We start from the raw sequence: 143385 nt of genomic DNA on the forward strand, positions 1-143385 counted from the left end.
GGAGCAGAGTGGGAGAGCCGAGGGAGAGACAGAGAGGCCAAAGGCAGGACCTGGGAAAAGAGGAGGGAGGAGGAGGGGTGAGGGCCAGAGAGGGAGGTTGTAAGAGCACATGGAGAAATGTAAAAGGAAGCAAAGCTCGAGAAACGGGGGAGACGGGGCCCAGCAGGGCAATTCTTAGGACAGATGGAAATTGCCACATCGCCAAAATGGAGAGCTTCTGAAGAGAAAGGGTGTTTGTGTCTGGGGGCAGAGGGGTGGATGAAATGAAGGGTGCCCAGAGAGGGTTTTACCTCCACTTTACACGTGGGAAAAACAGGCCTCAAAAGGGATGCAGGAGTTGGTAGCCAAGCTGACCGAGCCTTCGCACCACACCGGGCATCGGGCAACGTGCTGAGGGCTTCGCAAGCAGCGGCTCATTTAATCCTCACGACAACCACACGTGGCCCGGGGTCTGTCATCATCCCCACTCTGCAGGAACTTTGAGAAGCCGGGCACCTTACTAACACCTAATGTGACGTCAGCCAGCTAAGAAGCCGTGGTGCTGGTGCTGAGCCTGCAGAGCTCCTGGGTGCCTCATGCTGCTGGGTGGGGCTTGGTGCAATCAGGGGAGACAGAGACACAGAAGCAGGGGCGGTGAGCACGCTTGAGGCGCCCCCCTGGCCGGAGATGATACATAAATTCCAGCTGTAGACTCCACTCCTGGTCCTTCCTCAGGTCAGTTCAGAAGGTCCCACGTAGCTTTTGACGCGATGCATCATCTCCCTCCTGCCCGCGAGCCTGTCCCTCCACCATCTGACTCCCTTTGAGAAAAAACTGTTTTTCTCTTTCTTGAAATGCTCTGTGCCATGGGGGGCCTAAGAAACACCTTTCCTCCTTAGCTCTTTGTAGAGCAGACGTCACGAGGCCTCCTGCCTCGTGAGCCCATCCTCTCCCGCCCATGTTTTCCACTTGGCCTGCCTCATTGCCAGTCCTCTGTTCACACATTGTTTTCCCCAGGGACTGCCTTTACTGAAAGCCTGGCCCTGCGCCGGACACAGCCGAAGGACGGTGCGGGCCTTACACAAATACTCAGGTTCCTGCATTCACACACATTTCTAGAGCATCCACTCCGTGCTTGGAGAGTGCAAGGAGCTGGGGAATGAGACATAGTCCTTGTTGTAGGGGCACCAGACCAGAGCTGGGGAGAGAGATGAGTGAATCAGTGACTACACAGCCTGGTGATGGAGATGACGGCAGAGGCCCCAGTGAGTGAGGAGCCTGGGGTGGGGTGGGGTGGAGGGAGGAGGGCAAGTCCCTGAGGGCTTCCTGGACGAGGTGTGGACAGACAAGAGTCTTGAAGAAAGAGAGATCCTCAACTCCATCAAATTCTGGAGGATTCTGATTCTCTATTCCCCTTTCCCCACTCTTACCATCCATTAAAAAAAAATAGCAATAGTTCATTCATTTGTTAATTCATTTGAAAAATACTGCCTGCCCGATGTGTGTCAGGCTCTGTGTTAGTCTTGGGAACTCAGCAATGACTAAGAGCTAGTCACCGCCTGGCCAGAAGCTCCCAGATAAGTGAGAGCCGACAAGCAGGCAAGCAGTGACCCCCACGGAGCCCACCATGGAGTCAGAGCCAGGGCAGCCCTGTCACTTGACCCTCCCTCTCACTGCCATTCACATGGGCTGGTGGCTTGCCCAAGGTCATGGGGCAAATAAGTAGGGGATCTGTGACCCTTCCTCAGTTCTCAGGCTCCAAGACCCTGTTCTTGGCTCTTACCAGCCTGGTCCCTGCAGGAGGAAGGGGCTGAAGGTGAGCTGGCTGCCTGGGGGTGACCGCTCGTGGGGTTGGGCTGCTGGGTCTCCCCTGAGAAAGTGGAACAGTGCCCCTTTCCTCCTGGGCGACCTGTGGAAGGTCTGGTGCTCGGCTGAGAAGGTAAAAGCTGTAGGGGGTGTCCCCGGGGGCGTGGCTGAGCTGGCAGGTCAGGACGCCCCTCCTGCACCTCCGCGCCTTCTTCCTCCTCCTCCACCTCTTCCCGCCCCTCCTCCATCTTCCCCCCTCTTCCCCCATCCCCTGCTCCAGTACGTCCCCCTCCTCCTCCTCTCCCCTTCCCTTCCTGCCTGTTTTCTCCCCCCACCGTCCCCTCCTCTTCTTCCTCCTCTTCCTTCTGCTTTTCTCCTTCAAACTAATTGCTTAAGGGGTGAAGACCAGGTCGACTTGTGAAAACTCTGATCCATCGCCATGGTGATGCTAATTCAAGCTGAGTTCAAAGGAAATTGTTCCAGTTAAAACTAACCAGCCGGAGCTGGGGCCCCAGGAGGGACCAGTGCCAGGAGGCGCGAGCCCCGCGCCCAGAGAAAGAGGAAAAACAAACCCGTCGTTGGCTCCTCACACACCAGCTCTGTTCTGTTCTGCGTCCTCCCTGGGCCTTCAGATCTACCCTAGACGAGAAGAAACCAGAGAGGTCATTGCAGGGAGTCCCCTGCCTCCGGCCAGACTCCACCCAAACCACCGCAAACAACCCAGTGCATTGAAGCCCTCCCTTGAAGGCCTGACACGGTCGCCCTCACTCTGTGGTTCCGGGTTGTAACCACCTTTGCTTCTGGGGAGTTTTCCATAGTTCACACGGTGCTTCCCGTCCCTTTCTAATAAACGTGGATTTGAAAGCAACAGGAGTAAAGCAGCCAGTACTCCAGGAGTGTCTGCTCTGGGCTGGGCTGGTCCAAGCCTTCGTGTCTCTGCTGGTACTATTACCACTCCTATCAATACTTTTCGGGTTTCCAGGCATGAGAAAGCTCCCAGGGGAAGCACCTGCTTCATTTGAGCTTAGCCAGGTCTGGCTAGTTCAAGGGATGGACCCTGAACTGGGGGGAGATGCCTGACTGATGGACAGGGGAAGGTCTTGATTCCCAAGTACAGGTGAGCAGCCTCTGTGCTTTTTTTTTTTTTAATTCATTTTTAATTATTTATTTATTTTTGGCTGTGTTGGGTCTTCGTTTCTGTGCGAGGGCTTTCTCCAGTTGCGGCAAGCGGGGGCCACTCTTCATCGCGGTGCGCGGGCCTCTCACTATCGCGGCCTCTCTTGTTGCGGAGCGCAGGCTCCAGACGCGCAGGCTCAGTAGTTGTGGCTCACGGGCCCACTTGCTCCGCGGCATGTGGGATCTTCCCAGACCGTGGCTCGAACCCGTGTCCCCTGCATTGGCAGGCAGACTCTCAACCACTGCGCCACCAGGGAAGCCCCCAGCCTCTGTGCTTTGAATTGACCAGACGTCCCCTTCCACCTCCAGTCCCCACAGCACGTTGCCTGGACCTCCCGGCTCGCGTCCCTTTCAGTCTGGGTGGCTGCACATGTTCTTCTTGACTCTGAGGGCAGGAACCGTGTCTTGTTTGTCTGGGGCCCATGAGTGGCCAGGCTGGGGCCAGGTTAACCGTTGTCTACCCATTGGAATGCTGAATGGGAACCCTAGCCCCTTGGGACGGGGATGCTTTGAGGTCCGCCAGGTAAAGGAGGTTTGGGGAGCTCCCTCTCATGGAGGCCAACTGGAGACCAGCAGGAGGAGCCTTTCTGGGAGGACTTGGTGGTTCTAATCCACTGGCAGAGGCCAACACCGGAACGCTTCCCTTGGCAGCCCTCGCCTCTCCACTCTGACCTTCCAGAAGACCTCACTCTCTTGCTCAATCTCCTGTTCTTTTTCTTAACCCTGAAATATCCAGTGATTTTCCAGGCACTGTAGAGGTACTGGTTGAGCAGGAGAAGACATTCCTTAAGGCCATGCCCGTGAGGTGCCTCTATCACAGCGCCAGCAATTCAAAGCACAGGGCTGGGAAAGCTCCTAGGAGAGCCTCAAATTTAAAAGAATGAGTAACTGGGGTCTGGCTGCCCTCTGGGGGGAGGACGCTAGGGGCCAGAAGGCTTCAGATCTGCTCTCTCCTCAGCTGTGCCCTGAGACCTTGAGAAGCCTCTCCAGCTCTTTGTTCCTCAGTTTCTTCAAGTGTAACAAAAGGATGCTCATCAGTGATTCACCTCACTCTCCCAACCATGTTCAGAGGGAGTCACGAAGCTGTAAATGCGTGGTAGCATCCCCACTAGCATCAAGGCCAGAGCGCCTCCCTCCCCTCCCAGTGAATTGAGGTTCACACCTGGCCCGTGTGCTGCACACACTCTCTGGGAACACCCCATCCCCCCTTCCTCCCTCCCCGAGCTGTCCTGAAAGGGGAGTTTGGTGTCTCTGGATGACAGAGGCGAAATCCAGCCAGGATGGAGGAAGTGACTCAGCACAGGGGCTGGGAAGGCCCAGGGCCAGGTCTCCCACTCGCAGAACAACTCACACCGTGCTTTTTACTCAACCCAGTGCCTTTTATCCCAGCATCTCAAAGCCCCTTACAAGCTGCAGCAGTCCTGGGAGTTGGGTCATGATCTCAACCAACGCCTCCGGCTTGGGTTGCTGACTCAGGCCATTGGGTTGATGTCCAAGGAGGCCTGTGGCTGCAGACCATCCATCTCATCGATGCCAAGCTTCTCTCTCTGGCCCTTGTTGCCTTCCTGGCCTCAGACACCACCTCCCTCTCCCTTTGTCTTTGAACGTGGCTCTGGACGTAGCCAGGCATATCTGCTCAATAACCTCAGTATCTGACTCTCAGTCTTGCCCTGGCCCTTTGTGTAAGCCCATAACGTGAAGGCAGCGGGCCTGGCCCTTTCCCCACATGGACCTTTTTCAAATCTTTGTTCCAGATTGGCTCCTCCAAGTCCTGCCATTAGCTTCCCTGCCTGTGAGCCTTCTTTGTCTTGGCGGCTGCTGCAGCAGGGCAGTGTGTTGCAGAGAGGCCAGCTGTGGCCAGGAGGCCCAGGTGTGCCTCGGGTTTGCACATGGGTTGGCTTTTGTTCTGGCCCGGGAGGGGGTGGGGCAGGTGAGGAGGAAGCATGGCCGAGGGCAGGCAGTTGGGAGCGTCTCCCGCCAAGTCTGGAGGACGCGTGAGGGTGGGACGGATGGAAAGGGCTCCGAAGAGGGAGGGGAGCTGGGCTTGGTATCAAATCATAAGGAGAAAAGAATTTGAACTTTCTTCTGGGGTTTGTGAATTCTAGAGTGTGGTTTCTTCAATACGACCTCTTCGGTCCTTATCTGAGGTTCTCAAGTGCCTCCCATTCCAGCCTCCCTGACTCCCTGTGCTCCAAGTCCCCTATTACCCCCACTTCTAGCCTCGGGCTCAACATTTTTCTGGAGCTTTTTGCAGTCTTTGGATGGGTATAAATTCCTGCATTGTGCAGATGGAAAAACAGAGACTTTTAGAGAGATCTGGTGATTTACTTACAGACCCACAGCCAGCAATGTTAGAGCTGGAAAACTGACCAGGTCCCCCTCGCTCCGAAGTTGTGCTCCTTCCATTACACCCTCATACAGATGTGCAGGGTGTGCGTGTGTGTGTTGTGTGTTCATGTGCGTGTGATTTCCCAGAAGTCCTTGGAGGATTGTTTACTGACCTCTCTCCCCTCCCTCCCTCCCTGCCACCTTCCTTTTTTCCCTTTCCTGTTCTCTCTCTCCCTTCTGGATGATGCAATGGGCTGTCTGTGTTCATGACATGTTTTCTTTCCACGTCTACAAGGATCAGAAATGCTGGCATTGGTCTCTCCGCACCTTCAGGACACCCAGTGTCTAGCCCTGTCTCGGGAAGAGGGAGGTGGTTTTGTTGCTCTTCCCTGGCATAGCGGCAGTCTGGGCACCAGTCTTGGCTTCTAGGTGGAAATATAAAATTAAAAAAAAATGTAAAGTGGAGAAAGCAGGAGGGTCAGGGAGCCTGTGTGCTAGGTTTGACTCGGCCTTTTACAAATTGTATGACCTTGGGTGAGCCTCTGAACTTCAGTTTCCTTAACTGTATGATGCTATCAGCCTCCCAAGAGTTGGATTAGAAGACATACTGGGTGTTATCATGCTTGGTAAACTGTAAAGGGTCAGGTCCACTAATGTCAACCCAGAGAATCAGGGATGTTTGGACATGCTCCCCCCCCGTGTCATTCTGATGGTGACATCAGGAGACCAGCATCCTCTCCACACCCTTGTCAGAGACAGGATCTACTTGGATGGACACTTCTTGATGATAATTCTTATTATGGCGGAATGAACTACTTGGTGGCCTCTCCCCCTTTCATCAAGGGGGTGTTAGGAATTAGGACAAATCTAATTAGAGTCATTCCAGACGCTGAGAACACTTAACAACTGATGTGGTGATGCTTCTACTGTGAGCCAAGCTCAGGAATGAGTGATGCTTTCTTAGATGCATTAATGCTGGGGTTATTGTTTTATAAAGGGCAGGGTCAAAGTCAGACGAGGAGGAGAAATAGCCCTTCCCAGGAAGAGACCAGGCTGTGTTGGCTCTGGGGAAACATGAGTGCTCCCCATGACTGGAGGCATGCTTGCTTCTTGGCTAATGAGGACACTCAGCCAGTGGGAGGCCGAGTGGAGTCAGGGAGGCCACCGTTGCTCTCCTGAACTAATCACTGCTGCCAAGAGCAGAGGCTCCATGAGGATCTGGCCAAGCTCTAGGCCATAAGTAAGGGGACTTTCTGTGGGGAGAGAAGGAGTAGGGACACTGGTCCAGGGACCTTGAAAGGAGGGACTTTTACCAGAAGGATGGGAAATTGAAGAGACAAAGAGCTAAGAGCATGACCGCTGCCCAGAGGAGCAATTGTTTGCTGAGGGTTCATCCCAGCTGGCAAAGGGCAGGCCCCGGAATTCCTAATCATCAGCCATGAAACCTTTTCCAAAGGAGCAGGTGAGCAAGCCTGCCCTTCTTTGCCTCTGTCTGAACCTGCTCCCTGCCCTTCCCTTGGGTTCCCACTCCCCTCCTCTTGGGTCCTCTCAGCTTCCACACCTTCTTACAGAAGTGAAGGGGGGAAGAAGTGGGCTGAGCAATGGGACAGGAATACCCCTTGAACTCTGAGCCTCTCTTGATTCATCAAAGGGGGGCTACCTGGTTGCTGGAAGGAGTGGGGAAGGAGAAGAGAGGGAGAGGAGTGCTCTTCAGGCTGGGAAAGATCCAGAACTCTCATTAATGTCTGACACCTCCAATAAAAGCTGCATATTCCCCAAAAGCAAGTTTTGAAAATCCTAGACTCTTTGAAGCTTGGTGTTTAACTGCCACTCCTTCCACACACTTAATAGGAAACCAAGCCCCTTGGCTTGTGCACAGGGCTCCCATCTGGGGCAATTTCCCTCCTCCAAGCATTTGAGGCCCTTGTGTGCTTCTTGCAGCTGGGCATGAAAGGGAGGCCTTGGTCCTCACAGAATGAAGAGTAGCCACCCCAGGGGCAGTGGCTGTAGCGCAGACAGGCTTGGAGGCTGGAGTGGGTCAGAGCTGGGTGGGAAGGAAGCAGGGGTAAGACTTTGGAAGTTGGAAGGCGAATGGAGTTGAGAAATGGGACTGAGCCCAAGCACTTATTTTTCTAGACTCTTTTCCTCCCCTTCATTTAACTGAAAAAATTAGCACATATATAAATGCTAAAATAGGAATATACTGAAAAGCAAGTCCCCATTTATGCAGACTACCTGCCTCTTAAACGGCCTCTTAAACTACAATTAACAGCTTTTTGTGTATCATTCAGAAATTTTCTATGCTTAAATGCATTTACTTCTTTTTTTTTTTTTTGCCATCAGCAGGAACATATGATACCCACTCTTCCATATATGACTTGCTCTTTTATTTTTTAATTTAAAAATTTTATTTTTAATGTTTTATATTCGTATTTATATTGCCGTATATGACTTGTTCTTAATATATCTTAGAGATCTTCATATAAATCTACTTCATTTACATGCACATGTATTTCTTTATATACACACATATCTACTTCATTCTTTGGCTGGTATTGTATAGCATAGATGTACCATAATTTATTTATCCCACCCTCTAGTGATAGACACTTAAGTTCTTTTTAGTTTTTAGTTATCATGAACAAAACTGCAGTGGACAGCCTTATACATACACGTCTGTGCAAATATAACTGAGGGGTACATTTCTAGAAGAGGAATTGCCGTGTCAGAGGTATGTCGTTTAAGACGTTGCTCGGGTTGTTTTCTGGCCAAGATTGCATCCAAAGTGCGGGGAGAATTGATTGTCAACCTTCCATCTCTCCCCCACCTCATCTGGGAATAATGTGACCCCCAGGGTGGGATAATTCCCTAGGGGATGATTGAGAAATCATCTCTGTTTGGCTTTGGGATGCAGGAAGAAAGGTGTTTTCTGTCTGGTTTTTTGTTTGTCTGTTTGGTTTTTTGCAGAATAGTCTGTCGTCTTAATGATGTTTGCTTGGGCGGAGTGCTTCTTGCTTTCCCTGAGCAGAGCTGCACTGCAGAGGGACTGCCAGACTCAGGAGGTGTCAGCTGCGCTCCCCACAGAGTAGAGTGGCCAGCTAGTCTGCCCCCAGGGAACTCCCCGGGCTTCCCAGCGCTGTTCACCAAACTGCAACAATGTTGCAATCATTTGCCTGGTGGATTTAACTTTTCAAAGACTTTTGTAGCCAATGTTTCATTCCATTTCAGCTGTGAGGGAGGCCAAACAAATACTCTTAGGTCAGGTGAGGAAACAGACCCAGAGAGGCTGTGTGATGGAGTGTGGTCATGAAAAGGTACTGGTTCGTGAGCTGGGACCCTCGGGTTCAAGTTCAGCACTGAGGTGGTAGCGGGGTGGGCCTCTGTGGAAGCCGTTGGACAGGATGGTCTTCCAGCCCCTCCCCATCAAGGACGTGGTTTGATGACTATCCAAGGGCCTGCAGTTAGCTTGGGGGCAAGCTAATGATTTGTGAAACCCATCCTACAGTGGCTCCAGGCTGGTACCACATCCTGATGTGGCTTCTATAGAGGAAGCAGAGGGTCTCTCTCCTTTGGGTGATGGCACATCTTCCAAGACTCCTCAGGGGTGGGTTTGGTGGGGCGTGTGGAGAGGGGGGAAGTGGCTGCAGCTGATGTAATTGGGCCAGGCTGCTAGGGAAGAGGCCCCGCACCAACACCTTCCAAAGGCACTGTGGGTAGAGCCCTGCTGCCCCATTAAAGCCCCTATAATTCATGCCATCTGCCCCCCATAAGACCAACCAGTCTCCAGAGTCTGACCCTGCAGATGGCTTTGGGACCTAATCAAAGCCAGACCCGTCCCTGGTCTTCTCCTCTTGCACTGGTCTGTGAATAGCCTTCAGCCATCCTGGCTCCAAGCCCCCTTAACCCCTTCATCCCTGGCTTCCTTTCTCTCCCCCAGGATCTCTGTTCTGCTGCCCTTTCACCCCCTTGGACTAGGGTCACACAGAGAAGCCCATTCCAAAGCCAAGTGTGATGTCTTGAAAGAATCTAGGTTGGGATCAGGAGGCCAGGGCTCCTCCCCTCGGGCCACCACCGCCTTGCTGTGTGGCTTCCAGAAAGTCATTTAACCTTGTGGGGCCTCAGTTTCCCTATCTTTGGCAACCAACATTTATATTTTAATAAAGGGCTTTCAAAATGTTTTTCACCTACATAGCTCCATTTAATGTTTCAAAAGGAGATAATTATGCCTCTTCTAATTACCGTCACAGGGAGAAGTTCATGAGAAGGTGGGTTGTGGAGGTTAGGAAGCAATACCTAGGTCACCAGTTACCCTGCCAGACTGCGGAAGGGTCTCCGCAGAAGGGGGCACGAGCCTCTCTGTAGGCCGGTCAGGGCCCTCTGTGGGAGGGGGCGGGATTTCCTAAAAGCTCCTCACCCTCGAGGAGTTCATACACCACCCAGGGGGACCACAGCGTGTGGGTCCACAAGGAAAGAGACTCCTGCTCCAGGCCACTCAGCTTAACCCAATGAGGCGGGGGTGTGGGTAGTGACAGGCCTTGCACTTGCCAACAGTCAGGGTCTGTCTCCCCAGAAGGCAAAACAGGAGGAAACACGTTAAATAGTAGGGCAAGGATTGAGGACAGACCCATGAAGGGCTGTGTCAAAGGGAGCCGGGGCCTGGGTGGCTGGTTGAGCCGGGGTGTGGAGACACCCTGTGGTGGGAATGAGGAACCACAGTCTGGTTCCCTCGGAAAGGCGATGGGGCAAACCGGGGATGCGGCTTACTTGAGTTTACACCCGTGCTGGGCAGGTACTTTCCCCAGCTGACCCTTGAGTCCCCGAACTGCCCTCTCCTCTGTGTTCACTCTGATGTTCAAGAACACCTCCTGTCTCCTCAGCTTTAAGACAACCTTCCCTGGGCCCAGGGCAGGGAGGAGAGTGAGGATCCAGCCTTCATCACCCTTCAGGCCGGAGCTCAATGAGTGAGCTAACGACAGCAGGAGGGATTGTAGTTGGATACCAGAAGGGACTTACTGGGTGGAAGATTGTTCCATGGTGGCACAGAAATCCTTCTGCCCAGGCCAAGTTCAGTGACGGAAGGTAAAGGAAGGGGATAGACTGTTTCCTAGGGTGTTCAGATGACCACTTCAGAGGCTGGTCCCATTGCCAGTGGCCTGACGTTGTTGTTCTGATGGACAAAGTGGACACAGCAGGTCACGTGGGCATTGCTTAGTCCTCGGCTCTTAAATGTCCAGGCCAAACCCCAGCCGTTCTCGGCGCCAACTTGGTGTAGCCAGTGAGACTCCTCCAGGGTCCCTGCACCATGGGCTTGCTGCGGGCACTCACTCAGGCTGCGAACTGACTCTAAGGGGCGAGCTGGGCATCTCATGTTGGGTGAGGGTATGGCTGCTGAGCCACGTGGGTTGTGGGGGGGTGGGTCATAGTAACAAGAACTAACACTCACCATGCATCTTCCTGTGCCAGCAGCTGTGTGTCCCCAGTCCCACAGTAGATCCATCATTTCCTCCATTTTACAGGTGAGGAAAGTGAGACACAGAGAAATTAAGGAACTGGCACGAAGCCACACAGCTGGGAAGACAGTGGAGCCAGGATCTGAATGCAGGCGACCGGACTCCACAGCCCACACTTGTCACCATTACACCTGCCTAAGGGGTAGGATGGTTGGGCTGGACCGAAAGTGGGGCTGCGAGGTCAGTGGGGGCAGAGTTGGACCAGGAAACGGGGCTCCAGATCCTGGGGGGCCTGAGGGCTTAGGGAGATGGGGGCAGGCTGTGAGGAGGGGAAACCCAGCCGTGTCATTGGACCTCCCTTTGAGAGGCTGAGCATGCTTGCTCAGAAGGGCTAGAGGTTGTACAGTTCCACCTGCCCAAGAGCAGAGTTCCCATCTGTGGGCAGGGCACACTGATGTGCCAGGAATGAGTTACAGGTGTTCTAAGACAGAGATCTCCTCCATCCGATCCTCCAGATGGTCCCAGGTTCCTGGGGCATCTGCCAGCCCCTCCCCCAGCTGTAGCCTCTGGCTGAAAGCAGCCCCTCACTTTACTTCAATGGGTCATGCCATGCCTTGTCGTCGTTTTTCTCACGTGCCGTGCGGTGACAAAGTTTGGGAAGCTCTGTCTCAGACAGGAGCTCACACGGTCTCTGAATCCTTCTAGGAGCTCAGAACATCAGACGCTGCTTCAACAGCTGCTACTACTGCTTCTCCGGTGTCAAGCACAGAGAGCCATGCCTACACTGGAGTGCTTGGGGACCTGTTGGTGGGGTGGCACGGGCCCGGCTGCCAGGCTGGGCTCTCTGCCCTGGAGCTGGCTGGTGAAAGCCCACGAAGCTCAGGGAATCTCCTGTGGGAAGCTCATTGCGTCCAGTGCCTCTGCGCCTGCTTGCTTCTAGCTGCCTGCTCCTGGGCAGGTGACCTCCCTGGGCCCCAGATTCCTCATCAGGAAAATGAAAATAATAAACGTCCCCTCCCCCCGCCCGCCAGAGGGTACTTGTGAGCATTAAATGAGCGCATGTGCCTATTCAGCAAGCCTTTCCAATCTTGCTCTGGGCCAGGCAGTGGTTGGTGTCAGGGATGGGAAGTGAGTTAGTACACCGCAGTGTCTCTGGGCAAAGAGAGGAGGGGACCCAGGGGCAGGGAAACAGATCCAGAGACAGAAACCCAGATACTTCATAAATGGGGCTGTGCACAGAGCCCATACAAAACGCACCACCAGTAAATAACCTGCTGGGCTTCCCTTTAGAACAAGAACGATCGGCATCGTCCCGGTGACCCGCTGGACGTTGGACTTCAGAAGCGCCCTCTGCTTCCCTGCTCAGTTTGGTGCCTCCCCTCACTCACCCCAACCCCTGGGGGGCCAGAGAGAACGTCCTGGAGCCCGGGTCCCTGCCACCCTCAGATGCTCACTGGGCAGCAAACTCAGGTCCCCGATTCTCCGGTCGCGGGGAACCCGCGGGCAGACGCAAAACCCATTCCAGCGTTGGGCATGAAACAGGCCTTTCTGTCGGGCGGGAGCAGCCATCAAAGCCCAGCGAGCGAGCGGGGGCAGCCCGGAGCGCTGAGAGCCTGGGCGCCGCTGGTTCCCACCGCGGCCACCGCTCCCACGGGCGCCGCCGCACCGCCGCGCCTCTCCAGACGCGCGTCCTCGCCCCTCTGCCTCCTCCGTTTCCATCCTCCCACTTTTAACTTCAGGGATGAGGCCGCTCTCACTTGCGTTGCACGTTTACAGCTTTGGGGAGCACCTTTCACTCCAGTTGACTCATTTGCTCTGCATCACAAACTGAGGAGGCATGAGGGTGCCACTCAGAGCTGTCAAGTGGCTCATCTGTTCAGTAAGCACCTGCTGTGTGCTAAGCTCTAAGGATACAAGGGCAGGGCTGGACTTTGCAGGGCGTTGGGCCATCTTAAGGACCGAGGTCTTATTCCTGAGAGCTGTGGGGTGCCACTGGAAGGATTTAGGTAGGGCCAGCATGTGAAGAAGGGAGGAGATGGCAAGTTCAAATTTATGTTTCAGAAAGACCCCCCTGGCTGCTGCATGCAGAATGCATTGAAGTGAGCCAGAGGCATTGCGGGGAGAGCAGCCGGAAGCTCTTGAGAAGGCCAGGGTGGTGATGGGGACAGGGTCACACAAGTGCAGAATTCAATGAATGACAAGTGTTGTGAGATTCAGCCCTTCGTCCAGCCCCTCACACAAGATTCAGGGTAAAGCTGTTTGTAGGGTGAGAAGAGGGAGGGGTATGGAGACATTTCAAACTAGAAAGATTCAGGGGAGGCTCCCCATCAGTTGACTGTGGTAAGACTTGGGTATTGAAGTTGATTATTAGCCACAGGACTTTGGGCCAGCCACATAATTTCTCAGTGCCTCAGTTTCCTACTGTGCGAAAAGGGATAATACAGTTCTGGCTTCTAGTAATGGAAGAATAGCTTTGTGGGACTTACCCATCCGCCCACCCCCCCAAGCAGTCACCAGCAACAGATAACAATTATAAAATCTGGGAAAGTATTTAAAAAAAATTATTTGAAGACACCGGAGAATGACTAAAAGCAGGCAAAAACTGCAAGGGTGTCTACCCTTGAAAAAAAGTAAACTGCAAGGAGTGAGATTTGTGAGTCTGTAGCCATTTTCTGATGAATACTCTGATACCCATGTGGATCTAGTGGTAGAATCTGCAGCCTCACTAATTTGGTAAGGGCAGGGCAACCAGAAAACTGAAGGGGGCCTGAAAAGGAGGGAACTGTAGCAGGGGTGAACCCTCAAATCTACATGTAAAATCTGTTCATATTCTCTGTTGATTTTAAGTTATTAAGCTAAACTGTCAAGCATTAAGGAGATTCCAGGCAGCCTGCCAAAAAAGCGGTGGCTAGAAGCTGAAGGAACTGAGCAAAGATTTCAGATGTTACTCACCACAGCGGAGACAGAGTTTGGAGTTTCGGTCCAGCTAGGTTAACTGACAGCTTGAATAAAATTTACCCTTCAAAGAAATACAACACAATCCGGAGTCCATAACATATCATTCATAATGTCTAGTATCTAATCAGAGCCCAGTAGACATGCAAAGAAACAGGAAAACATGACCCATTTTCAATTAAAAAAAGCAGTCAGTCAACCCACAACCCCCATCCTGAGATGATCCAGATGTTGCAATTAGTAGACAATGATTTTAAAGCAGCTGTTATAATATGTTTTCTTAAATTAATTAATTTATTCATTTATTTAATTTTTGGCTGCATTGGGTCTTTGCTGCCGCATGCGGGTCTTCTCTAGTTGCTGAGAGCGGGGGCTACTTTTTGTTGCGGTGCATGGGCTTCTCATTGCGGTGGCTTCTCTTGTTGCGGAGCACGGGCTCTAGGCGCGCAGGCTTCGGTAGTTGTGGCATGCAGGCTCAGTAGTTGTGGCTCGTGCGCGGGCTTAGTTGCTCCGCAGCATGTGGGAATCTTCCCCGACCAGGGCTCGAACCCGTGTCCCCTGCATTGGCAGGAGGATTCTTAACCACTGCACCACCAGGGAAACCCTGTTATAATATGTTTGAAAACTTCAAGGAAAACAATTGGGTTATGAATTAACGGATAGGGAATCTTAGCAGAAAAAAATACGATAATAAAAGAACCAAACGGAAGTTCTAGAACTGAAAGTGACAAAAGATGAAATAAAACGTTTAGTGGGTGGGCTTACAGCAGAGTGGAGAAGGCAGGAAATAGAGTTAGTGAACTTGTACACAGACCAATAGAAGTTATCCTATATGAAGGACAAAGAGGAAAAATATTAAAGAAAAATGAAGAGCACCTCAGAGTCCTGTGGGACAACATCGAGCAATCTAACATGAATGTATCTGGAGCCCAGGAAGAAAAGGAGAGAGAGAGAATGGGTAAGAAAAATATTTAAAGAAATAATGGCTCAAATCTTCACAAATTTAGTGAAAGACATCAATTTAGAGATCTTAGAAGCCCGCTGAACCCCAAGCAAAGTAAGCATATAGAAAACCACATCTAGGCACAGATGGTCAAACTGCAGAGGTAAAGAGAACATACTGAAAGCTTCTAGAGAGGAACAACAGTACAATGATGGCCAACTTCTCAGCAATGATGGAGGCCAGGACACAACTGAGCAGCATCTTCAAAATACTGAAAGAAAAAAAGGAAAAAAATCCCTGTGTACTCAGAATTAAAAAAATTTTTTTTGATTTTTTTTTTCAGAATTCTATATTCAGCAAAATTATCTTCAAAAATGAAGATATATAAATTTTAAGAAATATAAGGTGAATTCATTAGCCATCACACTTAACACTACAAAAAATGTTAAAGGAAAATTTTCAGACTGAAGGGAAATGATACCAGATGTTAACTCAGATTTATAGGAAAAGTGAAAATCATCAGACATGATAAATATGTGGGTAAATATAAAAGACTATACATATTTTGTCTTTTCTTCAATTCTTTAAAAGATATGACTATTTAAAGCAAAAATTACAACACTGTAGTGAGGGGTCTATTACATATGTAGATTAATATATATGACATGCAGTGAAAACTATGATGGCAAGTGTAAATGGAACTGTCTTGTTGCAAGATTCTTATATTTTATGTGAAGCAGTACAATATTAACTCTAAGTAGATTGTGGTAAGTCAAAGATGTACATTATAATACCTGGAACAACTCCTACAGATGCAAAGATATATAGCTATAAAACTAATAGAGGAATCACAATAAAATATTTTAGAATATTTTATTAATTCCAAACAAATCAGGGAAGGAAGAACAAATGAACAAGGAAACAGATGAAATCAATATAAAACAAATAGGAAGTGGCAGACCTAAACCCAAATTTATCAATAATTACATCAAATGTAGTTTTACGAATTATTGATAAAATTGATGAATTAAACATTTTAATGAAAAGGTATAGATTGTCTGACTCGGTCTGACAGGACCCAGATATGTGTTGACTCTAAGAGGTGTACTTTGAATCCAAAGAGACAAAATGAAAGTAAAAGGATGGAAAAATATATACCATTTGTGATAATTAGTTTTATGTGTCAATTTGATTAGTGCCCAGTTATTTAATTAAACACTAATCCAGGTGTTGCTGTGAAGGTATTTTGTAGATGTGATTAACATCCACAATGAGTTGACTTCAAGTAAGGGAGATTATCCTCTGTCATCTGGATGGGCTTCATCCAATCAGTTGAAAGGCCTTAAGAGCAAAATTAAGGTTTCCTAAAGAAAGAAGAAAATTTGCCTATAAACTACAGCTTCAGCATCTGTCTGAAAGTTTCGAGCCTTCCAGCCTGCCCTACCCTACAGATTTCGGACTTACCAGCCCCCACAAGCACATCAACCAACTGCTTGAAATAAATCTCTCTCTATCCATCTCTCTTTTTCTTTTTACACATAAGAAAACATGGATAGATAAAGAAATATTGTTATAGATCTCCAGTAGGTTCTATTTCTATTAGGTCTCTAAGGCAGCATTTAAACACAACACATAGGAAAGCTGGAGTAACTATATTAATCTCAGACAAAATAAACTTCCAGTCAAAGATTATTACTGGAAATAAAAGGAATATTTCATAATGATAAAATGGTCAAAACATTAAGAAAGCATAATAATTATAAATCTGTACTAAGATATAATCATACTTAAAATAATTGTTTATAATCTGTACTAAATCTAGTAACAGAGCTTCAAAATACATGAAGCAAACACTAACAGAAGAAAAGAGAGAAATAGACAAATTCACAATCATAGTTGCAAATTTTGTCATCTTTCTCTCAGGACAACTGGACAAAAATTTAGTTAGAATATAGAAGATCTGAAGGACACAATAGACTCCCTCAGTTGACTCGACATTTATAGAATACTACCCATAACACTTGCTATACACATTTTTCCTCCAAATGCCCATGGAACACTCACTAAGATGGATCATATGCTAGATAAAATAGCATCTCAATAAATTCCATAAGACTGAAATAAGATTGAGGATGTTTTCTGACCAAAGTGGGATTGATTTAAAAATCAATAAGATATTTAGAAAAATTCCAAATATTTGAAAATTTAAAAATACAGCTTTAAATAACTTGTGGGTCAAAGAAAAAACTAAAAGGGAAATTTAAAAGTATTTTGAACTAAATAATAATGAAAATACAACATATCAAAATTTGTAGCATGGTATTTAGAAGAAACGTTGCAGTTTTAAATTCTTCTATTAGCTAAGAATAATGGCTTAAAATCAATCATATAAATTTTTACCTTCAAAAACTGGAAAGAGAGGAGAAAATTAAACTGAAAATAAGTAGAAGAAAGGAAATAATAAAGGGCAGAATCAATAAAATAGAAAACAGATGATAGAGAAAAACAATGAAACCAAAAGTTTTTTCTGGAAAAATTAATAACATTGATAAACCTCTATCAAGACTGACCAAGAAAAAGAGAGAAAATATCAAGTACCAGTATCTATAATAATAGAGGAATATCCCCACAGATCCTTTAGGACATCAAAAGGATAATAAGGGACTATTATTAACAACTTTATGCCAATAAATTTGACCACCTAGATGGAATAGGCAAATTCTTTGAAAAAAGCCAACAGACCAAAACGGACATAAAAGAAATAGAAAATCAAAATAGTCCTATACCTATCCAGTACATTGAACTGGTTATATAAAACTGCTCTACAAAGGAAATTCCAAGCCCAAGTAGTTTTACTGTTGAGTTCATTACATATGTAAGGAAGAAATAGTACCTGTGGTCTTTCAGAAAATGTAGAAGAAGGAACACTTCTCAGTTCTTTTCATGGGTCCAACATAACCTTGAGCCCAAATTTGACAAAGACAAGAAAATTACAGACCAGTATCTCGCATAAACATATATACAAAAACCTTTAACAAAATATTCACAAATTGAATCCAACAATATATAAAAAGGATCATATATCTGACTATATGAGGTTTATCCATTTCATACTTGTAAATCTGTTATTATAATCCACCTCATTTATAGGATAAAGGAGAAAATTCATATGATTATCTTAATAAATGCACAAAAAGCATTTGACGAAATTCCACTCAGTCATGATAAAAACTCTCAGAAAACTAGGAAAACAAGAGACTTTCCCAGTCTGATAAAGGGCACTCTATGAAACCTACAGCTTTAATCACCCTTATTATTGAAAGACTGAACACTTCCCCTGTAAGATCAGGATGTCTACTTTTATTACTTCTATTTAACATTGTACTGAAGATCATAGTCACTGCAACAAGGCAAGGAAAAGAAATAAAAGACACAAATATTGGGAAAGAAGAAGTAAAATAATATATTTTCACAAATGACATGATAGTTTATGTGGATAAAAACCTTACTAGAACTAATGAATGAATTTAGCAAAGTTGCTAGATACAAGGTCAATATATACACATAAACTATATTTCTACGTACAAGCAGCAAACAACTTGAAAAATTCCACTTACAATAGTATTATAAATAACAAGATACTTAGGAAAGTCTTTAACAAAAAATATGAAAGAACTGTGCACTGAAAATTACAAAATATTCCTGAGTGAAATTTAAAAAGACCTAAATAAATGGAGAGTTATATAACATTTATAATTGAAATACTCAATCTTGATAAGATGTAATTTTTGCCAAGTTAATATGGAGATTTAATGTAGTTCCATTCATAATCCTAGAAGGGTTTGCTAATAGCATTTTATAGGCTATTCTGAAATTTATATGGAAGTTCAAAGGACCAAAATAATCCTAAGAAAGAAAAACAAAGATGAAGAGTTTATAGTAGATTACTTTAAGATTTATTATAAAGCTGCAGCAGGGACTTCCCTGGTGGTCCAGTGGTTAAGAATCTGCCTCCCCATGCAGGGGACGTGGGTTACACCCCTGGTCGGGAACTAAGATCCCACATGCCGCAGGGCAACCAAGCCTGTGCGCCGCAACTACTGAGCATGTGAGCCACAACTAGAGAGAAGCCTGCGTACTGCAACAAAGAGCCCGCATGCCACAGCGAAAGATCCCACATGCTGCAGCGAAGATCCCATGTGCTGCAACTAAGACCCGAAGCAGCCAAAAATAAAATAAATAAATAAATATTTTTTAAAAAAGCTGCGGCAATCAAGACAGTGTTGTATTGACATAAGGATAGACAAATTGATCAACAAAACACAATAGAGATTCTAGAAATAGACTTGCACTCACACAGTTAATTAATTTTGAACACAGGTGTCAAAGCAATTCTATGGAGAAAAGAAAATATTTCAACAAATGGTCCTGAAACAACTGTACATGTTTATCCAGAAAGAATAAGCCTTGACACCTGAACTTTATATCATATATCAAAAAATTAGAGTTGGATCATAGACCTAAATGTAGCAGCTAACACCACAAAGTATTTTGTTAAAGCAAGCATAGGAGAGAATATTTTTGAGACCCAAAAGTAGGCAAAGAGGTCTTGAACAAGACCCAAAAGTCAATAACGAAAAAAGAAAAAAATGATAAAGTAGGCTTCATTAAAATTAAAAAAAAAAAACTTTTGCTTATCAATGAACACTTCCACTTTCATCATGATGGAGTAATGGGGACCAGATCTACCCTGTCACCTTAAACAAGTAGAAAATTGGAAAAAATATATGGAACAACGTTTTTCAGTTATTAGATAATAGCACGGGGCTGTGATCCTTGAGAGAAGGGAAAAAATGAAGTGAGCCCTACAAATACCTTATTTTATTGCCTGGAGGCATTTTCCAGGCCACAGGACAGGGAGAGAGAAGCCAAGCAGTGCCTGGTGGTCTCATTGAATTGAGGAGAAAGTGACTGGAGGTCAGGGAAGCCAAGGAGCAGACCTTGCAGGGCAGGGTACCAAAGAGGAGGGAGCTACAGAGGAGAGAGAGCTCTGGAGATCTTCAGAGGTGTCCCTTGAGTCTTTGATTGGCTATTGATTTACAATGTGTGAGAGGAAATGACCCAAAGCTAGGGAAAGGATCCCCAGAAAGGAGTGGGCAAAACAATTTCTAGAGCCCACATAGAACTTGGAACTTGTGTTCTTACCAACCAGAGTTGAGAAACCCTATAATGCATGGGACATTGGGTTAACTGCTCGGAAAAGTATTGCCTTAGGAGTGGAGCTAAATCAATTCTGGTCTAAAGGTTGCTGTGGACCCACTTTAAAGAAGCTTAGACACAAGTCTTGAAAGGCTTCAAGTGATTACAAATCATTTACCTGTGCATCAGAATAAAGTCCAGCACTTAAAGGAATGCAACAAAATTCAGCACCCAACAGATAAAATTTACAATGCCCAGCATTTAATAAAAATTTCCAAGCATGAAATGAATTAAGAAAAACATGACTCATAATCAGGAGATAAATTGGCCAATAGAAAAACAGATAAAATAAAATGAACAAACAAGAGTGTTAAAAGCATATTATAAATATGCTTCATAGATTCAAGAAGGTAGAGGAAAACTAACATAATGTGAGAAAAATGGATAATATAAAAAACCCAAATGGAACTTCTACAGATGAAAATATAATATCTGAAATAAAAAATACTTTGGAAGGAACTAAATGCAGGTTAGACACTGTGGAAAAAAGGAGTAATGAACTTGAAGATCCAGCAATATAAATCATACAGAATGAAACACAGAGAGGAAAAATATTGGGGGAAAAAATGAACAGAGCTTCAGTGATCTACAGAATAATGTCAAGCAATCTAACATTCATGTAATTGGAATTTCATGAGGAGAGAGTGGGGCAGGGCAGAAAAAGCTTAAACCCAATGCAGGAAATAAGAAAAATGAGAGCAGAAATTACTGAAATAAAAAGAAAAAAAGAGGAAAATCCAAGAAACCTAAAGCTTACTCTTTGGAAAATATTTTGATTTCCCCTTATTCACCCAGTTGGTGAGACAGGGATTCTTGCCCATGAGTTAGGAAAATGGTGGAACACGTAACATCTGACACCAGACAGATGCAACTGACAGGAGTTTATTAGTCACCTATACTCACAGTCAGGCGGAGGAGGACACTACATGCCATTCAGGGCAGCATAGGGGTTGCACATGGGAAGAGAGTGAACACCAGGGGCTGTTGGGAGGCAAGCTTTGCAGTACCAAGAGGTTGAGGTGCCCCATGATTCCTAGGATGTGATTGGTGTGTTTGAATAATTCCACCGGCTGTCAGGGAACTGAAACTTACTATTCAGGGACTAATAGGAACCGCACCTGGTCCTCTTGATAGGGTGGGTTGTTTGGCTAGAGGACCTTATTCACAGGAACAGAGTGGGAAGGGGAAGTTGAGGTAGGGCCAGATGAGGCCCTCCTGATTTCACTAGGTGTCAAAGCAGCACATAATATTGGACCTGAATTTTAGGCCTTACACCATAGAAAGATCAACATAATTGATAAAACTCTAGCCTGACTGATCAGGAGAAAAGAGAAAAGACACAAATGACCAATATCAGGAGTGAAAGAGGGGAAATCGCTATAGATTCTACAGACATTTAAAAAACCTAAGGGAATATCATGAACAACTATATGCCAATAAATTCAGCAACTTAGATGAAATGGACATATTCCTTGAAACACAAGCTACACAAGTCACACAATAAGAAATAAATAATTTGACTATCCCTATATCTATTAAATAAATTAAATTAATATTTTTTTTTAAAAAAACCTTTCTATAAAGAAAACTCCAGGAATGGCTTCACTAGTGAATTCTACCCATTGGTGTGCTGGTAAATGTTTCACCTGTGATTTTCCAAAGGGAAAAAAAATCCCTGGTTTGTAGCATTTGCCAGTTTCCATGGTGTAAATATTCCCACCATGACCAATTTCAGTTACCAATGTGATGTCACTGATCATGGAGCTGGGGAGAGATGTGCAGTAGAACACCACATGGATAAAATAGTCATAAATGTCCTCAAGAGCACTGCTACTAATAAAATGTAGCAAAAATAATTAAAAAGTGATGCACAGTCATTCAGGATTTATTACCTTTGTTTTTAATATAACTTATTTAATTTTTAATAATGGCTGTGCTTAACAATGGTTCACAAAATTCCTAAAAAATTAACAATAGGCTATCATGAGCCAATATAAGCCAGTTCTGGTATACCAATGATTCTAATAAACATCTAAGGTAAAAATAATACCAATTCTGTAAATACTTTAATAGAAAATAAAAGAGGAACAAACATTTCCAAACTTACTTCAGCGTTACCTGGATACAAAAACCATACAAAGAAATTATAAGGAGAAATAAAAAAAACTAAAACTACAAACCACCGTCACTCAAGAACATAGATACAGAAATACTTAACAAAATTTTGGCAAAGAAATTTCAGCAATATGTAAAAAGGATAACAAATCATGACCAAATGGCCTTTTTCCCAGAAATTCAAGGTTGTTTTAATATTCAAAAGTCAATCTATGCTTTATCATATGTGATAGACAGAATATCCATTTTTTAATCCCAGAACCTGTGAATATGCTGCTTTCTGTAGCTTAAGAGATTTTGCAGATGCGATTAATTTAAGGATTTTGAGATGGAATGGGATTCTCTCCTAGAGCCTCCAGAAGGAAGATAGCCCTGCCGACATCTTGACTTTAGCCCAGTAGGATCCATTTTGAACTTCAAACCTCCACATTGGTAAAATAATAAATCTGTATTGTTGTTAAGCCACTGTTTTTAAGCAGCAGTAGGAAACTAAGTAGAAAACTAATGCACCATTTAAACAGTCTTAAGAGAAACAACATACAATCATGTCAATTGATGCAAAGGAAGTTTTTGACAAAATTCAACATAGACCCATGATAAAATTTTAGCAAACTAGGAATAGAAGGGAACTTACACAACCTGAAAAGAAAGGATGTCTATAAAAAAACCTAAATAAAGATGTTTAAAACTTTTTTTAAAAACCCCAAAAAACAAAAACAAAAAAAAAACACCTACAGCTAACATCATAGTTAGTGGTGAAAGACTGAATGTTTTCCCTCTCAGATCTGAAACAAGGCAAGGAAATCTGTAAAAACTATTCCCCCCTCCAGTTTTATTGAGATATACTTAGCACATAAGATTGTACTAGTTTAAGATGTATGACATAATGATTCGATGTATATATTGCAAAATGATCACCACAATAAATTTAGTTAATTTATCCGTCACCTCACATAGTTACATTTTTCGCTTGTGATGAGAATTTTAAGATCTACTCTCTTAGTAACTTTCAAATATACAATACATTACTGTTAACTAGAGTTACTATGCTGTGTGTTACATCCCCAGAACTTATTAATACTATAATTGGACATCTTGGCCACCTTCACCCATTTTTCCCATGCCCACCCCCCTTTTATAAATATTTCTATTCAACAGTGTACTGACGGTCCTAGGCAATGCAATAATTCAAGAAAAAGAAATAAAAGGCTTGTTGTTTTGAAGGGAAGATTCAATATTGTCTTTGTTTACAGTCAACATGATTGTCTATCTAGAGAATCTCAAGGAATCTACAGAAAAGCTAGAGTACTAGAACTAATAAGTAAGTTTGGCAAGATTTCAAATACAAGTTCAATATACAAAATGAATTGTATTTCTATAGACTAGAAACTAACAACTGGATATTTACATTAAAAATAACATTTATAATAGCATAAAAACATGAAACATTTAGGGGAAAATTAGCAAAATTTATACAGTACACTGAAAACTACAAAATATTGCTGGAAGAAATTAAAGAAGACCTAAATAAATAGAGAGATAGACCATGTTCATGAACCAGAACAATTGATATTGTTAAGATCTCAATTCTGCCCCAAATTAATCTATAGATCTAATGTATTCCCAGTCAAAATCCCAGCAGGTTTTTGAGACTTTCACAAGCTGATTCTAAAATTCATGTGGAAATGGAAAGGACGATAATAGCTAAAAAATTTTATGAAAAACAAAGAACAAGGTTGGAGGAATTACTACCTGATTTCAAGACTTACAATAAAGTTTCAGTAATTAAGACAGTGTATTATGGTGTAGAATAGAGATTTAGATCAGTGGAACAGAATAGAGCATCTAGAAATACTTACGCATATACAGTTAATTGACTTTTCACAAACGTGCCAAGCTAATTCAATGAGGGAAATGGCAGTCTTTTCAACAAATGGTGTTGGAATAATTGGATGTCTATATACAAGAAAAAACAATGACCCTTGTCTCACACCGTAAACAACAACTTGAAATGGTGGGTCAAAGACCTAAAATCTTTGTGATCTTGAGTTAGCCAAGATTTCTTAGATAGGACACAGAAAGCACAACCTCTCTCTAATGAGAAAAAAAAATCAGTATATTGGACTTCATCAAAATGAAAACCTTTTGCTTTTTAAAAAAGACATTGTTAAAAAAGTGAAAAGGCAAGCCACAATAGGGGAGAAAATATTGCAAATCATATATCTAATAAAGGACTTGGATCCAGAAAATACATGAAAAACTCTTCCCACTCAGTAGAAAGACAAATAACCTGGTTAAAAAGTGAGCAAAAGATTTGGAGAGACGTTTCACCAATAAAGGTAAACAGAGCATATAAGCATGTGAAAAGAAGCTCAACATCATTTGTCACTAGATAAACACAAATTAAAATTACACTGAGGTACCACTTAACAACCAGTGGAATGGCTAGGACTTCAGGAGACTGATTTTACCACGTGTTGGCAGGGTGAGGGGCAGCTGGAAGTCGTGTGAGTTGGTGGGAATGAGAAATGGCATGGCAGCTTTGAAAAACATTTTGATAGTTACTTATAAAGTTAAACATAACTTTATAAGTTATAAAATATTTATTTATAAGAAATAAAAATGTGTCTTCATGTGTCTTTAAACACATAAAGACATTTATGTAAATACTCATAGCAACTTTATCTATAACAGCTGCAAACAGAAACACCCAAATGTCCATCAAGTGGTAAATGGATAAATTGTAGAATGTCCATACAATGGAATACTATTCATCAATAAAAAGGAATTATTTATATAGGCAACAATGTTAATGAATCTCAAAAACATTGTGCTAAGTGAAAGAAGCCAGACAGAAAAGATTACATACTGAGAGACTCAATTTATAGAAAATCTGTAACAGGCAAAACCACGATGCCAGAAAGCATATCAGTGATTTCCAGAGCCTAGGGGGATTCACTATAAAGGAGCACAAGGGAACTTTTCAGAATGATGGAACCATTCTAGATTATGCTTCTCATGCTGGTTATATGACCGTACACATTTGTCAAAATTCTTTGAATCGTACGCTGAAAATGGGTGAGTCTTATCTAAATTATGCCTTGATAAATCTGATAAAAGGACACCATTAAGAAAATTAATAGGCAGGCCACAGATTTGGAGAAAATATTCAGAAAACGTATAACCGACAAAGGACTGACTACAAGAATAAACAAAGAACTCCTATGATTCTATAATGAAAAGACATTAAAGCAAGTTCATTAAAAATGGGGGGCTTCCCTGGTGGCGCAGCGGTTGAGAATCTGCCTGCCGATGCAGGGGACATGGGTTCGAGCCCTGGTCTGGGAAGATCCCACATGCCGCGGAGCAACTGGGCCCGTGAGCCACAATTACTGAGCCTGCGCGTCTGGAGCCTGTGCTCCGCAACAAGAGAGGCCGCGATAGTGAGAGGCCCGCGCACCGCGATGAAGAGTGGCCCCCGCCTGCGGCAACTAGAGAGAGCCCTCGCACAGAAACGAAGACCCAACACAGTCATAAATAAATAAATTAATTAATAAATTAAAAAAAAAAAAAGCTGGCTCTGCCATTTAAAAAAAAAAAAATGGGCAAGAGGCTTGAACAGATACTTCACAAAAGATGTAGGAATGCCAATAGCACATGAAACATTGCTTGACATCATTAGAGTAATGCAATTACAAGCAGTACATACCAGCCAGCATGGCTAAATTTTAAAAGCCTGACAACCACCAAATGTTGACAAGACCATAGAGCAACTGGAACACACACACGTTGCTGGTGGGAATGCAAACCAGTACAACTGCTCTGGAAAAGGGTTCGACAGTTTCTCATAAACTTAAACATACACCTATACATCTACTCTTTGACTCGGTAATTCCCCTCGTAGGTATTTATCCAAGAGAAGTGAAAACATATGCCCACAAAAACAAATGTTCATAGAAGTTTTATTCACAGTAGTCACATACTGGAAACAGCCCAAATGCTCATCAACAGGAGAATCACCAGACAAATTCTGATACATTCCTACAGTGGAGTACTAGTCAGCAATGGAAAAGAAACCAACTACTGATGTATGCATCAAGATATATGAGTCTCAAAAATAATATGCCGTGAGAAAGGAGCAAGGCACTCAGGAGTACATATGGTATGATTCCACTTATGTGAAGTTCTAGATTAGGCAAAACTATTGTTAGCTACAAATTAGATCAGTTTGGGGTGGAGGTAGGTGGTGGGATTGGCTGGGAATGAACATGGAGAACTTGCCCGTGAGATGGTAATATGTCATATTATGACAGGGATGCGGGTTACTTGGATATAAACATTTATCAACATTATACAGCTATATTTGTACATTTTAATGTATGTAAATTTTCCTAAAAGTAGTCATGTCAAAAAATAATAAAAATTGAGTGGGTGAAAATATAGTGAAAGGAAGAATGGCACAGTGAGATAATTGTTACAGCGAGGCGATGTGTGCATAGGGATTTAAATTATACCATTATGTTTACTCTGTGTATTTTTGAAGTTTTCCGTAATAAAAAGTAAAATAAAATAAAAGGAAAGAACAGGATAATGATACCTCCTGGAGCTGTTGTGCATTCATTTAAGCAGTGCCGGGGAAAGGGTTTTGGAGTCAGGGAAGTATGTTTTGACACACGCTTTCTCCACTGGATCTGCCTTCCCCTCCCTCTCATTTACTCACTCTAGTTCTTGCTGTCTGCTGCACTCTTGTTCTGTTTTGTCCTTCCTGCAGCTCTGCTTTCTTTTTTCTTTCCCACCTGCCTAGCTCCCTCCCTTCCCCTGCCTGCCCATCGCCCTCTGTCCACTGATGCCTCCAGATCTGCAGCGTTGGGGCTCCGGTGGCTGCAGACTGGGTGAGGGCGGTGTCCTGAAGGTGTGGCTGCACAGCAAGCAGCCTGCTTGGGGAGGTCAGGGAAGGTGCTACTTCTTGCTTTCGCCTCTCGCTCCCTGCAGCTCTGCCACCCTGTGTCTCCCAGGCTGCTCTGGTTGCCTTGCAGCCTGAGAGCCAGCCCTCTAGCCAGACGGACAGGCTGCCATTGCCCTGACAACGGCTCCTCTACTTGGCTTCCCTGAAAAGTGTCAGATTTGAGGGAAATTTGAGCCAGGCTCCCAAGCCCTAAACCCCAGCTCATCTCCTTTCTGGAGCCGCCCTGCCCTACTCCGACCTCCACGGGGTAACTGCCTCACGGCTGCCGTCAGCATCTCAGCCCTTGTACCCTGATTTGTTCTTGCCAAGCCCCAGCTGAGTGCCTGGCGATGCTCCGGAAACTGTGGGCTTCGGGGCAGGATCCACAAGATGCCTACAGTCTGCTCTTTCTTTTGTTCTGTTTTAATCATCCGTTAACTCAACAGATATTTATCAGGCACCCACTGTGTGCTGGGCCTCGAGTGAGACGCTGATGGCAGTAGACATGGCCTGGTGGTGGGAGGAACGGAAGGTTGCAAGGCAGTGTGACCGGGTCAGCCACCAGGGAACTCGGAGGAGCGGAGTTGGGGGGGTGGGGGGAGCGGGAAGGGAGGGGTCGCTTGGCCTGGATTGGGGTGAGGGGGTGTCAAGAAGACGTTCTTGGAGGAAATGCCAACTAAGCGAAGACCCGAAGTGGGTGGAGTGGCAAAGAAGCAGCGTGTGAAACAGCCCCAGGGTGAGTGCTCCTTGCAGGGCCTTCCGGGAGCTGCAGAAAGTTCAGTCTGGTTAGACTTTGGGTGTGAGGGGGGGGTCCCGCCCGCACGTGAGGCCTGCCTTTCAGGGAATGCTCTGGCTTCCCTTCCAGTTCCAGTTCCAATTCTTGTTCAGGTTCCGGCTCTGGTTCTGGGCTCAGCTGTACCCACAGGTGAGGCCACACACAGAAGCCAGGCCTTGCCAGGGCCAGGAGAGCCGATTCTGACCTCAGAGTCTCCTCGTGGGGAGGGACCTCCCCCATCCCTGAGCCAGGATGGGGGCAAGGGCGGCCACGGGGTGATGAGACAGACTGTGGATGAACTTCCCAGAAGTGGAGGCTGGAAAAACATGGAAGATATGGAAGGAATTTTTAGTGACATTACAAAGGTAGCCGTTAGACTCTAAAATCAGTTAGCATGCTTGGCTCAGAAGAAAAAAATTTAGCAGTATAGTTTAAGGGATTAGAAGGAGAGCTCTGGAGTCAGATTATGTAGAATTCAAAACTCAGTTCTGCTACTTATTAACCTTGTGACCTTGGGCAAGTTACTTAACCTCTCTGTGTCTCAATTTCCTCCACTGTAACATGGGAAGAATGACAGTACCCACCTGGTAAGATTATGGGAGGGCTGAATCAGATAATTCATATTAAGGATTTAGCCTAGTGCCTGTTACATGGTGAAGGCTTCATAAATAATAATAATAAAAAAAAATAATAATGCTATTTATTGGTATTATTCTCTCCAACCCCTCTGATAGACGGGTGAGTGACCCTTGTCTGCCACCCACTGGGGGCTTCACAAGGGTTTACTCCCCCTCCCCCCACCATGGGATGAGAGAGCGGCAGAAGGGGGTTCTGCTGGAATGTATGCTGTCACTGGTTAACAGCTGAGTGACTGAGGGCAAGTTGCTCAACTTCCTGGTCTTAATTGGTCTTAATTTCCTCATCAGTGAGATGGGGATAATGCTATCTCACTTGTGAGTAGTAAAGTTTGTATGGCATGGATGGATGGCACAGAGCTGAGTTTCAGCTCTGCTGTGTGACCTTGGGCAAGTTGCTTCACCTCTCTGGACCTCTGTTTCTTGGTACTATGTACCAGGGAGAGTTGTGAAAGTGGGGATAATCTATGTAATGTTCCTGGCAGAGAGTATGACTTCAATAAAAAAATAGTCACTAGTATTGTTATCCTGATGATGAAGATGGGGAAGAAGTTCAGGGTTCTGGGAGGGAACTGGTTGCTTCCGGGAGGGAACTGGTTGGACCTACGTGTTCCTTGGGAGAGAGAGCTACTTGTCGCAGCCTCAGAATGAGATGTACATCTTGTTTCCCTTCATGTCTTCCTGAGATGTTAGCACTGCCTGAACCTGGGCAGGTTCAAGTTCAAGCTGTGTGGAAGGGATGGGGAAGGAAGGTGACCTTGGAGGTCTTAGGAGCAAACCCAAAGCAGAGGCTTCTCTGTGACCGACCCCCCCTCACTTTGTGGGACTTGTGCTGACCGACCCCCTCATCCCCTCCAGCCCTCTCTGGCTGACAGGCCACGCAGGGCAGCCAAGTGCTGCTGGACCAGCCCTGCCACACCCGTTCCGTCTACTCTCCGGTTTGATTGTTTGTTTTTTTCCTTTCCTCCTATCTTTCACAATTCTGGGGAAATTAGTTTCCAGAATTCAAACAGCCGGGAGGAAAGCCGGAGGCTATCTAACACATTTCCTACCACAAGGCAGGTCTGCAGCAATCCCACCCCCCATCCCCCCGCAACCCCGCGCCCCCCAAGTCCTCTAAAGGAGATGGTATCTTGGGCGAGGCAGATAGCCTGTGGTCTGTCTGACCTCAGTCCCTCTAGCTGGGCTGTTAGCCTGTGTCCTCTTGTTTGGCCCTCTAGAGAGGTGGAAAGAAGCTGGCCAGCCTATATCCAAATAACCCTCCTGAGGTTAAGAAGGGTGTTATTAAGGCATCCCTTCTCCAGGCTAGATAATCCTAGTGTCTTTAACCCTTTCCTCTCAGATTCTGTTTTCCAAGTCTTTAATTATTTTCATTGCCCTCTCTGTAATTTAGGATACCACCCTATAATCATAGAATTTCAGAGCTGGAAGGTACCTAGGAGAGGTGTGGAGGAGAGCCAGATGCAGAGGGTTCAGGCCTCTCCTTGCCCAGTCGCCAGAATGGGAAGGAAGCCCAGTAGGCTCCCCTTCACGACGCCCTTCCCCATCCCTCTTCCAGCAGAGGAGAGCCCTGCTCATTTGTCCTTAAAGCAAAAATTGATTGAGCCGTTCTGGTGAGCTGTGCGTTGTCTAGGCATTTTCAAAATTGTTACCTCCTTAATCCCTCCACTGACCTGCCAGGGAGCCTCATTTTGTAGGCAAGGAAACTGGCTCGGAGAGATTAAGTAATTTACCCAAATTCACACACGAAGAAAGTCCCAGGGTCCCTCCACCCAAACTCCCTTCTCCTGCTACTCTCACCCCAATCCCAGTGGCGCCCACAGAGTCAATTCCCACAGGCCTTTATGGAAGCATCTCTCTCCTGGAGAGTCTGTCAAGCTCCACGGAGGCCAGAGCTGGGCTGCGGCAGGAATTGTCAGGATTCTCTCTCTCTCTCTCTCTCTTTCTATATATATATCTTTATATATCCATATATATTTATATAAAGAGATTCATTTATATATCTTTATTTGTATATGAAGAGATTTATTTCAAGGAATTGGTTCATGCAATTGGGAGCTGGTAAGTGCAAAGTCCAGAGGACAGGCTGGCAGGTTGGAAATCAGGAGGGATTTGATGGCACAGTTTTCGAGGCAGAATTTCTTCTCCAGGAAACCTCAGTTTTTACTGTTAAAGCCTTTCCACTGATGCGAAGAGACTCAACCACATTAAAGAGGGTAAGCTCCTTCACTTAAAGTCAACTGACTGTAATGTAACCACATCTACAAAATACCTTCTCAGCAATACCTGGATTAGTGTTTGATTAAATAACTGGGTATTATAGCTTAGGCAAGTTGACACAGAAAGCTATCCATCACACGCTCCTTTATGGGTGTCGATGGGGAGAAGTTGGCTTGATCCAGTGAGCCTTTTCCCTAGAGTCCCAGGCAAGTGCTGGGAAGGTACCAAGGAGGGCAGAGCCCTCTGTGGACCTCCCCATTATGAAGGTGCTAGGTCCCAGGTCAGGGTTATCCCACCAGATCCACACCAGGACGTTTTCCCCTGGGGATGTGCTGCCTTCGTCTGCTTGAGAGCTGCATTTAAGACCCAGGGACTTTTCAGGGGGCAGAAGCCGTAGGAGGAGCAAAGGGCAATCCTCAGAGTAGGAGCAAGAGGACTGTTGCCTGAGTCCGAGGGACCAGGTCGGCCAAGAGCCCTTGAGGGTGCGGACCGTGCCTTATCTCTCTGTATCCCAGGGCTGGGACCATGGCCCACGGGAGATGTGCTACAAATGTCTGTTCCTTTCCCTTCATCAACCTCCGGGAGGTGCCTAAAACATACTAGGCAGGTAGAAATCAGACCTGTTTTTAAAGTTCTTCCAATAAGAATATTTACTGATAACAGAAATAGTATTTCCCAGTCTAGAGAGTTCTTCGTCTTCTCCTCCTTCTTCTCCTTCTTCTTCTTCTCTTCCTCCTCCTTCCCTTCCCCTCCCCTCCCCCTCCCTCTACCCTCCCCCTCCCCCTCCTCCTCCTCCTCCTCTTCTTCTTCTTCTTCTTCTTCTTTTTCTGGTCAAAGGGTATAACCTTTTCTTTTTAAAATAAATAAGTCCCAGGGATGTAAGGTACAGCATGGTGACAATAGTTAATAATACTGTATTGTATATTTGAAAGCTGTTAAGAGAGTAGATCTTAAAAGTTCTCATCACAAGAAAAAAAATTAGAGAGTTCTTCTCAATATAAAATCAAAACCCCTCCAGTTTCAGGTCAAACTCTGAAGGACTAGGATAGCAGAAATGAGTAAATTAGACTTCAGAGATTTTATTGCTGCTCTAAAGTTTGAACCACCACAGCCTTCTGGCTGCTGTTTACAACTAGAGGCACACCCAAGGACAGAGATACCGGCAGTTCAGAAGACCCATGCAAGCACTAAGATTGGACCAGAGCCCTCCTCTCACAGACACAATTGCCCTTCATCTTGTCTTTCGCAGGGCTTGAGGCTCAGATAGACTCAAAGAAGAAGTTCCTGCAGCAAACAGCCCTAAAGCTTGAAATCAAATGTCTAAGGGATCTTGTGAAATCTTTTTCTTTGCAGGTCTTTTAGAGGATGTTTCTAGATATAGTGTTTCTCAGAGGCAGGGAGTGGACCAGCTGGCCGCTCCCTCTCAACCCTGGGATTCCAAGGGAACAGGAGGAGTTTTCTCCTTTTCAGGGGTTTCCTCTTTCATCTGGAGGTGATAGGTGAGAGAATCAGGTGTTGCCAGGGCACAGCAGCGGGTGGGTGAGGCTGCTCCACCCATTGAATCAAGGGACGCTTCCAGGAGGGGAATGGCTTGGAGATGCCTCATGAAACAAGCCTGGGAGGAGGCTTGGGGTTGGCTGATAGGTGGGTATGGGAGGAAGGGACTTGGTGGGGGCTGGCTGGAAGGGCAGGCCTAGTCTGAAGAGGCAGGATTCACCCCAGCTTCACGGGAGTCCTTCTCTGGAAGCCATACCTGTCAGCTCTTCTTACCTCCTAAACCTTGCAAGGGATGGGGTAGGGGATGGTAGCCAGTGACATTCCACCATCACTTGGTATAGGGAGAAATGTTGCAGCAGGAAGGCTTTAAGCTAGACCAGAGGGAGAACTGGATAAGAGGGGAGATGAGTGAATGAGGGGCTCCAGGGGCCCCTTTCTTTCAAGGCCTTTAAAAACAAAGAGGTTTCTTCTGCTCCCAGCACCCTCCTCACCTCCAAGCCACAGTGATGGCTATGACAGCCTTTGGGGGCTTTTTGCCAGTTTGCGCGTAACACGTAGGTTCTGTGAGCCATCAGGACATACCCTTTCGTGGAAACTGTGTAACTAGATTTGGGATTGAAGAGCAGCCAGACCCCAGCAGATAGTGTAGAGTGTAGTTTTGGGGGACACAATGGCAGAACTGGAGTGAGGGGTTTGGGGGAGCTCTGGGAGCAATCATTCTCCCATGGATGGCCCTCAGTGCCCACACCAGACCTCAGTACTCCAGAGGGTAGAAATCCTTGCCTCTCTAGTTCAGCCCTGGGGCTGGTGGGCATGGAGTCATGGGGTCCCTGGAAGGACAATTGTTTCATTGGCTTCTTCCCTTTTTCAGCCCTTGGATTCTGGAGATTGCCAGGAGACTCTACGTAGAGTCCACCATGCCTTTGGAAGGAACACCCGCACCAAGGGAAGGAAGGGCCTGAGGCCCTTATCTGGGAGGGCCAAAATGCCGGTAAACCAGCACTGACACAATTCAATTGAATAAATCTGCTGAGTCAAATCAAATGCTGCCTCTGTCTGGCCAGGGAAGATGCTTCTGTGCATGGGAAGTGAGCCATGCTCAGCCTGGTTGGAGGAACCAGCCTCTCTCAGCAAGGCCTGGGCTCTCCCTCCCCCCGCTGGGCAGCCCAAAACTCTCACATGGATTTCTCTCATTCACGGACATGCCAGATTCAAATGACTGACTCACTGGTTTGTTTTCCCACTGGACTGGGAGCTCCCCAGCCACGAGATCTGGGACTCATTTATGCCTGTGTGATCAGTCTCTTGTTTAGAGCCTGGCATATGGTAGGAGGCTGGAGAAATATCAGTGTGAATGAGTGAGTAATTAACCCCATCGGGTGATCTGAGCTAAATACCTCTGAGTAGGACAGACAGGGATGTAAGAGGGTTTCAGAGGAGGGAGCCATCGCTGTGGGCCTGGGTCAGAGGGAAAGCCTTGTGGAAGAGATAAAGTAGCCTTGTCTTCCATTGCCTTAAAATCACTTGAGCCCATTTTCCTCCCTCAGGACAACTGAGAGTTGAATTCTCCAGCATCCCTTTTTCTATCCTCCTTCCTACATTAATTCGTCTACCCCGCTCACCCGCTGATCCTCCGTGGTGTGCCGGAGGGGCTCACAGTGGCCTGGCGGAGCTGACTGTGCTCATCTCTTCCCAGCACACCTCACGCTGGTAGCCTGAAACTGGCCAGGGAGGGAGAAATTGGCAAACACTATAAACCAGCGCTACTTCACCCTAGAAGACTTAGTTGCTAAACGTTTATCGGCACATTTGCCTACCTACCACCTGTCCATCTCCTTCCTTCCTTTCTCTTCCCTCCTCTTCCCTCTCTCCTTCCCACGAATCTTCCTTCCTTCCCTTTTCCCTTCCTTTTTTATCAATTCTTTTATCCAGTTCCCCACCTACCTACTCATCCGTCCAACCACCATCCATCCACCATCCATCCATCAATCCATCAATCCACCATCCATCCATCCATCATCCATCCATCCATCCATCCCGCATCCGTCCATCCATCCATCATCCATCCATCCATCCACCATCCATCCATCCATCCACCATCCATCCATCAATCCATCAATCCACCATCCATCTATCCATCCTCCATCCTGCCACCATCCATCCATCCATCCACCATCCATCCATCCATCCACCATCCATCCATCAATCCACCATCCTGCCACCCACTCACCTATCATCCACACATCTACTATCCATCCACCCATCCATTTCCCACTTGGATCCATCTAACTTTTATTTCTTTTATTCATCCATCCATCCATCCATCCATCCACAAATGCTTTCTGAGCATCTTCTCTGTGTCGGCCTATTCCCCAGGCTCAGAATCTTTCCCAGACTTCTGGAAGATAGGTGCATGAAGGACTCGCCCTTAGAAGGACGAGCAGAGGTCTCCCAGTGCAGCACCCCAGGGTCAGCCGGCACCGATGTTGGGTTCATAACCAGAACACTTGGGTTTGCCCCTTCTGCTGCTCCTTGCCCTCTCTGCTCTTTGCTCCTCATAGCCTGTTCTCACAGGGTCCAGGAGACACCAGCAGGGGAAGGAGAGGCATGTCCCCATCTCTCACTCCCTCCACACCTCAGGCAAGAGCCCAGTGGAATTGGGCCTGACTTTGAGAAAGGGTTTCCTGCCCCAAAAGTCCCCACGAGCTCTTAGACAACTTACCAGTGAGTTCAAACAAGATGGGGCTCCCCTGGGGCCTGAGAACAGAGACATGAGGTGAGAGGGAAGCCCCATCATGAAACAGTACTCTCTGCCCCCAACACCACCCCACCCCTCCTCTTAAAACTCTGGCTGCTCTGTGAACCAAGCTTGTCTCTCGTTCCCAGGGGCTGTTATTGCAAACGGTTTGCTGTTCAGCCTGGTGAGCCAAAGGGGCTATAGGGCTCCCAGAGCCCGACCTGGAGTCGAGGGGAAGGAAGGGAAACCCACTCCCCTACACGCAGTCCAGAACCTGCCACCTCAGCCATACCCATCTCCTGCGCTGCCCCTTCCAGCCCAGCCTGGGAGAGGCAGAGCCCTTTACTCTGTGGGGAGGTGTTGGCTTCCCTGGACCATGGCAGAGGGTCGCAGCCCAGAGGGGACCAGGTGGCATGTCCTGGCAGGAGTGGAGGGTCCCCAGTGTTCCTGCAGGGGGTCAGAGAGAGGAAGTGGCTAGAGTTGTTTTTCTCACTTCTTCCCCTGGGGTCTGTGTTTATATGACAGTCGTACCCGAACGTCTCACTTCTGAGAGTATCTGAGTCCACACTTCACTGGCCTCTTTTTGGAGGGTATTGCCTGTGGCCTGGAACAGAGAGGGCGGGCAGATTTTGTTCTGAGTCACACAGCATATCTACTGTGGAGACAGATGAGAGTGACGTGTTTGGGACCTGAGGATGCAGCCCCCTGTCCTGGCACTGCTTGCATTCGTGTCCCTCACTACTATTTCTCTGTCCTTTGGATCCAAGCAGGTTATTTCTACCTGCTCTGAGAGAAATAACATAAGGCTGTATGCATCTTGTTCGCGCTGCTGGGACAGACGTGACTTTCCGAAGCTGTCTTCCATTGCGATAGTCAGGTGGCTGACGGGACCTTAGCATCTCAAAGGCCTTGGGTTCAAATCTCAGCTCCACCAGGACTCAGCTGACTTAGGCCAGCGAGTTACCTTCTTAGAGCTTCAGTTTTCTCATCTATTAAATGGGGATAATTGAACAGGTTGCTGTAAGGTTTAAGTGAGCTCATACAGGTAATGTACCTAACAGTGCCTGGAAGTTGGCATGCAGGATTAAATGATCAGTAGCCACTTCACTCCAAATCCTAAAATCCAAATCAAACTGAACCCATCATTCCCTTTAAGATGAGAAGCAACTCCATTGTCTCAGGGTGGCGGAGGATCTTCCTCTGAAACCTGGGCCCTCAAATTACAGGGTTATTTGGCTTGTGTGACCCAATTAATAGCCCTCTGTCCTGTGGGCCTCTGCGGGCACCTCACCTTCTGTCCCGGGGGCTGCTCAGCTCAGTGAAACCTGTGAGGACAGAGGCTCCCACTTTCCTGATGAGAAGAAAGTGAGTCAGGAGGAAGCAGCCCAACTGGTTGCTGAGCCGTGGAAAATAATTAAACTGGGGGAGAGAAAAAACACTTGTTTAAAAGATCAGGCTAGGTATGAATGTGTAGGGTGTGGCCCCCTGTATAATTAGCTGCTCTGCCGGCTCTGGGAGCTGCTTGCCTCTCCGGTCCCGTTGAGTCAGGCTCGCCTGCGGCCCCTCCTCTCCACTCCGCCTCCCCTCTCCCTGCAGGTGTGTCTCAGGCTCTGCGGCTGCCTGTCTCACTCCTGCCGAGACGCCGCGTGAGAGGTCACCCACCGCACCTCCAGCGAGCCCGACACAGACCAGCCAGGCGACCCACAATGGAAGCTGCAGATGCCTCCAGGAGCGATGGGGCCAGCCCGGAAGCCAGGGGTGCCCGCAGCTCACTGAGCCCCAAGGGCAGCCTGGAGAATGGGGCCAAGGCCGAAGGCAAAGAGGCCAAGATCACCAACGGGCACGGCAGGGAAGCGGCCGAGGGCAAGAGCCTGGGCGGCTCCCTGAAGCCAGGCGAGGGAAAGGGTTCCCTGTTCTTGGGCAACGAGCGGCAGCGGCCCATCATCCAGTTTTTTGAGTCTGTGGATGACAAGGGCTCCAACTACTTCAGCATGGACTCTGGAGAAGGCAAGAGGTTCCCCTACGCCAGGCTCCAGCTGGGGGCCACCAAGAAGCCACCTGTCATCTTTGCCGAGAAGGGGGAGCCGCACAGGTCCATCTTCTCGGAGCCCCGCAAGCCCACGGTGTTCGTCCCGGAGCCTGGGGACCTCCAGCAGAACAGCTCCCCCCGGGCCGCCTCGAGCAACCTCCTGCGCTCCAAGTCGGGCTCCGAGGAGGTCCTGTGCGACTCGTGCATCGGCAGCAAGCAGAAGGCCGTCAAGTCCTGCCTGGTGTGCCAGGCCTCCTTCTGTGAGCTGCACCTCAAGCCCCACCTGGAGGGCGCCGCCTTCCGTGACCACCAGCTGCTCGAGCCCATCGGGGACTTCGAGGCCCGCAAGTGCCCCCTGCATGGCAAGACCATGGAGCTCTTCTGCCAGACGGACCAGACCTGCATCTGCTACCTCTGCATGTTCCACGAGCACAAGAGCCACAGCACCGTGACCGTGGAAGAGGCCAAAGCAGAGAAGGAGGTAACAGCAGGCCCCTCCAGGTCTCTCCTCCCTCAGCGCGTCCTCCCACCTCATCTTCTCCACTGGGGGTTCCCAGGGTCTGGGGCTTAAGTCTCTGCTGTCCCTTGTCCTTTCAGAAAACAGTTCTTTGCCCTCCCACCCCCTCAGGAGACCAGGCATCTCCTAGATGAGCAAATGCGGGCTCAGCAAAGATGGGGGACTTGGCCAAGGTCATAGGATAGATTCAAGTCAGGTCAGGGAATCAGCAGTCAGTCCTGGGCTCTGTGTCTGGCTGGGTCTTTTCTTTCTTTCTTTCTTTCTTTCTTTCTTTCTTTCTTTCTTTCTTTCTTTCTTTCTTTCTTTCTTTCTTTCTTTCTTTCTTTCTTTCTTTCTTTCTTTCTTTCTTTCTTTCTTTCTTTCTTTCTTTCTTTCTTTCTTTCTTTCTTTCTTTCTTTCTTTCTTTCTTTCTTTCTTTCTTTCTTTCTTTCTTTCTTTCTTTCTTTCTTTCTTTCTTTCTTTCCTTTCTTTCTTTCTTTCTTTCTTTCTTTCTTTCTTTCTTTCTTTCTTTCTTTCTTTCTTTCTTTCTTTCTTTCTTTCTTCCTTTCTTCCTTCCCTCCCTCCCTCCCTCCCTCCCTCCCTCCCTCCCTCCCTCCCTCCCTCCCTCCTTCCTTCCTTCCTTCCTTTCCTCCCTCCCTCCCTCCCTCCCTCCCTCCCTCCTTCCTTCCTTCCTTCCTTTCTTTCTTCCCTCCTTCCCTCCCTCCCTCCCTCCTTCCTTTCTTTTCTTTTCTTTCTTTCTTTTTTACTTAAGGGAGAGTGAATTCTTCCCACCTGAGCAGGGCTGGCTCCTGGGATGAGTCGTGGGTGAGGAGAAGGGAATTTGAGGACCACTTCAAGGCCCTTTTTTTCTGGCTTCAGAGTTGGCTTTTGCAGTCCAGTGGCTCCTTCTTGTTCTATCTGATCCCCCAGCCAGTCTCTTGACCCTCCCAGTGCCCTCCTTTATCCTTCCCTCTGCTGCGCCCCGTGTGCTTTGTGTGTGTGGTTGTATGTGGACATACCTCTGCCTGTAGGTAGACACTCCTGGGGAGGGTTGGAGTTGGGGGGGGGAAAGGGTGTGTTATATTCATATGTGGATGTTTGCGTATGACTGTATATGTGATACGTTAAGTGTATTTGTGTTCTGTGTATGTGATCCTGCATGTGCTTCTGTGGGGAGGAGCGGGGGCGTGTGGAAACCTGTGAACATGGACACCTTACACCTGGAGAGGGTGTGCTGGACCAAAGGCTCATCTGTGGCTGCCACTCCTGACTCCACAGATGCTGGGCTGGTGCCCCCGCGGCAACACAGCTCTGTGACATGGGCGGTCTCCAGCCGGTGGTCAAGGCAGGGCACCTGACTTTCTGCACCCCGCAGAACTGGGCAGCACAGGACACCCTCTGGGCCCAGCCTTCCTAACCGGGAGTCTGTAGGTTACTCTCTCCTACCCACACCCCTGGGGCAGGAAGGATGAGTCAGAGATGAGAAAAGACTCAAAGATCCTTTTCAGAAGCCTCATTTGGCCCAGGAAAAAGGTGATCCCAGTTTCCCTAACTCCCTGACCCCAGTCTGGCTTCAAGCTTCAGATAGGGAGATGGAGATGGGGCAGGGGCCATGGACCCCCGCCTCCAGGACCTCACCTAGGAAATCAAAACAGAATGAGGGCCAATCATACTCAGCCACCGCAACCAAGAAATTGCAGAACCCCGGGCTGTGTTTTAGGAGACCTGACTTCCAATCCTGGTTTTTGCCTCTAACCAGTTGTGAGATGGTGGACAAGTCCCTTCCATTCTCTCAGGCTTGGTTTCCCTTCATGTGAAACTAAGGGATTGGACTAGATTGGAAGTTTTCAAATGACCCCTGGAGCCCTAGGATTCTTGGGAATGTCTTTGAGGCATCAGGGATGAGGAGGGGGGCAAATTGATGCCAAGAAGTCAGGGGACCCCTGTTCCCATCCCCCGTGCAAGCAGAGCATGCTCTTATTTATCTGTAGGGTTTGGCCCCGAATTTCATCTGAAACAAGAGTATCTCCACTTAAGAAAAGCCTGAGTGCCCCTGGAGGACAGGACGGTCTTGGGCAGTTTTCTCTGGTGGCACCTGGGACTCGGAGTTCATGTTCTAGTACTGGGACAGGACTCAAAGACACAGTTCTCACCCTTGAAGGCTCATGATGTAGGTCAAGAGGCAGAGCTCAGACGCACAAACCAGTCTGGGGCGTATCCCCCCAGTTACACAGCAGTGGCTGTAAGTAAACATCAACTTGCAGAGGACAGAACGCCAGACTGGAGCGTTAGCAATCTCGTCAGTCTGCTCTCCACCTTGCATGGGGACACAGGCCCAGAGAAAGGAAGAGACCTGTCCAAGCTCAGTGTTTGAGGAAGAAGTTCCCTGAGTCCTCTTCCAATGTTGGGGAGCAACTTAGGGGAAGGGTTAGGGTTCCTTTGAGGGGGATGGGATTACAGGGACTCAGGGGAAAATGTCTGATTCACTGGAGTGACTTTAGGGGTGGGAGCTTCAGACTGTATGTGTGTGTGTGCATGCGTGTGTGTGCACCAGCAGTGTAGGTAGGCAGGGACGGGTGGTGCCGGGCAGCTGAGTGGAGATGGAGGTGGAGCGGAGCATTTTGTCCTGGTCTGGCTCTGCTGGAATGTCAGACGTGAGGGACGTTGGCACAGAGCAGTGTTAGATGGGTTGACAGATCAAAGTGCACTGGCGTGTCAATCCTGGCATCCTTTGGAGGCAGCCCTGCAGACTCAAGCATTAGGCCCCACACAGCTTTTTGCAAGGAGCCCCGTCCAGAACCTGTTCTGCAGCCTGGTTGGTGAGGCCCAGGTGAGGTGATCGCTGACCTATCTTGGTTACTTGCACGAAAGTGTAGACAGCACCCAGGGCTGCGGTGCTCATCTCTTGGGCTTCAGATCTTGCTACAGACTCCGAGCAGAGGCAGTGCTGGAGAAAGGCCACTCGGTGTGCCAGCATGACAATCCTTCCTCTGCTGACCCAAGATCAGAAGGTTTCCAATTCCACTCCGAATGTCACAAGGAAGGTCCCACAGATGTCCTGTGGTCCACCCCTCTGCCTCTGGGCATTTCCCAGGCTGGATTAGACTGATGAGATTGCAGTGTACATATCCATCCTTTCCTGTGTCTCGTGGCCCTTCCTTCTGCCTATCCCGAGTGCCTTCTGCTGCATTGGGTCGGGGTGGAGGACTCCTGGCCGTGGCTGCTTGCTGCAGGGCGGCCTGCCTGTCGCGGGTCCTCTTGGGCTCTGGGCTGGCAGCCTGGCAAGGCGCCGGGAGCAGTGCTCGGGCCAAGCATTGCTCTGGAGGGCGAGGTCCTAGCTCGTCAGCACGGCTCAGATTCCGTGCCTCGGTTGCTCTCCTGACGCCATCATTTGGCTCGGTTCCTCTCTGTCACCATGGCCTGTGGCTTCGCTTCTGGGCTCATTGTCCAATTCTTCCTTGAAGGCTGAACTGCCGGGCTGCTGGGCATGGGCAGTTGCTGCTCATTGAGTTTTGGGAGCTGTGCTGGTCTGGGCTTTTGGGGTTCTTTGGGTGCACAGCCATGACTGGGGTTCGGGAAGAGGAGCCAGGCGAAAGGTCTAGGGTGCGGTGGCAGGTGTTGGGACCATCCTCCCCAGAGATCCTGGGGGAAAACTTCTGCTCTGGGACAGGGTGGGTGAGAAAGGAGGTGGGATGAACTCTGTGGGCGCTGGGGAGGAAAGGACAAAATAAAAGAGGTACAGACACGGGAGGCAGGGAAGGAGAGTGCCAGGGAGGCAGGCAGGAGACACCCCTGTCTTTATGGAGTACATCTACGTGCCAGGCGCTAGCCTGAGCATTTACACGGTTACTCCTGACAACGGTCCCACGGGGTGGGAGTAACTGCATCTATTTTATAGGTGAAGAAATGGGCTCAAAGATGCCAAGAAACTTACCCAATGTTATAGCACTGGGAGGTGGCAGAGCTGGGATTCAGATTCATTGTGGCCATAGCCCAACCTGTTTTCTCTCCACCATTTTAAATGTTGTTTTTATAGGGTTGGCAGTGGCTCCTTGGGGTCACCTGGGAGGTTCTGATTCAGGGGGTCAGGGCCTGGGATCTGTATTTTTAAGTCACCCTCAGGGATTCGAATACGTAGTCAGGTTGGAAATCAGGAATCTAGTCCAGTTTTACCAGGAAGAAACCGAGGCCTGGGAGGTGGGGTAACATGTCAAGGGCCCAATGCTGGTCTGGAGATAGTCTGGGTGATGCTCTTCCCACCCCGTCTTGCCCCTTCCCCGTCCTGACACCCAAGGAAGCAGAAGGAACGGTGTGCCCCAACTAAGCAGACTAATACTGGGCTGTTTGACATCTGTGTGGAAATGGGGAAATCTCTCCAGCACTTCAGATTCTTATCCATATAATCACCATTTGTCTGAAAGTACAAATTTGGCAATTAACTGGCTCATTTGGCAAATGTCACAGCCAACGGCCTGTGTGGTTAATTCAGACCAGGGGAGGATCCCTCGGGGCAGCGCAGGCACGTGTCCAGGTGAGTGCTCAGGTGTGTCTGCACCTGAAGGCCCCGTCTGTCCGGGCCGAGACACCACCAGCCACTGGCCACCCCACTGCTCCCCCAAGGCCGGAAGGATTTCAAGGTTGTGTGGCCTACACAGGCCCGTCCCAGGCAACCGAGTGAGAGGCAATCGACATGGAGGAGTGTGGGAGAAGAGAACAAAGAAGGCATTTAGGGACAGGCCCAGGCAGGGTGTAGGGAGTGAGCTGGGGAGAAGGAGGAAGTCGGGAGGGAGGTGTAGACAGGGGTGGAGCTGAGGGGAGCTGAGGCCCCGTCAGACATCAGATTTAATCAGATTTCAAGGGAGGAGGGAAAGAAGGAGAAAGCGGGGCCTCAGGGGGTGATGGGGAGGGTGTAGGGAGGAGAGGAAAAGAGGCAGAATTGATGAATTGCCCCATCCGTGAGGTGGGGGAGCTTGGGCAGGAGTGAAGGGCACGGATGATGTCCTGGAAGGTACAGAGAATAGCCCAGAGGTTGAGGCCATGTAACAGAGCTGAGTCCTGTTGCTGTGTCGTGGTCTTCCTACTTCCTCGCTGGGAGAACTCAGGCAAGCTCCTCAATGTCTCTGGGCCTCAGTTTCTGAATCTGTAAAATGGGGATAACACGGCTTGCCTCCCCAGGGGGCTTTTGCAGATGAAAGGAGAAATGCGGGCACATAGTGGATACTCAGTAAAGCAGTTGGGGTCCTTCCTTCTAAGGTTGCAGGAGAACCCAGTATTTTGGAGCCATCCTATGTTTTATTGTTTCCTATATCCTGCCTTTTCTGGCTTTTGTGCAACCCTGCCAGCAGGGAAAAATTGCCAAGGGCTAAACAGATGCTAGACACAACCCCAGAGGTCTCACCCCAAACCCTCTTCTCCTGACAGGGTAGCACTCATCCCAGAGGTGAGAGCAGACCCTTCTAGTAGCACAGAGTTCCCAGCCCAAGGTCCCTTCGGAGATCCCCGGTGCCCTGCAAGTCTGGCCTTGCAAGGCCCCCTCCCAGCCGATGTTGACTTCCCTGGTGCCCCAAAGAAACCAGGAGACTAGTCTCTCCTCCACCCTGACTGATGTTTCCGCCCACTGCTGCAGACAAGGCGGCTCCGGTTTTGACCCTTCTCTCGCCTGTTTCCCGATCGGCTGCCTCTCCCTCCGGCCCTCCCAGGTCACTGGCCGACACCTCTGGCTCTCCTCTGTGTGGCCCCCGCTAGCCTCCCTCTTCCCTGCCTCTCTTGCTCAGGATGGACCCCAGGGGCTGACTCCTGCTACCCTTGGCCGAGGCTCTTCATTGTTCTAGAGCCCCTGGACTCTCCCTCCTCTGTACTCAGTGCCTTCTTCCTCCCTCTTGGCCAGTGAGTCTGTGCTCTGTGGGTTAGACCTTTCCTCACCTTAATCCCCCGCGCCCCGCAGCTGCCAGCAGGTCCCCCGAGCACCTCTGCTCACTCCGCTGGCTCCTCACCTCCACCTTCTCTAGGCAAACCTTCTCCCCTCGCGCAGGGGGTCAGCCTGCCTGCACCACCCCCTTTATCCTACCTCCTTTCTGCTTTCCCCAATATCCTCCAATCTTCCGTTCCCCACCATCTAAGCCTCTACTTTGCGTCTGCAGCCCAATGTCTTGACCTCCCTCCCCCCACCCCCGGACGATTCACCCTGTATCCCGACTGTGCACGCACCACCCCTGGGCCCCAGCACCACGGCACACTCTCATCTGCACCCCTGAACACCACCAAGACCTCACCTGCTTGCACCTGCCCACTCCCCTCACTTACCCGTGCCCTGTGGGCCCGCCCGTCACCCTGTCCTCTCCCCTCCGAACCCGGCTCCTGGTCCATGGAAGGTGCCCCACCCAGCAGTGGGGATGGGACTACTCGTCAGCGCTTTCTCTGTGCCAGGGGCTCTCTGAGAGCCTCACTTGCCTGATCCGAGTTCATCCCACACCTGGCTGCGAGATGGCCCTCATACTACCTCCACGAAAAATGGAGTGACCGAGGCACCAAGTTTGGTAACTTGTGAAGGCCACCTGCCTAGAGGTGGTGGTAACTGGATTCAAAGCCTTGGAGCCCCAGTCCTGGGCTCTGGGTGGGCTCCCTCCTGGATCCCCCAGGCTCATTTCATGGAAGAACTGCCCTGCCCCTGCCCCCCACCCCCCCCAGACCTGGGGGTGGGTGTGAATGCACTTTTGTTCTCTGCTTTCCTTGCTCTGGGTGCTGAGGTAGGGTGAGAAGCCCCAGCGCCAGCCGCTCTATCGCTGAGCTGGTAAGGATGGCTCAGCTGCCGGGGGAGGGGTGGCTTCCAGCGTCCCATCTCCCTCAGGCCTTGCTTGCTGGGGGTGAGGGGGCTCTCCAGGGCTGGGAAGGTTGCCCAGCACAGACCCACTGGCCGGCCTTTAGGCTTCTTCCTCACAGACCCACCTACCAGTCCCAGGCTTCTCAGGAACCTTCCAGGCCACCGGCTCTGCCAACCTCGGAGTTCCGGGCTCTTGGCTCTGGCCCCGCAGAGAGTCTCCGCTGCCCACATGGGGTCTGGGCCCCTTGGCTCTCCACCCTCCCACCACCGTGTCTATTGACAGCTGGCTTCTCCCAGCCTTTGTCCAGAGACCAGGCCAAATCCTCTTCTTCATCCGCATTTACTCCTCCTCTTAAACATTTTCCATCCCTGGTGATGGCATTTTCCGTGTTGTGGGATTTCCAGCACGTAGCTCGTGGGGCACATGCTTTCTGAGAAGAACTTATAGAGTCTCTGGCCTGGGGAGCCCAGGGGTGTGGGCAGAGCGGGTAGGGTTGGAATCCCGGGCTGTCTGTCCGGGGGCTCTGCAGCTCCTGCCCGAGGCCTTCCCACCTTCTCCACCAGCTTCTCGGCCCTCTGGGCACTTTTTCAAGAAAGCCAGGACACTCTCTCCTCCATCAGTCCACTTCCCTGGGTGTCTGCACAGGGACCCACCAGCAGCCCCCTGGCCTGGGAGAGTATCTAGGAGGTGTGACGTGTGCGCCCAGCTGCTCAGGACTCCTTGCCAAGAGAGCTCACATTCCTGGTGGTTTGTGGCTTCCACATCTTGACTCTTCTTGTGGTTCCTCAAGGAGATGACTGGGACTCTGTGTTCAAAACCCAGTTTAGTGGGGAGACCGGTGAGCACTCCGGGGTGTTCTCAGATGCCTTGGTCTTCCTGCCTTCAGGTGGAGATCACCCACCTGTCTTCCAAGCTGGCAGGTGCTTTGGGAGCACTAGTGGGGAACCCACAGAAGAAAAGAGGTGCCTCTTGGCTGAACTGGATTGACCTTAGCTTCACGCCTCCACTTTTGTCTCTGTTGTAGCTGCTTTTCAGAGAAGGACATTCCTCCGATGGAAGGAAACCATTATCCATACTTTCTGTATCCATCAGAGCTCATGTCCCAGCTCATTCCTGATAGATCCTCTTCCCAGCCCACCCCAGACCCTGACAGCCCATGTTCTCTTCCTGAGCAGGGGTGCCTACAACCTCTCCTTCTCTTCTCCCATCCACCCTCACTGCCTCACTTGCTGGCCTCTCTCCTCCCCCACGGACCCCGAATAAAGTCCCGATCTTGCCCAAACTGCAGACGGCACTCCCTTTCCCATAAACAGGTTTATAGCTGTGCCTGCCCAGACGGAGTCCCCGCTGGCAGCAACCCAGGCTCCTGCTTGCAACACAAGCCTCACGTCATGTCATAGAAACGCTGCACCCTGTTACTGCCACGGGACACTCCCTGGGCTGGGCTCTGCTGAGCTGGGCTGCATCCCCTTTCTCCCCTAAGCTGCTCCCTGATGGCCCCAGGTCCATTGAAAGGAGTGGGAACCCCATAAATGAGCTTCCTTCCTGCTCACGTTGGGTGGAAGGCCTGGCAGAGGGTCAGCCTTATGAAGACATGGCTGGGCTGCCCAGCCCCAGAGCCCTGAGTTTACAATGAGATGGCGTTTGACTTGTTGCTGGATCCTCGGTGACTGGTGTGGTGCCTGGCATATCCGACGGCCTGATGAGCGTTTGCTGAATGAACGGCTGAAGGGCTGAGTGGTGGACCCTGCTCGAGTTTGCCCCCTGGGTGGGCCCACTCCCTGACTCTCTGGTTCTCTTCCACCTCTTCCCCCTGACTTCTCCTCCAACCCCGGCTCCTTCCCTGCAGACAGAGCTGTCACTGCAAAAGGAGCAGCTGCAGCTCAAGATCATCGAGATCGAAGATGAAGCTGAGAAGTGGCAGAAGGAGAAGGACCGCATCAAGGTAAGCAGCCCCCAGGGCTCTCCCCAACCTGTGCTGCCTGGAAGAGGCAGACCTGGGCTCCAGCTCGAGGTCTCAGGCCCACAGTTACAACCCACACTCGTTTCTTCTACGTTCTCTTGCCCCCTTCTAAGTGTGGGCCAGGCATCCATGTTGCCCAGCACCTAATGCTCATTTTACATCATCCCAGCAAATAAAGACCCTGGACCAACTTGTCCTCCAGTGTGGCTTCCAATGTCCACCGATGTCTGTTCTGCCCACCAGGCTACCCGGCCACCAGATGCATGCTATTTTCCCTTTCCTTGTGTCAGTGTGGCTAGATGTATGTCTGCCATGGTTTGAATGCTTGTAAACTACAACCTGAAATCACTGACTCTTGACCCTGGCTGCATAAACAGCTCATTAATTCACTTTCTGAATGATGTTTGGGTCTGGTTGAAGTTTCAGTGGACACACCCTGACTCATCTGGGAACTTCTGGGCCCACGGAGTTACCCAAGGGTGGAATGATGGTTCATGTCAACCCACCAAGGGGGAGGAGCTGATGACAGATAAGGAAAGGTGGGCTGTTAAAAAAACCCTGGCCATCTCTATCAAGAGATGGCATCCCTCAATGATGCCTTTGAATGAGATTCTTGGTTGAACAGGCTTGCAGGGTCAGGGCAGTAGAAATGCCCTGACTCTACGTTGGGAACCTAAAGATGCACCCTCTAGGGAGAGTTTTAATTCCTGAAACCGTCCTTCCTCTCTCCCCTCACTCTGGACGCAGAGCTTCACCACCAATGAGAAGGCCACCCTGGAGCAGAACTTCCGAGACCTGATGCGGGACCTGGAGAAGCAAAAGGAGGAAGTGAAGGCTGCACTGGAGCAACGGGAGCAGGATGCTTCAAAACAAGTGGAGGTGATCGTGGATGCTCTGGATGAGAGGGCCAAGGTGCTGCAGGATGACAAGCAGACCAGGGAGCAGCTACACAGCATCAGTGACTCCGTGCTGTTTCTGCAGGTAACAAGCAGCTCCTCTGTCATTCAGTCCCTCACTCCTTCTATCCACTTACCAAGACCCTCATCCAGTGTCCATCTGTCCATCCATCCATCTAGCCACCATCCGTCTCTCCACCATCCATCATCCATCCATCTATCCATCCATTCATCCCTCTAAGCTCCATTCCATCTGTCTATTTAATTTTTCCATCCAAGCCATTTCCTTACCTACTTTAAAGATGCCACACAAATATCACTTTGTCCCAACTTCAACTGATAAGTACAAATAGTGCTCCGGGCTCAGTAGGAAACAGTTCTGTGATCGATTAGTGATGCCTGCACTGGGTATGGGGGTGTGTGTGACATATAAGCGCTGCATCTTTGTTATCCTTCACCTTGTCTGTCTGTCAATTCCTCCATCCATCCTTCCACCTGCTAGACTGTTTTGGGTACTGCACGCCCAGTACTCTATCAGGTGCTGTGGAGAATAGAAAGGTATAAGACATGGTTATTGCCCTCAAGGAGCTGCAATCCGGCTGGGAAGATAAGACGCGTACAATTAGAGAACAATATAGAAGAGAGTGTAATTAAGTGATAAAGCCTATGGTTCAGGAGATAAGAGCCTGTGGAAGCTCTGGGAAGGGCAAACAGGCTGGAGACAGCTTTGTGGAGGCGGTGGAATTTGAACTGGGTCTTGAAGGCCCGTTAGGATTTGAGATGAAGGGATTCTCCAGTGAGAGGGAAGGGAGGTGAGAAGTGCCAAAGTGTAGAGGCAGTGAGTGGGCATGTGCAGGGGGAGAAACCACCATGACTGACCCACACGCTAGTAATTCCTTGCCTTTCTTTGGTGCTTTCACGCCCAAAGACTTCACAGCTTGTGTCACACCCATAAATCCCTATGAGGTAGGCACAATGCACCCAGTTTAAGAGATGGGAACCACGGAGTCACATGTCTCGGTGCTAGTGCCATTAGGGATATTAGCATCTAGTGGATTTTAGTTGAACCCTTTCATTTTACAGAAGAATAAGAAACAAGTGCCTAGTGGGAAAAAGTGGGACTAGTTAGTAGCAGAGCTAGATCTAGAGGCCAGCTCCTCTGCCTCCTGTACTGAGTCTTCCAGCTGGACCATGAAAACCCCGTGCAGAGAAAGGTCCCCATAGCTCCCAAAGACCCAGAAAGTTAATGGCTTCTTTCCTTTCCTGGTAGGAATTTGGTGCATTGATGAGCAGTTACTGCCTCCCCCCGCCCCTGCCCACCTATCATGTTCTGTTGGAGAGGGAGGGCCTGGGGCAGTCGCTGGGCAACTTGAAGGACGACCTGCTTAACGTGTGCATGCGCCATATTGAGAAGATGTGCAAGGCAGACCTGAGCCGTAACTTCATCGAGAGGAACCACATGGAGGACGGTGAGTCCCCTCTTGTGGGCAGGCCCCAAGGCCGTGGATGTTTCCTGCAGGTCAGTTCCGGCTGCCTGGTGCAGGCTGACATCGAGCCAGCTGGCCCCTCACTGTTCCCAGCCACCCATCCCACTTAAGGGTGTTTGGACTAGGATTCAGGGATGGTGCCCCCCTCCCTTGAAGTTGCTGCCACAGTTATGCAGCTATTACAAGGGGCCTCCAGGGCAGGAAGCATCCCAGGCACTGGCTGCACAAATGTCCTCTCTGTGGGTTGTCCATCAAACTCAGGGATTGGTTTCATTCAGCTCTGCGTCTGCTTGGCGGACCCAATCCAGCAGCTGTGTAGATGCTGCAGCTTGTAAGGGCCAGACTCCAACCTGGTGGCTTTGCAGGTTCCAGTGGACATGACCTAGAACTGCATGTGTGCTTGGAGGGAGAACTTGCCTGTCACCATGGCCGTGCTGAGCGGTGTTGAGCCCAGAGGTGGACTTGGCCTGGTGGCCCGGCTGGGGATGGTTGGGCACAGCGTGTCTCGGTGACTCACCAGCTCCCCTGAAGTCAGCTTCTCTATTGAATCACTCTGTCCTCTGCAGAGGCAACTGAATCATCTCACAGCATCCTAACATGAGAAACTGCCCCATTAAGTGCTTTTCCACCAGTCCCAGCCCAGCCCCTTTAGGGCCTGAAGCTGGACACTTTCCCCAAGCCCCACCCAGTGGCCCGGGCCTTGAGGTTGCAGCCTAACTAATGACTTCTTGCCCCAGCACCCCGAAGGCAGTGACCCTGGTCTTTGGTCTCCGAAGGGAGCATGTGATTCTTTGGGAGATGAGAAGGGGGTAATAGCGTGCAGAAGGGCTGGGACTCAGGGGGCAGCGTCTGTATATCTTGGGGATGGTGACGTCACATAGTGTCCCCGTGAGACGTGAGGGACATTCAGTCACACCTGAGGACAGATAAGCCATTGCAGCAAGACAATCATTTGGCTTCAAGTGGCACCTGGGTCCTGAAATCCTCCTAATGACCATGGCGACCATCCTGAGGGGACGGCTCACAGCGACTGGGTGTTCCCTGGATGCTGGCTTTGTGTGAACGCCTCCCTTACATTATCTTAGTCTCCCTGTGGGATGAATTGCACGTCACAGATGAGAAGGCTGAGACTCAGAGAAGAAGCTTTTCAAAGGGCACACGGCTAAGCAGGGGGCGAGCTGGGTTTCACGCTCCGCTGTTCAACACCCCCACCCCGTGCCCTCTCATCTGAGAAGCAGCTGCTGCTGGTGGCCGTGCAGAGGAGCTGGGAGTGTGACGATCATGACCTCTGGGGTACACACCTGGTACGGGAGCCCCTCCGCTGAGGTCTGGTCGGACCGATGAGGACAGCCCCGACCGGGTTGGGGTGGCCCGTGAGCCTCACAGGGACCGCCCCCCCCGCCCCCGCCTGCGGCCCGCCCACTGTGCCATTTCTAGGTCATGATTGTGCTGGCCATGGCCTCTGTGCAAGTGGGGCCCTGTGCCCTGTCCAAGGCGTGCTGGGAAGCGGCTGCCAGGAGAGGATGGGTGCTACTGATGTCAGCAGCCCTGCACCTGTGCCTGGGGCCCCGGGCCTCCATGTTGGCGTTTTGTCACTGCTGTGTGCTTGGGAGTGTGTCTGGCTGTAGGAGGTGGGGCGTGGGTGGCCGGTGAGTCAGACCTTGGAGTGACCGTCTTCTCTCCCTTGATTGCGGCCTGCCCACCGGACAGACCAGGGACTCAATCCCCACCATCAAAGGTGTGGGGTCTGAGACGCACCAGAGCATCTTCATCCTGGGCTTGGTGGGGACGGGGCGGGGCCAACATCGAGGAGGATTTCCATTTGTCGTGAAGTGCCTACTGCGTGCCAGGCCCCTGCTTGGCACACGTGATGGAGATGAAGGATGAGCATCCTCACTCCTCTTGCCCGGGAGAGAGGGAGAGGGAAGGGCAGAGGGAAGGTAGGAGATGGGGCAGTAGCAGGAGAACGGACTGGGGCAGAGGGCAGTTGGGGAAAGGCAAACTTGGAGCCACAGATTTGTTTGGGTTCAGGGATCTGCCGGTGGGTGTAGGGGGGAGTCAGTTAGGGTTAACTACCCTTCCTGAGTAGCTCACTCTCCCCTGCACGGCTCCGCAGCTGGATCCCTGGCTATGGAGGCCAATGCTGGGACTTCATTCCATCTCCTTCCTGGGCTGCCAGCAGTGGCTGAGACAGAGCCAGGAAACAGGGATGAAGGCTCAAGCCCCACATCTGCCCTTATTGGCCATGGGGCAGTGGCTTCACTCACCTCCTGAGCCTCAGTTTCCTTATCTGTCACCTGGGCATCTTCATACCAGCCCAAGGGTTGATGCACACATCAAACAAGAAATGAAACTCAGTAGCACCTTGCAAACTGCAAAGTGCCGTGCACACGTCTTCCTCACAGGGGCTCAGTCCCAGGGAGGGTGGCTGGCCCACCACACAGACCCTCTCTCGCCCCCCAGGAGCTCAGGGCCGGAGGGGATGCTGGGCAGGGGGCCACCTTCTCCCAGGTTAGGGACCTCTCCTCTCCCTGGGACAGAGGGGCTATGGGCTGACTCAGCGACGCCCTCAGTGGGCCAGCTCATCCCCCACCCCCTGCCCCTCTGCTGACCCAGCCTCTCTGCTTCCCAGGGGGTGACCATCGCTACATGAACAGCTACAGTAACAGCTACAGCAACGAGTGGAGTGCTCCAGACACCGTGAAGAAATACTCCATGTACCTCACACCCAAGGGTAAGGGAAGGCAGCAGATCCTCCGCTGAGGGGGTGGTCCAGGAGAGACGCAGTGGGCTCCCCTGGGGCGTGACCCTCGTGGATGGGCCTGGGAAGGTCCTGGTGCGTACCTGCTTCCCGGTGTACGTAGCGGCACCTCCTCTCGCCCTCTGTCTGGCACCTGCTCCTCAGCTTCCCTGCCCTGTGTCCACCCCTCCCACCCCCTCGCCTCCAGCCCACACCCTCCTTCTCTTTCCTTCCGGAGGGGCTCCTGGCTGCTGGCCTCAGCCACTCCCATCCACCAGGCTGAGCTGCGTTTTGCTTCTGCGGAGGTTTCTGTGGTCCTGAGGGAGGGTTGGCTTCTCCAGAGCCATCCTGCTCCTCAAGGCAGGGGGGCTGACGGCTGCTCTTTTAAACTCCTCAGCCCACCCCCCCCTTGCAAGCCAGCCCCTCAGCCCTCCTTCCCAGGCCCTGGCGAGGCGCCGCCTGAGGGGCGGCAGCCCAGCTGGGCGTGGGTAGAGACCAGCGCTTGCCTGTCCTTGCCCTGCGGTAGCCCGTCACATTCTTTGGCACCAGCAACAAACCACAGCGATGCCCGTTAAGTAAGGGTGGGTGTGCCCGGTGGATAGAGGGGTGTGTGCATGTGTGTGTGTTGTGAGGGGCCAGGGGTCGGGACAGGAGAGGGTGTGCAGGGAAGGGGGAGAGAGGAGACGTGGGGAAGACGCCAGGGCCTGGAGCGCGGAGCCTCGAGCCCTGGGCACTGTTCCACACGCCTCAGACGCACGCGCGCACACACACACACACACGGACCCGGTGGGAGGGGCCCAGGGGAGATGAGCTCAGCAGAGAGGAACCTTGGCCGCCCCTCCCAACTTGAAAACAACACCTGGGCTTCCAGCAAAGAAGCTGGACCTGAGTACCCGGCCCTACATTCCTGGTGGGGCCTGGGCCCGGCCGGCCGGTCCTGCTCCCTTCCCTCCCCCGGGGCACTGTCCTTTGGGTCTAGTTCTGTGAGAGGGTGAGCTGCGTTAACCAGCCCCATTCCAGCATCACTGGCCCTGACCCAGACCCTTCTGGCTCCCCAGCTTCTGAGGATCAGACCCTGGGGTGGTATCAAGTCCCCCGACTGGCCCCTGCTTGGCTGGCCTGCTCTGTAGAAGGCGGAGGGGAGCGGAGCAATAATGGGGGATTGAGGAAAGAGCATGGACCCGCCCAGATGTCACCCGAGAGCCCGGGCCTGGTGACCTTGGGCTGGTCACTGCCCCCTCAGTATCCTCATCTGAGAAGAAGGATGTTGGACTCAGCTGTTAGGAGAGCTTCCAGCTCTGTTACCGTGAGTCAGGCTGTGACATTTGTAGGGAGAAGAAACAGGTTCGTCCGGTGTCTCTGCCCCTGCACTGGGGATGGGAGGGAGGAAATCTGGGAGCCCCGGGCTCAGGGTAGAGGCAAGGGAGGGGCCAAGGGAGTCAGCAAGGAGATCAGGAAGCAAGGCCACCAAGGGACAGTGGCCTGAGTCTGAGAGCTTTGGGGCAGTGGGGCTGGGCAGTGAGACTAACCTCCGGGAGAGGTTAGTTTCCAGGCTCCCTGCAAGAGGGGCCAGGGGCTCGGTAGAGAGGGCGTGGCTGTGATGGACAGAGGGCGCAGGGCGAGAGGGACGGACTGCAGGGTTGCGGGTTTACAGAAGGACCAGCTGGTGCTCGGCCAGAACGGGAGTGGGGCTGGCTAGGCGGGAGGGCAGGAGCCGATGGAGGACTCTGACCCATGCAGACGCACGTGGGGAACGCATTGTCTTCACCTGTGAAGTAGGGGTGTGGAGCCCGAATCGGGGAGGGAGGGAAACACCTGTGCCATTTAGAGCTCGTCCCTGGGGAAAGCATCCCCGTAGTGGGGGAGGTATTTGTGGCACAAACTCTTCAGGCCCCTCCAGGTGGCAGCCTTCATTCGGCCCTACACCTCTGCCCCACGGTGGCCATGGCCCAGCTTCCTCACGGGCACCCCATTTCCCAGCCTCTGGGGTCTCAGTCACACAGGGCCTGGCTCAGGAAGGCTCTGGTGACCCTCAAAGCCCCTAATTAGGGCAACCATACATCTTAGTCCATTTAGGACTCTCCAGGTTTACACCCGGTACTCTCAGCATAACTATTCATAGCACCCCTTTCACACTCAGAACCATTCTGATTGGAAGGGTAACTTACGTGGTCACCTTATCCTACACCCAAGGGAGCTGTCTTGGTGGGGGAACAGGCCCTGGCACAGGCAGAGGTCGCTGTCTGGGGGCAAGGAATCCTGCAGTACACCCCTCAGGTCAGAGCCACAGGCCCCTGACTGAGCCAGGTCCCCCTTTCTGCAATGAGAGCCCCTCCTCGTGTACTTCACAGGTGGGGCCAAGACATCGTACCAGCCGGTGTCCCCCAGCCGCCTCTCCAAGGAGAAGACCTTCAACAATCTGTATGGCACCAAGGGTAGGAGGCGGCTCAGCTGGGGGGTGGGCAGGGCCTGTGTGGGAGCCACGCAGGAGGGGCTGCAGGCTGGGTCATGGGCAGGGGGCCTGGGCTCCCCACGTGAGGTGAATGTGGGGAGCTGGGGTGGGGTTGGGGACCCGGAGACGGGTGACGAGGAGTCTTAGTGGGCTTAGGGCGTGTGCGCATGTATGCGCGTGTACAGGCGTGTGTGTGCGTGTGTGTGCGTGTGTGTGATGTCGTTAGGCTGAGGAAAGGCAGCCGGGCACCTCGGCATCCCTGGAAATCCCTGAGTCCATAGGATCTTCTCCCTGAAGGCTGAGTCAGGGGGAAGTGAACCCCGGGGTTAGGTGTGGGGACTTCCCTCAGCAGATATCGGGGCCGGGGACCACAGAGGACCGCTCCTGATTTGTGTACTCCTGGGTCGGAAAGTCATACAGTGGTTAAGACAAACTAGGGGAGCAGGAAACGACAAGTCAGGCATGCTATGAAATGGGCCGTCCCTGGAAACCCAGGAGGTATTGTTGTCAGGGAGGTGTGTGGGCGACTCATCCTTAAGACCCGGGAGGGGTGGAATGGGGGTAGAGACACGGCTTCCCCAGGGAGAGCTGCTGAGCACAGGGTCCCCTCTGCCCACAGCGCTGAGGGCACCGCTGCGCCGAGGGCAGGGCCGACCCTCGATGAGCCCGGCTTCTGGGGGCTCCTGCGGGGGGTGCCACCTGCGGGGGGGGGAGGGGACCAGGCCAGCTCTGCCAGAGTCCCCCTCGGACACAGCACCGGGACGTCTGAAGAGACGAGGAAGGGAGTCAGGGCTCAGTAGTGAGGACAAGGCCCCCGGAGATCTGGAAGGTCAGGGGCACCGTGGGCAGGGCAGTGCCCAAGCCTCTAGGTGCAGGACTGGCTTCACCACAAGCACAGGAGACTGTGAGCTCCGTGAGGGCAGACGCTGGGTCTGTCCTGTTCCCCGACATGATCCCAGGGTCCAGAAGAAGGTGGGGCTCAGCAAACATTTGTTGAATGAGAGGAAGAGGGGACCAATGAATGGGCGAAGGGAAGGGCAAGGCGGATGGCCCCTTGGAGCCTTGGCAGGCGTGCTCAGTGCGGGCCTTGCTGCAGGGTCTGCCCGAGATCCCTGTGGGAGGGGGTCCGCGACGGGCCAGGCCGCCCGCCCCGACACCATGTGACCGCTGACCCGGCTCCACCCCGCAGGCAGCAGCAGGAGAAAATCGCCAGGGCTGGTGGGCTCCGCTGTGGAGTGAGCTCAACTAAGGGGGAGTCCCCCACGCTCCGGGCTGCTGAGAGGGTGCACTGCCCACAGGGGCTCTCGAAGGCCCTCACGGTGCCCCTGCTGTCCCTGCCACACCGTCCCCACGGCCTCTTTTTGTCCACCTGCAAATGGACACTTGCAGCCTGTTCAACCTGGCAAACATAAGTTCAGGACTTGTATCAGCTGCTTCCGCCTCCAAGTTTTAGCCTGTGTTTGTATTTATTTGTTCCTTTACTCATTCATCCATCCATCAGCTGTACAATGAGCACCTTCCAGGAAGCAGGCTGGGTGCCAGGCATTGGGTGCGATGCTGGGCCAGACGGGCATTCCACCTGCCCCCACAGAGCCCAGTGGGGGACGTGGACCGTTAAACGTGCAGTTACAATGCGATACGGGGCATGGGGCTGAGACACATGCAGACTTGGGGGAGGTGACACGGAAGCTGACACCTGAAGCCCCGACACCTGAATTTGCTAAGCATGGGGGAGCAGGTGGGCTATTCTAGGCAGAGGACCTGGTCTGTGCAAAAAGCCTGGGGCAAGAGAGAGCCTGGTGTGTGTCAAGAGCTCAGAGCGCAGCCTGGTTGGAACGTTGAGTGATGGAGGCCCACCTCCAGGCGAAGGCAGAAAGTGGAGACAGTGGGGAGGGGTGAGGGCCTCATGAAAGAGCTGAGGGCCATGCTAAGGACTCTGTACCTTAATCTGAGGGCAGTGGGCTGTTAGGTAGGGCAAGGACCTGACAACACTTTATAGTTTAGAAGGACAACTTGATGGCAGGAAGGATTGGCCAGAAGTGTGACGAGGGCCCAGCAGTATCCTGGCTGGAGACGTGCGGGGGCTGGAGAGATTCACAGAAATGGCCGTGTCCTGGCCTCCGTTCCCCCATGCCAAGCTGTCCAGGGCTGATGCCTCTTCCTTTCCGCCCCAGGTAACTACACCTCCCGGGCCTGGGACTACTCCTCCACCATTCAGAGCTCCGATGACCTGCCTGCCGGGCAAGGCAACTCTTCCTTCTCCCTGAAAGGTGAGCTCGCCCTATCCAGAGTGCCTTGGACTCTACTCACAAGTTCTCACCTTGTAGGGATCAGAGCCCTGCCTCCACATCTCTGCTGTCAGGAGGGCTGGGCCACCACACGCCGGTCCCTCAGGATGTGCTGTGATACAGGCCTCGGTGTCAGGGAGGTGCGGACACACGACACCCTCTACACCCCCCACCCCAGACATCCCCAGGGTGCTTCCATCAGGCACCGAGTCTTCCTACTGCAGAAAGTTTATTTAACTTAGTCACCCAGTGACTCCCAGCCTTGGTTGACTCTAGAACCCTGTGACCACATAGCACCTGTCAGCATCCCATGGAGCCAGAGTCCTGCCGAGTCCCTGCTGGGAGCGGCAGATGAGATGCCCTCTAAGGCCTCCCAAGTCTGATTCTGCCCCCCAGAGCTCTTTGACAAGGCTGAGCAGCCGATGCCTCCAGTCTCCTGGGGATGGGGTCATCCTGAGGGGCAGGCCTGAGCCAGGCCCCAGCTCACAGTGGGGCCCACGGCCCTCCCATCTCTTCTGAAAGGTGCATGGGGCAGCTCTGGTGGGCTGAGGTGGGAGCAGGCCTGTCTGCCTTCTGGCTTAGAGACATCCGGCCTGGGAGACAGGATAAGCAGGCTGGGTGGGCTCAGGTGGAGGGGGTGGGAAAGGGGCAGGCGGACCTCCCGGCAGTGGCCTCCAATGGTGGCTTTATCATCCAGCATTCCCTTCCGGGCTGGATCCCAGCCTATACCCAGGGCTGGGATTCTTGGATCTACCAGCAAGGAGGTATGACTAGAGGGTCCCAGCCTGCAGGACCCCCAGGCCTGGGGAGTTCTGCGACTTGCCTTGGCCTGTCTGGCTTCCAACAGATCATCCCTGCTCTCTGGTCAAGCTTGGATTGACCGGCAGGTCAGGGCTCTGATTCCTGGCAGGGAAGACGGCCACCCTTAGGTGTGATTTGGAGCTTTCACGCTCCCTAGCATCTCCCCGTTGGCCTGCAGTCTCCCCAGGCGAAGGCCTTGTCCTAGGAGAGCCTCTCCTCAAAAACACCAGGACCCGGGGACACCTGTTGTCACCTTCATGCAGATCAGCTCCCCAGATCTGCTCGGAATGGCCTATATGGGGGTTCTGGGCAGGGGCTGCCTGCCTGGGAGGACTGACCCCACCTACTCTGGGGCGGGGGGAGGCAGGGAGTACACTCAGGCTGCCACGAGGACTGAGTGAAGGCTTTGAGAGCGGCTGTGCCCATGGGACGTGTGACTCCCTCTGGCCCCTCCTGGGACCAGTGCTAATGGCTCTCTCTCCCAGGAGGCACTGGGAAAGTCCCCTATCAGTTCACCACCTTGGGACAGGCTACCACAGAGTTTTCCAAACCACTGGACGGCAGTGGGCTGTTTAAATATCATCCTGGTACCTGCCTGTTTTACATCTCCCCCCCACCTTTTCCCTCCCACAGCAGGGCAAATGGGACACCCTATGGGGCTCTCTGCCACTTCTAGGGTGTCCTGGCCCCTCCTCCCCAGAGCCCCCTGGAAGAGGATGCATGCCCCTCGCCCCCTGCCATCCCTAGCCCACCTGCCCCTGGATGCTGCCTGCTATACAGGCTGGTCTCCTGGACCACACCCCTGCCCCGTCCCCATCCCCACCTCTCTCATGGCTGGCTCGGGATTTTCTTTCTGGGAACTGAGAAGTGAGACCTGAATTCCCCCGCTCTCAACCTCCCACTCAGGACCTGAGGAACCCTCTCTTTCCAAGGCTGCCCCCAGCCCCAGATGCAGGGAGACCGCTGGGTTCTCTGCTCTGTTTCCACCCCCTTGCCAACCCGGGGAAGGGCCGGCCTCACTGGCAGTCTGGCAGTGCTGCAGGTGGTTTCTGGGCCCGACCAGCTCATCCGCCTTTGAGCAGGCCAGCCTGCCCAGGGCTGCCCAGCCTGCAGGGCTCCAGCCTGCCCCTGCCAAGGCCAGATGCTGTTTATTTCTTGAGCTCCTCCATGTCCAGGTCACAGCCCGTTCCTTCCCAGGCACCACCGCCGGTCCCTGCAGGCTGAGGGCTGACACTGAGGGCACTTTTCACAGTTCTGGGGACTACAGCTCCTTACAGACCCGCTGGGCTGAGGGGGAGGGGTGGGGAGGTGGGCTTGGGCAGCGCTGCCCCGGACCAGCGCCTCGAGGACCCCAGGCCCAGATGGCGCCCATGTGCTCCAGGCCCCCTTGGGCTTGCTGTTTTAACCCTGGACCGCAGCCACATTGCTGCCCCTCTCTGGGCCCCAGCCTCCTGCTCGTGAAGGAGGGAAGAGGGAGCCAGACTAGGCAGATAGGACGTGAGGATGGGTTTTGGAGTCCAGCAAACCTGGGTTCTAATTCTGACCGTTGATTATTAGCTGTGCAGCTCAGGGCAACAGAGACAGGGAAGACCTATGCGAGTCCCAGCACAGTGCCTGGTACGAGTGGAGCCAATAAATGGGGAGCCTCATCCACACAGTGGGGGGGGGGGAGTTGGGATGAGTGCCTAGTGGTGGAAATCCTGGCAGGTCGTGCTTATAAAGTGGCTTCCCTGGGCTTTGGGGAGGGGAGGGGTCTGTGGGGTGAGCCTTCAGGGTAGGTGGGGGAAATCCCAGCAAGTGGTGTGATTCTGATCTGGATTGGGGGTGACACTCCCCTGCCGCCTGGCCCAGCCCACCTGGTCTGTTCCTCCTCCTTCTGTCTGCCTTGGTGCCCCCTCCCCTTGGCCCACCTCCTCAGGATTTTCCATTGCAACCCTCCTGGCTCCTGCATGCCTCCTCAGGGTTGGCTGCACTTGGTAATGGGCTGGATGGAGCTTGGCAGTCACTTTGGAGGTGGCGTCTGTGCTGCTTCGGCCCTGGGCCCCTGACCGCCAGCCCATGCTCCCTCTGACCAGAGCCTCTTGTCTCCCCAGGCTATCCTTCCCTCCTCAGGAGCCAGAGCCCCAAGGCCCAGCCCCAGACTTGGAAATCCAGCAAGCAGAATTATCTGGTGAGTGAGGAGAGCCTGCCTGGGCATGAGCATGTGCAGAATGGGCACTGAGTGGGGCTCCCAGGAGCAACTGGTCATCACTTGCCCAGGGCCTGTGGGAGGATGGTGACGTCTCTGGGCCATGGGATGGAGGTGGCAGTGGCCTGAATACCTGCATACAGCAAAGGGTAGTAAAGAAAGACCCAGGGCTAATAGGCAGGGGGCCTGGGTAAACATATACTTTTGGGGCCTCGGTTTTCTAATCTGTAAAGTGGGCGGCCCAGGATTTTTTTTATGTGCAGATGGTTGTTTGCTGCCTATGCTTGTTGAATGATGGCCAAAATGCTGAGTCCAGGGGACGGGCATCCTAGAGATGAGTCTCGCTTCCCCGGGGGCCAGCTCTGACAGCATAGAAGCCATTGGGATGATAGCATGGGTAAGGCAGAGGCTGCAAAGTTAGGAATAGATATATTTATGGTTCGATAGCTAATGACCCTGAGCTGGGGCATCAAAGAGCAGCACGAGAGGAAGCATGGTCTTGGGGTCCAGCTGGCTGCTGACTGTGGGGTCCTGAGTGAGTCAGAGCCCTCTGGGACTCTATAATGCGGTGCTGAGATGGGGTTGAACTCTAATACCTGTAGACCTGACATGCCTGAGCCCTGCCCGAGACCTCAGCGATCAGGGGTTGTCCTTCATGTGCTGTGCCTTCACTTCCCCGCATGCTCTCCTCCAAGGCCCATGCCAGGCCCTGCTGAAGGAGTCAGCCAGCTGCCTTGGGATGGGGGTGGCATCTGCTGGGCCCAAGGGCTGGAGCCCCCCGGCTCCCTTCTGTCTTTGTATTTGGAGGTCAGAGCATGGAGAGGTGATTTGCTTCAGGTCACAAAGAGTGACTGGGGCTGGTTTAATTGGAGAGAATCTTTAATTTGCTGGCGATGGAGCTAAGTGATGGTGTGTGTAATCTGAGCCAGGCCCAGGGCCACTGCAACAGCAGGGCTGCAAAAAGCAGATATGGAGAGAAAAAGGAAGCTTTCTCTTCCTGGACTCGGTCCTTCCCCTCCCTCCCACTACTTTCCCTCCCTCCCAGAGCCCTGATCCCAGCAGAGAAGGCTCATCATCACCTTGAGATGCCTGGCAGGGCAGGGTTCTGGGGTCCCCAGCTGGCACCCAGCACTGGGGGAATGGAGGCAGGTGCTAGTGTAGGAAGAGGCTGGCCTGGGGTCTGGCCCCAGTCCTCTCACCAGCTTGCCATGCGAGTCATTCTTCCCCTGTGCCTCAGTCTCCCCATCTGTAACATAAGGCAGATGGCCTGGATGCTTTCATAGCTCTTCCAACTTTCATGTGCTGTGACCCTGAGCCAGGGAGGGAACGGGGCAGGGGATGGGGGTGTGTGTGTGCAGGGAGCACCCTGCCCAGGTGCTCTATTTGTGCCCGCCCACCATCCTGGACTCTTGACAAGACAGCACCATTCACTGGCCTGCGATCCATTTGATTGACCCAGCCTTCCTGTAAGAAAGGCTTCAGCCATTTCTGGGTCTATTCACTTTGCCTTACTGACTCCTTTGGGGTCCAGGCTGGCACCTGGGGATTAGGAGACCTGGTCCAGGCCCTGCTCTGCCACTGAGTAGCTGAGTAACCTTGGCTATGTCTTTCCCCGCCCTGGATCTCCATCTCTTCCGTTGTTTAATAAGTGTTTTAACCAAGGTCTGAGCTACGTTCCCTCAGCCCCCGCATCCCACAGGCCCCCAGTCCTGCTGTGGACCAGATGTAGGCAAGGAGCTACTGTAGATACAGGTTTCCAGGCAGGCAGGGCCAGGGCAGGGACTGGGATCACCCTTGGGGTCTCCTGTACTGGGGTCATTGGGGTGTGAGGCGGGCCCAGGCTCTGACCCAGCTCAAGGGCGAAGCCACTTCTGGAGGCCCTCTAGGGGCCAAGGGTGCTCGCAGGGGCAAACAGTGGCTAAAATGTGCTCTTCCATTGCAGCCTGGAGGGCGATTTCTCAGGGCCCTGACGAAGTGATTGGGAGGAGAAGGGAGTGCTGATTTTGTGAAATTGCTGCGGGATGTAATACACAGGCTGGCAAGAAAGTTGTCACCGGCCCTGTCCTGAGAGATGCTCCCTGAATCCCTATGAGGGTTCCGGGATGAGAGAGGCGGAAGGTCTGGGATGGGAAGCCCCCAGTCTGTGTTGGGCTGGGGCGGTGGTTTGCCCTCTCTGCACCCCTTCTGTCAGGGAGAATTATGCAGAGAGAGCAGAGACCAAGTCTTGAGACTCAGAAGAGGTGCGTTGACATGGATGGGGCTGGGGGTTGAGCTCTGGAGCCAGGTTGCTGGGTCTCGAATCCCAACTCCTCTGCTTGCCAGCTGGGTGACCTTGGGCAAGTTGCTTAGCCTCTCTGTGCCTTGGTTTGTTCATGTATAAAATGGGTACGATAATAGTAACCCACTTAATTGGGTAGCTGTGAAAATTCAGTGAGTCCGTCTATGGAAAGCCCTCATACCAGTTCTGTAGAGTAGAGAACACCATATTAATGGGAGCTATGCTGGTGCTGGGAGGGGCTTCCTGGGTGTGGAGAGACCGGTTGACGAGGCTGAAGTTCAAGCTCACCAGTCGACTGATGGAGTGAATTCTAATTAGGATGTGAACCCAGAGACTCTGATAATACTGGGGCCCAACTCCAATCCCAGGGTAGATGGAGCTTGCGGGTTAGGCCACAGGCCCCTAGAATTATTGGGGTTCAGACCACTGCTGCTTCCTGGAGGAGGTTAGGGGGTGGGCGTCTGGCTGGTAAGCTCGAGTGCCATCCGACCTCCCTAACTACTCCTGTTTCCCCCGCAGTCGAACTACCGGCCCTTCTACGTCAACAAAGGCGACGGGATCCAGTCCAGCGAGGCCCCATGAGTGCCAGGCAGGCAGGAACGAGGCACCGCCACCCCTGCCCTCCCCAGCCGGCCCTGCTGTTCTTGCTACTCTTCTCATCTGGGTGGGAGGGGGCCTGGCCCTCCCCCCGCCCCGCCTTCCCCTGCTCTCTCAGGGCTGCCTGGCCTCCCCCTCCTCCCCATCAGCCACGCTCCATCCAGGCCCCCTCCTGCTTTGTGACTAAGGATCACCATCTTTCCTGTGCTCAGAGGCCAACCCTCATGCGGGTGAGAGATAAGGCTTTTCTCCCCTAACCCGCCACATTCCTCCTTTTGGGTGGGATTCTTGGGGCCGGTAGTGGGTGCCCACATGGTACCAGCCTGCTTCCCCCACCCAGGCCCCTGCTGTCTTCAGGCCTGTTAGCCATTTCTCTCCAAGGCCCCTTACCCCGTGATGCTGTCAGTAGGTGCCTGGCCATGACAGCTGCCCATCTCCCACACACACGGGCCCACTTCTTCCCAGCAGCCTGGCCCCCTAGGAGAAGACTGGCCCCATGTGCCCTGCTCTGGTCCTACCTACCCAGGCTCAGCCTGGTGGGGCCTGCAGCCCTTGGCCACCACAGAGAAAAAGCTCTCAGTGTCTTGGCATCACCCTGCCCGGCCTTGGGTCTCCCCACATCCACCGCGAGTCTGCGGTCCCTGAGGACGGGCTCTCCTGGCTGGCAGGATGATCTTCGCCAAGATATTCCTTTCTTCTACCTGCTGAGATAAGCGATTCCCTTGCTGTGATATACTCCACCCATGAAAATAGCCACCGGCCCAGCTGCTCCGAGAGAAATGTTTCATTGGTTTCATAATTGTGTTTCTCCCTGAGAATGGGAAGTGAGCAGGCTGGCGAAAGTGTGGCTGGGCTGGTAGCCGCAGGTGCTTATTTACAATGGTGCCTTACACCCTGCCACACCCCCATCCACTGCCCCCACTAGTCTCCCTCTTCCCTCTGACTACTCTCCATGTTACACGTTGTCATGGGGCCCAGGGCCTTGAGAGGAGCTCACACCAGCAGCACCAAGGTGGGGTCATCCCTCCTCTCACCGTCCCCCTCCCAAGGGCCTATGGGGGCTACGGGGAAGGGGGCCAGCTGGCAGGGGTGGGAGAGGGAGGGAGGGAGGGAGGGATGGAAGAGGGAGGGAGGGAGGGAGGGATGGAAGAGGGAGGGAGACATTCAGCTTGGGCTTTCCCCTCCTGAATAAACCATTGATCACTCACTTCTTTGTATTGAACAAGCGTTTCCCTGAGGGTCACCAGACGGACTGACTGCAGCTCTTCGGAGCACACTTTTTCCACCTCTGATGAGTATGTAGTCATTTCCCCTCTTTCCTCCAGAAGACGTGCTTCCTTTGGGTCTCCCTCCCACCCCTCCCCACGTCCACCTGAGTCCCTAGCGGGCAGCGCAGGACGCTGGACCTTTCTGAAGCGGCCTCGGTTAACACTGAGCAGAAGGGAGGATGGTGCAGGTGGGGTCCGGGCGATCACCTGAATACCCCGAGGGCTGTGAGAGCTCAGAGCCCCTGGCCAGCCTACCCCAGCGTCCCCAGAGGGGAGCCAGGCCCAGGAGTGGCTACCCACAGGCTGGGGTGGAGGCCAAGCAGAGGCTTCAGACCTGAGAGCCTTCTTAGTAGGGGGAGGGCTTCCTGGGCAGGGGAGCCCACAGCCGAGGCCTGGCAGGGGAGCCCAGCTCCCGAGGGCAGCGCCATCCTGAATTTGGGCCATGGGGAAAGGAGATGAGGCCTTCCAGTCCCTGGGAACCCAGAGACGCCTGGAGAGGCAGTCAGGGAAGGCTCCCTGGAAGAGGCAAGCAAAACAGAAGGAAGCGTGACTTGGGAGGGAGGGAAAGAGGGTGCAAGAAAATTACACCCCTGCCACAGTATGGCTGGGACCCCCCCCCCAGCCCCTCCATTCTCATGTCCTTCTTTGTTCCCCACCAGGGGCCAAATGATCCCAGGGGAGCAGTCCCACCCACCTCAGTAAGAGACCCTCAGTGAGCTCACGGCTGGTCCATCGTGGAGGGGCAACACCCTCTTCTTCCCCTCCCTGCCCTGCTGGGCCGGGCAGCTTTGGGATGCCAGCCAGCAGCCAGACTTCCCAGAAGGGGGCTCCTTGGAATCAGGAGAAATGGATAAGAGGATGACCGGGAGGAAAGAGGGGAAGGAAGGAAGGGAAGGTGAAGGGAGAACCTCCTGCCGTCATCAGGAAGCAGAGCTGACTGCGCGTGGGACGCTCTGCCACCTTGGTGCCCTCCCTTGAGGTCTGGGAGCAGAGTCCTCGGCCTTGGCTGCTGCTTCCCTGCAGCCCCGGGGGCTGGTTCCATGAGCGATGCCCTCTGAGGAGCGTTCCCCTCCCAGCAGGTCCATCTCAGTGGCACCCAGCGCCCTGTGGCCTCCCCCACCTTCTTTAGGACCTGCAGTCCCTGTGGCTGTCATGGTGAAGAGGGCCACCACCCCCGCTCCCGGGCTCCAGGGGCACTCAGATGCTCTGAGAAAGGGCCTGTCTGCCCACACTTGGGGCCCTTCCCCAAGCCCGCCAGCTCAAGGAGGCGAAATGGACCCCGGTCCTGCTGAATTCTCCGGGCTGAGAGCCATGGGGGGGCAGCTGGGCCCCTGCCTGTCCGAGGCCTGGGCCTCCCCAGGAGTGGCCACCTGCAGCCTGTGGGCCCTGGGCCCTCTGTTGGGACCTGGGTGGGGACGTCCCCCAAGCACGGTGCTCCCACATCCATCCCCACCGGTTCCATTACCGCCAGAGCTGTGATTGTAAAGCAATCAAGGGAATCCTTTCTTCCCACTTCTTAGAAAGCCTCCCTGCTCAGCGTGAATGAAAACATTGGGACTATCGCAGGCCCCAAGTGGCTCAGGGAATGGGAGGGGAGGCGTCCCTCCCCAGAACGGGAGAGAAAGGAGAGAAGCAAGACTCCATTTCTATTCTAGTTTCTCTCAGATCCATGCTCCCCTGTGCCCTGTCCTCACCAGCTCTGTGCCCTAGGCGATTCCGGGGGTGCTGTGGGTAGCCTGCCGTCACAGGGGGGAGGACCCATGGGGTCTGGGCTGGAGGAGGCCGCACGGCAGAGCTGGGGCTCAGCAGGGAGCTGGGCCAGGTAGTTGGGATTTCTTTTCCTGACTCCATCACTTTGGGCTGTGTGATCGGCTTGCCCTCTCTGGTCCCGACCTTCCCCATCTAAAAAATGAGGTGTTTTCACTGGATCATTCCTGGGGTCCTTTCCCAGCTCTGTGCAGCGAAGATCATAGCGTGAGTGGTTGGAAGGGACTGAAGAATGGAGCTTGGTCCCAGGTGAGGGATCTGATCAGGACCTGGTCGAGAGCCAGGTGGATTGGACTCCTGACTCCCCAAGCCTCCCCTTACCCACCCGGCTGCTCCACCTCACCTTTAGACCCCGACAGTATGGGGCTTGGGCCTTCCCTGAGCAGATGCCTTTCCTGTTCAGAAGGAGGGGGAGGCTGGGGCCTCAGAAGCGTGGAGCTCTGCTCTGGACCTGGATCTTCAGGACCCACTGGAATACGGGCTCCGTGATATCAGGGGTTACTCTGTTTTGTTCTCCTAGAGGAAAGTGGGCGTGTGGACAGGACTTGGAGGCGGAGAAGCAGCTATCTGGGGGGAGCGGGGTGGCAGCCGGGGGATGAAAGATAAAACAGGGGAGCTGGGGAGAGGTCCAGTGAGGGGCTATCTGGGACATTCCATCGTGTGGGGAACCGAAACGTGGGCTTCGGAGTTTGGAGTACAGAGTCTGGAGCCAGACGGCCTGAGTTAGTCTCGACTGTACTGCTCAGCAGCTGTGTGACCTTGGTGAGCTCCCTGGCCTGTAGGAGGGTACATTCCGTAAAGGCATCGTACAGGATTGCTGGGAATGTGTGAAAAGCACCTGGCACGGCAAGCGCCCAATAATTGATACATGATAATATGACTGTTGTCAAATCAACATCCAAACCTGAGAGCAAGCTCGGTTTTCTGGTCCTTTCAACCTTCTGCAATTGGACAGGGGGTACTGGCAGGCCGCTGGGCGGTTTCTGGTCTCCTGACCAGCCCCAGGGCTCCCTGCAGTTCTGAGATATGGCCAGAAGGTGGCAGCATTTCACCACAGTTAATGGGCACTAAGCCTCCCTCCCCTAGCCCCTCAGTCAGGAACGGCCCCTCAAGGGGAGCCCCTTTCTTCCCTCTTTCTGCATTAGCTAAATAGACCCTGAGGTCCTAGGCTGTGGAATGCATCACGACAGCTGAACAGGAAGGAGGGGCTTGCTGTTCACCCCATCAAACCCTGTCCAGCCTGGCATGAAGGTTGCAGCGTGGTGCATGGGGAGGGTCCGCTCCACGTGGGCACTGCTGCCCTTGCGCTGTCTTTGTGGGCCTGAGGAAGGGGGCTGGGTGGGCTGTTCAGGGTCACTTCTGCAGCCCCCGAAGGCAGGACTCTGTACAAGGCAGACCCCCAAGTGAAGTGCGAGATGGAAAGTCAGAGCCCTTGAAATCCAAAGTGAGAAAAAAACGAGGGGCTGCAAACTGCAGAGCCCATTGATGTCTGTCATCCTCAGATTTCCTGCCCACACGGAATGGGGGGATCTTGTACATTCCTCCTGATCAACTATGTAGGGAGGGCAGAGGCCTCAGGAATAACTCTGGGGAGGGGTGGGAGCTTGGAGGCAAAGATGTGGGCTGAGCTCCTACCCTGTCCTCATCTTCCCACCAAACCCTCACATCACCTCCCAGGAGTGACCCAGGCAGGTTTACCTTTCTGAGTATTGACCATTAAGTTTGAAAATGAACTGTTGTCCAGCCACACGATCAAGAGAGATAAATGCTAATTGCTGGATGGATGTGCTAACTCCTGGCTCCTAATTCGTCACCTTGCCTAGGCTGAGGTTGAGAGAGGCAAGGGAAGGAGGAGGCGCTGGGGCCAGGACCCTGGGAGCCACTAGACCCTCTTGCAAGAGGATGTGGCAATGGGTGGGGGAGCCAGGACCCCCTCCCCAGGGGATGAGAAAGATGCCATGGGTCCCTGAGGCTCTCCAGGGAGGACAAGGAGCCAGGTGAGGGAGGACGGGGAGGTCTTCGGCTAGCTCACGCTTATTAGGAAATTAATCCCAAGTAGACTGATAATTTGTTTCCCCACTGGCCTTGCGGTTGGCCTTGGGGAGCAAACTATTTCTCTGAGGTTGGTTGCATCCTCGTGTTCAGACGCTCAGTGGACTGCAAAACCCATGACTGATTGGCAACTTGCTGAAGGCAGATCTGGCAGTGGAAGGCCTGGGACTCACGATTATTCCTCGAGAGGTGAGGTTGTGGGTCTTTGGTGGCTTAGGTGGGGACCTGCCTAGAGCGGGATCTGGACTAGATGACCTGGCGCAGATCCAGGTGAGAGCAGAGGGGCGGGAATGGGGATTCGTGTGGGAGCCGGACTGGTGGGAGCTCCTTCGCTCCTTCCCAGGATTCATGGCATCTCAAGATCCTGGCCCTCAGTTTTCTCATCTGCGAAATGGGGCTAGTAATCGCAACCACCTGTGTGTTTTGTGAGAATTAAATGAAAGGAAGTAAGTAAAGCATTGCCACAGTTCCTGGCACCTTATCCCTCGAGAAATAAATGTTCGGTGAGTGGGTGTCGGGCTTCGCTGTTCTCTTCTGACCCTGCTCTTGCTGCTGCTGGTGGCAGAATCCAACCTCACCATTCCAGGGGAGGGCCTGCCCATCCCTTAAGACCACCCACTCTGGTTTCTGGGGACGAGATGAGTCTGGGCCCCTCCTTCCCCGCCTGGGCATGCAGCCACGGGTCCTCTGGCTGCATCTGGCAGGGGAGGGAACCCGAGCACGGGAAGGATGGAGGCTAGTGCGCCTCCTCCCAGCATGCGGGGCTGGCCGCTACATGCATGAGTGGCCGGGGTAATTAATTTACACATTTCATCCTGCTTAAACTAATAAGCTTCTATATCCTCCTTCTCCACTGAGCCTGAGCCTGAGCCTTCATGCTGGGCTGTCATCCTGGCCCCAGGGAAGCTGTCACAGTCCCCACTACCATCCCGTGGGCTGGGCCCAAGGCTTGGAGGCCCTGTGTCCACGCTTCTGAGGGTGCTGGTCCAGGTCAGCCTCAGAGGCCGTCTCAAGGTGCCCAAGCAACCTCAGACCTGTCTGGGAGTAAAGGGAGAACTGAGAGTCCATCCCTGCAGCCCCCAGCCCCGCAGCTCCCCTTCCTGAAGCTGCGGGGTCTGGTACAAAGATGACTGGGGACATGAAGACATCCTCTGGGCAGGGATAAGAAATAGCCTCCAAGAAAGGTGGTGAAGTGAAGATAGTGTAGGGAGGATAACGTGCATCCTATTCTGTTCTGTTAAGAAAGGGAGAGAAGCATGTGCGTGTTTGCTTGCAGGATAAAGCCTGGATGGGTACACAGGATACTGGCTGCCCCCAGGGAGGAGCTGGGCTGCAAGGCAGGCGGAGGGAGACTTTCACCCTAATCCTTCTGTACCTCTTGAGTCTTGAGTGCTGTGAATGCATCACATATTCAAAAAACGTCAGCTGTTCAACAACAAATACAAATGTAATGTAAAAACCCCGTTTGTATCCAGCACGTTTGTTGGATACTCCTGTGTGCCTGGTGGTGAGGCTGCAGGAGGGTAAGTCATGATGCTCCCTTCAAAGATGGGGTGGGGAGCAAGGAAAGTCCTGGGTGATAATGACCGTGGTGAATGGAATGCCTGAAAGCCCTTGGGCTCAAGGACGAACCCCAGTGGGTAGTTCAGGAGCTGCCTGGAGGAGGGGGTCTTGGGCCATTTTGAAGGTAGTGTAGGGGTCCACCAGATGGAGAGGAGAGAGAAGGGCTGGACGGGCTTGAAGTGTGAGTTCCTATTTGGACGGCAAAACCCTGGGGTGCGTTCGGGCCCTAGCGTTCCCATCTGTAACGTGGGAAGAATCCACTCAGGGAGCCAGTAAGGAAAGCGATTCCAGCCCCTAGAACTTCAGTGATCACCAACCCTCGTTGTCCTGGAGTGAAGCTGTAGGATCCAGGTCTGTGCTTCACAGAGAGGCTTTCTCCTTAGCTGAGGACGGCGGGCCAGCTCCTTCTGGCGGCTTCCTCCTACTTATGGATTCCACTTGTACGCTCCGATTCCAAATCCTGCAGGATTTAATATCCACTCTGTAATCTACTAGCACCAACAGGCATTATGTAACTAAACCTTAAATTGAAAATGCTAGGCTTCCATTTTCCCCATGCTGCCGGGAGAAGTCGGGGCTCTCCTCGTCCGACGTGACGGACTCTTGCACTAATTAAAGTGCTGTCCGTGCAGGCACACAGCCTGCTCCCGACACACCTCACAACACAGCCTGGGGTGACCAGCCACGGTAGGGTCCTGGGCTGGCCATCCTAGTAGCTGCAAGATTGGCCCTGTGTCTACCCCAAATATCACTTGCTTTAAGCCCATTTCATTTCCAGCTCACTGGCTGTAATGGCCATTCACTCATTCACTCACTCACTCATGCATTTATTACGCACTCATGGCAGGCACAGAAGTAAAAGATGCTAACACATAGTCAGGTTCTTCTCACCTCCTTCCCTCTTTTGCTGTGACAGCTTCATATAATGCCAATTCCCAGGCCATACCAGTTCATAGAGGAACCCAGAGGAACGGAGAGCAAGAATAGCTAATGTTATAGATGCTATTCTTCTACAGATATATTCTTCATGAGATAACTCTCTTTTTAAAAAATTAAACTTTTAATTTTGAGATGCTTGTAGTTTCACAGGCAGTTGTAAGAAATAACACAGAGAGAGCCCGTGTGTCCTGTGTCCAGTTCCCCCCGTCTTGCACAACCTTAGTACAGTATCACACCCGGGATACTGACAGGGATACGGTCAACATACAGAGCATTTCCATCAGCAAAAGGATCTTTTCTGTTGCCCTTTATAGGCACCCTTACCTCCCCCTTCCTCCCTCTTTCCTGATCCCTGCCAACCACTGATCTGTTCTCCATTTCTATCATTTTGGTATCAAGAATGCCAAATGAATAGAATCGTAGAGTGTGTAATCTTGTGGGATTGGCTTGAAGGACTCATTTAATCCTCACAACACCCCAGCAATGTAAGCATCCCTATCCCCATTTCATAGAAATGCAAGTTGAGGCCAGGGAAGTAACTTCCAGAGGCAGGATTCAAGCTTGGGTCATCCTGACCCCCAAGCCAGCCTCTCAGCTAACACTGAGCTGCAGGTATTGTTGGAAACATGGGTCTGCCCATGTCAGGGGAGCTCCCTCCGCATCCAGGACACAGCTGGAGGTCCTGGCCCTGGATTGTTGGGGGTTATGGTCCTAGCCTGTCTAGCACAGCCTGAATTCTCAAGGGCAGGCATAAGGGAACCCCACCCCAGGACCCCTGCTGTGGTGAGAAGCAGAGGTGGGGCTCCCTCCTTGTCTGGAGGGGCTGGCAGAGGGGCTCAGGGGCGCTGTCCTGCCTGAAGGCACGACAGGCTGATTGAGCTCCTTGGGGGATTGTGGGGGGAGGTTCCCACACTGAAGTCCACCCCTGTTGCCTCCCAGGCCTCCCAGCCCAAGATTGGGTCTCACAGCCCACTGGTTGGGTCAGCCTGGGGGCCACAACAGGTCAGCTCCGAAGCAACATCACTCGCAGAGCTAACCAAGCGTGGGATTGCTCAGATTGCTAGAATGAGCGGCTCCCCATGTACACCCCCTCCCACCAGCCAGCCACAGGCTCCTCTGGCTCTCGCCTGGCTCTCGCTCCTGCCTTAACCCGACCTGGTCTCAAAGCCTCATGGCTCCCACATCACAGTTGACGAGGGCCTCATCTCCCTGTGGAGGGCTCAGCCCCTGGTTCCTGGGGAGGGGAATCTGGCTCTCTCTGTATCCAGTGGGAGGGCCGGATAGACCAGTGGGAGTGGTCACTCCCCAGACTCAACCCTGGAGCGTGGTCGGCAGGGCAGGGCTGGGGCTCGTGCATGAATGTGGGACAGAGGGGACCTCTTCTGGACCAGGGTTGGAGTTAGCAGCAGTGACCCAAGCCCCTGCACATCAGGAGTCTGCTAGAGGGCAGAACCAGGGCCAGTGGGAAAGGTTATGATGAGGGAGGCAAGTTTTACTCAATGAAAGAGAGAATTTGCAGTAACTAGGAATGTCCAAAAGTAGAGCAGACGGCTTTGTGAGTAGTGAGGTCCCTGTCAGGGAAGGCATGCATTCACGCATTCATTTAACCCCTGTTGATTGTCTGCCTTGGGAAGGCAATACACCACTGTGGCTCTCAGCACTAGAGTCCCCCAGATGTGGGGTCTCCCCGCTCTGCCACTCCACAGTCTTTAGCAAGTTCTCTGTGCCTGTGTTGCCTCCCCTGCAAAACATGAATAATAACAGTTCCTTACCTATCTCAGTGGGAAAATTGTAAAGACTCTCAGCCCCATGCCTAGCACCAGCTAAACACGAGCAGCACGTGTTATTTCCCAGGTGCCATTACCTCTATTCTATAGATGAGTTAAATAAATTCTCTGCAACTCAGTGCCTTAGTGGGGATTTGAACTCAAGCTGGCCTCATTTCAGAGCCCATGGTCCTCCCCCTTGACCATAAAGCTATGCCAGTTAGGTGTTAAAATCTGAGACTAAGGGACTTATATCTAGAGTATATAAAGAACACTTACAACTCCATAATAAAAAGACAACCCAATTAAAAAGTGGACAAAGTATCAGAATACATATTTCTCGGGGCTTCCCTGGTGGCGCAGTGGTTGAGAGTCTGCCTGTCAATGCAGGGGACACGGGTTCGAGCCCTGGTCTGGGAAGATCCCACATGCCGTGGAGCAACTAGGCCCGTGAGCCACAATTACTGAGCCTGTGCGTCTGGAGCCTGTGCTCCGCAACAAGAGAGGCCGCGACAGTGAGAGGCCCGCGCACCGCGATGAAGAGTGGCCCCCGCTTGCCGCAACTAGAGAAAGCCCTCGCACAGAAACGAAGACCCAACACAGTCAAAAATAAATAAATAAAAATAATAAATAAAAATAAAGGAATTCCTTTAAAAAAAATACATATTTCTCCAAGGAATTACACATGGCCAATAAGCACGTGAAAAGATGCTCAGCACCGTTAGTCATTGGGGAAACGCAAATCAAAACCTCAATGAGATACTACTTCACGTCCAGTAGGTTGGTGATAATCGAGAAGACACATAATAGCAAGTGTTGTCAAGGATGTGGAGAAATTAGAACCTCATACACTGCTGGTAAGAGTGTGAAATGGTGCAGCCACTTTGGAAACCAGTCTGGCAGTTCCTCAAATAGTTAAACATAGTTACCGTATAACCCAGCACTTCCACTCTTAGGTATATACTCAGGAGAACAGAAAACATACATCCACACAAAACCTTGTATGCCAACATTTATAGCAGCTTTCTTCATTGTAGCCAAAAGGTAGAAACAAGCCAGTTGTTCACCAAGTGATGAATGGGTGACCAAAATGTGTGTACCCACACAATATCATCCAGCCGTGAAAGGAATGGAGTCCTGACACATGCTACCACGTGGATGAACATCGAAAACCTTAGGTGGAAGAAGTCAGTCCCAAAAGTCCACCTAGTATGCAATTCTGTTCCTACAAAAGTCCAGAATAAGCAAATCTGTGGGGACAGAAAGTAGGTTAATGGTTGCTTAGGGACTTGAGTGGGGCTGGGAGGATGGAGGGGTGATGGCTGAAAGGTACGGGGTCTCTTTTTGAGATGATGAAAGTGTTCTAAAGTGAACTGTGGTGGTGCTTGCACACGTTTGTGAATAAACTAAAAACCATTCAATTGTAGACTTCAAATAGGTGAATTATAGGGTATTTGGGTTGTATCTCAATAAAGCTGTTCAAAAAAGAGAAAAAAATCCATAGAATAAAACTGAGGCTGAGGGGCGAGGTATGGGTGGAGACAGAGGCTGGGGAGTTGCTAATGGAGGGCTTGGTGGTGGGGGGATGACCTTGCTCAGGAAGTATTTCCCAAGGGATGGATGATGGACCCTGGGGGAATGCCTTCATGGAGCAAGAGGTGTCACTCAGGCGGGTGAACCCCTGGGAGGTGTCGGGGCAGGCAGAGGGCTGAACCGGTGACCTCTGGCAGCCCTCAAACCCTCCAGCAGGAGAGGGCTGGTCGGTGTTGGGTAGGGGGATCTGGGGTTCTGATGAGGTGCCTGCAGCTCCAAGGAGCAGTGGCCCTGCCCACCCATCTACCTCCAGCTGGAGGTCATCACACCACTGATGTGACCTTGTGCAGAGGGACAGAACTTGACCCAGTCCGTGTCCCCATGACTGGAGCACAAATGATGGGAGCTTGAGTTTGGAGGCAGAGGACCTCTCTGACCTCAGGCTCCTTATCAGTAGTCTGGGGTGGTCATTTCCCCCTGCTTGGGTTGCCCTGCATGAAATTAGATGCTGTGTTGAAAGCACCTGGTAGGAGTTCCAGTGATGGGTGAAAACTGATCTCAGTTGGTCTTGGCATCAACCCTGTGAGTAGATGGGGCGGCTATTACATGAGGTATCACAGAGGCCACGTGTCTTGGTGACTCGTCAAAGGACACATTGCCGAGAGGCAGGACAGAACTGGACCCTGCCTCTGGGATGCCTTGCACCTGACAACGCAGCAGGGCTGACACCTCACAAAGCACTGTGGGCAAATACTCTCATTTCACCTTCAGGACAAGCTTCTGCGTAAGTAGGATGGGTATCACTAGCCCCGTCTTACAGGTGAGAAAACTGAGAGTCAGGGATGTGTCTCCAAACATTATTCAGAGCACCCGGACTCCTGCTGGCTTTAGAGCGCTCACACCCATGATCCTGGAGGCTTCTAGACTCTAAGATGCAGCAGATGAAAGGCCTTGCAATGAAGGTGGTGCCGTGGGGAGGTGCTGAGGATGGAAGTGAGGTGGGTCTGTGCTAGGCCGAGTGTGGGTGGCTCTGGCAGTCCCTTCCGTGGACCCGTCCGCCTCTCCCGGTTCCGGCGGGAGGGAGGAGGCAGGAGGCTTCTGTGCACAGGGAAGGTGGCTGCATGTTCAACGGGAATCACACAAGGGCTCTTGATAAACAGCAGGTAGCCCTGCTTCCGCTAGCTAACAGGATTAATCTAAACGCACACAGACGCAGCTGGGCAAAATCAAAACACAGAACCCAAGCTAAACTACACCACTTAGTGGTGGGGCCCTCAGAGCCTCCGAACGTGTCACCTGACTTGCTCACCTGCTGCAGGAAGAGGCCACGTGTGATGCTCATGTGCGGCACAGGGGTCAGGGGGACCCTGGAGGAGGGCCAGGGGCCGGGGCACTCGGGCAGGGCCGTCTCCGAGGGTCCATAGCCTCAGGAGGGTGGTACATCCTGGAAGGCTGGGGCAGCTGCCAGACCTGAAGAAAATGGAGAGGCCAGGATGCTCCTGTGACCAGCATCCCACCTGCTGGTCCTGCCTGATGAGAGTCCTGCCTCCCAGGGAACCTGACCCCAGGATGTCCACACAGAGAGTGTCGGGTAGCTCTGCCCAGTGGTCTGGCATCCTAGGCTTTATTCTGGCCTCCACAGTGAGGGAAGGGAGAGGGAGGGGAACTCTTAACCCTGGTAACCACATTCAATCGCCACTATGGCTATTATAACCCCACTTTACAGATAAGGAAACTGAGGCAGAGTTAGGTTTCAGATCTGTTGGGATCCAGAGCCCACGCTCTCGCACTGCCCCAAGCTTCCTCCCCAGTCATAGCTTTGATGAGGAACAAATGTATCCGGGGTCTGCCTTGGGCTCAGGTGGGCTCCAAGCCCAAGGTCAGGGCAGAAGCCTCTTAACTCCCCAGGGTCTAGAGCCCTGTTTCCTTCGCTTTAGCTTAGGACACCTTGGTAATGTCCTCTGGCTGTGGGCGTCTAAGCCCCAAAAGCTGCACAGGGAGGGGACTCCAGGAGAAAATGAGAAAGGCCGTAAAAATGACTTTCTGGGCCCCTCACCCTGGGAGAGAACTGGGGGGTCATTATGTCCACCTCTTGGCCAATGAGTGGCAGGCAAACCAGCAGGGCAAACCCCCCTTCCCTTAAATCTTAGAAATGATAAATCCATTGCTCACGTCAACTGAGCACGTACTCTCTGCTAGGAGCTTTGCTAAGCCCTTTGAATCCATTCTCTCTCCTAATGCGCCCAATAACCTTAGGGGCTGGGTATTATCTTCATTATAACAAGGAAGTGGCACAGACCCCAACGTCCTGTGATCTCTCTCCTTCCCAGGATTTGGTCACCTTAACCGGGTTCTCCCGTGTGACCTACAGAAAGGGCAAGGTTGGGGTGTAGTTCCTGCTCCCCCCAGCTACCTGGTTCCATGGCCCCGGTCGGCCTGGGGTTTCTTTTTTTTTTTTTTTAACATCTTCATTGGAGTATAATTGCTTCACAATGGTGTGTTAGTTTCTGCTTTATAACAAAGTGAATCAGTTATACATATACATATGTTCCCATATCTCTTCCCTGTTGCATCTCCCTCCCTCCCGCCCTCCCTATCCCACACCTCTAGGTGGTCACAAAGCACAGAGCTGATCTCCCTGTGCTATGCGGTTGCTTCCCACTAGCTATCTATTTTACGTTTGGTAGTGTGTATATGTCCATGCCACTCTCTCACTTTGTCACAACTTACCCTTCCCCCTCCCCATACCGGGGCTTCTTTGAACTGGGAATTCCTGGCTTGTAAAACAAGGAGGAGCCCTCCACCCTACCTGCATTCCTACCTTATTGTTGGAATCACAGGAGAGAAATACACCCTGGCTTTCATGCTGGGAGGCGCTACATAAACGTTAGTTATTGTTCCACACCCCAGAGCAGGCCTGTCCCAGAGCTCCGCATGAGGTTGGTTTTTTTAAAATTAATACTGTTAGGAATGAGAATTACTACTACTAAGCCCGTTGCTTGTCCACGTACCTCTGCGTGGGGACCTTGATGTCCGCAGGACACAGTCTCTGCCCAGGGTCTAAGAGGAGGGGATCGTGCTCCCCATTCTGCAGTGGGGTAAACGGAGGCCCCTGGCAAGAACAAAGGGCGGCCCCAGGCCTCCAGGGGAATGGAGATTTCACTTAGGATCTGGGATTTCCGGTCTTCTCCCTCCTGCTGGGAGGGCTCCCAGGCCGCTCCGAGAGTGATTTATGGCAGCAATGTGCACAACCAGTGCAGTGTCAGCGCCTCCCTCCCCTCCTACCTCCCGCTCTGGTCTCTCCCCAGCTCCCATTTCAGCTTCTCACCTGTTTCTCCCAATGCTGCCGCTCACCTCTCGCTGGTTCTCCCCTCCCAGAGTGAGTTGCCCCAGGCTGAGCTGGGCCTACTTTCAACTCCTTTCTGGGCTGAGCCGTCCCTAGCCGCTGAGAGATCTGAGGGGGGGGAAGTGCTAATGAGGAGCTCCCCCTCCCCTGCCCCACCCCTCCCGTGGTCCCGGGAGAGCTGCCCTGAGGCCAGTGGTGGAAAAGGAGTGAAGGGGGCCTGGAGGCTTCGGTTCCTGTCACCTGTTCAGTGGCAGGACCAGCTCTGAGCCTCGGTCTGTGGGACTCCCAGGCTTATGTTTTCCCCATCTCCAGGGCTGAAAAAGCCTGGACACTGGGACTGGGGGTAGAGCTGCCCCCTCAGGGCCATGCAGACCCCTGTGCGGAGGTCCTGGTGCTTTGCTACCAATTGCAAGGCACCGGCTGCCGCAATGCAGATTTGAGATCCTGTGGGGAAGGAAAATCCAGGGGGAGTGAGCTTCTAGACTGAGGAGTCAGGGGATGGAGTCTAGAAGCAGACACTGAATCCTTCTTCCCATGCTCCTATCACAGCTAGTGAAGCAGGAGACCAAGGGCTTCTAGGAAGGCAAACAGGACCCACGAGGGAGTACTGCCCAGAAAAACATCCAGATCATTAATAGTTAAAAACAATAGAAAATTTATGACAACCCGGAATTTAGTGTATTGTGAACTCATTTTCTAACATGGAGAAAATGGAAACTCAGAGAGGTTCTTTAACTTGCCAAAGGTCGCACAGCTAATGGATTCAGAAAATACAGCTCTAGGCTGGTGGGCTCTCCATCCTGTGCACAGAAGCTAGGGTGTGGGCCAAGCTCTGGCCAGTCCCTGGCTACACTCTCCCTGCTGCCCTTGCCCCTTCCAGCATCCCCAACTTCAGGAGGCCTGCTCTGCCCTCAGCTTCTGAGCTGGGTCCAATTCAGAGTGACCCCACCAAAGGCCTCCCTGGGGTTTAGGACTACACACTGCTTCTCCCTCCACATCCAGGACCTGGGTGGGCCTGGGGAGGCTGGGGAGGGCCCGGCCTTGCTATCATAACTATCACTTCTGGGACCCAGAGGGTCAAGTAAGCATTTTGGAGACAGTGATTGGTAGAGAAGGAACTTGGGGAACAAAAACAGGATGCTGAGGACTTAAGGGGGTAAAGGGGGCTGTCCTCCCAGGTGCAGCTGGGATCTTTGGGGCTAGCTCCTGCCTCTCAACCCCTCCCTTGGCCCCTAGCTCATTTCTGGGACAATGAAACACTAGTGCATTGGGCCAGCGGGCCAGACACTCCACCTGATTCCCTTTGGCCTGATCCCCACATGCTGACTTCATGACGAGCCCAACCAAAGAGGCTGGCCCTGGCACGTCTTCCATCCTGTGGACAAACTTGTTATTTACGTTGATTGGTGCATGATTAACAGCTAATTTGTTAATCAACCACAGCCTATGTAACTTAGGTGTGGCTGTCTCTCCATGGAAATCTACCAAGGTCCCATCCTGAGAAGCTAGCCTGGCAGCTGGGGGAGCAGGTGGTGGCAATGGGGATGTGGGCTTGAGGGTCCCTCCCATCCACAGCCTCTATCGACCCTCCCTGCCCTTGTATGAAACTTCTTCTGGCTCTCTGGGGTTTCCACCGTCCTCCCCTCACCCCGTACCAGACACCCAAGGCCACCCTCACTCAAGGCCATCAGCTGCCAGGTGCCTTGGGCAAATCACCTCACCCCTCTGAGCCTCAGTTTCCCCATTTTTGGTCTCCCAGTTGAGAAGATGGGTGATTTCTGTGAAAGCACCATACAGTCAGTAGGGTGCCAGAGCTGGCTGGTATCGACTGACAAGAGTCAGTTGTTAAACTTTCAGTGATTTTTGCGAGCTGGTTGATAAACATGTCCATTATTAAAAATTAAACTATATAAACTTACAATTAAATAAGTTACATTAAACACAAAGGTAATAAATACTCAAAACTCATTACTTCCTAATTACTTTACTATTATCTGTGCTCTTGAGGTTATTTACGTCGATTGTATCTGTATGTTGGAAATGCTGTGTAATGACTCACTGCTAAGCATCTCTTTCCAACTCCACATTCAATGACATCACCTTGGTAGCTTGAAATCAGCCAGAGTAGGGGTATTCGCAACATGGAAATTGGCAAATGCCGTTAAGTCAGGACTTCATTTATTGTTTTGTTATTTGTTTAGACCTAAAAACAGTGATGGAGAAAATCTTAATGATGCAGATTAAACCTAAAAGTATGTGGTGTGTGTAGCTATTACATTGTAAATAGCACAAAAAAATTGAGGAAATATTCTTGCAGTAATTAAAAACTATTATCTGATGAAGCAAAGAAGTCACATCATTGACGAAGGAGGTTCCCACAAATGTCTTTGTCGTTTCACTTTCTTTTTACCCATTAATGTAAATGCAAATATTAACCAACATTCATGTGAGAACTACACTCGTTTGTCAATTGCAGCCATAGGTTGGCTACGGATAGAAGAGTTCTGCAAAAATCAGCGGAAGCATTCTGTGAAAACCAATTGGATATGTGGAATTTACAATAAAGAGTGTTGTATATTTTATGATTTTTGTAAAATATATGCAATGCCCCCTTTATATCAGTAAAATCACAAACACCCATATTCACACACTTTTCTTTCTTCCTGGAGAGCCAGTTGTTAAACCTTTACCAGCACACCACTGACTGTACTTATGGGAGAGACCCTCATCCCCTTCCTCTTTGCCCCTCACTCTGGCTCTAGGACTTGTATGGTGTCATCATCCTTTAATGGCTGCACCAGATGTGGAGGAAGGGGCTAGAACTTGGCTGTCTCATCCTCTTCCATAGCCCCCTCCAAAGAAGGTGGATTCCTAGTTGTGCCCCAGGAGAGAAGATGTCCTTGGGACACATCCCTGGGCAGAGAGTGGAAGGACCCAAGACCCTGGAACTTGTCTGCTCTGCTTTGGGGGGTGTCTCCACCTGTTGGCTGACTCCATCCAGAATCAGACCTCTGACACTACCTTGGGAGGGGCCACCATCATCTTTGTCTGGATTTTGACAAGAGCCTCCTAACTGGTCTCCCCATTTCTATCCTTGCCCCCTTTACAGTCTGTTCTCAACAGACAGCCAGAGGGATCTTGTTAAAAAACAAAATCAGATCATGTCCTCCTCTACCAGAAGCCCTGCCGTGGCTTCCCTTCAAATCTCTACAACAGCCCTGCGTGACCCAGCCTCCTGTTACCTCCCTCGTCCCTGTCTCCTGCCGCTCTGCCCTTCTTTACTCTCTCTCTCCGAGTCAGCCGAGCTATAGCCTCTTTGTGGTTCCTTGTGCTTACCAGGCACCTCGCCTCTTAGGGACTTCGCACTGGCTGTTTCCTGTTTGGAATGCTCTTCCTTCAAACATCTCCTTGGCTTTCTCCTTCCCCTCCTTCAGATCCACTCCAATCTCACCTCCCCATCAAGACCGTCCTTGATTCAACACTCTCGCTCCCACTCCAATGCACCTGATCCCCCTCCCCTTGATCAATTTTTAATTTTTTCATAGTGTTTCCCACCTTGTAATATACTAATTTCCTGATTACATCTGCAACGGAAACTGAGTGTCACGAGGGCAGGGATCTTCGCTTCATTCACTGATATACTCATACTCCCAAAACAGTGCCTGCCACAAGGCAGGGGTAAGTAAATATTTTTGAAGAAATTCTTTGTGGGAGGAAGGGCAGCTTCTCAAAGGAGTCTGTGCAAGAGCAGACAACCCTTCCTTTCTCGATTGATGTGGGGATGGGAGGCCTCCTGCCTCAGTCCAGCCCAGCTTTCCAGCTCATCTCCTAAATCAGAGCCTGTCTGAAAGCAGTCAGGATTCTCCAGAGAAACAGAACCAAAAGATATATGCATAGCTATAGCTATAGAGATATAGAAAGAGAGTTATTATAAGTAATTGGCTCATGTTATTATGGAGGCTGACAAGTCCCAAGGGCTGCAGTCGGCAAGCTGGGGACCCAGGGGAGCTGGTGGTGCAGTTCCAGTCTGAAAGCCAGCAGGCTTAAGACCTAGGAAGAGCCGATGTTTCCATTCAAGTTCAGAGGCAGGAGAAAACGAATGTCCCAGTTCAACAGCCATGCAGCAGGGGTTCCCTCTTACTCAGCCTTTTTGTTCTATTCAGGTCCTCATCTGATTAGATGAGGCCCACCCACACCGGGGAGGGCAATCTGCTTTATCCAGTCTGCAGGTTCAGATGTTCATCCCATCCAGAAACATCCTCACAGACACACCCAGAATAATGTTCGGCCAAATATCTGGGCACTCCATGGCCCAGTCAAGTTGACCCATAAAATTAACCATCACAGGCCCTTCATCTCACAAAGCAGATGGAGAACAGGCTGCAGCAGACTAAGTAACACACAACCTTCTACCAGCTGGGCAACGCTGCAATTAACATGGCCTGTTAGTACCACCGTTTCTCTTCTCCTGCTCTCCAGGCACCTAGAACCTGGGTAATGAGGAGAGGAAAGGAGGCTTAGAACAACATTTGTGGCCTTGGCCTAGCCTCTGTTTTCTCATCTGTAATATGGGCTTATACTGTATTACACATCTCACAGCTGTAAGGCTCAAATGAGAAAATGCTTTGTCAAATATAAAACCTTGTGCAAGCCCAAAGTATTCATCTTGCGAACTCACTCCTACTCATCTCTGACAAGTCCCTATCCCTGTCAAGGGAAAGGTTAAGGCCGCCTTCTTTTTTATTCAGTTTCTCGTGTCCTAAGAGGGAAGTGCATGGGACAAGGCATAAGTAGGGCCAGGGTCTTTGAAAATAGCAGCAGTAACAGCACATGTATTTGAGAGGCTAAGTTGAGAATTGGTGCTTTCTCCATCCTGTGGCTGGAGAGAATCATCAGACTGTTGGTTTTCTCCACTCCTGTGCCATTGCCCATTGGGAAGTGCTGCAGTTCTGAATGTGGCTGATGAGACGTGTTATCAGAGGAGCTTTCTGTCTGGGGGCCGTGGAGGAACAGGTCTGTCCTGGGTGAGTTGTGTGCAGGCGAGCCTGGCAGCAAGGGGATGAATGGGAGATCTGAGCTCCTATCTGCCCAAAGAATGTCTCCTCTTATTGGTGTTTCCCCACCACCATTAGCACATCCCTTTCCCTTGGTCCTGTGTGGTTGGGAATCAGAAATGAGAAGGCACTTTCCTTTGCCTAGATCTCCATTCTGGCTCCTCCATCCAGTCACTGGCAGAGCCAAAGTTCAGGTAGAAACTTGTCTGGCTGGATTGCCAAGATTGCCGCGGCCATCCACTGCCTGGCTCTGACAGCTGTTTGGCAAGATGGAGCATGGATGCCAGTGCTATGGTAATGGGTGCCGAGTGGCACAGGGCATTCCCAGCACAGGGGCCTATCAGGGAGACATGTGACTGATGGGAAACTCTCATTGGGATGGGATAAAGTAAATATCCAGGAGATAGGAAGGCAGGCAGTCTTTGCTCTCCTGTTCCCTGCTGACGGCAGAGAACATGGGCATACCTCACCTTTGCCCTCTGGGAGTGCCATGCCCCGATGCCCATCACTGGATACTCTCTATGTTTGGGGCTTCAGGTCAGGGGGCGGATATGGAGCTGATTGGTTTCATGACAGTTACGGTGGAGCTGATTAATTCATTCATTCAACCATTCACTTATTCAATATTTATTGAGAGCCTCTTCTCTGCCTGTATGCCGGCAGTGTTTTATTTTTTTGTTTTATTTATTTATTTTTTAAAATGTTTATTTTCTTTATTTTTTTGGCTGCGTCAGGTCTTACTTCCGGCATGTGGGATCTTTCGTTGCAGCGCGGGTTCTTCGTTGTGGCGTGCGGGCTTCTCTCTGGTTGGGGTGTGAGGGTTTTCTCTCTCTAGTTATGGTGCACAGGCTCCAGAGCGCGTGGGCTCTGTAGTTTGCGGCACGTGGGCTCTTTCGGTGAGACATGCGAGTTCAGTAGTTGTGGTACGCGGCCTTAGTTGCCCCAAGGCTTGTGGGATCTTAATTCCCCGACCAGGGATCAAACCCGCATCCCCTGCATTGGAAGGCGGATTCTTTACCACTGGACCACCAGGGAAGTCTCTGGCACTGTTTTAGATGTGAGAATCGAGGTCCCTTGTGTCATGGAGCTTACAATCTAGTTGGAGAGGCAAGGGCATACATGTGAACAAGTGTAAAGAGGAAAACTGGATAGATCTGGGTCTGAGCCTTGGATGTGTCATTTACTAGCTGTGTGACCTTGGGCAAGTTACTTAACTGTGTTGAACTGCAGTTTTCTCATCTTTAGAGTCAAGATGATGATAATACTGATTTCATAGGGCTGTGAAGATGACTTGAAAGAAAGTATATGAAGCACACAGTGGAGTACTGACTCATGGTGGATTTACCCATGTATGCATTATTGTTATTGTTATTGTGAATATTACACATTTAGAAATAGAAGGAGGAAACCTTTCTTTCAGCAAAGTGACACCCTGGAAGAGGGGATTCCAAAGCTGTATCTGTACTGCGTCACAACATTTAGTTGGTAAAAGATCAATTCAGCCAACTCCTTGAGTGTTTGGTCAACAAAGGCTCTAACAACTGACATTTATTTTTTTCATTGGTGGGATCAGGTGGTTGTTTGAATTGAAGGAACCAATTGGTTGTTCTAATTGGATGAATCAATTCATTGTTCAGGCATCCTGGTGATCCAGTCTAAGAATGGTTGTGATTTTATCCAAGGCCCTGGGTGCTTTCTCTTTCACAAGTGAACTTTTGGCCTGATTTTGTCTTCATTTTATAACTGTTAAAAACATGTGAAGACACATATACACACACACAGAAGCCAAGCCAGCTCATGATTATCCCTGCTGAGCTGGGACCAAGAGAACCCGAACTTTATATTTTGCCAACAGCTTTTACCTCTTCTCAGCCAGTTCTTTTCCACAGCAGATGCCAAAGAGCCAAATGGCGTAGTCTGAGCTTGGTCCCTTTCCTGCCAGTCATTGGGCAAGGCTCTGGCTGTTGGCACTCTACTCTGCTGTCCATTGTGAGGTCTCATCCGCTCTGCCTGGCACGGGAAGGGGAGAGCTGGCACTGTCCAGCAGGTAGGTGCTTGAGGCAGGAGGCCGAGGAGGCTGGTTCCTGGCAGGCAAACCTGTTGCCAGTAAAACTTGGCACGTCTGGGCGGCTTTAGCAGTCCAGACAGAGAATTAGCACAGAGGAAGTGCCTGCTCCACAACGCCGGTCTGGCTCCTTGTTACTCCCCGTGGAAAGCACCCATGGTGCTACCCATGCTCTCTTCCTTGGTTGCAAATTTATGTGAAGTGGGGTAAAGAGAATCCCAGCATGACTATGACCCCAATCATCTGGGAGGTTCCTCCTGGGACATTTTGCCAAGTGCGTGGGGATCCTACATTTTTCTGAGCTTTTCCAGCAGAGGTAATGAATGCCATTTCTGAACTTTTGGAAATTGGCGAGCTGGTGATGTCTTAAGGATGTTTCTTGCCTGCTCCAGGAGTACTGTCTCCCATTGTCACCCCAAGCCCTTGATGGAGTCCTTGGCTGGGACACAGACTGCTCAGCCAGGTGCCTTTCTTTCTATCTGCTGGCAGATGGAGGGCACTGCGTGTGGAGCCAGGAGACGGGCATTCCAGGGCAGCACTGCCTGCCACAAGCCGTGTGGAATGTGGACAAGCTGCTTAACTTCCCCGGGCCTCAGTTTCCATGGGCCTTATCTATCGTCGTGAGGATTGAATGCGGTGATGCAGGTGAAGGCAAACTATACACTGAGAAATCTCAAACACAGGCAAGGCATAGATGATGCTCTCCACATGCAGCCTTCCACCAGACTAGCGCCCTGTGATCATTTTTCTCATTCGATTTTGTTAGAAAGCTGCTTACTTGGATAAAACCCTCAGGAGAAGCAGGAAGTCCATCCCTGGGGAACCCTACTCCTTCCTGGCCCGTCTGTCTTGATTCATAGATTTCTGTGCACTCTGAAGCTCTCAGCCACCTCCAAAGCCAGTCCCTGGGCAGGCACGGACTTGACGAGGGGAGGGGTGAGCGGGAACAGCCACAGAAACGAAAGATTACGGATTCTCTTTCTATTCCTTTCTTGATTTCCTGTTCTGAGATGGGCGAAGCAGCCTGATTTATTTTTGACAAACGTATCTGCATTATGAATTATATTGGGGATGGAATTGTTACATTCAATCAATGTTAATTTTTGACTTCTGTTCAAGGCGCCATAAATAATCAACTCCAGGGTGAGGTTATGGACTGAAGTCGCCCAAATTATGCTAATGAGGATGATTAAATTTTTGAATTCTAAGTTTCTGTAAGAATAACAATCAGTTAGCATTTACATTTCTGCCATGCCCTAGGATTTGCAGCTTTTTCTGAAGCTGCTATTAAATATAAATAACAATACCAGTTTTTAAAGCCAAGTTGGGCCCTTTGGGGCATATTCTATTCTCTTTCCTGGTGCTCTGCTTCTGAGGCTATGGAGAGGGGTTTAGGCTCTGTGTCTGAGGCTAGCAGAGATGGAAGGGAGGATGCCACAGAGTGCCACAGGAGCTGGGCAATTTGCATTTGACTTGGAACTGCAAAGGCACGTTCAAGTTCTAAAAGAGACAATAATTCAATTTTGCATTGGTCCATTTGGTGAGGAATGCCGGGAAGCCCCAGTGGGCTTTAGAAGTGCTACCCCCAGTGAGCAATGATTTCGGAGGGATCTGAACTTAGGATGGGGGACCAGGGCTTAGCCTTTCCTGCCTGTGTGCTGTGGGTCTTTGGGGCTCCTCCATTGGCTTTCTGGGCTTTGTTGTCCCTCCACAGGCTCTAGGGACCTTTCTTAGGATGCCACTCGATCCCCTAGTTTAGCTCAAGAAAGGGCAAAAAGAGCTAGTTGATTTCCAGCCTCCTGTTTATCCACCTGTTATGAAAGCTGCCCAGAGATGCTCATCTCCTGATGTCTGCGTGAGGCCCAGGTGGCTACCATCGTAATGACAGGTCAGCTCCGAGGTTAGGCTGAGTGGCTATTGTTTATCCCAGTTTCAATTTCATTGTCATGACAACCCACGCAAGTCACTGTCCGAGCCGATGCCTCTCGCGACGGTATGTGAGAAAGGATCCTCTGGCTCGCCCCGCCTGTGGACCAGGACCCATCTCTGCACTCGGGGAGCGGCTCCTTCCTTTCCTCCATGTATTCAGGGTGATCTTATTTTCTCCACCACTTTCCCAGAAATTGTTTTTGAAAAGTGTCTCATTTCAACAGAATTTGGTCTAGAGTGATTGGGAGCATTGCTCGGCAGGGTTTGTTGCCCAACCCTCCACGTGAGCATTCTCACCGGCATCCTTATTCCCACGGGTTTCTAGAACTGCTGTGGCCACTGGTGGGAGGGGTGTTGGCGGTGGGTGGGAAGTCTGCCCGCTTGACACTCATGGCATCAGAGGGAAGGCCTCTTGAAAGTTCTGTCCCATAACCTGGGGTGATGTATCTCAGACGTGAAACCTGCCTCAATGCATCGTCCCAGCTCAGGGGTGCCCCCTCCTTCATAATTTCAAGAGACAGATGGCTGGAGCTTCTGTTGTGCGCTATTGCTCTGAGAAATCCTTATGTCTGTGTGGGGCTGTTTAGGCACCAGCTCTGGATGTTAACGTCAGTGAGCCTTGAAAGAACTGCCTTGGCGGAATGGGACTGTCTGGTGAATTTCTCTTCCGGGTCTACAAGTACTTTATGATTCTGAAAGCATACACGTCTTTGACTGAGACTCAAAGAGGGGCTCTTCTTCGAGCTGGCTCTGTGGTGAGTGTGTGGGGAGGAGGCCTTGGCCAGGGCTGCCCACTGCGAGGGTTACGAGGGAGGCCCAGCACCGAGGAGGAATGTTGCCTCCCCGTCAAGCCCTCTGCTGGGTGTGCCTCAGGATCACCTGTTTTGGCCAAACCAATGGCTTATTTCCCTAAATAAAATAGCGATGGATTTTCTCTCTTTCTTTCTCTCTCTTTCTCCCTTTCTCTCTCTCTTTCTCCCTTTGTTACGCTCTTTCTCCCTTCCTTTCTCTCTTTCTCTCTCTCTCTCTTTCTCTCTATCTCTCTTTCTCTCTTTCTTTCTTTTCTTTCTCTCTTTTCTTTCTCTCTTTCTCTCTTTCTCTCTTTCTTTTTCTTTCTTTCCTTCTTTCTTTCTTTTTCTTTCTTTCTCCCTTCCTTCCTCCCTCTCTTCCTCGCTCCCTCCCCTTCCTTCCTTCCTTCCTTCCATTCTTCCTTCCTCCCTTCCTCCCTTCCTTCTTTCCTTCTTTCCCTCCCTTCCTTCCTTCTTTCTCTCTCTCTCTCTTTCTTTCTCCCTCTCTCTCTCTTAGATATTGGGGTTTCTCTGCCTGAAACAGAGAGGCGATGAGGGACTGGCGAGCTAATTAAAAGTCTCCAAATCAAGGAAGATTGTTATAGACACAAGTGAATCCATTGTTCTGGGAAATGCTGAGGTTACTTCCACACGTCTTGGCCCCTCCGTTGTCATCGGCATGGGTCAAAGTTGAGCCGGGCAATGAGAGAGGGCAGAAGGCAGGTAGGGAAGTCAAGAACCAGGGCTGACACAAGCAAGCCTAGTGCAGGAGTCCTGTTAGAAGGTGGTGGGATTTGGGGCCCAATAGTCTCCACCTTCTTCCCCTTCATTCATTCCACAAACCGATTTGGAGTATTTACTATGTGTCTGGCTCTATTCTAGCTCCTCATGAGCCAGTGGTGAGTGAAACAGACAAAAATGCCAATGCTGCTAGAGCTTTACTTTCTACTGGGGGCCCCAGATAGTAAGCAGATCATTGAAACACTTGGTGTGCCAGATGGTAATAAGGGCTACATTAGGAGAGGGGCAGAGGGAGTGTGGAGGTGCTGCAGTCTAAGACAGGTGGGCAAGGCAGGTTTTTGAAGATGCTTCAGTGAAAAAGTAAAGGAGTGAGGGCTGGAGCCATGGGGATGCTTGGGAGAGGAAGACCCAGGCAGAGGGAACAGTAAGCACAGAGCCCATGGGCCTGGTGTGCTGGGAGAACAGGGGTGGGAGTCTGCATCACTGGAACGGGGTGAAGAAGGGGAGAACCGCAGAGGACGCGGTCCAAGAAGGAACCAGGAGCCTGATCGCCCTGGGCTTTGCAGCCACTGTAGGGGTTTTCTGGGTGCAATGAGAAGGCATGGGGAGGTTTGACAGGGGAGGGGTATACTCTATAGGCTCTTACAGGATCCTTCTGGCTGCTGTGTTGCGAATATTTTAAATTTTAGACCTTGTCTCCTTAGATTAGGTCCTCACTCTGTCCTTGTTGCTGGACTGGAGACGGTCTACATGATTATCAGATTAAACTCTACTAGGATTGGAATATTTCCAGGAAAACAGTGAATTGAATATGTCACAAATTTGTACCAATGAGCAAAGTTAAAGAGAGGCCGATTTGACCCAATCTGGATTGGCCATGTGGGTCTCAATGCTATGAGAGGGGCTGGGCCCACATGACCGAGGATCCGTCCCCCTATAGCATTAAATGCATATGCATAATGTCACTCATTGCTGACCAGTGAATGGGAACTTACTCTCCTGTTTTACAGGGATGGGTCCGGAGATGTATTTAGGGATACTCCTAACTGCATTTCTTCCACACCACTGACGACAAGGCTTTGTGAGTTACCGACTGAGGAGAGATCTGAGCTGGCAGAATCAAAGGCAGTGGGTTTAGGAAAGGGTCCAAATTACATTGAGGAAGATCTCACTGCTGTTCCAAGCGCTCCAATGCCGCCTTTTGATTGAATAGGCTTGTTATTAAAAATGCATTTAAAAAAATGAAATCGAAGCAAATCCCTTCAAATAAGATTTCAGCCTTGTCTCAAATCCAGGGGTTTATTTGGAAGTTCTATCTTCTCATACTCTGTACAGAGCTGTGTTGGAAAGATCATAGCCTCCGGTGCCCTGAGCGTGATGAATCAGGAAGGTAGATATCAGTCAGGTTTCCCGAGATGGCTGTGCAATGTCCTTTTGTTGCTTATTTTCTGGGCTACTTACATGGGGGAGATGGTCACTTGAACTGTGTTAAATGTCGCTCCACCCAAATTCCTCATTTCCCTAGAGGGCTGAACCTGAGTTGATTTGGAATCTGTGACTCAGGAGTAGTTTCCTACTAACTCCCACCCCAAGGAGGCTTCTGCTCCTCTGTCTACTCCCTCCCCTAAACTCGGGCCACATTGTTGCTTCCTGCATGTCGGCCAGATTGGGGACCTCCCCACTAAGCTACATTCATAGGAAGCTATTCTTTATTGTATTAGGGAAAACACCACACTGCTTCCCTATGACCTGTCCCCTCTCTTAATCTGCTACCCCGTGAAAGAAAGGGATGGGGCCAGGGAGGTATGCCAGCCAGGACAGTGTTAGCTTTAATCCTACTTAATTCTAATTCCATGATGAAAGGCTCATTTTGAGACTTGATTGAGGTGAGTTTCGGTCAAATAAGAGGAGGTTTCATTCAGCTCCACAGTCATTTATTCATCAAACATTCGGAGCCAGGCTCAGAGCTTGGGGCTGTGGGTCAGAGGAACCATACTTGGTCCCTGCCCTTTAGGGAGACAAACAGAAACAAATAGGAAATAACAAGATGTGCCATCAGTTCTGAAGTAAATGTATGTATCGATGCTGCAGAGAACAGATGAGAGCCCGCTGGGACTCTGGGGCAGGGGATCAGGGACGAAACTGACTCCTACGTTGGGTTTTGAAGGCTGAGTGATAAACTCATGGAGATAGAATTATGGAACTCATTACCTCCTGGAGAGATTACTAGCAGGAGTTGTACGTGGATTCTGATAGATGGGAGAGCATATGTGGTTATTATGAGAGGGAAGCCTAGACTTGACACCTGGAGGTGAGTGTCCGGGATGTGATACCTGGTAAGTTACTCAACCTCTTTGTGCCTGAACTTCCTCATTTATAAAATGGGAAATGTAATAACAATGCCTGTCCTGCCGACCTCATGGGGTGGCTGGGAGGATCAAAAGTACCATTGCATATGAACATGCCAGAAAACGGTCAAGTGTAAGGCAAATGGAAAGGCATTTTTAAGCATTTTATTTGGAAAGAGTTGCAAACTCACAAAAAGTTGCAAAACTAAAAATCGCACAAAGAACATCTATATACACTGTACCCAGATTTACCTATTGTTTACAGTTTACCCCATCTACTTTATGATGTATTTTCTCTCTCATACACACAGTTATATATGTTTATACATAATTTTTTTCTGAACATTGAGATAAGTTATATACATCAGAGCTCTTTATCCCTAAACACTTCAGTGTTGTTTCCTAAGAACAGGAATATTCTCTTACATACCACAGTAGAGTTATCAACTTGATTGATTTATAGTATCTAAACTATCAGCCATATTATAATTTTTTCACTTGATCTAATAAGAGAAGTTTTTGCTCCAGTGTAGGATCCAGTCTAGGGTCAGGTATAGCATTTTGATTTCATGTCTCTTTAGCCTCCTTTAATCTGAAACATTCCCACAGCCTTTCCTTTGTCTTATACGATATTGATATTTTTGAAGAATACAGTGCTCCATTTTAAAAATAGGATGTTTCTCATTTTGTGTTTGTGTGATGTTTCTTTATGATTAGAGTGGGGTTATGCATGCTCAGTAACAATACAATGTAGGTGATGATGTATACTTCTTGGGGTATCCCATCTGGAGGCATGTAATGTCCATCTGTCCCTCGCAGGTGATCTTAATTTTGTTTGTCCAGTCAAGGTGTTACCTGCTTTCTCCACTGTTAATTACCATTTCCCCTCTCCGCTGCAACTAGTAAGCAGTTTGTGGGGAGACAGCTTACCATTTGTCATCAAAATTTTCTGCTAGATTTAATATCCATTGATGATTCTTGACTGACCCAATCTTTACCATGATGCTAATCTCCCGACTCCAGCATTTACCAGTTTGCCCTCAGCATTCTACGAAGCAAGAGCCCTCCTTTCATATCTGTTTATCTATCTATCATCTATCTACCTATCTAAATATATATTTTTGATATGGGCTCATAAATTCCTATTTTTTCAGTGGTTTATAATCCATTATTCTAGCTCATTATTTTGTTGTTCAAATTATCCCAGGTTGGGCCAGTGGGAACCCCTTCAACGTGGTTCCTCTGTTCTGTGACATGCCCCATTATTATTATCATTATTATTATTGGCACAGTCCTTTACTTTGTGGCATAAGATGTTCCAGGCTTGTCTTGTAGCTACTCTGCCCTCATCCTGGAATCAGCCACTTCTTTGGGGAGTCCTGGTTCCTTTTAGTGGAAATGGTATTAGAGACCAAGATCAGGGGCCTAGGTGTGCTCATTGCTACAGGGGTATCTTTGCTTCTTGGCTATTTCAGTGGTTGAACTAGGAAATATATGCATGTGTATACAAATGCACATACACACGTATGTGTATACAAATGCATCTGCACACACATACCTAGATTATACATGTGCATGTGAACATTCAAATACGTACATACTTTAGAAATCATGAGTTCACACCAATACTTCCAATTCAAGTCTATTTCCACGGGGTTCTTACCTTACCCCTTCTGTATTTGCACATCCCTTTTCCCTCAGTAAGAACCCTGCAGTTCATTCCACTACAATAAACAAATCTTCTCTAAAGAATTTAGGATTTGTCTGCACTTCTTCCCCTCCCACCCTTCCCCCCACCCCAATACATGCATATACATATACACTCCTTATCTTGCCCCAGACTGAGGGTATGTGGTCAAATACTACTTTCCTAAGTCACTTGGATTAGTTCTTTCCCTCCCCCACTTCTGTGTGGTTATAATCCTCACTTGAAATATATAGTTTCATTTGTTTCAGTTTGCTTTCCATCTTTTCTCTGTCTCTAGTCTTACCAATTTAATTTGTTTTTAGAACTTATAGACTATTGACTTGCTTACAAAAGTCAAAATTATTTTAAAAAGATATACTCAGAGAAGTACCACTTCTTCACATATCCCTTCCACCCCATGTGTCCCTGTCTGTTCAGGTTACTATAACAAAATAGCATAGGCTGAGTGGCTTATAAACAATAGAAATTTATTTCTCACAATTCTGGAGGCTAGAAGTCAAAGATCAAGGCCCTGGCAGATTCAGTGTCTGCTGAGGGCCTGCTTCCTGGTTCACAGACAGCTTTCTTTTGGCTGTAATGTCACATGGCAGAAGGGGAAAAGTGAGCTCTGTAAGGCCTGTTATAAGGGCACTAACCCCATTCATGAGGGCTCCACCCTCATGACCTAATTACCCCCCAGAGGCCCTCCACTTCCAAATACTACTCCGTTAGAGATTAGATTTCAACATATGAATTTGAGGGGACACAAATATTCAGTGTATGCCAATTTACCCTTGACCCCCCAAATTCATTTCCTTCTCACATGCAAAATACATTCATTCCATCCCAACAGCCCCCAAAGTCTTAACTTCTTCCAGTATCAACTGTAAAGTCTGAGTCCAAAGTCTCACCTAAGTATCATCTAAGTCAGGTATGGGTGAGACTCGAGGTACGATTCATCCTGAGGCAAATTGCTCTCCAGCTGTGAACCTGTGAACTCTAACAGGTTATATCCTTCCAAAATACAATGGTGGGACAAGACAGACATTCCCATTCCAAAAGGGAGAGATAGGAAAGAAGGTAGGAGTGACTGGTCCTGAGCAAGTCCAAGACCCAACAGGGAAAACCTCATTAGCCCTTAAGGCATGAGAACATTCTACCGCACACACTGGAACAGGGGTCTTGCCTCTGCAGCTTTGCTGGACAGGGGTTCAGCACCTGATGTTCTGGGTAGCCCTGCCCCACCATTCCACTGGGCATTGCCCTTGTGGGGGCTTTCTGCAGCGACCCTGTCCCTGCAGTGGTTCTCTGTCTGGACCCTGCTCCTGCAGGCTGGGGTCCCAAGCAGTGGCTCTCCTGGGGTGGGGTTCTGAACCTATGGCTCTGCCAGGTAACCTTAGAAATCTAGGTGGGGAAGCCATGCCCCCATGGTTCGTGTGCTCAGTGTGTAGGCCCCAGATGGTCCTGTAGGGAATCCACCAAAGTCTGTATCTAGTGCCCTTCAAGAAGTGCGGCCACCAAGGCTGAGCTGTACCAGGGCCCAAATCACCCTGGAGGTTAAGGGGTTCATTCTTCCACTATCCTGAGCTGACTAATCTCCTTATCAAATGGTCATTTGGCCACCTTCTTAGTGTTCTCTCCCTAACAGCCTTTCTCATTCTTTTCAGGATGGATAGGCTGAGAATATTACACATCTTTAAATTCTGCTTACATTTTGATTAACAAACGGTTGTCTTTTTTCTTTCTTTTTTTAATTGAGGTATAATTGACGTATAACAGTGTATTAGTTTTAGGTGTATAACATAATAATTTGCTATATGTACATATTGTGAAACGATTACCAAAATAAGTTTAGTTAACATCCATTGCCACATATAGGTACAATGTTTTTTTCTTGTGATGAGAACTTTTAAGATCTATTGTCTTAGCCACTTTCAAATGAGCACTACAGTATTATCAACTATAGTCACTTCCCATACATACACATGTATGTAACATCCCCAGGACTTATAACTGGAAGTTTGTACCTCTGGCAGCCACCAATCTGTTCTTGGTATCTGTGGGTTTGGTTTTTGTTTTGTTTTTGTTTTTTAAGAATCCATATGTAAGTGAGACCACACAGTACTTGTTTTTCTCTGTCTGACTTATTTCACTTTGCATAATGCCCTCAAGGTCCATCCATGTTGCAAATAGCAGGATTTCCTTCTTTTTTTATGTCTGAATAATGTCTCATTTGTGTGTGTATGTGTATAAATAATATAGATAATAATTGCTCTTTTCTTATATTTCACGGTAAGCGGTAACGAGGAACCAGGCTGTTCCTTCAACACTTTGCTTAGATATTGCCTCAGCCAGATATCCAATTTCATCGCTCACAAGTTCTACCTTCCACAGAACACAATTCAGCCAAGTTCTTTGCCACTTTATAACAAGGATCTCTTTTCCTCTATTGTGCAAGAACATGTTCCTCATTTCCTTCCGGGACCTCATGAGAATGGCCTTTACCGTCCGTGTTTCTACCAACACTCTGCTCAGGGTTACTTGGGTATTCTCTAGAAGACTGAGGCTTTTTCTATAGCTCTCCTCTTTTCTTTCTGAGCTCCTGCCAGAATGAGTCTCTAATGGTCCATTTACGGCAATGCAGGCTTTTTTTCAGCATGCGTTTCAAACTCTCACAGCCTCTACCCTTTACCCAGTTCCAAACCCACGTCAACATTTAAAAGTGTGTTTCTTACAGCAGCACCCACACATCTGGGTACCAATTTCCATCCCAGTCTGTTTAGGCTCCCATAACAAAGCACCATAGACTGTGTGGCTTATAAACAACAGAAATTTATTTCTCACAGTTCTGGAGGCTAGGAAATCCAAGTGCCCTGGCAGAGTTTGATGTCTGGAGAGAACCCACTTCCTGGTTCATAGACTGCAATCTTTTTTCTTGTGTCCTCACATAACAGAGGGACGAGGGAGCTCTCTGGGGCCTCTATTATAAGGGCACTGATCCCAATCATGAGGGCTCCACCCTCGTGACCTAATTACCCAAAGGCCTTACTTCCCAGCACCATCACATTGGGTTTCAACATATGAATTCTGGGGGGATACAAATATTCCAGTCTAAAGCACCATTTCTTCCTACTCCTTGTAGATAACTGTCATTATTTTCTGCTTTATCTTTCCTGTGTTTCTATTTGTAATCACAAGCTGATATAGGTACATTCTCTTATTTTCCCTTATTTCTTACACAAAAGATAGCATGCCATCTATGCTCTTTCGCACTTTGCCTTTTTCACTTAATAACATCTGGAAATCATTCCATATCAGTTCACAGTGACTTCCTCTTTTTTTTTTACAGTTGCATAGTACTGCGTGTATGTACCAGAGTATATTGAACCTATTGCTTCTAAAGATATTTTATTTTTCAAGATGTTGACACTTTCTCCACCTTTGCAAGCTAAGTGCACATTACGTGCCACAGGACATTCTGAGCATCTTGGTATAAGCTAGGACTCAGTCCCATCACCCCTCATATTAGGGTCGGGTGTTTCTGCCAATTGGAGTTGTTGGGCAGTACCTCTCCCAGTGTGTACGCTGATTTGCATGAGGAACAGGGAGCTGTCTGGAATTAAAAGACAAACCTTGTCTACTGTTGGGGCATAGACACGTCTGATGGAGGGGGAGCTGGAGGGAGCAGTGGGTGGGATGAGAGCCAAAGGAAAGCAGATAACATGGGAGAATGACGAGGGCACACAAAATGCACTCACCTAAGTGAGAAAGGTGTCTGGAATAGGAAACCTGGCCCAGTCACTGACTGCACTCTCCATAGGGGAGTGTTTGCACCCCATCTTCCTGTCCCAGCCCCTTGGTGACTTGTGTGGTTTGAGATAAAGGTGCTTTGTGTGCCTGTGAACTGAAAAATCTGGAACATGTGGCTAATCCAAACTCCTTGCTGTGTGACACCCTTGTCTGCATGAGATGAAGCATTCTCCTTGGTTGCAAAGTCAGAGTTGTCCTTGGGGTAGAAGCAGGGGGTGGTTCATTGGAGCCCGGACTGTGGAAGCTCTGGCCATGGTGGAGGCCCACCCCCAGCCTGTCCGGGGGAGGAGAAGAGCTGTTGACCAACTGAATAGCATTTCAGGTACCAGCCTTTTATTCACTCTCTGTGCTCTGAGCATTTCCCTTTTACTTTGCAAGAGCGACAATACCAGTAGTGGCAAAATCATAGGCAGCCTTCCCAGTCACTGACCTTGGGCTTCACTATAGAGTCATGGACCTGGCAGTGGCAAAATACTGGCAGTACAATGAGGTCCTAGAAGTGATACATCAGGGATGCTGTTGGGCCTGGGACTTGGTTGGTGGGAGTAAACAACAGGGCAGGGAGGCTCTGTGTCACCTGGGACCTCCCTGAAGCATCTCAGGAACAGACAGGAGAAGTTACTCCCTAAAAGACTGGACTTCTTGCCACCACACAGCTGGGCACTTGCAGCACCAAGGTTTAGGCACAAAGGTTAGTGGGACCAGCTTTTCACCTTCCAGCTGGGGAAGCCTGGGACACTCAGGATGTACTTGTGATAGAACTGCCATAGAGACCACTGCTGCTCCCTCCGGCCTCAGCAGCCTGCCTGACAGATGGTCAGTGTGCTTCATGCTAATTGTCATTTGTTGTTCTGTTTCTGTGTGCACGCCTCATGCCCTTTCTAGTGTGCTCACCCCATCCCCCCTGAAGGCAGTGGCTGTCTCTTCACTGTCCCTGTGCCCCCACACTGTGCCTCTAAACTAGGAGACGGGCCTTTTTGCTCATCACTCCGAGTGACGGGTGCTCAGATCTGGCCTGACACCTGAGCTGGGGAGGTAGGAAATGGGGTACTTGGCTCCTAGTTCCCTCCTTACAGAGACCTGCCCTGACCCCCCATCGAAAGAGCACCCCTGGTGCCATCCACCTTCCTAGCTGACTTAGGTTTCTCCATAGCACTTTTCACTCCTATATTTTCCTGTTTGTTTATGATCTCTCTCCCCCATTAGCACTGAGCTCTACAAAGGCAGGAGTTTCTGTTTTGTTCACTTCGAGTTGTCCATGCGCAGAACAGTGCCGGGCACATAACAGGCCCTCAACAGGTAATTGTTGAATAAATAGAACACTGGTGCCATTGATAAGGATGCCGATGGTGAAAGATTCCTGAGTCTTCTTAGGCTCTCGCTGCCAGAAACAAAGAAATACAGGCATTTGGCCTTCTCAGTCTTCAAAAAATCAATCCAAAAGTTGTTCTGTGATTTGAAATTCACTGGGAAGATAGACGTCCCTCCTCCTATTCTCACCCAGGTCCGACTCTCGGGAGGAGGGGCTTCTTAAGAGGCCACGTGGTTGTCAAATCTGGGGCCTCACCTGGAACTCTGTGTGGTTCAGTGCTCTCAACAGTGTTCTTGAGAGGAGAGACCCAGTGCGACCTGGACGGGTCTGGCTCCAGGCCTCAGCGTCCCTCCAAGTCCTGACACGGCCCCTTCTCAGATGAATCCTGACCCCAGCTGGAGGGAATTAATAGTTCCACCTTGGTGCCCAGGGATTCTGCTTCAAGTTATGCTGGCTGCCAATGAGGCCCTGGCCTGCCCCTCAGATCTGAGAACCAGGCACTTGCTGTGTGGCATGTGTTCAAATCTCATGCTTGGCGTGGCACACGGAGTCATGCCAGTCTCACTCTTTCCATGACCCAGTCATGGTGCCCGGCCCCTGGAGGCCACCTCCGAGTCCCAGTGGCTGGGCTGGACTACAGGGTAGCATAGGAGCTGGTGTTGGAGGCCCCGTGGTGAAGTGGCAAGGCCATGAGTTCAAATCCCACCTCTCTAGCTGAGAGACCTTAGACAAATATTAATTAATTCCTGAGCTCATCTTGAAGAGTTGTTGGGGACATAAAAAGAGAAACATTGAAAAAAAAAAAAAAAGCTAAACAGTAGCTTTTGTTATTGACTATGGCTGGCTTCCTTGACACTGGACTGCTTGCTTGTCCCACTTGTCTCCTGGGTGCCATGTCCCATCAAAGCCCCCTCCCCCACCCTCAGCCACCAACCCTTCTGTGTGTCTCCACTGCTCCTCACCCACCACTTTGGGCTCCTCAGCCCAAATCAAGGCTCTTGCCCTCCCAAGGCTCTTTTGATTTCTAAAAAAAACTCACTCAAGCTCCTGCCAGAGTGTATACCGTCATTTCTAATGCACGATGCTGTGGTTATTCACCTTGGCTAATAAAGAAGGGCAAGTAACCATTAGCTTATACCTATAATGCGAGTATTACCATTTAAAACAAAGTACAAATAACACATGTGTTTTGGTTGTCAAGACCTGAAAATTAGAGTGTTTTGGCTCCTTGTGTGCCCAAACTTTGTCTTCCAGAGGAAGATAAAGCAGTTGAGCCAAAAATAGTTAGGCCCTCGCATCTAATGAGGTGATTAAAGGGCAAAAAACTGTGGTGTGGTAGGGTGGGGCAGTGGTAGTGGTCATCCCAGATGCCAGCAATAGGATGCATGCTGTCTGCAGAGAATTTAGAAACACCAACACCGACTAAAAACCAGTCAGCTTTCTAGTACCATCATGCAGTGGAAATTCTAAACATTGGTGATAAAATACTCCCTGGAAAGTCTCCTGTTGGCCTAAGTTCTAAATAATTTCAACAGTTACTTTTGAGTGTTAATAATGTATATGTAAGCCTCAGAGTAGCCAAAGCGATCTTGAGAAAGAAGAACAAAGCTAGAGGCATCATGCTTTCTGATTTCAAACTATATTACAATGCTATAGTCAAAACAGTATGGTATTGGCATAAAATCAGACATATAGATCAATGGAACATTATAAAGAGCCCAGAGATAAACCCATGTGTATATGGTCAATTAATTTATGACAAAAAAGCCAAGAATATACAATGGGGAAAGGATAGTCTCTTCAATAAATGGTGTTGGGAAAACTGGATAGTCATATGTAAAAGAATGAAACTGGGTCAATCTCTTAAACCATACACAAAATTTAACTCAAAATGGGTTAAAGACTTGAACCTAAGATCTGAGACCATAAAGACTTGAACATAAGATCTGAGACCATAAAACTCTTAGGAAAAAACATATGGGGTAAGCTCTTTGACATAGGTCTTGGCAGTGATTTTGGGGGTTTGACACCAAAAACAAAGGCAACAAAAGCAAAAATAAACAAGTGGAACTACACCAAACTGAAAAGCTTCTGCACAGCAAAGGGAATCATCAACAAAATGAAAAGGCAACTATGGAATGGGAGAAAGTATTTGCAAACTATATATCTGATAAGCAGTTAATACCCAAAACATGTAAAGAACTCTTACAACTCAATAGCAAAAAAAAAAACAAAAAAAAAAAACTGATTAAAAAATGGGCAGAGGATCCGAATAGACATTTTTCCAAAGAAGACATTCAAATGGCCAACAGGTACATGTAAAGGTGCTCAACATCACTAATCATCAGGGAAATGCAAATCAAAACCACAATGAGATATCACCTCACACCTGTTAGAATGGCCATTATTAAAAAGACAAGAAATAACAAGTGTTGGTGAGAATATGGAGTAAAGGAAGCCCTTGTGCACTGTGGGTGGGAATATAAAACAGTATAGAGGTTCCTCAAAAAATTAAAAATAGAACTACCACATGATACAGCAATTCCATTTTTGGGTGTTTATCTGATGGAAGTGAAATCACTATCTCAAAAAGATATCTGCACTCCTATGTTCATTGCAGCATTATTTACAACAGCTAGATATGGAAACAAGTGTTCATTGATGGATGATTGAATTTAAAATGTATAAACATGTATTATTCATATATATATTATTCAGCCATTACAAAAGGAGAGAAATCCTGCCATTTGCTACAACATGGATGGATCTTGAGAGCATTATGTTAAGCGAAATAAATCAGACAGAAAAAGAGAAATACTGTATGATCTTACTTATAAATGGAATCTGAAAAAAATGAACTCATAGAAATAGAGAACAGACTGGTGATTATCAGAGTCTTGGGGTTGGGGGGGTGGACAAAATGGGTGAAGGTGGTCAAAAAGTACAAACTTTCAGATATAAGATAAATAAATCTGGGGATGTAATGTACAACATGGTGTCCATAATTAACAATACTGTATTGCATATTTGAAAGTAGCTAAGACAGTAGATCTTAAAAGTTTCCCCAACAAGAAAAAAATTTACAACTATGTATGGTGATGGATGTTAATTCATCTTATTCTGATAATCATTTTGCAATATATATATATACATATATATACATCAATACATTATGTTGTACACCTAAAACTAAAACTCTGTTATATGTCAGTTATATCTAAATAAATAAATAAATAAATGTAAGCTTCAAATTAGCGCAATTTTATGACTTATTCTTTAATAAACATTGTATGCACATGGAAGTTAATTTGGAGAATTTCTAGTCTTCAGTCGCCTCTTGACACACGTGGACTCAGTTTTACAAGTCAGTTCATAATTGTTTGGGATTGAGTTTGCTTCAGGTGGAGTTTGTCTCCAACCCCTGGGGTATGACATATTCCTGCATTTAAACAGTAGACTCTCAATCAACAGTGACAGCACAGCGATTTTACAGAAGAGCCCAGATCTTGAGTTATTTCAGTTTATGTGACCACTTGGAATTTTTATTTGTGTTTAAAATTTAAAACAATGAAACAAAGTGCAAGTCATGAATTGTAATGTTTTTGTTTGGTTAAGTGCAAATTTTAGTTCACATGTGAAATATTTTGCTTAATTTAAATAATATTTTTAAAATTAATTATTCTTTTAAAAGTACTAATTGTTTTAACGCTAAAGAATGATTCCAAGAGATAAAATATAATATCATTGGTGCAATTTAATATTGCCTAAATTGTGCCATTTGCAAATGCTTGGGTTTTATTAAAATTCATATATTAATCATTAGAAAATTATTTACCTGAAATATTATTTTTTATTTTTTTATTGGCATGCTTATATATATGAGGTTTAATAAAAGAACATTTTCACTGTGTTTCTTTTCTGGCCATTATTATTATTTGTTTATTTCATGATTATCACTGAAAATAACGTTGTTGAATAGAGGAAAGGACTTTTTAAAAAAATGCACTCTGAGTGTGGAGTGTGCTAGGATGCCACCGCATAAGCCAGTGGGAGTCAGCACCTGCTTCTGATGTCCTGCCCCACAGAACAAGGACCTGTGAGGTGCAGGACCTGCTCTCATGGACAGAAGGGATGTGTGGGAATCTTCTAGAGGGCTGGGGCTGAGCCTTGCCATAAAGTGGGACAACTGTGCTGAACATACCCCTGGTTGAAAATTGCACTAAAACCCTCCAGTTAAGATATGGATTCAGCTGCAGTAATACTATAACAAAATCCAAAATAATAGTGGCTTACACAAAATAGTTTATTTCTCTCTCTGCAACTGGGCTGGAGTAGTAGCTCCATGGTATAGGAACCCAGGCTCCTTTACCTTGTTGCTCTGGCATCGCTGAAGTTGCACTTCATGATGGTTAATTTTATGTGTCCACTTGACTGGGCCATGGGGTGCCCAGATATTCGGTCAACAATATTCTCGGTGTTTCTGTGGCAGTGCTTTTGCATGAGTTTAGCATTTAAATCGATAGACCTAGTAAAGCCGATTGCGCTCCCAAATGTGTGTGGGCTTCATCCAACCAGTTGAAGATTTGACTAGAGCAAAAGGGCTGACCCTCCTCCAAATAAGAGAGAATTCCTCCTGCCTGACTGCCTTCAAGCTGGAACATTGGTCTTTTCCTACCTTCAGACTTGAACTGGGTCTTAAACTTGCTGGCCTTTGGACTAGAATTACACCATTGGCTCTCCTAGTTCTCAGGCCTTCAGATTCGAACTGGAACTGTACCATCAGCTCTCTTGGGTCTCCAGCTTGCCAAGTGCAGATCTTTAGACTTGTCAACATCCATAATAGTGTGTCAATTCCTTATATCTCTGTATATATAAGGGTGAGTATGTAAATATATAAAATAAATATATAATATATACATATCACACACACACACACACACACACACACACACACACACACCACACACATCCTATTGGTTCTGTTTCTCTGGAGAAACCTTGTTGGTGTGGTCCAAGATGTCTCACCACCGGCTCTGCATTCCAACGAGTATAGAAAGGGAAAAAGGGGGCAGAAAGGGCACACGCCTTTTCCATAAGCCCTGATCCATAAGTTGTGTACATTACTTTTGCTCACATCCCATTGGCCATAATTAGTCACATGGCCACATCTAGCTGCAAGGGAAGCTGGAAAATATATTCTTTATTTTGGGCTGCTATGTGCCCAGCTAAAAATTCTATTACCACAGAAGAAGAGAAAAATGAATATCTGGGAACAACCAGGGTTAATGCAGTGGTTTCTACCACTGAAGATGATAGCCCAGCAGGAGCTAATTCAAGGTCCTGGAAGTGTCACTGATATCATATCCATCCTGAGGGAAACTGTTCCAACTGTTAGAATATCTTATCTTGGGGCTGGGATGAATGGAGGGGATAAGAAATTTGTGTAACTTCCTTTTTTGCCTGGCTGTACCCCCAAAATGGGCACTTTCCCTCTTTTTTTTAAGCAATGTGGTGCTGCATATTCAATTCACCTGACTCACACAGAAGAAACAAGGAGGATGGGAGTAAACCAGTCTCCTTAACTTGCCATAAGTCCACCCTGGGTGTTTGTAAAAAGTGCATATCCTGGCCCACCCTGGAGATACAGATTCAGTTGTCTGGGAAGGAACCCAGGGGTCTGTAGGTTTAACAAACTGCCTGTGTGATTTTTAATCAGGTAAATTTAGGACACACTGTGCTACTTCCCCAGCTTCCCAGGAGCCTGTCCAGAACATGGAGATTTATTGCAAGGATATTCATGATTGTATCTCAGGACAGAAGCTGTGGCATGGGGCTTAGACAGGAAGATGGGGTGAGGTGGGGGTCCAAGGTAGCTCTCAGGATGTGGTTCTCCGAGGTCCCACAGCAGCCAGCGTTTGTGGCTCTTCCCTCCAGACTCTACCACCAACAGGACTCATCTGCCTTCTCTTCTGTGGCTTCTTACTTCTCCTGTGCCTGCCAATGGCTTTATTCTTTCCTCTTCCAAAAAGAGAGAGAGCCTGATTGGTTGAGCTAACTGCTTTCTGTACCTGGCCATTTCACAGGCCTCTGGTCAGCCTATGAACTGGTTGCCCTTGTCCGGTGCCCACCCCCATGTTCAAACAGGTCATGTGGTTCTAAACAGGGGACAGCCTGAGGCCAAGCCCCAGCCCATTCTATCCTGACTCCAGTCCCCCAGCTTATCATCCTGCCTTCCAGACCCGTCAGCATCTCAGCTGCCCATCGTATAGCCCTGGGGGGTGGGGGACAGGGGTGGGAGTTGCTCCCTTCTTTCTGAAGTCAGGCAGCTGGGGACACAGGCCACAAGGCAGCCCTCCGAGCACCCATGCCAGTGCTGAGATTGGCAACAAGTAGCAGACCCTTCCTCTGGTCAGGATCTGTCTTTCCCAGTCCATTAACGTAGCACGTGCAGAGCAAGGTTAATGGAACTGAGACAGAGCTGCCAGGAGAGGGACAGCCCGTGGGGACCATGCAGCCTACCTCCTGTCACTCAGCCTACTCTTTCCTCTTTCTCAGCTCTGGGCACATCCGAGGAATGTGTCCACCTGGGCACCTCTGCTTCAGAGAGACATAGGGGAGGAGGGGAAAGGGGCACAGAGGCGAGGGGGTCAACATTCTCCAGCACTCTTACCCACGGGGCCCTGAGGGAGGGTCGCCATCAGCTCAGTTAAGGGAGTCATTAGGAGAGAAAATCCATTTTGATGCTCATAGGCAGGGTGGCGTGATTGAATTGTGGGTGCGTACAGAGGCAGACTGCAAATCTCGGAGCGCTGGAGCCTCTATGTGTGCTAGGTGAGGTCCTGAAAGGACAAGAGAGAAGGAGCACGACCCCACCCCCTCCCTGGGGTGAGTGCTGTTCTCATCAGCCCAGCTCCCTGGAACCATCATTTACTCTTAAGTGGAAGGAAATGGCTCCAAGAGATGCAGATGGGTCTGAGGTCTGCCAGCATATCAGATGCACATTAAATTGGAGGAAGGAGGTGAGAAAGTTCCCCATCTTCAGGGAGGATATGAGGTCAGTGGGTGCAAATTTCACAGGTAAAAATGACACATTTCATAACCCAAGTTCTGGGCGGATTTTCACACCCATTGATTTGAAAAACAGTCAAAGCTGCTCAGATGACCTTCCTTCTGATGAGGAAACTGGAGAGACACTTCTGGCAGTCTGGCTCCAGTCTGTGACTTTTTGGGCAGTGGGGGTGCTCCCAGAATCCTGCCTTCCTCCACCTCACCAAGCTCAGGTCCACTTACAACTTAAACTGTAGCTGTTTCAGAAAGAATGCAGGTGGATGTAAGGAAGGACTCCGCAAGCAGCTGTGAGACAAGGGCAGCTGTTCCTGGGGGGAGGAGCAGGATTCTTTTTCCTGAAGACATTTGCAAATAGGACGGTTACTGACACCATCCAAGAGAGGTTCCGCTATATCTCACCTTTGCATAGGAGCTGGCAGGTTAAAAGCATTTTCAATCCATTCCCATTTGTTCCAGTAAGGTATCAGATTCCATTATACTCATTGTACAGGCAAGGGAATGAAGTTCATTGGTTAAGTGACTTGACCACGGTCACACAGCCAGTAACTGGGGAGTTGGAGCCACAGCTGAGCTCTCTGGACCCCATTTCTTCTCCATCTACCTCATGCTGTGTCTGGCATTGCACGTGAAATGCTGCTGTGGATGCCTCTGGAAGGTTCTGCCCAGCAGAGAGGATGGGAAACCTGTCTCAGAGCTCCCCCACCTCCTTTGGATCTATATTCTTAGCCCAGGGCCCTCCCACCGAAACCAAAATTAAACCCAAACTCAAGAGGTAGGCCTGGAGCCACCGCTAAAAGAGGATGCTGCTGGCTTCCTAGGGCAGGAGGGGCACTTTGTCCCTGTCCTCCTGGTTCTGGCAAATTCTTCCTAGACTCCTTTTTGGGCCATTTCCCAGCAGATGCTAAATGGAGAAGATGGAAAAGTGTTCCCTAACTCTTGATTCATGGGGATATTTCAGTCTTCAGGGCTTGGAGAGATATTGAAACCAGTGGGGTGTATGTATATGTGTATGTACGTATGCGTGTGGTTTGGGAAAAAGCAACTTCTCCCTCACAATGAAAAAAAAAAGCTTGAAAGGGATTTGTTAAATCAACTAAAAGGGGGCCCTGGGATCTCTATCTCTCTTACGCACAAACCCTTTCCCAATGTACAAATGAATCAGGACCACATGGATCTGATTTCACTCAGAAACTGTGCTGGTTTATAAAATCCAGAGAGGAAAATCACCAAAGGCCACGTTTGTTTTCATCTCTCTGTCCATACGCTCCCAGAGGCTTGTTCTGGTCTCTCCACGCTCTGGGGAGATGGGATGTTTGCCTGTTTGGGTAGGAGGAGGATGGAGAGAGGTTCTCATCATGCATTTCTTGAGCCCAGACCAGGTGAGCTCCTGGAAAAACTGCAACTAGGGGGTGTGGGTCCTGCTTTCGAGACACAAAAATTCAGCCTGGAAAATGGAGGGGAACAGATGTTTACATCCTCGATGAAGGGGCTCAGCGAAGATGGGAGAATGTCTTTGTCCTTCTTTCTATCTCACCAGGCCTTTCTCTAAGGGCCTGCTTACCAAGGTGGTGTGCAGGATGGGGCTGGCCAGAACACAGCCCATTCGAAGGAAGCCTGGGGTCTGCGGAGTGGCCCACAGATGTGCATTGGGGGGATCTTGGAGAAACCCAAGCTCAGGCCACACTTGGTCCTCCCTCTAAGGACTGCAGGGTGATGATGCTGCAAGTTGCCTGTGGTATAATAAAAATACATATCTGATCTTTGTCCCAGGTTCCTAGCAAAGTGTTCCTAAAACCCAGGGTATCTCCTGAGTGATGAGTGTCTTTTGCGTGCTAATTGAATGACTCTAGCTGGGTTGGATGTGGGGTGGTGCGGGGGACAGATAGCTTCAGGATAAGTGTAGGTGGCCAGAAATACCCAGTCTGTATCATCAGATTAGAACTTTCAGTTCCATCCTGATAACCGCCGGGGAGGAGAGAGGGGCTGGTAATTAAACTCAATCACCAATACCCAATGATTTCATCAATAGCTCCTAGATAATGAAGTCTCCATCAAAACCTGTAATCCATAGGGTTTGGAGAGCATCTAGGTTGGTGAATATAGTGATGTGCTTGGAAGTTGGCACACCTCAGGAGGCATGGATGCCCTGCCACCCACCCCTCCCCCCATAACTTTCCCTATGCATCTCTTCCATTTGGCTGTTCCTGAGTTGTGTCCTTTATAATAAATAGGTAAACATAAAAAAAATGTTTTTCTGAGTTCTACAGGTCATTCTATGGAATTATTGCACCTGAGAGGAGGTTGGGAGAACCCCTGCTTTATAGCCAGGCAGTCGGAAGTACGGGTGGCCCCCAGGACTCGTGATTGGAATCTGAAGTGGGGGCAGTCTTGTGCAACTACACCCTTAGAACTGCGGGGTCTGATGCTAACTCCGGGTAGCTAGTGTCAGAACAGGACTGAACTGTAGGACAATGTTGGTGTCAGAACTGCAGCATTGGTTGTGGTGTGGGAAAACACACATTTGGCATCAGAAAAAAGACCCTACATTGCAATAGAAAGCTAATACATATATTTGTTCCAATAAATCGTTCAAGAAATATTTATTGAGCTTACCATGCCAGTATTGGAGATGGAATCACGATCAGGCAGATGGGTCTCTGTCTCAGGGAATTTTAGGGATTGGTTGTCGTACTTTCCAAGTCAGACTCCTTGAAAGGCAGGGTCAAAATCTTATCTTCTTACTTATCTCCCATAGTACCTAGTACAAGGCTGATGCTCAATTCACTCTTACGCATTGCTTAAATTGTGAGCTCCCTGAAAGCAGAAACAGTGCTGTTTTATAGTTGCATGACCCTGAGCAAGCTACTTCTCACCTTATGCCTCGGTTTCCTCATCTGTAAAACAGGAATGATAATAGTACCTGCATCTTAGGGTTTTTGCGAGAATTAAGTACGTTAATTAATATATGTAAAATGCTTAGAGCAGTGCCTGGTCCACAGTAAGCTCTGAATAAGTGTTGTCTTTTGTTATTCCCTCCTCTTTCTCACCCCAGAGTGCTGGGAACAAACCACTGTGAAGCAAGGACTCTGTCCGTGGCATTGTTGTCACTGACTTACAGGGGGAGGTTGGGAGCTAGTGTAATGGGCTGGGGTCTGACTGGGCCCCTTCTTGGTCTGCAGGGACTGTAGGGGGAGGGCTAGCTCACCCCATGTAGCAAAGGGTCTCTGCCACCCAGGGGGAAACAAGCATACCCTCAGCTTAGTTTCCAGGTGTCCAGACCACCCTGCCCTGAGCAAACCTTCTGATTTGGGGGAGAGAAGCCTTGGTGACCATCTTCCCCTGTAGACTCCATCCCCGTTTCTCAAGCCCTATTCCAAGGGCTCCCAAATTGAAGCCCAGACAAGCCACTCAGCTTGCCCAAGATCACACAGCATATAGTGGCTGTTTCTGGGCACAGATGCAGGTCTCCTATTTCCTGAAAAAGTGTTGAAGCCAAAGGCCAGGCTGCTTCTCCCCTCTCTAGGAGAACATGGGTTGTCCTGGCACCTCCACTGCTTCTCATTTCCCCAGCTGCTTGGGTGCCTGGGTCTTCTGAACTTTTCAAGGAATTACTTGGCCTCATGACCCAAAAGAAAACTTCAAAATCAAAATTAATAAATGTTTGATTACATGTCTATAGAACATGTCAACTAGCCAAGTGCCACTTAATTTAACTCCTAGTTATATCTAAATTATAGTTAAGGTAAAATGTGTATGCAATTTAAGATGATTGATGTTCTGTGTGGCCCCCAACTATCAGACTGAAGAGAGTATGGTGGTCATAGAGTGACCCTGTCCTTCCCCATCTCTGCTTGTAAATCAGAAAGCTGAAGAGGGACAGGAGACAGGGAGCTCCCGGGGCAGGAGCCCAGCTCTGCTCCTGACTCAGGGGCTCCTGGACCAAGGAGGGGAAATCTAGTTCATGGCCCTCCCTCTCCATTAAACTTTAAATAGCTCCCCATTTTCCATCTTCCTGGACAACAGAGCTATAGTTAATTCAAAATGAAGGCCAATCCAAACATCATTTGAGGTTGGCTTAGGGCAGTATCACACTGAATACCCCTGGGTTGGACCCCTAACTTTCTTGGACTCAGTCCACCTGCAAATGACTGGGTGGTGAATAGTCCATATTTATTCAAAACGTTCAATAAATTCTTGTGCCAGCCATTATGTCAAACGCAGGGTGTGCAGAAGTGAGCAAAACAGACCCCCTTCTCTCGTGGAGGTTAGTGTCTAACGGGTAACAATTGCCAGTTTTGTGCCATAACCTTTTCTCATTTGATTCTTGAAAAAGCCCTGGGAACAGTCAGGGCAGGATTAGTTTGGTTTTATCACCTTTTTTAGTTGAGAAAACTGGTACTCAGAGAAGCCAATCAAGGTGTTTAAGGCGGCAGCGACAAAGCCTGGACTGAATCCCTCAGGGGCTGTTTCCAGATGCCTAGTTCTTTCCCTAATGCCACCAGGCCTCCCAGTGATGGCCATGGGGGCCGTCCAGACAGCTAAGGAGAAGCTGCAGTCTGCGCAGGCTGCTGTCTGAGGCTGCTGGCTTTGGGACTGCCTCAGGGGCTGAGCCCGGCGACACCCTCACCCGGGAGAGGGCTTGTCCAGCAGCGGCGAGGTGGCTGCCTGCCCGCCGCCCTGCTCCGCGCGCTCTCTGAGCTTCCGATGCTATTTGGAACCAATTAGCCATTTATTTCAGCCAATTATGTTCTTTTTGAACCACATTTCCTTTTCCCGCAGAAAAGCTGCCTTGGAACTTGTTTGAATGTTGCGGGCAAAATGTGCTCGCGGGCTTGCATTCCGGAGCCAGCTCCGCACGTCTCCACGCTGTCGCTGCGCCCTCGGCCGGGATGGATGGGCTCAGCCCCACGGCTCCGTCACCCGAAGCACCGGTCCTGCCGCTCCGGTTTTCCAAGGTGCTAAATCACCCCTCCGCCCCCGCCCCCGGGGCCGCGGCCGGCTATCTCCTGCATCAAAGTGTCCCCCGTGCTCCATCAGGCTCTGGGCTCTGCAGCAAATCCTGCGTCTCTGGCTTCAATCCCTCCCGAGCCGCCGTTCAATCATCCCTCAGCGCTCGGCTTAGCGCTGCTCTAGCCCTCCCCGTGGGCTCTTTCACCCGCCCTCACCCTGCCCTGCTCATGTCATCTGCTCCACCAGTTCCCCCTCTCCCACCGCAGCCATCCCAGATGAACATCGACTCCCTGCTGTCACTCCCGCTGGCCTCTTTCCCCACCCGCCCTCTCTCACATCAGATTTTGCCACCCAGTGTGATTGGCTGGCCCATCCTAGCCACTTTCTGACTCTGGGTGAGGACAGGAGGTCAGGGTAGTGGGAAGGTGGGAAGGATGGGAGGGGGGGGGCTTTCTTCCTTTCAGCTCCAGACTCCCCTCAGGTGCTGGTCAAGGTGGGGTGAGCTCACCAAAGCAAGCTGGGAAAATCCCCAGGAGCCTTGGGTCACCGTGGCCTGCCGCTCCTCCCAACCTCTCCCCAGCCTCAAATAGTCAAAACCCCAAAGAGTATGGTTTCACTCTAGGACATTCTCTCCTGATAAATTCAGTAGTCTCAACTTGGGGCTGTGCCATCTGGCCTTGGGAGAAACGGAGCCATCTTGAGAACGTATGTCGTCAGCAGCTCCCCAAGATCACCACTGGGGGCCCCCATGTGCCCTGCCAGGGAATCTGGTTGCTATGGCAACAGGAAGGCAGCCCCCACAGATGCAGAGGGTAGGGGCCTGCAGAGTGCAGAGGGACGTAACACTTGACCACTGTGGCTGTCTGTGTTGTGCTTTCCTCCCCCATCTCAAGGGAAGTGGCCCTCCAGGAGCACAAGTGGGCAATTGTGCTGCGGGGGCTGGGAGTGGGGGTCGAAGGATGCTGCCTTGTGGCAGAACTGGCAAGGGAGCAGTAGAGGGGTGCCACTGCAAATTCAGCCTGTCGTCCTGGGGGATTTGGGGGACCCATGGGATGTGGAGCACAGAAATAGAAGAATTATCCTCTAAGTCCAAACCCGTGATACATCTGTCTGGCCAGAGCTTGCCTGTGACAGTTTTTCCTAGACCACTTCACGGGAAAGGCTTTATCCTAGAAGCTATCAACATCAGAGTCATGTCCCAACACCTGCCACTTCCCTAACAGCCTGTTGAGAGCTAGCGTTCATGAGTGTCCTAAACCCTTCCCTAACCTATTTATATTTTCATACTGTGACACTTCTTAGGGAAATGAGCTCCCTGAATTTATTCCCAGCTGGTCTGAGGAGCGTTCCCCTCTGATCTGCCCTGTAACCATCTGACGTAGGTGTCAAAGGGATCTCCCAGGTTCAGTATTTGGAAATTTGGTGAACTACTCTTCATCCCACCCTTCCAACCCTCATGATATTATACACTTTAATTTCAAAGATGAATATTTTGGAGTGCCTGCCGTGTTCCATGTGACTTTAAAATATTACCTCATTTATTCCTCAAGACCTTATGAGGTAGCAGTTATAATCCTCATTTCAAAGATGAGAAAACCAACTCAGAGACAAGAGTCGACTTGTCCACCAGTTAGCACAAGGCAGAGGTGGATTGGAACAGGTCTGACGATGCGGACAGCGTTTTTCCCATGAGGACGCAGCTACTTTTGAGCCCATTGGTCCTGGAAGTGTGAATATAAATTAAACTAAGAGATTTAATCCTCTTAAGGGAATTAAGGGAGGTGAGAGACATCCTTCCCCCTCCCTTTAATTTCAGAATTTTTTTCTCTGTCCTTTTCAAATGTACATAAATCTTTATAATGGTTAAGTAAGTTTCTAGCCAGTCTCACAATGCAGGTATTTCCTCAAGGACCGAAGACCATCTTTTTGAAATGTAAACAACCAGAGAGATAGCGCCCTCTGTCCCAGTTCCCGTGGGAGGGTAGGCACCTAACTTTGGTGGGAGCCTTTCTCCCATTGGCAAAACTTCCTCCTGTCATAGTTATGAGTTTGTTTTTCCTCTAGATAAAGCCAGTAAGCTAAAGCAGATGTCACCCCAGTTGCCAGGTAAAGGCAGGATGAACTATGTGTGACAAATGGTGCTGACAAGACCTCTCAGGGAAGGACTAGTTCTTGCTTATCTTGATGTACAAACAATGGCTATGTCTGTAATGGATTATATCTGCTTGGCTATCAAAGGCGGGGCCAGAATATGTCACCCCAAAATATGCCTTTCTGGCATATGGATCATTTTTGAGCTGAAAGCCTTCGAGGAACAACAGATGCAGGAAAAGCTCTAAAGACAGAGCATAGGTTTCCCTTTTGTCAAGGCAATTTCCGTTTGTAAAAGTGTCTCCCTCCAGTAGCAAGGAAGAGGAGACTCTTGACAGCTCTTATCAAAGGAGAAGGCGCTGACTTAAATCTGCATAACAAATCTTACTAAACAACCCTAGTTTACCCTACTTTCACTTGTCACCTTCCCATAACTTTCACCTCCACGCCCCCCAACCCCAAACCCCTTTTCCTTTTTCTAGCCTCAGATAATATATAAGTCCCTAAATTCTGGCTGCCTCTTTAAGCCACACTTTCTTGGTGAGTTTCTGTGCGTGTGTATGTCATTAAAACTTTTTTCTCTTGTTAATCTGTCTCTTATCAGTTTGATTCTCAGGCCCCAGCCATTGAACCTAGGAGGGTAGAGGGAAGGAGGGTTATCTCCCGTCCTCTGTGTAAGGGGTTGAGATTTCATTCTGTCTTTGCCATCTCTTAGCGGATTGCCTATGACGCTCATCGCATTCTGGTTTAATGCTCATCCAATAAGAAAACTGTTTTCTGTCTCTACTACTTTTGTGGAGAGGTTTTCTGGGTTGGGAGAAGATCCCTTTTTCTAATTCTATTTTCCCAACAGCCCCTTTGCCTTGCTTGGTCCTTCCAATCATAGATTTCTGTCTTTTGACTCCATTCTTCTCACTCCTGACTCCTCCAAGACTCCAGACTCCCACTGACCCCCACTTTCCCATTCTGTGGGGTGTGGCCTCTCATCTGAATTAAGACTTGCTGATGTGGTAATAGATCCCACCGGGCCTTCTTAGGGAACCGTTAGGCCAGTCCACATTTTAAGGGAGGTTTCAGCAGCTATAGCTTTAGCCTCCAGAGCTGCCCCCACTGATGTTACTTAAAAACATTTGAGGTCTAGGAGGTAAAGTCACAACTTAGTCATGTAGGGACCCCAGAGGCCGACTCAAGCTTACCTTTCCTGCCATAACTTCTGCTGCTCTTCCAGTTTTATCTCTCGGATCCTCTGCCCCGCACCCCCATAGTCCACTCAACAATGCATTCATTAAACTGACCTCATTCCCTCTGGCCTGAAATGTTTCCTCTCTACTTTCCACCCAGGCAAAGTCTGTCTATTCTTCAAGGACCTCTACTGCACGTCTCCCACTGCACCAAGCCCAGCGCCATACCTGGCTGCATGAATGAACTTCCAGGCAGCCCCAGCCTTGGTGGGTCCTACAATCTCAGGTCTTGGGCTGCGCGGTGCAGGGTTCCCAAAGAGGAGTTGTTAAGGGAGTTACATTTGTTCCTCTGCAGTATGAGGGTCACTGACTCTTTCTCAGCTAATCAGCGGGTGGCAATGTAGCCATCCCACCTGGGCCACCCAGCGCACAAGACCTTCTTGCTCCCCTTCTCTCTCCAGAGTAATAAACAGAGTCGTTACCAGGTGCCTCTTGCAGTCTCCTGTGCTGGCAGGTTATTTATATGTAAATTTGCCTGTCTGTGGTTGTGGCGGTTCAGAAACAAACACGATAACAGAAGCCTCTGTAGGGGCTGGGATGTGAGGGGGTGGCGGTGGAGAGGCCCTGTAGCTTCTGTGGGGAGAGTTAATATGAGATTAGCTACAACCAATTAGATGGTATCAAACCCAAAAGGATATAGCTGTTTAGCTAAACTGAAGATCCGCTGAGGGAGGGGGCTGTGGCTATCAGGAAGGCATCCGGCACTGGCAGAGCCATCCCCCAGGAAGCCAGGCTTTGGGGCAGAGCCCAGGCCTCTTGGGAAGGGGCTAGGGGCGGAAGGGCATCACCTTGACCTTACACTGGTCCTGGCATCCACAGGTTGGGGGCGGGGTGTGGGAGGGGAAGCATCCCTGCCCAGGAGGTACAAAGGCATTCATTCAGCCCACCTAGGCAATGGGCTGCATGCTGTCACGCTCAGGTACCTTCACACACACTGACCCCTACTCTGCCTGGTAGACTGCAACTCATCCTCTGGGACCCCCTGGGATGTCACTTCTCCTGGAAAGCCTTGCTTAGCCTGTCCCTGCTCTGAGGTCCTGTGAGACTTTGTACATGACTGGAGTACCGCTCATCACACTGTTCAGTTTATGTGTCTGTCTCCTGTCCAGCCTGCAGGTGCTTGAAGGGCACACATAGCTTCATTGTCTTTGACTCCCCAGGGATGGAACAGTGTTTGGCACAAAGTAGATGGTCAATAAATAGATTTTGAGAGACTGGAAGGGAAATACAAAGAAAGCCAAGGATATTTGGGCTTAAATGCTGACTTATGGTTGAATATACCACCCCATAATATGCCTCTTTGCCATAGGGATTATTAAAGACTTAAGATCCATTGAGAATCAGTAGACGCAGGAAAAACTCTAAAAACAAGGAACAAATTTTCCTTTTGGAAAGGAAATTTCCACTTGTAAAAATGTCTCCCTCTCCTGTAGCAAGAAGGGGAGACTTAACAGCTCTTATCAGTGGAGAAGGCACTGACTTACTGCAGGCTGGACAGGCTGGACAGGCTGGACAGGCTTACCATATTGCTGCTGGCCACCTTCCCATAACTTGCCTCCTCCCACTCCCCCTGAAGCCCCCTTTTCCTTTGTGTAACCTAAGATGGTATGGAAGCCCAAGTTCTAATCACCCCTGAGGGTTACTCATCATTGGGTGCTCCCATGTATGCACGCATATTGTACATATTAATTCACTTGTTTGTTTTTCTCTTGTCAATCTGTCTTTGGCCAGTCTAATTACAGGGACCCAGCAGCTGGAGAACTAATGGGTAGAGAAAAGTATTTTTTTTCTTTCCTACGTACTGCTTTTGTGATATTGGGCAAGTTATTTCACTCTTTGAGACTCAGTTTCCTCATATGTAAAATGGGGATAACAGTCCCTCATATGCTATCCTATGTATGGAGATTGTAAAGCCTGGCCCTTGAGAGTTTGCTCAATAAAGTTAGTTACATTTCTCTTGCCATTAACTGCTTCCCTTCCCATCCCTCCAGGGCATGAGACCACAGGTCAAATAGTCTCTTTTCTCTCAGGGGAGTTCAGTCCCTGGGGAAGGTAATCAGAAAAGAATTCAGCAATCAGGAAAGCAAAGACTTGTGGATAATAGAGCAGGGTGGGAGAGGAGAATTGGTTGGGAAAGGGAACAGAAAATGAGCCACAACCTCTGAAAGTGGCTTTTTATCGTAAGGGTATCCCTGAGAAGTGGCAGGAAGCATGGAAGAAGCTGTGGGCTCAGAGTAAGGGGTAGTAACACTGGTCTGCTTTCTGGGCCAGTCAGCGAGCAGCAACTAGAGCCTGCCCCATGCCAGGCAGCCCTCCTACACCCAGCAGAGGAGATGAAGGAGGCAGTGGAGAGAACGGAGGCTGCCCTCAATTTACTTACAACCCAGGGACCCATGGCCAGGCTTCAGGCTCGCTCTCTAGGAATCCTTCCCTGCTGACCTGGGAGCTGGGGGTGGGGGTGGGGTGTCCGGCCACGTCCCCAGGCAGCTCCGTGCATTCTGCTCTGTGACAATGCGTTCTGCTCCATCTGGCACTGGAGCATCCGCTCAGCCTCACGGAATGTGCCGGCCAGAAGGAGCTGCATGGAACATCAGGTCCAAAGCACTTGTCTTACCAACGAGGAGAAGGAGGCCTGAGAGCCCATGGGATGCGCTCCATCTCACACTGCACCGGAGTCCCAGGTCAGAGCTCTCTCGGCTGTTTCCCATTGGTGCAAGGAGGGGTCAGCTCCCTTCAGCACTGGCCCTGGAGATCCTCCTACTGGCCAATGCCCTGCCCAGGCAGGAGAAACCAACAGGGCCGCGGACAGCAGGGCAACCACGAGATTTCCTCCCTCCCCAGGGTTGTCAGCTCCCAGTTGAAGTGGGAGTTTAGGCTCTGTGCTTGTCATCAAACGCAAGTTCATGTGTCCAATGCACAGTGCGGGCAAACAAACTGAAATGTTGGAGTTTGGAGCAGAGAAAGGTTGATTGCAGGGCCAAGCAAGGAGAATGGGTGGCTTGTGCTCCAAAAATCCGAACTCCCTGATGGTTTTCAGGGAAACGTTTTTACAGGCAAAATTTGGGGTGAGGGCTGCAGAGTGTGTGACTTTCTTCTGATTGGTTGGTGGTGAGGTCACAGGGAGGTGCTCCAGGAATCTTGTGCTTAGCCTGAAGTTACCATCCTCCACCTAGGGGGGGACCTTAGTTCCTGTAGAAGAACTCAAAGGTATTGTTATGTAGATCCCTTGAGGAGGAACCAGGATCCTGCTTTAATTCCCTGCACTGTAGTTTATGGATTGTTCCTTCTTTGTTTCTGCATTCCCTTATTTCCCTGATTAGCAACTGTCTGAATCTGCTCTTTGGGACTCAGAGAGGTCTAGGAAGCTGAAGATTTTATCCTGCAAATAAGAACCAGGGGACACAGAAAGGCTTTTGTGCCCAGGAGGGCCCCACAGGGTCCTGCTCGGTTACATGCTTACAGCTGTTTGCTGCCCAGATCTTTGGGGATACCCTCCTCTCCAGTCAGTGACTAGTCCCACCATCCATCTTCCTATTAGTCCTGCTGGAATCCTGGGAGACTGTCATGGTTCCATCCTCTCTTAGCCCCCATACCCAAGGGCTAGAGACCTCGGCTTCTCTGGAAGACCCCACACATCCCATAACTTCTCTGAATCTAGTCGTTTCCCTCCTTAACTCTCAGCACAACCTCGACATTCCCTGGCTTGACCAAAACCTTCTAAAACAAAGAGGCAGATTGGCCTGGAAACTTGTTTTTTTGCCATAAAACACACAGATATTGTCAGTTCTCCCTGTGCGTATGAAAAGCCCAGGCCTCAAAGGTACGATGGCTTGGCTTCCCTGCTGGGGTGGGAGTGAGGAGGAAGAGGGGTGGAAATACCTTTCATTCTTTACCAAGGAGACTACAATGGAGAAAACAAGACACAGCTAGTCTCTCAATAGGCTATTCTGCCACATTACATTCTTAACAAACCACCCTGCTACATTTCTAAGACAAATCTGATCATGTCTCCTCTCTGCTTAAAATCTTTCAGTGGCTCCCCACCGCCCTCTGGATAAAACCCAAGCCTCCCCCACCACATAAAAACATCACGATCGGCTAGATCTTACTTCTCCAGCTGGTACTACCACTCTCCTCCCCGCTCTGCTGTGGTCAGACTGATCTAAAATTTGACAGCGTGTTTAACGCTGCTGGCCTGGCCTAGAATGCTCTCTCTCACTTGGTTCCTTGGACATGCTGTTCCTTCAGCCTGGAACACCTTCCCCATCTTCCTTTATTCCTCTTCATCCTCCAAGATTCAGCGGGTGGGCCTGGTGCAGAGTGGATGCTCACTAAGTGTTAAGTGAATCCCACCCTCTGAGATGCCCCCAAAATTCAGTATCGGCCACACAAATGTATCCAAGGTATCATATGGCTAGTTTATACTTGAAGTTTTTAGTATTATTTAGCCTAAATATCAGGACCTGCTCAACTCCTTTTTATGAGATTCATAGTTTCCTATTTTATCTTTAAAACGATTTGATGGAGGATGTGTCAATTCAGAGGCAGCTGGGTCTGTAGCCTTTGTTCCTAGTGAGGAGGTGGGTGGATGCCCCCATTACTGTCTCTAGTGAGAACCATCATCCAAGCCCAGGGGCTCTCTTAACCCCCAAGGGAGGCCTCCCCAGCATCCACCGTCCACTGCAGTCCCCGGCTCTGGAGAGCACTGGGTCCAGCCTGAGGCCAGGCCCAGGTTTGCTGGGAACATGGTGTTCCTGCCTCCTGGCGCTCAGATTCATCCACGTCCAAGGGAACAGTTTCCCAAATTCTTTTCATCATCCTTGTCTTGCAATCCAACCCCATCCAACCCATGAGGGCCCTGAGAGAGAAGCAGACATGGAGCATCCCCAGGGAGGGCGCTGAGGGGCAGTCCTGTTTCACATAGTCAATAAGCCAAGTGGACCAGAATCCTGCAGGGAGGCCCTTGGGGGTAGGGCACAGTGGAGGGTCATTATTTAGTTACACTGTTGCTGTTGAGATCAGCATCTTCCTTCCTCAAGTGCTTACAGAAATCCATTACATTCTCTTTCTTTAACACATTTCTTGATACTGGGAGGTGGGCAAGAGCTGAAGGCCATGTCCTTGGCTGAGTATGGTTCCAGCAAATGCTGACTGTCAGCCGTGTGTGGTTGCCTTGGAGATGAGCTGCACTGTGGCCCTGCTGTGTCCTGCTTCAATGCCAGCTGACAGAACCTTTGCCGCTGGCCACATCACAGAGCTGACCCTGCATGGGAAGGAGCAGCTCATTTTGCCCTCAGTGACAACCTCATAGCCCCCGTGCACCAGATTAAAGTTGGTTTGGCTGGTCAGAGGGTCTTTAGGACACCATCCATCCAGTCATGAACACATCCTTGGCACTGCGGGGAAGGGGGCTGTGGCACTATGAACTTGAGAGCTCATATGCCGAGGTGTGTGGGAGGAGCCTGGGATAGAAGACCAGGCACTTTGGGATTGCCATTCTCACAGCACCTTCTCCAGGAAGCATTCCTGGGCAACCCCACCAGACACACTTTACCCATCAGAACCTCACCAAACAGTGGTCTTAATAGCACTTCCTTCTCCCAGCTTCCAGGGCCCAAAACCTTGGAGTCAATTTTCTCTTCTTTTCCATGTCTCCATATTGAGTTGGTCACTGGGTCATTTCCATTTCTTCTAAGCAATGTGTTTGAGGCCACTCTTACTCTGGTCAACCTGGTCTGGGTTTACATCCTAGCGGGCCTTCAGACTTCAGGCTCTGGTCCCCCTAATCCACTTTACATACAAATGTCCAAATGAATCTTCTTTGCATTCAGCTGTCATCCGTGCCTCCCCTATTATTAATCTTCCATGGCTCCCTCTTTTCTAGTACATAGAAGCCAGTGTATTATCTAATTTTCTTCCCTCTCAACTGATTACCAATGACCTTCCCATATACAAATCAATGGTTCCTTTTCAGTCCTTACATTTTCTGAAACTCTCTTCACCCCAGACTTCCTTAGGACTACTCTATCCCATTTGTCCTCCTACCTCCCCTCAATTCCTGCCCAGTTTCTCAGATCGTTCCTGCTTCTCTTCTTTCTGTCCAACTCCTAAATATTGATGTTTCCCAATTTTCCATCCTTGGCGCTTTCTTCTCTCTCCACGTCCATACTCTCCTTATGTGATTTTATCCAACTGCAGAGCTTCAGCCACTACCTATTTGCTGTTGATTTATAAATCTAGATCTTTAGTCTAGACTGGTGGCCTGCAAGAAGCTATGTGCTACATGATCTCTTGAGGTATAAGAAGAAAATATTGTCTTAATTTTTATCTAAAAAGTAAGAAAGAAAATAAGCTTTATAAGTATATAATATACATATCGACATACATGCTAATTATGTATGTTACTACATAATTTTGAAAAAAAATTATGTACCAATACACATATATTGGGGGGGTATGTGCTCAAAAATGTTTTACTAATGGGGTATGTGGCAGAGATTCCCAGCCATCCAAGAATATATGTTTGTCCCTTCTTCCATAGTAACAATAAACTGTGCACATGGCTGCCTGGAATAATATGTTACTCAGCCTCCCTTTAACCCTGATGTGGGACCAGTTTCTGGGATGTGAGCAGAGTCATATGTGCATCTCTCAGGGTTATGTCCCTAAAAGGAAGGGACTTGCCCTCCCCTTGCCCAGTGCCCCTTTTCTGCTGGCTGGAATGCAGATGGTAGTGAGTCATCTTGGACAATGCACATACAACAAGACAGGGGGAGCCGGGTCCCTGACCCCTTCGAGCTCCACATCAGCCCTGGATTGCTTATGCTTATGAGAGAGAGTGAAACCTCATCTTATTTAAGCCACTTTTATTTTGGGTTTTGTAACAGTAGTTGAATCTGTATCCTATCAAATATAAGATATACAGTCTAGATTTCTCTTCTGAGCTCCAAACCTGTACATGCACCTGGTATCTATGGCGTGGTGAGCTCAAGAAGTCTGAGCCAGAACACATTAGATCCCCCTCTCACCACCATCTGCTCCTCCCCTTCCCTGTTTGGGTCCATGCACCTCTGTGACCTGGAGCAGGGCTCCCAGGCCACTCCAGGCTAGGTGCCGGGCTCAGCTACTTATATGCCTGGAGGGCTGGGGCCCCTGGGGATATTAATTCTCCCTAAGCTTTTTGTTTTTATGCTAATAGAGGATGAGAGAAGTTCTTTTTCAAAAAATGAGTCTTCAGGGAGGTTGAGGGGACAAGTGGAAGGAGGTGATTGGGACAATTGTGGGGAGGATGGGTTAGTGGGAGTGGGAGCTGGGATGGCGAGAGGGTTGAGGCCTGAGGCTGAGGGAGCTGATTCCATAAGCACAATGGTTTTTGAAGGAGCAAAACCTGCTCTGGTGTCTCAAAGATGGATGGTGGGGAGCATCAGGAGATTGATCTTTGTGTGGACATTGGTGCTCTCATGATGGGGACCACTGGTAGGGCCAACTAGGAAGGGGCCTATGGCACAAACGATGTTATAAAGGCACCCAGTGGGACTACATGTCCCAGCCCCCTAGCAGGTGATACCATTTTTCTAAGAATGTGGACAGAGTGATGTGCTCCACTTCTAGGCCTCACCTCCCTCTCATTATATTTAGTTTCTACACTCTCTTTCCTCTGCTGACTGGACGATGCTGGGGTGACTGTGAAGCCACAGAATGGTGGCAGCATACGTCCACAGCACCACTAAGAGGAGAAACTCCCAGGAGAGCTGCCCAATCGGGAACATCCCAAATATGTGTGGTGAGCAGAAAGTAATTTTTATTATGTAAAGACACTGGGATTTGGAAGTTGTTTGTTCTAGCAGCAACCATTAATTATCCTAGCTAACAGAGTTCTCTAGTGGCTTTGTGAGTGAAGGACACTGACAAGGGGCAAGTGAAGACCAAGAGAGGAAACAGGGACATTGTATATGACTGGAGGTGGCAGACAGATGTCCAAGTGTGCGCGTGATGCCCTTTGCAGGGACATCAGGGAGGTGAGAGTTTATTAACCCCTACGTCCAGACAATCTTTCCCATAATCCTTTTCTACTTTCCGTCACTTTGGAACTTGCAAAAACCCATGCATACTTCTGTCTTTGTGTATGCGTGTGTGTGTGTGTATAACTCTAGACATTATATGTATATATATATATACACATATACATATAATTTATACTTTTAAAAAAACCCATATAATCTTTGGAGTTTGTACTATGAAATTATAAACAGCATGGGATTTAAAAAAATTAACTTTTTTATTCTGAGATAATTGTACATTCACATGCAGTAATAAGAAATAACACAGAGAGATCCTATGTACCCTTGTCCCCTTTACCTGGGTTCCCCTGATGGTAACATCTTATGAAACTGTAGTACAGTGTCATACCCAGAATGCTGACACTGATTCCATCACCACAAATATCCCTCATGTTGTCACTCAGCATAATTCTCCAGGTTGTCATGTGAACCCAGCTTGTTCTGTTTTAGTGTTGAGTAGTGTTCCATGGTATGGATATGACACAGCTTATTTAAACTTTCACTGGTTGAAGGACATTTGCAGTGTTCAGTTTTGGACTATTGTGAATAAAGCTGCTATAACATCCACATACAAAGTTTTGTGTGGGCTTAAATCTTTATTCTCTGAGATAAATGCCCAGGAATGCAACTGCTGGGTCATGTGGTAATTAACTGCATGTTTAATTTTTTTTTTTTTTACAAAACTGACAAACTGTTTTCCAGAATGGCAATATCATTTTCAATCCCACCAGAAATATATAAGTGATCCAGTTTCTCTGTATTCTTGTAAACATCTGGTATTGTCACTATTTTTTATTTTAGCCATTCTGATAGGTGTGTAGTAAGTCGTATCTTATTGTTACTGGCTCTAATTTGCATTTTCCTAAGGGCTAATGATGTTGACCATCTTTTCATGTGCTTATATGTCATCTGTAGATCTTCTTTGGTGAAATGTCTCTTCATGTCTTTGTCCATGTTCTAGTTGGATTGTTTGCTTTTTCACTGTTGAGTTTTGAGAGTTCTTTATGTAGTCTAGAAACCAGTCCTCTGTCAGATATGTCGTATATCTAATAGTAAATATTTGCAAATATTTTCTCCCACTCTGTAGCTTGTCTTTTCATCCTCTTAACAGTATCTTTCATGGAACAAAAATTCCTAATTTTGATGAAGTTCAGTTTATCAATTTCTTTTTTTTTAATGGTTTGTACTTTTGGTATCAAGTCTTCAATCTCTGCTTAGGCATAGATCCTAATGATTTCTGTCTATGATATTTTCTAAAAGGTTTATATTTTTACATTTTATATTTTGGTCCATGATACATTTTGAGTTGATTTTTGTATAAGGTGTGAGACTTAGGTCAATGTTCAGTTTTTTGCCTATGGATGTCATTTGCTCTAGTACCACTTGTTGAAAGGTTATTCTTTCTCCATTTAATTGCTCTCACATTTTTGTCAAAATCAGTTGGAGATAATTGTGTAGGTCTAATTCTGGCTTCTCTGTTCTGTTCCATTGATCTATGTGTCTATACCTTTGCTAGTATCACAAAGTCTTAATTATTACAGCTATATAGTAGTCTTGATATTGGGTACACTGATTCCACTTTATTTTTTCTGAAAATTGTTTTTGGGGAGAACTGACATCTTTATTATGTTGAGTCTTCCAACTCATGAGTACAGTACGTCTTTCCATTTAATTGGATCTTTGATTTCTTTCATCAGTGTTGCGTAGTTTTCAGCATACAAGTCCCGTGCATGTTTTGTTAGATTTACAAGTAAGTAATTTTTTTGAGTTATTGTAAATAGTATTGTATTTAAAATTTTGATGTCTACATGTGCATTGCTAGTATACAGAAATACAGTTGATTTTTTGGTATGTTTTTCTTATATCCTGCAATATTTCTAAATTCATTTATTAGTTCTAGGAGGTGTTTTTGGTAGATTCCTTGGGACTTTCTACATAGACACTCAGGTCACCTGCCAATGGGGATAGTTTTTTTTCTTTCTTTCTGATCTTATTCTTTTCATTTACTTATCTCATTGCATTGGCTAGCTCTTCCAGCGCTGTGTTGAATAAGAGTGGTGAGAAACCAGAAGCTTGCCTTGTTCCCAATTCTAGGGAGAAAGCATTCAGTCTTCTATGATTAAGTATAATGTCAGCTGTAGGTTTTTTTTTTTTTTTGGCTGTGTTGGGTCTTTGTTGCTGCTTGCAGGCTTTCTCTAATTGTGGCGAGCGGGGGCTATTCTTTGTTGCAGTGCGCAGGCTTCTCATTGCGATGGCTTCTCTTGTTGTGGAGCACAGGCTCTAGGTGTGTGGGCTTCAGTAGTTGTAGCACGTGGGCTCAGTAGTTGCGGTGCACGGGCTTAGTTGCTCTGCAGCATGCAGGATCTTCCTGGACCAGGGATCAAACCCGTGTCCCATGCATTTGCAGGCAGATTCTTAACCACTGCGCCACCAGGGAAGCCCCAGCTATAGGTTTTTTGTAGATGCTCTTTATCAAGTTGATTAATATGTCACCTGATTTTTCTTCTTTATTCTGTTAATATGGTCGATCATATTAATTTTCAAACATTGAACCAGCTTTGCCCGCTCTAAAATATCCCCAATTAGATCAGCTTGGTGCTTTGTGACCACCTAGAGGGGTGGGATAGGGAGGGTGGGAGGGAGACACAAGAGGGAGGAGATATGGGGATATAGTATATGTATGGCTGATTCACTTTGTTATACAGCAGAAACTAACACACCATTGTAAAGCAATTATACTCCAATAAAGATGTTAAAATAAATAAATTTTAAAAATCCCCAATTTATGGCAATTCCTTTTATTTATTGCTGAATTCTATTTGCTAATATTTTGTTAAGGATTTTTATGTCTGCACTCATGATCTATATTGGTCTATAGTTTTCTTTCTTTCTTTCTTTTTTTTGGTATGGTTTTTGCCTGATATCAGGATAATACTAGCTTCAAAAAATAAATTAGAAAGTATTTTCTCCTCATCTATTTTCTGGAAGAGCTTCTATAAAATTGGTATTAATTCTTCTTTAAGTATTTGGTAGAATTCTCCCATGAAGCCATCTAGACCTAGATATTTCTTTTTTGGAGTTTTAAAATTGTGAATTCAGTTTTCTTAGTAGTTACAGGGCTATTCAATGAAATTCTGCTTCATATTGGGTAAATAGTGGTAGTTTGTCCTTTTCAAGGAATTGGTCCATTCTGCTTAAGTTGTCAAATTTATCTGTGTAGAGTTGTTCATAATATACCCTTATTATCTTTTTGAGGTCTGTAGGATCTGCAATGATATTGCCTGTTTCATTCCTGATGTTGGTAATTTGTGATTTCTCTCTCTCTCTCTCTCTTTTTTAATATGACAGTCTTACTAGAGGTCTGTCAATTTTATTGATCTTTCCAAAATACTTTTTGTTTCGTTGACTTTGTCTATTATTTTTCTCTTTTCAGAGTTATTGACTTCTGCTCTTATCTGCGTTATTTCCTTTCTTCTTGTTTACGGTTTATTTTGCTTTCCTTTTTCTAGATTCTTGAGGCTTACACTATTGATTGAGATTTTTCCTCTTTTCTAATGTATGCATTTTAGTGGTATAAATTTCCCTCTCAGACTGCTTTAGCTGCATCTCATAAATTTTTCTATGTTGTATTTACATTTTTCATACAGCTCAATATACTTTTAAAATTAGCTTTGAGACTTCCTCTGTTGTTTAGAAGTGTGTTGTTTAGTTTCCATCTGTTTGGTGATGTTCCTGCTCTCTTTCTGTTGTTGATTTCTATTTTGATTCCAGTGTTGTTGGAGAACACATTATATGACTTCAATTCTCTTAAATTATGTTCTCTTCAATTCTGTTAACTTTGTCTTATGGCTTAAGATATGGTCTATCTTGGTACATGTTCTATGGGCACTTGAAAAAAATATGTTTTCTGCTGTTGTTGGGTGGAATGCTCTATAAATGTAGATTTACATCACTTTACCCTTTCCCATTTATAATATAATTGTCTTAAATATTTTATTTCCATACATGCAGAACCACATCAGTGTTATAACTTTTGCTTCAACCATAAAACAATTTAGAAAACTCAAGAAAAAAAGGAAAGCCTACCCATGTCTACCCATGCTTATCATGTTCTTTCTTCTTTCCTGATCTTCCAAGGTTCCTTCTTTTATCATTTCCTTTCTGTTTAGAGAACTTTCTTTAGCCATTCTTTTAGGTGGCTGCTGCTGACAAATTCTCTTAGTTTTCTCTCATGTGAGAATGTCTTGATTTCCTTTTTATTCCTGAAGGATAGCTTTCCTTGCTGTAGGATTCCAGGTTGCACTTCTTTTCTTTCAGCACTTCAAAAATATTATGCCACTTCCTTCTGGCCTCCATGGTTTCTGATGAGAAATTTGCTGTTATTCAAATGATTTTACCCTATAGATAAAGTGTCATTTATTTTTTCTGGCTGCTTTCAAGAATTTTTATATTTAGTTTTCAAAAATTTAATTATGATGTGTTTGCATCATAATTTCTTTGAGTTTATCCTGTTTGGGATTCACTCAGCTTCTTGAATTTTTAGGTTGATATCTCTTGTTAAATTTGGAAAGTTTTTAGTCATGATTTCTCCTAGTACTTTTCAGCCCTGTCCTCTTTCTCCTTTCCTTCTGGCACTCCAATGACATGAATGTTAGATTTTTGTTATAGTCCCGGAGAACGGAGTCTGAAGCTCCATTCATTTTTCGTTTAAATCATTTTCTCTGTTGTCTGTAATGGGTAATTTCTATTTTCTATCTCCCAGTTCACTGATTCTTTCCTCTGTCCCCTCCATTCTTCACTGAGCCCATCACTGAGCCTTTTATTTGGATTATTATATTTTTCTGTTCAAAAATTTCCATTTGGTTATTCTTTATATCTTTGATTTCTTTACTGAGACTTCTAATTTTTTATTTGTTTCAGGTGTGTTTTTAATTGCTCATTGAAGCGTTTTTATCATGGCTACTTTAAAATATTAGTCAGATAATTCTAACATCTCTATCATCTTGATTTTGACATTTATTAGTCCCTTTTTTTCATTCAGTTTGAGATCATCCTGGCTCTTAGTGTAATAAGTGGTTTTCAACTGAAACCTGGATATTTTCACATTATGAGATTCTGGGTCTTATTTAAACCTTCTGTTTCTCTGTCTGCTACTGCCGCATGGAAGTGGAAGTCCAGGTTCCCCACTCAGCCTTTGTCGACACCTGATATGGGTGGGGGGAGGGGGGAGGAGCTCCTTGTTACTGCTGGTTGGGGTTGAGATTTCCACATCCCCACATAGTCTTCATCAGCACCACGGTGGGTATGGCCTTGTTACCAGCGGGCAATGGTGAAAGTGCTGACTCTCCAGTAGACCTCTTGTAGCAGGGGAGGGGAAGGGCACCTCATTACTCCTGGGTGGTGGTGGAAGTGCAGGCTCCCATGTCATCTCCACTGACATTGCATGGTGGTGGTGGTTGGGGGATGGGGGGTTTGTTACCGGCTGGTGGGATGAAAGTCCCAGCTTCCTACTCGGCCTTCTCTGGCACAACCCCAGCAGGTGTGTTGGGACACCTTGTTACGGTCTTGCAAGGGTGGAAGTCTAGGTTCCCCTCTCGGCCTCTGCTGGCATGAGTGGGTATGGGCCCACAGGGGTTTTTTTGTGTGTGTATGTGTGGTATTTGGAGTAGAGCAGTTATTATTATTATTTTTTTATAAATCTATTTATTTTATTTATTTATTTTTGGCTGCATTGGGTCTTCGTTGTTGCGTGCAGGCTTTCTCTAGTTGCGGCGAGCGGGGGCTATTCTTCATTGTGTTGTGCGGGCTTCTCATTGCGGTGGCTTCTCTTGTTGCGGAGCATGGGCTTTAGGTGCTCGGGCTTCAGTAGTTGTGGCATGTGGGCTCAGTAGTCGTGGCTCGCAGGCTCTAGAACGCAGGCTCAGTAGTTGTGGCGCACGGGCTTAGTTGCTCTGCGACATGTGGGATCTTCCCGGACCAGGGCTCAAACCCGTGTCCCCTGTGTTGGCAGGCAGGTTCTTAACCACTGCGCCAGCAGGGAAGCCCTTGGAGTAGAGCAGTTATTGTCTAAAAGTTTTCTTTTAGAAAGAGCAGGCTTTTGTTGTGGTTTTTGTTATTATTATTGCTGTTGTTGTTTTGGTCTGTGGACATTGGTGTTTCCAGTTTGTCAGCTTCTTCATCTCCAAGTCTGGAATATATAAGATAACCCAGAGAACTCACCACTGTGTCATTCCTTGGGTCCTGAGGTCCCTAGCAATTCTGTCTTCTCTCCACCTTTTGGAGTCTGCTTATGTTTGTTTTATATATAATGCCCAGGGTTTTCAGTTGTACTTAGTGAGAAGAATAGAGAGAAGCTCATCTATATTTACTCTATCTTCCCAGAAGCAAAAGTCCCCCTATTATACTTTTTAGCAACTTGACGTTTAATTCACATGCCATACAACTCAGCCATTTCAAGTATACAATTCAGTGGTTTTAAATACATATAGCTGTGCAATCATTACTACAACTAATTTTAGAACATTTTTGTTACCTCTAAAAGACACCATGTACCCTTAGCCATTAACTCCCATTCCCTTCCCCATGTCCCACTCTTCCAGCTCTAGGTAACCACTAATCTGCTTTCTGTCTCTATAGATTTGCCTAGCCTGGGCATTTCATTTAAATGAAACCATACAATATATAGTTCTTTGTGACTTGCTTCTTTTGCTTAGCATAATACTCTCACGGTTTATGTCATAGCACGTACCAATACTTATTACTTTTTCTTTATACCAGTATGTTACAAGGGAATTAGAAGAGTAGAAAATGACAGACCAATCTCTCTCACAGATATAGATGCAAAACTCATTACATAAATATTAGCAAATGGAATCTAATAAATATATAATCACCAGTGGAATTAATTACCGAAACACAGGGTAGATAGAATCAGTGTATTTCATCTGATTAACAGATTAAAAAAAAAGAGAAGGGTTTCCCTGGTGGTGCAGTGGTTGAGAATCTGCCTGTCAATGCAGGGGACACGGGTTCGAGCCCTGATCTGGGAAGATCCCACATGCTGCGGAGCGACTAGGCCTATGAGCCATAACTACTGAGCCTGCGCGTCTGAAGCCCGCGCTCCACAACAAGAGAGGCGGCAACGGTGAAAGGTCCGCACACCGCGATGAAGAGTGGCCCCCGCTCGCCGCAACTAGAGAAAGCCCTCGCACAGAAACGAAGACCCAACACACCCAAAAATAAATAAATAAATAAATAAATTTTTTAAAAAAGAAAAGAAATAAAACATTATAAATTAGCTATCCCTCAACCTTCTAATCCCTTTAAAAAAATCTTTTTATCTTCCCTGAAAGATGAAGGGAAAAAATACTTATTTTTTATTGCTGAGTAATATTCCATTGTATGGATATATCACATTTTACATATCCATTCATCAGCTGATGGACATTTGGGTTGTTTATACCTTTTGATTTGTGTGAATAATGCCACTATAAATATTTCTATGGGAGTTTTTTTGCTGTTGTTTTGGATATATGCTTTCATTTCTCTTACATATTTACCTAGGAGTGGAATTGTTGGATCATACAGTTAATCACTGAATGAATTGTCAGATTGTTTTCCAAAGTGGATGCACCTTTTTACATTCCCACCAGCAATGCATGAAGGTTGCAATTTCTCCACATCCTTACTAATACTTGTTATTACCTTTTTTTTGTTGTTGTTGTTGTTGTTTTTTGTTTGTTTTTTATTATAGCCCTCCTAGTGGATGTAAAGTTGTATCACATAGTGGTTTTGATTTGCATTTCCCTGATGACTAACGATGTTGTGTATCCTTCCGGTGTTTATTGGCCATTTGTATATCTTCTTTTTTTTGTCGGGGGGGAGGATAATTGTTTAACAATGTTGTGTTAGTTTCTACTCTACAGCGAAGTGGAGTTCCCTGTGCTATACAGCAGGTTCTCATTAGCTATCTCTTTTATACATATTAGTGTATATATGTCAATCTCAATCTCCCAATTCATCCCACCCTCCCATCCCCCCTTGGTGTCCATATCTTTGCTCTCTACGTCTGTGTCTCTATTTCTGCCTTGCAAACACATTCATCTGTACCATTTTTCTAGATTCCACATATATGTGTTAATATACAATATTTGTTTTTCTCTTTCTGACTTACTTAACTCTGTATGACAGTCTCTAGGTCCATCCACATCTCTACAAATGACCCAATATCATTCCTTTTTATGGCTGAGTAATATTCCATTGTATGTATGTATCAAATCTTTTTTATCCATTCATCTGTTGTTGGGCATTTAGGTTGCTTCCATGACCTGGCTATTATAAATAGTGCTGCAATGAACATTGGGGTACATGTGTCTTTTTGAATTATGGTTTTCTCTGGGTTTATGCCCAGTAGTGGGATTGCTGGGTCATATGGTAATTCTATTTTCAGTTTTTTAAGGAACCTCCATACTGTTCTCCATAGTGGCTGTTTCAATTTACATTCCCACCAACAGTGCAAGAGGGTTCCCTTTTCTCCACACCCTCTCCAGCATTTATTGTTTGTAGATTTTTTGATGATGGCCTTTCTGACTGGTGTGAGGAGATACCTCATTGTAGTTTTGATTTGCATTTCTCTAATAATTAGTGATGTTGAGCATCTTTTCATGTGCCTCTTGTATATCTTCTTTGGGGAACTATCCACATTCTTTACCAATTTTTAAATTGGATTGTGTTTTTGTTATTGAGTTGTAATAGCTCTTTATATATTCTAGATACAAGCCCTTATTAGACATATGATTTGCAAAGATTTTCTTCTGTGGGCATCTTTGTACTTTCTTGATGGTGTCCTTTGAAGCACAAAAGTTTTTTAAGTTTTGATAATGTCCAATTTATCTATTTTTCTATTTTTTAAATAAATTTATTTATTTATTTTTGGCTGCATTAGGTCTTCGCTGCTGCACGCGGGCTTTCTCTAGTTGCTGTGAGTGGGGGCTACTCTTCGTTGCAGTGTGTGGGCCTCTCATTGTGGTGGCCTCTCCTTTTGCAGAGCACAGGCTCCAGGCACACAGGCTTCAGCAGTTGTGGCACATGGGCTCTAGAGTGCAGGCTAAGTAGTTGTGGCACATGGGCTCAGCTGCTCCGTGGCATGTGGGATCTCCTGGACCAGGGCTCAAACCCTTGTCCCCTGCACCGGCAGCTGGACTCTTAACCACTGTGCCACCAGGGAAGCCCTCTGTTGTTTTTTTGTGTGTGTGTGCTATATAATAAACCATTGTCTAAGCCAAGGTCATGAAGATTTACGCCTGTATTTTCTTCTAAGAGTTTTATAGTTTTAGCTCTTTCATTTAGGTATTTGATTCCGTTTGAGTTAACTTTTGTACATGGTATGAGGTAGCAATCTGACTTCATTCATTATAGATATCCAGTTGTTTCTGTACCATTTGTTGAAAAGAATATTCTTTCTCATTGAATTGTCACCCTTGTTGAAACTCAACTGACTATAAATGTGAGGGTCTGTCTCTGGACTGCCAATTTTATTCCACTAATCTGTATGTTCCTTATTATATTTTGAGTTCCTTTAAAAGTTGCCTATTCATTTTCATATTCCTGGCATATGTTAGGGTCTGTAGGTAAATCTAAGTACTGTCTGTTGAACTGAATAGAAAGCAGGAGTACTTGCCTGGCATCTGGTGACAGATGAGAGGCAGGAAGATGAGGCTGCCCCAGCTGAGCATCACCTGCTCAAAATGCAGCAGCAACATGCCTGGCAAGCATGGACCAGTCTGAGAAGTTAGCCAGACTTCCTCAGGTCAAGTGAGGGCCTGGCAAGGGACAAGAGGGCAGTGTGGGCTGTTTTCTTCCTGTGTAAGTGATGTTTGCGAGAGACAGAAATAGACATAAGAGGGTTAACCTGTGAGAGGATGGAGAGACGTGTGTATGGGTATGCTTGAATGGAGAGTGTGTGCAGGGGATATTACTCCCTATCACCAGAGAGAGCCAAGAGGCATGATAACTGTTTCTCCTACAGTGATTTCTGCTTGTTGTTGCTAAACAGTTATTGTGAACATTCGTGGGACAGATAAAACAGCTAAGCCTTGGCTGGACACACACACACAGCGCCTCCCTACACAGGTGCAGACCCCTTTGCTGGGAAGCGCTTATAGTATAAGGATACTTGGCATCTTTCTCTGTGGCATCCCTGGGTTTCTCTTAGGCTTTCACACGTTGTCCATTCTCTGCTCTGCTGTGGGGGTAGAGCAGTGGGGTCCTGTGAAAGCCCCTCCCTGAGATGCAGCTTCATCATCTTTATCATAGAGATGTGAAATGCTTGCCCCCAACTTTTTAACCCGTGGGCTTTTAGAAAACTTTGACATCCAGTGTCAATGGTAGAACAAGAGGGATAGACGAGGGGGATTGCTAGGGGAGGAGAGATGAGATCAAGCAAAAGGAGAAGAATAGGAGCAATCATGTGTAAGGAGCCTCCAGTACCTCCCAAATTGGGCCCAAGGTCTTGTTATTATTTCTGGTGGAGGCCCAGACAGCATTCTTGCAACGCAATAATATCAAAAGGCTCAGGAGTAAGCAATTGTAATGGTTTTCATTGATCAGGCCTTTAAGCTCACTCATTGACTTTCAGGAAGTTCAAGTCAGGGTTGGGAATAGGTTCAGGCAGAAGGAGAGAAGGCTGGGAAGTGAGCTCAGAACTCAGTGCATTCCGAGTGGAGAGCGGGCATGACCTGGGCACGGGGGGTTGTGTGGACATGATGCCAGTCTTCCTTCTGCACAATTCAGATGTGCTAGTTAATTTCATCCCCTCTGGGCTGTAGAGATGGGCTTCAGGCCTGGAGTCTCAGAGCCCCAGAGGCTGGAATGGATCAGAGGAACGTGAATTTACCATCTCCTGCCCCCTTGGGGAGGTTGGGAGGTTTTCAGCCCAGTTTCTTCCGCCCTCCCAGGCTGCAACGCTGAGGCTTTTACAACTTTCTTCCAATTAGCAACCCTCAGCTGTGAAGATATTGAAACCCCAGGTTCCTTCTCCACCTCGCTGTTTTCCTGTGGGCACATGGTTTCTGGGCCACAGGGCCTAGTGATGCCATCTTGCATGTCTCCAGGGCTCTCTGCCTTTCACTGCCCCTGCACGGAGCATGTCCTTCCAGGCCTCATGGCAAACTTGCATGCCCAGGCACAGAGAAGCAGGTCACTGTTCTTTATGAGACAGAGCAAACTGGTAAGGCCATTAGGACCAGAACTCAGGGGTCTGGATGCCCAGTTTCTACTTTTTCCAGTACATCTCATTTCCTAAACAGAATAAGTGCTCAAGTAACCGCTGCCCATTTTATCTCACTATTCTTTTCCTTCACCTCCCTCCTCATCCATGGTGTCTAGCGGAGATTTCTAAGAATGGTGGGTGGACTGCTGGAGAGAGCCCCATTTGTAAACATTTCCTTAGGACTTGGAGTTCTGCTGGGAAGGGCTCCCGCTGGCAAAATCTGGGACAATCTGAACATTGAAAAGAATAATGAGTACAACTGATTGTAAAACATTGAACAAATAGATATCCATCAGAGCATGGTAGATAGATAGATAAGCAAATAAATAACTAAATAAATAACTGTCTGAGTTGAGAAATAGAGAGAAACTCATTTACCACCATTGAAGGTGACTACTGAACCAATTCTTTATTCAGGAAATTCATAATTAAAAAGAAGGAACTAAGCATTTACCTGACTTTTTAGGAGGAATTGTTCTTAATTCCTGTTGATGAGGGAAAACTCTTCTTTGTGAATAACATGAGCCAGTGAATATGAAAAGAATGATATAATTTTAAAAAATCATTTTGTAATATTTAAAGAAATAATTGACTCAGGCAAAGATCATCAGTTAAGGTTAAATGCATCAGGTGATAGAGTTGAAGAACAAGGTATTCCAGGGGGTCAAGGTATTGTCCTGCAGATTACTTGCTGATTGTAAAAAAAACCTTTTCAATGGCCAGATTTGCAGAGGCCACCTTAACCAAATGATGAAAATTAGTGGGACAGCTTGGCAGTATATGCCTTCTGATGTGATGAAACATGACGTTGATAGCATCCCCTATGAAGCTGTATTAATTATCTATTGATTTATATATTAGTCTGCTCAGAGTGTCATAACAAAATACCATAGACCAGGTGGCTTAAGCAACAGGTATTTATTTCTCACAGTTTTGGATGCTGAAGTCCAAGATCAAGGTGCCGGCTGATTCGGTTTCTGGTGAGAGCTCTCTTCCTGACTTGGAGATGGTCACCTTCTTGCTGTGTCCTCACATGGTGTGGAGAGAAAGATGTTTCCTCTTCCTCTTCTTATAAGGCCACAGTCCTATTGGATTGGGGCCCTGCTTATGAACCTATTTAATCTTAATTACTCCTAAAGATCCTATCTCCAGATACAGTCACATTAGGGGTTAGGGCTTCAACATATGAATTTGGGGCAGGGGGACACCATCTAGTCCATGGCAGTGCATAACAAAATACCCCCAGACATAGTAGCCTAAAACGACAAATGATTATTATCTCACCGTTTCTGTGGGTCAGGAATGCAGGCACAGCTTAGCTGGCTCAAGGTCTCTCATGAGGTTGCAGTCAAACTGTCACCTGGGGCTGTGGTCTCACCTGAAGGCTTAATGGGGTGGGGGGAGACCTGCTTCCAAGCTCACTCATGCGGTTGTTGGCAGACCTCAGACCCTAGCCACGTGGACCCCTCCACAGGGTGCCCCATGGCATGGCATCTGGCTTCCCCCAGGATGGGGGATCCAAGAGAGAGAGAGAGAGAAAGAGAGAGAGAGAGAGAGAGAGAACAGCCATGACAGAAGCCACAGTTTTTTATAATCTAATCTCAGAAGCGACATCTCATTATTTCTGCCGTATTCTATTTATTAGAAGCGAGTCACAAAGCCCAGCCCGTGCTCAAGGAGAGGGGACTACACAGGGTGTGAATGCCAGGAGGCAGGGATCAATGGGGGCCATCTCAGAAGCTTCGACCACTGATGTTTTCTTACCTGAAATCTTTAACTTGAATCTAATCAAGCTGAGGATCTAATGTGCAGTTTACAGGAAATACAGGGAATAAAGTGACAAGTTGAATAGCGCCATAAAGAAATAACCAGGCAAGCTCAAAAAGTGGGACATTTTGCAAGATCATCAGCTCAATCACTTCAAAAAGTTGATGTCATGACAAAAAAAAGACCGGTGTAGCGGGGAGGCGGATGCTATTTTAGATAGAAGAAGACTAAATACACATAAGAACTAAATGCAGTGTTTGACCTTTGGAGTCTGCTGTTAAAATACAGCTATAAAAGACATTTCTGGGACAACTGGAAATTTGAATATGGGCTGGATATTAAATAATATTAGGAAATTATTAATTTTTCTTAGGTGTGATAATGACATCTTGGTTACGTAGGAGAATGTCCTTTTTAAGAGGTACAGGCTGGGGCTTCCCTGGTGGCGCAGTGGTTGAGAATCTGCCTGCTAATGCAGGGGATGCGGGTTCGAGCCCTGGTCTGGGAAGATCCCACATGCTGCGGAGCACCTGGGCCCGTGAGCCACAACTACTGAGCCTGCGTGTCTGGAGCCTGTGCTCCGCAACGGGAGGGGCCGCGATAGTGAGAGACCCACGCACCGCGATGAAGAGTGGCCCCCGCTTGCCGCAACTAGAGAAAGCCCTCGCACGAAATGAAGACCCAACACAGCTATAAATAAATAAATAAATAAAGTAGCTATTAATTTTTTAAAAAAAAGGTACAGGCTGAAGCATTTAGTAGTGTGCTGTCTTGATGTCTGCAGCTTCCACTCAAACAGTCGAGAATAACACATAGATAAAGCAAAATTGACTGTTAATTGGAGAATGTAGATTTTGGTATATGGGCTATTATTATCTTATTCTTTAAGATTTGCTATACGGATGAAATCTTTTTGTAGTAAAAAGTTGAGAGGAAAAATATTCAGTCTTCTGACCGCACCTATTCAACCCACAGAGATGAGCCCCATTACCTTCCTCAGGCCTCGTGAAAAATGTCTCAGTTTTTCTCATCTAGACATTTAGAGTTTGCCTGGTTCGTGTCCTATCTTGTTAGGGAAGAAATTTAAGGTGACTTCTCGCCCCACCTCCAGCCCTCGTCTGGCTTCCTGGAGGAAGGAAGCAGAGGAGCTGGGCCAGAGCTGGCTCTGCCTGGGTCTCTGGTCCCTCGGGGGCAGGTGGCCGGGTGTAAACTCAGGCAGACCTGGACTGGATTCCTGGGCATCTTCTTAACTGCTCTGAGCCTCCCTTGCCTGAGTTGTCTGAGAGGAGAATAACCTGTCCCAGGGTTGAGGGAGGGGTTAGAAGCAGGACGTAGCAGGGAGCTCAGGGAAGGCTGGTTGAGAAGAAGATGAAAAAGATCCAGGAGTGTGAGGTTTCCAGGTTCTGGCATCCCGAATGGTCCCGACGGGATGTCAGGCAGGGCAGAAACTCTCTGAGGCCCCTGCAGAGCAGAGGAGGGAAGGGCCAGAGAGCGTGTTTCAAGGATCCTGTGAGGGTGGGGAATGAGGCGTATTCGATAAGCAGGTGCCCTGGGGCTCTGGGCCCTGGGCCCTTATGTATGTATGACCCACAGGGCAGACCCTGGGCCCAGGAAATGGCTCTTCTTTTCCCCTTGCTCACCAGCACCTTTCCTTGGGATCAATCACTTGGAAAACATTTCCACGGCCTTTTCCACCCGACATAGCTGGGCATCACAGTGGACATCCCTCTCCCGTTCATCATTCATCTGCCCCTCTCTTCCTCACCAGTCCAGCTCCTGTAGGGATGGGGCTTGGCTGGGTTACCGACATCACCTGCCTGCCCACCACTGTCTCAGGAACAAAGTCTCTCTTTTGTCCCAGGAAGCTCGATGGCCAGGGAGATTATCTGCAGAAGGAGGGAGCAGGCGAGATGCACCAATACAGTCATCAGTTCAAAACCCCCAGAAGTGAATTTGCTCCCCTCCACCCCAGAAGTCTCCTGGAGGCCCCAGCCAGGGGCGGCCACTGGTCTGACGAAGACCCCGGAGAGGCTGCTGAATGAGGCTGTCAGGTTCCCTAGCTTTGCCCATGATCTAGAAATCTGTAAGTTGCAGAGTCACAGACGAATGGAGCCTGGGCTTGTGTGCAGCTGACAGGCGGGGGAGAGGAGGGGAAGGAGGCGAGCGGCTCCTTGGTCAAGGGGAAGCATCGGAACCACAAGGAAGCAGTGAGGAGGCTGGCGAGCCCTCAGAGGGAGTAAGAGGTCTCAGGGCCCCTCTGAATGGTGTGGTCAGGACGGGAAGACCAGGAGCCCCTCCTGGAGCAGGCAGAGCCCTGACCGCTGGTGACCTGAGAAGGGTCAAAACCCCACCCTTTACCTGTTATTCATTTGGGTTAAGCATTGCCTTAAAAACAGAAAATGTCCTTAAAAGAGTAAGGAATGAAGTCACTGAAGCAACCCCTCAATAGACTATATCAACAAACACAGTCAGCCCTCAGCATCCACGGGTTTCCCATCAGGCTGCGGTAGAAATTGGGAGCCAGCGTTTGTTTTGTTCTGCAGCTGCCTGAGGCTGAGGCCAGGTGGGGAGAGGGTGCCCGATGGGGAGGGGGGAAGGGAGCAGGCAGCAGAGGGCTGGGGTGCCCAGGGGCCACCTGTGTCATTTTACCTCTGTGCTGAGGGCTGACGGGGCCAAGCTGGTGTGGAGAAGACAACCTTCGCCATGGAGAAGCTAAGGAAGCACCGGGCTAGAAGTCAGAGGACTGGTCTCTAGGCCGGCCTCCTTCACCAGGGGTCTGGGGCAGTCACTTCTCCTCCGATTTGGGTTCTCATATGTCCAATGGTGGTTTTCTAGGACCCACCATCACAGAGGTTCTCAACCTTTGGGATGCCTGGCCAACCCCAGACTCACCCAACCCCATCTATAGGGGCGGAGCCTGAGCATCTCTTTACCCAAACATCTCCTAGGTGATTCTGCCTACAGCCAGGGCAGCTGAGGCTCAGGAAGGCAGCAGGGGATGGTGAGCGAGGAGGGAATGCCAGGGAGACAGAAGCTTCTTCAAACCTCTGAAATCCCAGGACTTCTTTAGTGAAAGCTTTCGAGTTCAGAAGGTGACCTGAGGACATTCAGACCTCCTACTGATGGGTTAGATGGGATAGATGATGTTGCCAGGCCCACAGCTTTTAGTCTGAGCTCAGTCAATGTGCATCTTCCCTGGTCTCACTTCAGTGCATCCCTACTTGAGTGGCTGGGGCAGAAGAAATCATCTGAGAACTGAGAAATATGGCAAAACACCGTGAAATATCTTCCAAGAAGGAAATGCAGGGGGCGTGGGTGGGGGGAGGAATTCACAAAAATCCCCATGAGGTCTCTAGGCTTCTTTTCTTTGAGGCCAGTGACAGAATTGGTTTGCCTGATCTGGAGTAAAGAGGCCTTTGATGGGGTGACCCCCGACCCCACCCCCAGCATCAGAGAAGACTTCAGAATGACACTGGAAGTCTCAAGGGCCACCTTGGTCTCAAGGCTCCACCTCTCACTGGAGGAGCAAGGGCCACCCAGAGGAGGACAGGACTTCCAGCTTCCCCCAAACTTGGAAGGACAAAGTAAGGAGGCAGTTCCCCAGCAGGGTTCCTGGCCAGGGCCATGCCACTGCTGTCTGGAGGAGAGCCAATCTATCCGAGGCCTTGCTCCAGCGATTAGAGCTCAGACTGCCTTGGAAAATCTCTCAGCATCACTCCTGACCTGGACCAGCTTGATCAACCTGGGCCTTCAGGAAACCTTAGGAAGGGATCAAGACAGCAGCCTTGGGAAGGACTTGGGGTGGGTGGGGACACAGGAGCCCGGACTTGGGGTGGGTGGGGACACAGGAGCCCAGTAGCAGACGGAAGAGGGGGCAGAGGGAGGGAGAGGGGGTGGGCGGGTCAGGGAACAGGGGAAGGGTGTGTGGGGAGACATGACTGTCCTCTGTTCTCCCTGCACCCAGCCCTCTCAGCAGGTCAGGGCTCTCACTGTTCGGGAACCCCCCTTGTTCCTGCTCACACCCCTCATTCCCATCCCCCTGCCTTTGCCCTTATGTCCCTTTGAACATCTTCCCTTTCCTAGTTTTTTTTCTTTTTTTTTTAATAGTTTTTTTTAAACAAATTTATTTATTTTTGGCTGCTTTGGGTCTCCGTTGCTGTGCGCGGGCTTTCTCTAGTTGCGGCGAGCGGGGGTTACTCTTCGTTGCGGTGTGTGGGCTTCTCATTGCGGTGGCTTCTCTTGTCGCGGAGCACGGGCTCTAGGCGCGCGGGCTTCAGTAGTTGTGGCACAGGGGCTTAGTTGCTCCCCAGCACGTGGGATCTTCCCGGACCGGGGCTCGAACCCGTGTCCCCTGCATTGGCAAGCGGATTCTTAATGCTGTGTCACCAGGGAAGTCCAAGAGGGGATTTCAATTTCCTTTGAAAATCGCAGCACAATTGTCCCATGGTGGCTTTTGCAGGAGCCACGAGATTCTGCTCTCGGAGCCAGAGACCTAGGACATCAGGAGTCAGGGGAGTTGTCAAGAGGGTCGTGTGAGGAGCTTCAGGCATTAGTGAGGCTGCCTAGAGGGTGCGGGTGGTTGGAGGGCGGGCTGGAAGGCTCTGTGTGGGAAGGGTCAGGAAAAGTTGCAGTGAGGGCAGCGTGGGGAGGACTTCAGGGATGGCAAGATGACGGGGACATGCTCGCACACTGTCCCACAGGCCTAGACAAGGTGAGGCCAGCGAGGCACCTCGGGTATAGAATGTAAGAAGCATCGCTCTCAGGTTTGTGCAAGTGGATCCTGACTTGCACAGGGTGTTGGCTGGGACCCGTACCAAGGGGGCACCACGGACTCAGGACCTCACAGTCCCCCGATGGACAGGTGATGCAGATGAGAGATGGAGGGACGATGGGCAGAGAACAGGCAACAGAGCACGGCAAGTATGCTTAGTAACAGGGCGGTGTCCTGTCCAGCAAGGTAAGGTTCAGGAGCAGATGACTCTCCTCTATTTCTCTAGGAAGACTTCCTGGAGGAGGAGGTAGGGATGGTTTGGGGAGCTATTTGATTTTTGGCAGAGGGGAGGGGGTGTTGCTTCTGTGTGTGTGTGTGTGTGTGTGTGTGTGTGTGTGTGAGATACTCTGCCCGTGGACCATGACATGCACCTGCTGCTGGACCGCATGGATATACAAGCCTGCAAGGTCAAGCTCAGTTGATGGGGGGTCGGTGCTCCCGGGAGCTGGTTTTCGGGAGATTCATGGCAGCATTTTGAGGAGCTTTCCCCACTCCCTTTTGCTTCAGGCTCCTGCCTCAACAAATACCTGTTTGCTGGCTGATGAAATGGAACATTAAGTGTGGAGAACACTGAAGAGGGTTAACTGAGTCTGCAAGCAGGGGCCTGGCTCTGCTGCCAGCGAGATGTGTGGCCTTGGCAAATCTTGACCTTCTTCTCTTGTGACAATAGCTTACATTTTTATAGCTCTTTAGGTGACAGGTAGTCTTTTTTTATTTAAGTTTTTTTTTAAAAATTAATTATTTATTTATTTTTGCTGTGTTGGGTCTTCGTTTCTGTGCGAGGGCTTTCTCTAGTTGCGGCGAGTGGGGGCCACTCTTCATTGCGGTGCACGGGCCTCTCACTATCGCGGCCTCTCTTGTCGCGGAGCACAGGCTCCAGACGCGCAGGCTCAGTAGTTGTGGCTCACGGGCCCAGTTGCTCCGCGGCATGTGGGATCCTCCCACACCAGGGCCCCAACCCATGTCCCCTGCATTGGCAGGCAGACTCTCAACCACTGCGCCACCAGGGAAGCCCCCAGGTAGTCTTTTATTTACTGCTCACAAACTCCTGAGAGGTAGCCGTGGATAAGCCCATTTTACAGATAGAGACACTGAGGTACAGAGGAATGGTCAATATTACAGTTTACTCCTGTATAAAATGAGAAAGTGGGGCTGGGTGAGCTCTAATGATTCCTTTCAGCACCCAGATTTTATGATCCTGGGGAAATCTGCCACCAGAGTAGACTCCTAAATGGGCAATGTTCTTGTTTTACCTCATGTGTTAATTTCCTCTTGATGCTGTAACGAATGATCACAAGCTGAGTGGCTTAAAACAACACAGATTTATTCTCTTAGAGTTCCTGAGGTCAGAAGTCCAAAACCAGTCTCCCTGGGCTCAAGTCAAGGTGTCAGCTGAGCTGCATTCCTTCTGCAGGCTCTGACAGGAAAATCCACTTCCTTGCCTTTTCTAGAGGAGAGGCTGCCGTCATCCCCTGGCTCATTCTCTCCATCTTCAAAGCCAGCAATGGAGCATCTTCAGATCTCTCTCTGACCTCTGCTTTCATCGTCACACTCCTGCTTTCCTCTTCTAAGGACCCTTGTTAACCCTGATAATAACCCTTATTATTGGGTCCACCCAAATAATCCAAGATAATCTTCCCATCTCAAGAGCCTTATTTTAACCACATTTGCCAAGTCCCCTTTACCATGTAGGGTAACAATTCACAGGGTCTGAGAGTGAGGATGTGGATTCCTTTGGGGGGGCCTTATTCTGTCTACCACGTAATCCTCTCCCCTCTTCTCCCCTTCCTTCTTCCCCCACATGTGCTAAAACCAACATTAAAAGTGTATCTGGAATAAGGCAGTGGGCTGAGCAAACATCTGTCCACTAGTGAATGAAGCTTACTGTAAAGGTGGACTCAGAGAGAGGAAGTGGGTTTAAGTTACAAATCAAGGGCGTGAATACAGATGTCAGAAAGCACTTATACGGAGGACTGTCTAACAGAATTACAGAGGGGCAGCCTCAGCTGAAAGGCAAAGACTACAGCTTGGTGGTTAACGGCACTGACGGCCAAGCCAGACAGACTGGAGTTTGAAACCCAGCCCCTGCTACCTTCTGGCTGTGTGACCTTGGACTTCTGTGGGCCTCCTCTATAAGATACCAATAAAACTATGAATTGTGAGAATTATGAGGTAACATTAGGAAGTGCTGAGATTCTCATGACATCAGAAGGTATGGTCCTGCCCAGAGGCAGGGGTTGGAAGAGATGACCTTGGAGTAACTTGGGGACGCCTTGAAGGTGGGGCTGAGTCTATATATGTTGAGGCCCTGAGTATATATTCAACCAACTTTTGACCCTGCTGTCTCTGGCTTCCGCAGACCAGCAGAGCAAATCTGTGGCCTGTGGAAGGGCCCTACAGGGATGTAGATAAATCACCTGCTTACCCTGTGGGCCTAAGGAGCTGGGTGGGGTCGCTGGCCTTGGGCCCCTGGAGGGCCAGGACTCCCGAAGATTGAGAGCAGGGCAGGGCCCTTCCCCTCTCGGCAGTGGAAAAACACCTGCCCCTTTGCCAGTGCACATGCTGGCTCCACTCTGTGTCAATATGCTTAATGATTTGTGACGTGATTGATACAGAGAGCGAACTTGCTATAATCCATCTGTTGAGGACGAAGCTGTGGCAGAGCCAGACATTCAGGGGAAATCAGGACGTTGTGCCCTGCTTGTCGCTCGGGCCCTGGGCGAGCGGGAGGGCCATTTCCGGCAAGTCACACTGTCTCCAGCCTGGAGCTGTCTGGGGGAGATGGAACCAAGGGAAGACCACACACCAGGAAGGGAGTGAGGTGGCAGAGCTGGAGGCAAACATCTCAAAGTTAGGAACCTGGGAGCTGGAAGCCCTCACTTCCTCTGTGCCTGCACCCGATCTGTGCTTTTGCACCTTTAGTGGACACAGGCGGTGCCCTGCCCCGGTCCCTTCGTGTCCCTCTCATGATCTATGTGTGTGCTTCCCTGCTCAGGGATTGCTCAGACAGCTTTCAGAGGATTGCTCCGGGGCTCCTGGAGCCACCTGACCAGCACGTGCCTGGGAGGTGCCAACCCCGGTCACCTCCACCCACCACTTCTGGGGGTACAAGAGCCCAGTACCTTTGCCTCAAGTTGGGGAAAAAAATCTCTGCAGTGTCAATGACACTGCAGAGCTTTCCATGGGGTCAGGCTGAGGCTGAGACTTCACTTGAAATCACACCCTTCCTTGGTTTCTTCCCCTCCTCTGTTCCAACGGGCTTGCTACCTGATCAGTTTCTCCAGGTAGCACTCCCCTCATAAATAAATAAATACCCTGCACAGGCTTCTTTTTCTCAGGATCTGTTTCTAGGGAACCCAACCTCAGACAGCCCCTGAGCAAAGCCGGAAGAGGTCAATAGGAAGCTGCAGGCGGTCCACACATTGTTTAGTTTTATATCAGGTGCTAAAGTGTGATCGCCCCGCCAGGACTGTCAGGTCCCGAGTATCCATACCAGTGGCTGGAGGTGGCAAGGCGGATCATCCCAAAGCACGTATGAGGTGTGTACTCATGTGCATGGATGTGTACATCCAACTACTTAGGTCTGGCGCTGGAGGATCTGTATGATCTCCCACCCCAGCCCCACTGCCTGCCTGCTCCTGCCAAAAGTGGATTTGCTTTCCTATGTCTGCTGTGCTTAGACAGATGTTAAAATGAACTCACATGCCCTGAGTACACGCAGTGTGATGGCTGGAATATGGGAGTCTGAGCCAACTCGGGCTTCCCTAACTAAATATCATGGGGGGGCGTGGCTTAAACAACAGACATGTATTTTTCACAGTTCTGCAGTCTGGGAAGTCCAAGATCAAGGTGCTGGCAGGGTTCAGTTCCTGGTAACACCGGTCTTCCTGGCTGGTCTTCCTTGCCTTCTTGTTATGTGCTCACATGGCCTTTCCTTGGTGTATGTGTGGAGACAACAAGCTCTGGTCTCTCTTCCTCTTCTTATAAGGACACTAATCCTATTACATCAGAGCACTACCCTTCTGATTCCATTTAACCTTAATTACATCCATAAAGGTCTTACCTCTACATACAGTCACATTAGGGGCTAAGGCTCCAACATGTGAATTTTAGGAGGACACAATACAGTCTATAGCAATGGGATAAAGCCTTTTTGTTTGAAGGGAACTTGAAAGTAATTTAGTTTGGCTTCTGAGTTCTGCTTGGAACCCTCCAGCGCCAGGGGCTCTGGCCTAGGGTTAAACCTGTGACCTGGATAATCCAGAAAGAATCTGCCACATATTGATAATTGGGAATTCACTGTTAACGTAAAAAGATTCTCAGAACACAATCTTTCTTTTGCTGGCTTAGACTTCCTTGAGTGAGGAAGAAAAAAACTGTGTGCTTTCTTTCCAGAATACTTTCTCACTCCTGTTCAGAGGGTCAGTCCCTCACTTGTTCATTCACAGGGTAAATACTTACCGAGCATCCGTCATATGGACTTCTGTTGTTTTGGTCTCCCACGCATGCGATCAGGCCTGGCCAATCAGAGCGCTGCATCTCCAGGGCGATGTAATTAGTTCAAGGATGGACAGATGACCAATCTGGTCCAGCGAGAGTGAACTCAGGGTTTTTGTTTGACTGTTGGAGAAGAAATAGTCTAACTTTAACCTGCTGGACATAAATTGGTGAGGATATAGGTCTGGAACTGTAGGCAAGCATGTTGCTAACCACAGAGAACCTGAGACAAAACTAACGTGGGTGAGAACAGACCTAAGAAACAGAGACCGGGTCCTGATGATGTTGTTTTAGGCCCCGAATCCGGCTGTGCCTGGAGCCAGACCCTGGACTTTCAGACCTACGAGCCGACACATGTCTTTTCACTGAGGATAGTTGTGTTTCTTTTGTTACTTTTAAACAAAACTGATGTTAGTTCCAGTAGTGGGGATGTGCAAGTGACAGGCCACCCTGAGTGGAGGGAGCGTGCAGGGCAGTGAGGACGCGTGTACCCTGGGCTGAAAGGTCAGAGTCCTTGTTACACGGAAGGGACGTGCAGCAATTTCCTATTAGAAAGTGACAAGCTGGGGTTGAAACTGGCTTGCTTGAAAGCAGAGGGCTAAAAGCCCTAAAAAGCCCCTCGAGCTTGACTAAGAGAGCTACTTCCTGCCCATGACCTGAAATCCAAAACGGCTGAGAGTCCAGAAATCTGGCGGCCTGCAAGACGGGAACGCTAAAGTATCCTTTCCAACTAAAACTAGTGTGAGTAAAGACAGGAAAGTGGGAAACTGCAGAAATCAGATAGGGACCTGGGAACATTCTGGTCCCCTAGGCCCTTCACCGTCACCTCCAGTGATGAGCTCCTGCTCAATGAAAGCAATGCAGCCAAGGCCAAGGAGCCAAATAATCCCCTCCCACCCCCAGGCCATTGTTTCAAATGACCTTAGGGATGCAGGGTCTGGGATGGAGGCCAGGAAGCTCTTGGCCTGGGGGATGGGCAGAGGACTGGCCAGGCTATACATTCGAGGACTATGCCTTAGCAAGATTTCTGGCTTCAGGTACTAAGCCCTGGAGCAGACCAGAAGCAAACACCAAGAGTCTACTAAACACCCAAGAGAATGGCTCTACCATAGAAACACCCAATCTAGCCAATGACCTGAGTTAAGATGCCATCATCTAAGGCCATCCCCAGGTCCCCAATTCCTCATTGAGTAGAAGAGCTCCTTTTTGGATGTTGCATCTTCCCCAGGATCCATCTCAAACGTGGCTACGGAAGGCAGTGGGCAAGGGGGACCTCTCAGAAAACACATTGAAGGACGAAGGACTTCACTCTCCACAGGCATGGAGAGAGGACTGAGCTACGGGCTGGTATCCTCTGTGCACTCTGTTTCCCAGTCTCTTCTTCACTGTTCTCTCCCCACCATTATCCACTGTGGATGTCATAGGGGGCAGCAGGCGATGATATTGTATCATTTAGGCCAAGACCATAAGAGGCCACATCTGGAGTGACCAAGAAAAAGGCACTTCTTAAGGGGGCAGAATTATGTAGTGTCTAATGTCGGGCCTCTGGAGACAGACTGCTTCCTTTGTTTCCTTACTCCTTCAGTTCACAGCTATGTGATCAGCGTAAGTTACTTAACACCTTTGTATCTAGGTTTCCTCATCCGTATGAGGGGATAATGATGGTACACACATCTTGGATCACCTCTCTGTGGCCACCATCTTGCTACCACGTGGATGTTGAGATGGAGGCCACCGTGCAGAGGGCAGTAGAGCTGGGGGGTGGCATGAGATCCGGTGTGGCTGACATTGGGTGAACCCCTGATCCAGTCATGCCTGAATCCAGCCTTATGCCTTCCTGGTTACTT

The 143385-nt window shown here is 49.2% G+C and overlaps 1 protein-coding gene across 1 annotated transcript; it reads left to right on the forward strand.

Moving 5' to 3' along the window:
• The first annotated feature begins 2751 nt into the window (after positions 1 to 2751).
• TRIM29 (tripartite motif containing 29) lies at positions 2752 to 62469 on the forward strand. The gene is made up of 10 exons (XM_061202470.1): positions 2752 to 2902; positions 36417 to 37330; positions 46016 to 46111; positions 46877 to 47110; positions 48296 to 48494; positions 51145 to 51246; positions 53604 to 53687; positions 55879 to 55974; positions 58887 to 58963; positions 61779 to 62469. The coding sequence occupies exons 2-10, from the start codon at positions 36527 to 36529 to the stop codon at positions 61839 to 61841; spliced, it is 1755 nt and encodes a 584-aa protein (XP_061058453.1). The 5' UTR covers positions 2752 to 2902; positions 36417 to 36526; the 3' UTR covers positions 61842 to 62469.
• Positions 62470 to 143385: the final 80916 nt, after the last annotated feature.

Source organism: Eubalaena glacialis, chromosome 10 (genome assembly GCF_028564815.1).
Source record: "Eubalaena glacialis isolate mEubGla1 chromosome 10, mEubGla1.1.hap2.+ XY, whole genome shotgun sequence".
NCBI classification, from domain to species: domain Eukaryota; kingdom Metazoa; phylum Chordata; class Mammalia; order Artiodactyla; family Balaenidae; genus Eubalaena; species Eubalaena glacialis.

Coding starts and splice junctions, on each gene's coding strand:
- TRIM29 (XM_061202470.1), top strand. CDS start 36,527: ATGGAAGCTGCAGATGCCTCCAGGAGCGATGGGGCCAGCCCGGAAGCC. Junction 47,111..48,295: donor ACTCCGTGCTGTTTCTGCAG/GTAACAAGCAGC, acceptor CTTTCCTGGTAG/GAATTTGGTGCATTGATGAG. Junction 58,964..61,778: donor CCAGCAAGCAGAATTATCTG/GTGAGTGAGGAG, acceptor TTTCCCCCGCAG/TCGAACTACCGGCCCTTCTA.